At 36.7% G+C, this 124,176-nt stretch overlaps 3 protein-coding genes across 7 annotated transcripts; 2 read left to right on the top strand and 1 right to left on the bottom strand.

The window, feature by feature from the left end:
• The first annotated feature begins 15,050 nt into the window (after positions 1-15,050).
• On the top strand, positions 15,051-37,510 carry VIL1 (villin 1). The gene is made up of 19 exons (XM_031961136.1): positions 15,051-15,125; positions 16,136-16,230; positions 17,014-17,193; positions 18,209-18,317; positions 18,826-18,936; positions 20,090-20,292; positions 21,826-21,904; positions 22,297-22,395; positions 23,497-23,650; positions 23,990-24,090; positions 24,211-24,348; positions 24,723-24,881; positions 27,350-27,529; positions 28,143-28,288; positions 30,568-30,712; positions 33,351-33,539; positions 34,420-34,488; positions 35,503-35,643; positions 37,277-37,510. Exons 1-19 carry the CDS (start codon positions 15,051-15,053, stop codon positions 37,388-37,390), a joined length of 2,487 nt encoding a protein of 828 aa, XP_031816996.1. The 3' UTR covers positions 37,391-37,510.
• Positions 37,511-39,324: 1,814 nt separating this feature from the next.
• Positions 39,325-104,510, bottom strand: USP37 (ubiquitin specific peptidase 37). Of its 5 annotated transcripts, XM_031958054.1 has the most exons (26): positions 104,221-104,510; positions 98,765-98,860; positions 94,933-95,045; positions 94,265-94,485; positions 91,383-91,554; positions 90,225-90,325; positions 88,630-88,805; positions 86,032-86,109; positions 82,498-82,595; positions 81,562-81,646; positions 80,253-80,414; positions 79,569-79,700; positions 75,365-75,488; positions 74,735-74,940; positions 71,892-72,009; positions 70,129-70,208; positions 67,806-67,970; positions 63,748-63,813; positions 60,276-60,417; positions 58,499-58,754; positions 56,046-56,212; positions 47,991-48,051; positions 46,656-46,771; positions 46,068-46,137; positions 43,742-43,880; positions 39,325-43,082 (listed from the first exon to the last, which is right to left on the bottom strand). In XM_031958054.1, the coding sequence occupies exons 4-26, from the start codon at positions 94,418-94,420 to the stop codon at positions 42,995-42,997; spliced, it is 2,958 nt and encodes a 985-aa protein (XP_031813914.1). In that variant the 5' UTR covers positions 94,421-94,485; positions 94,933-95,045; positions 98,765-98,860; positions 104,221-104,510; the 3' UTR covers positions 39,325-42,994. The 5 variants fall into 5 exon arrangements, with proteins under 5 accessions (XP_031813914.1, XP_031813915.1, XP_031813916.1 ...); XM_031958055.1 differs by lacking the exon at positions 98,765-98,860; XM_031958056.1 differs by lacking the exons at positions 94,933-95,045; positions 98,765-98,860.
• Positions 104,511-104,606: 96 nt separating this feature from the next.
• CNOT9 (CCR4-NOT transcription complex subunit 9) lies at positions 104,607-123,699 on the top strand. Its single transcript, XM_031958059.1, has 8 exons — positions 104,607-105,025; positions 109,487-109,666; positions 111,369-111,484; positions 113,938-114,047; positions 116,452-116,561; positions 119,849-119,947; positions 120,114-120,205; positions 121,433-123,699. Exons 1-8 carry the CDS (start codon positions 105,002-105,004, stop codon positions 121,599-121,601), a joined length of 900 nt encoding a protein of 299 aa, XP_031813919.1. The 5' UTR covers positions 104,607-105,001; the 3' UTR covers positions 121,602-123,699.
• The last annotated feature ends 477 nt before the right edge of the window (positions 123,700-124,176 follow it).

The raw sequence follows: 124,176 nt of genomic DNA, 5'->3' as shown, positions 1-124,176 counted from the left end.
AATCCTTGTTTTTTCTTCTTATTCTAGTAGATTTATTTTATTTGTGCAGAATTTTTTAATCTTTATAGAATCAAAGTAGGCAATGCAATATTTTCTTTTATAATGTGATACAAGTGTGAACTGTGTGTGCACTTGGTAAATATCCTAGGTGAAACTTCCTTGAGTCTACAATAAGTCCTAGTTTCATTTTACTATTAAACACCCTTAATTTATATTTTCCCCACTAGGTGGCGAGATACTCCAACTATCAGTCCATTGATCCCATCAAGGACCCATTGATAAAGGTATAAGGGATTCTCTTTATGCACATGCTTCATTACCCTTCTCTAGGCTACTAGTTTCAAAGAGCTAAGCAAAGAAAAAATGCTTTTGTTTCCCTCAGTTCCAAATTATGCTAGAGGGAAAAAAAAGAAAACTAACATTCTGAAGCAGTAATAACACAGAATCTATGGCACTATTTCCAACTCCTCCTCTGGGAAATTTCCTGATCTATGATCACCAGCCATTAGATTTATAAGATTCAGATGAATAGTATTGGGTAGCCACTTTGTATCTGGAAAATTCAAGAAAAAATTTCAGTCTGCCCATATGGATTCTCCACTTGCTCATATTCAGGAAACTTTTCCTAGATTTGCATCCTGTAGAAAGGCAATGAGGGGGAATCTAAGCTGAGGCACAGAGCTCAAGTCTTGATCCTGGACAGGAACAGCGGAGAAGAGAGAAGCAAGTGAGGGAAATGAAAGGAGGTCCTTAACCACTGCTGAAGTTTCTATGATTGTGATTTTGCTGCTTCTTCTTTTTTTTTTCCCCAAAAAGTTCATAGACAGATTTACTTGATTTCTGGTTTGTTGAAGTGGTAGGTCAAAACCACACTTACCATAATTATGTCTGTCTCAATGACTGGCCATAAATATTCAAGTCCCATGCTCATCAGCGGGCACACTGAATGATCATTCTCATCATCCTTGGATATTTGAGTACAACAGACTTAACCTTTCTCTTATGCTTATTCATTTAGAAAGTGATATAAAAACTTCTTGCTCTTCTTGGCAGTACCCCAAAATCTCAGTTCAAGATGAAGGTTAAACTCCTCAGGAGTATTGTAGATAAAGTCCATCCATGTTCTAGTTGCTTGTCAGCAAAAATCACTTTTTATTGATCAGAAAGACTACCTTTCTAGTTCTTGACTCATAGTCAGTGCTTCATAAATGTTTATTAGCTGACTAGGCATATGTCTTGACATTTTCAATAATATCTGAAAGTTCAACATCATGGGTAATGATCTCCCTTCTCAAAATCTTTTTTTTTTTAAATTATTGTTGCACTTGATTGGAAGGTTGGACCAGATGACCTCTAAGATAAGGGTACCCCCCCCAAGCCTTGGGGTACTTCCAAGGGGCATGAGATACTTGCCAAGGGATATAAGCATATTTGATAATAATGATATTATCTTCTTGAAACATTCCAGAAATCCCAAATTTATTTCAACCAACAAAATAAAATGTTTGATGTACCCTTAGAGAACAAAAAGTAATCTCTTTGTTATCTTTTTGTGTAAATATATGATAAGCTCTAGAATTTATTTCTTTTCATACTGAAATGAGGCAATGAGAAGGTTTATTGAAAATCAAAAGGCCATGACCTAAAAGAGTTGGGAACTCTTTAACATCTCTTACAACATTCTGGTATCATTTAAAAAAAAATTTTTTTATAATGAAAAAAAAGGAAGTGAAATCAGTCAATTTATAGGGGACATGATGGTAAAAGACAGTCTGTTTTTGAGGAGCTCATAATCTAAGGGAAGGAGACAATATGCAAAAAGTTGTATACATAAATATACATATTTATGCAGGATAAAATTAGAAAAAATCAACAAAAAGCAGGCTAAAGAGGAGGCCATATAAGTAGAACAGCTTGGGAAAGAAAAGAGAGATCTTTGTATATACTTAAAAAGGAAGATGGTATGTAATAGAGAACTTCACTTTCAGGTACAATCTTGTTTTTTCTGTACAGAGAATAGAATTATATAAATATATGTATATGTGTGTATAATGTGTATGCAAATGAAAATTTTATTTGGTATTTCTTAAACTTAGAATAAAAATTAAAATTAATTTTTAAAAATGAAAAGCAATTCTAATGCTCCCTAGAGGGGATTCCTAACTTTTTTTGTGCCATGGATCCTTTTGGCAGTTTGGGACAACCTGTGGGATTCTTCTCAAAATAATGTGTTTAAATAAAATTTAAAAAATTTTACTTTTCCTTCTTTAAAAAAGAATCTAAGACATTTTCCCTGGTCTGGACCAGAGCTGAGTTCCATCAAGTACATTTGTCATCTGATCAGCCTTGGAGAGACCTTGGGAAGCAACTGACCTGGGGATGCTTAGCAAAAGCAGGAAAGAGCCTGTCCACATCTCCAGTATATCATATCCCACCTACATCCCAGGGTTTGGGATACTAGAATCCAAGTCTGCTACTCCATAGTCTTAACCATTCTACTTAGACTTTAAGCCTAAGGTGTCTGAGTCTCACTTCTTATGGTGGCAGGGGCAATCAAGTCAAAACTGAGGAAGAGAAAAAAAGGAAAAAGCAAGAGCACCAGAGACAGCAGCTACAACAATTGGGGGTCCCTAGATCCTGGATAAGTCAACTTTGGCCCTGAAGTGCCCCCAAGAACCTAGACAGCTCTTCCATAATGAGAGTAAAAGGCTTGGGCACAACCAGCATACTCCAGAAACCCACCTCTGAATGGGATCCAAAACGGCATCCTGCTCTACTTCCCTTTTTCTATGCAAATGATTTCCCCTCATTACCTCTCTCAACCCCACATTGTATTCCAGGAGCCTCTGTATCCCCTTTCCAGAAGAACTACCGCAGACCTTGAATTTGTTTATGCGAAGACTTTATTTTATTTTAAAATTTTTATTTTTATTCTGAATTAAATACCAAATAAAATGGGTGTTTTTATTTATATGGCAGAATAGAAAAAGCTTATGAAACCATAATTAGCTATTACATTCATATTTCTTTTCTTTTAAAAATATATAAATTCAATCTGCAGCTTTCAAAGCTATCCCATTTTTCTAAGCTTCTTGCTTTCATTCTGCTTTTTTCTCTGCATTTTTCAAAAAATATGCCTAAATGACCCTTTTTTCTTTCTACTCTCTTTTTTTCTTTCTTCCTTCCCTCCCTCCGTCTCTCCTTTCCTTCTTTCTTTCCTGGATCTCTATCCCCACCTTGCCCTCCTACCCCATTCCAAAAACAAATATACATAAACATTATCAAGCAAATGACCACATTGGCTGTGTCTGGAAAAAATATATATCTATTCTATACCTAGAGTTCATGACCTATAAGAAGAGAGAGATTCAGATCTTTCTGCTTTTAGATACGTTCCCTTCCCCACTTTACCTTATTGCTCTTGAAGCATAGATTATCACCCTACATCCTTCCCCTAATCCCTCCATATCATACCTTAAAATCAAGTTAAAAACCCCAAGTTTGGGATATGGAGCCCAGTTTGAGCCTCTCTGGGTCATGAGGCTCAAATCTTTAACACTACCATCAATTAAAGGTAGATTGGGAGTTCTTTACACAAGAACTGGGGAGTGTGGGGCATGGAATACATCACAGAATGGACCCCAGCAGCCTTCTACAGCCCCATATCCAGTCTCAAAGGATTTACAAGTGGGAACTCATTACTTCCTGAGACAGTTTATTCTATCTTTCTGACTCTCTGCCTATTGTTACCAGTTCTATTTTCTGAGACCAAACTGAACAAGACTAATACTTGATGTTCTCCAGACCTCCCATTAGTCTCTTCTAGGAGAAGACAGAGGGAAAAAAAAACAGAAGAGGAAGAAGGAAGAGATGAAGTTTTAGAGAGAGCTAAATAGATTCACTTCTTTTCTTATCTCTTCTGGATGGGATACTGATTCAGGGGTGGCTCTCCAGGGGCGTAGGAAGAAGGCCAGTGATCATAGATTAAGGCTCAGGCAGATGGCGTGCAGTGGGTGGGGTGGACCTGAGCAGAGGACATGGCCTCTGCTTTATGACTATTCATAAACAGGCCAGAACCAACGCCCTGTGGGCCGGAGTAAAGGGTGGGGCAGAAAGGAACTGCAGTGTTCAGGACCATAAGACAGAGTTTTTTCCCCACTTAGGTGCCTCTAAGAGACCAGGTAGCCAGCTGAAAGCCCATATGGAAATAACAACTGACCTGGGGACCACAGCAGAACCAATCAAGAATCCTAGGATCTAGATTCCCTCTTTTTTTTTTTTTTGGGGGGGGGGGGGTAAGGAGGGATTGTCTGTAAGCTCATTCCCTTCCACACTCCCAATATGAACTTCTACCTCACCTGCTTCCCCAACTTTTCCTGCCATACAGCATTAACCTTTCCATCTAGATTTTAACACTAAGCGTCTGAGCCTTATGCTTTATGGCAGGGACCCAATTTGGATCTGGCTATAATGGTAACCATGTTGACATAGTGACCTAAGATTTCCAAAATGCTTTTTAAAAAAAAATACATATTTCCTCCGTGAGGTAGGTAATAAAAATATTAGTGCATCCTGTAAATTCTCAGAGACCAAGGTAACACAGCTTGTGTTAGAGTCACAATTTGAAATGTCTTAACTCCAAGTCGAATATTTTTCTAATTAATGGCAGCTGTCACCCACCTAGAGGTTCCCCCATCCCTTTCAACCCACAGCTCCACTATGTTCATTGTTCTTAGACTTCTGTAGAGTTGGGGAATACTCCCATCACCACTCCCATATACCCACCAGAGGGCCAGGAGATGGGGCCACATCTGGTTGTAGCTGTCAAACTGTAACTCCACTCTTGACTCTCAGGGGACCTGGTAGGCACCTGCCTCCTTCCCCCACCCCCATCACCCCATCCCCTCTCTCTCTTGGGCCCTATCTTTCCTTATATGGCAACTGCTAAGAGAAGAAGGGGTGTGGAGTAGGGACAAAGGTCCTCTTCCCTTAGCCAGCCCAGTATAGATCCCTGAGCTTTTCCAGGTGCCAGCTTCTTCCCCAGGACAGGTAAGGAGGTCTGGTGGGAAGGTCTGATTGAAAGTGGGGGGAAAAGGATGATGTTCTCCAATTCTCACAGAGAGACTTGACATCTTCAGAGGCATTTTGGGGACAGGGAATAAAAACAGTTTAATTCTCTAAACAGAAGATAGCTAGGATTCTTATTGCTCTAATCCTTATACTCTAAATAAGCCATTCTTCAGGGTTTTCCCCACACAATCCCTAGCTCTAACTCCTCTTCCATCCATATCATTGTTTTTTTTTTTCTTCCTTCTGCATCTTTATTGCTCACTGATCTCTAATTTCAAATTCTTTTTCTCTTCCCTTTTCCCCTGACTTCATCTATATCTTAACTGTGCTTTGCTGGGAGAGCAGGTGTCTTAAGCATGAAGAAGTTGTTAGGGATATGGTGGGCAGCAAATTAAAGGCAAGACTTGGGAACCTTCCCGGGTACTGTCCCTTCTAGCTACTTGCAGAATATATCCTTATCACTGTCCCGCCATGTTCCCTTTCCTTTCTGAATCTCTTAACTCTCTTTGTACCATATTTCATGCCCTTGTATTCTCCCTCATCTTCCCAGTCTAAGACTCCCTCTCTAGCCTGTATTGAGAGAAGGAGGTGAGTCCTTCTATGAGATCTGTTTGGAAGACTACTTTCTTATGAGAACTTTCTCTGTTCTGTTCAAAGTGAATTAGTCCTGGGGATCCTGAATGCAAGGGGTTTGTATTGGCTTGGGGGTGTGGTTTATTTCCATTATATTTGGATGCTTGTGATTCTGACAGATTAAGGAAATGAGGAAGCATTTGTTTTGGGGGACTTTGGGGACATCATCTTTCCCTTTTCTCAAGCCTTAGTCTTTTGTGTTATAGGTAACATAGTGCAGTGGGGCCAGTGAAAAATTTGGAGTCACAGGATTTAGTTTCAGTGTGACCTTGGGCGAGTTTGGTGATCTCTCTGGGGCTCAGTTTCCTCCTTTGTAATATGAAAGGACAGCACTAAATGACCTCTCACTTTCTGAACCACTGAGATGTAGCCCATCTCTAAATTTATGATTCTGAGATCAAAATCTGAACATCTAGCCTTCTGAATGGCTCCCTCCTTCCCACATCATCAGTCCATAATTATTCAGGTTTGTGAAAAGTATGTGTTATCTTCCCATTGACAGCCTCAGTGTCCTAAGAATCCAAGAGGCTTGGATCCTAGCCTCCCCCCTTTCCAGAGAATCAGGGTCCCACAGGTATGTTATTTTGAGGGAACAGGATTGGGGGACAAACTAAAGCTTCCCAACAATGCAGAGGAGTAAGGTGAGAATACTGTGCTACTGGGGAGCAAAGTCCTTTGTCTTCATATCCAGCCTGAACAGCTGGTACACAAGTTGTTTGCAGCATGCAGGGGGTGGGGCAGTTACCCCAGCAAAGCTAATAAATTCAAAATATCCTGTTAAATTTGGTGCTTGGGGAAAATCAGGTGTGAGTTCCAAGGAAATAAACAGGAAAAGTTTTCTTCTTTTCCCCTTGCTCCTTTCTTATTTCTCCAATTAGATAAAATATTTAGTTTGGGGAGGGGAAGGGGGTGATACCCCCCTACTCTCTAGGAAAACTTTTCTGATTATATAAAGGAGATGAGGTGAGATAGGTACTGTAGTTGGAGTTACCAGACCTGAGTACTCAAGTACTTGTCCTGACTGTACCAGTAACTAGCTGTGTGACTTCGAAGAAGTTACCTCCTTTCTTTGAACCAGAGTTGCCTCATTTATAAATCAAAGAGATGGAAGACAGCTTGGTGTGTTGGGGGAAAAAAAAAAAAAAACAGCTTTTGTCATCTGCTATTGAGAAATTTGTTTTATCAGTATGGGTCTGAATTTTCTCTTTATAAATTAAGGCTGTTACACTAAATGGCCTTTTGAGGTCTCTTCCAGTTCTGTATCTCTGATCTTACCAAAAAAATTTTTTTTTCCTAAGGACCTTTACAGCTTTAACACTCTATGATCTATAGGGATGTCAGAGAAAAAGTCAAGTTTAGGGATGAAGGAGTTGAGATGGAAAAATTGGCCAAATTCAAGAGTTCCAACCTCCCTCCCAAACCATCATTTTTCCTACATCTTTTTTTCTAGGGGGATTGTCCCCTTCTTTAGATGGGAGACTTTGATGTTCTGAGATCTCTTAGAATACAGATGCTACTGCCCTTCTTGGCACTCTTAATTCATAGGGAAGCTCTTCCTAGTGTCTAACTTTTAGTGCTTGCTCTTGTTTCACTGATTGCTACAGTTTCCATTTATCCTTCCCTCATTCTCTCAGGAGCTAGGAAGTAACTTCCATAATTTTTACTTGTTTGTGTGTGTGTATATATATATATATATATATATATATATATATATATATATATATATAAAACTATAATATATGTATATATAAAACTATAATATATGTATATATCTATATATCTATATATATTTTACTATGAATAAGATAGCTAGGTAGTAGTAGTACTGACCCTGGAGTTGGGAGAATTTGTTTGAATTCAGCCTCAGATTAGCTGTGACTTTTTACCTGTGGCTTATGTGACTCTGGGCAAATTAATTAACTTTTATCTTTTGCAATTCCTTCATCTTCAAAAATGGGGACGATAATAGCATCTACCTCCCAGGGTTGTTGTGAGGACAAAATGAGATAATATTTGTGAGGAGCTTTGAAAAATTTAAAGTACCACATTGAAGTTTGCTATTATTATTACTGGAGGAGGAAAACAAAAAGCATTCTCTGCTTCTCCCTTTATTCTGCTGTGTGCCTAAAATACTGTTGGAGTTCCAGGATGTCTACCTTTAAGAAGATGCTGTTGGACATAGGCCAGAGAAAGGGAGAGGAAAAAAAATCTAGGGGATGGGGAGATCTTGATAGAACAGGTCTGAAAAAGCTAGACTTTTGTTGTATGAGCAAAATCAAAGAGGAAGTATTATGCTGTCCATCATTTGTTTGAAGACTTTCATGAAAGGCAATCTGAGGCAGGCCATCCCACTTATGGATAGCTCTACTTGTTAGAAAGTTTTTCCTGTCATCGAGCCAAAATCTGACTGAATGTTCATTGCTCTTGATTCCACCCCCTGGGAACAATTGTAATTTCTGTTAAATTCTTGAAACTGGTTCCCATGTAGTCTCTGTTCTATTGTTAGAGACAACAACACACACACATACACATACATGCACACGTATACAACATAGCTTTATTATATTTATATAAAATTATATGTCTAATATATATTATATGCATAATATATTTACATTTATACAAAATTATGTGTATGGTATAGATTATATGCATAACATATTTATATTTACATTCTAATGGTAGAAATAACATATATACAAATACACAAAAATCCCAGCCTAAATAGCTTCAGTTGCTTCAACTGATTGTCCTAAGATGAGATCCCAAGTACTTTACCAGATGTATGATGTGTATGAGTGTATGAAATGAGGAGGGAGGAAGTATGCCATTCTGGTTGAGAATGGCCCTGCTGGCTATTAGCTCTGTGAACTCTGGACGTTCTCTGGCTTATCAGTGCCCTTCCTAAGCTGTGGCACCTGAAACTATACACAATATTGCAGATGAGAGCTGAACAGGCAGAGTACAATGAAACTACTGCCTTCCTTCCTCTGGACACTGCCTTCTCAAACAGTCTAAGATCACATCCTCTCTTCCTTTCTCCCTTGATCTCTCCTCCAGCTCTTGGGTTAATACTAAGTGCCTCATATCTGAACAGGGCTTTATAATTTACAGAGGACTTTCACATGCATTATCTCATTTAATTTTCACAAGAATAGTATTCTGGGATATGTTATTTATTCCTATATTAAAGGATGAAGAATCCAAGACTCAGGGGTATAGGACAGGAGAAGCAGTTCAGTAAAATGAACCAAACAATCAATAGAATGTAGCAATGCATCCAACATTCTCCCATGCGTACCCACTTCTGCATAGAAGGGATGGAGGGAATTTCTTCTTCTGGGTCAACCTTGACCACTCTAATTATAGTGTTCAGTTTACTTTGCTATCATTTCTATTTATAAGACTGTGGTCACTCTGTGTATATTGTTTTCTCAGTTTTGCTTAATCCCTGACTTCCTTCCAGCCTGCTCAAACATGAGTACTTCCTCAAACTTCCTTTGTGGATAAAGCCATTCACTCTTAGGTTATCTTTCATCTGCCCTATATGTATCTCATATTGTATATGTATGTATATATGTACAACACATATATGTAAATATATGTGTTCATACATTCTAATGGAGAAACAATAGACATATGTCTTTCTATATATTATATATGGCTATATATATGGGAGGCATACTATATTCATTATTATACACATATTATTCACCTACATGCATGTACATATGCACAATGCTTGCAAGCATATACACGTACACACATACATGCATGTGCATGGATGTTTGTAACACAAGACATATGTGTGTATGTGTTGCTTATACCATAGAATGTAAATATAATTATATTATACATATAATTTTTATATAAATACAATAATGCTATATTATATATGTACAAGTGTGTGTGTCTGTGTGTGTGCTCTCTAAAAATAGAATATAAACTCCTTGAAAATAGAGACTACTTTTAGTTTGAATCCCTAGCATTTAGAACTTTCATAATCTGTACTTAATGTTTGCTGATTAGTTCATCAACTGATGGATAGATGCTTCCTATCTTCTCTGTATTCTTCATTTTCATCCTTTCTTACAGCACCAGAATATTTTGTTACATTCATAACCACAACTTGTTTAACTGTTTCCCCAGTGATGGACTTCTACTTTGTTTCTAGTTCTTTGCTACTATGAAAAGTATTGTTAAAAGTATTTTAGTATATATGAGATCTCTTTTTTCTATCTTTTTGTGATACATGAAGATTTGCTCTTAAGTGATTGAGGATTTCATAGGCTTTCAAGAGGGAAAGGTGCTTAAAGAACATTCTTTTTAGTCCAAGGATGGAGCTAGAGCCAGGTGGAGCTGCTGAGAGTTGATTGTGAAATTTTCAGTGTCAGGAGAACATTGTACACAGTAACAACAATGATGTACAATGGTCACTAAATGACTTGGCTATTCTCAGCTATACAATGATCAAAGATAGTTCCAAAGGACTCACGATGAAAAATGCTATCCATCCCCAAAGAAAGAACTAATAGTGTCTGAATTCAGATTGAAGTTTTTATTCGCCTTTATTTACATGTGTGGGGCAGGGAGTGTATGGGAGATGGGTGTGTGTGTGTGTTTATGGTTTGTGCCTTCTTTCACAATATAACTAATATAGAACTGTTTTACATGATTGTACCTATAAAACCTATATCAATTAAATTTTCAGTGTGAGAATACATACATCAGAAATCAACAAGCACTATAAATCAGAGCTTCATTTATCATTCTGTTGATTGTCTAGACAAAAGAAAGTGTTAATACAGATTGAATGTAAAAAGTATATCCAGCGTATGCATTTCTTTCTCTCTCTCTCCACCCCAAGATCCAGGTCCCTCTCTGTCTTTGTCTAGGTTCTTGATCTACATTAATCCATTCCCTTTATTTTAAAGATAAGAAAACTGAAACCTTTTAAAGGAAATTGACTTGCCCAAAGTCACACAGTCAGTTATCTGGGTTTAGAATCTAATCTAGGTCCTCTGACCCCAAATCCAGTTATACTCTAGGAGACATCATAATCACCTCACGTGGTGAGTGATGGACAGAGTCTGCTTTAGTTTTATGGCATATGAATGGAAGCAAAGGAACTTCTGCCCCTTATTATCTCCATGATGATTACTGCTTTTATTTACTCATTGAGGTCATTCCTAAAAGGAACTGAGAATGTTTTGAAATGAGGTGATCTTGTCTTTTATGGCTGACATCCAAGATCAGCCAAATTGTCTCAAAACCTTTTCCCTAAGTCATTGTCAGAAATGAGATTTGGGTCACATGGAACAGGGCCCTTCTGATCCAGAATAACTCTTTTCAAGTTCTTATGTCAACCTCAAACTACTCTGAATCAGCTTCTCTTGAGTTTAGTTTTTGAATGATAATACATTTGTAATCATCTATAAATATATTTCTACAATGTCCACATGGATAAGGCACTCTGTTGGGTACTGGGGACATATAACCCCAAATAAGAACATGTTTGCCCAAAAGCAACCTTCATTCTACTTGGGGAGACAAGTACACATAGAAAGATATATAGACTATATAAAAAGTAAATACAAGATATGAGAGGGTTCCTAAAAGCTGGGGGAGGGGAAAGAATCTGGAAAGGATTCATGTAGAAAAGATTTTAATTAAGCTGAGTTTGAAAAAAAAAGCAATAACATATACATAAAATAGAAATATACATAATGAATAAAATTGAATTTTTAAAGGAGGTATTAGTAGTAGTGAAGGATCAGCAAACGTTTTCTGTAGAAGGTGACATAATGGAAACTAGGGATTCTGAGAGATAGAAGTAATAAAGGCGAGCATGGGAAACAGGCATGGGAAACAACCCGTACCACTTGTATAGGAGTCAGGGAGGGCGTGTTAAACATGAAGAACATAGAGAAGGCTAATTTGGCTGAACCCTGGATGTCATGAAAGGAGAGGAAGTAGAATAGAGGAAGTAGAATAAGTTTGGAAAGTGGGTTTGAGGCAGATTTTTAATGACTTTACTTGGGGAACAGGAGTTTGCATTTGATCTTAGAGATAATAGGGACACACTGCAATTTATTGGGCAGGAGAGTGATGTGATCAAAGCTGTGTTTCCAAATATCCATTTGACATCTGAGTGGAGGATAGAATGAAGTGGGGAGAGATTTGAGACAGAGACATATATATTAGGAAGCTTCTATAATAGTCCAATAAAGGGGTGATGAGAGCTTGAACTACGGTGGTAATTGTGTCAGTTGTGATACAGAGACACAGGTAAAAGGGTATGGTAAAGACCAGATAAGATACTTAATTTTAAGGGACCTTCTATCGGTCACCTAATCCTCATTTTACAAATGAGGTATCTTAGACCCACAGAGGGTCACTCAACTAATCAATAACTAATTAGGCCCCACCACCACCAAAAAAAAAGTCTTCTTTTTCTTTGGTCTCCTTTCTATCTTTTTATTTTTATTATTTATTTAATTTGGTGAGGCAATCAGAATTAAGTGACTTGCCCAAGTTCACACAGCTAATAAGTATTGAGTGTGTGAGGATACATTTGAACTCAGGTCCTCCTGATTTTAGGGTTGGTGCTATAGCTACTGTGCCACCTAGACACCCTTCATCTTAAAAAAAAAGAAAAGATGCATTGATGATGTTTGTTTTTATATTATAGTCATTTCCATCTATATCAGCCTCCCCAAATGAGTCCTGCTTATAACAAAGAAAAAGTTAAGCACCACAAATAAAATGACCATATCTGCCAATATATGTATCATTTCTCATAAGCAATCCTGCCCACTTTTATCAAATGTATGTTGTTGTTTTTTTTGGGGGGGTGGGGTGGGAGTTGGGTTCCAAAAACCTTTTTTGGAAGGTTACTTCTTTACCTCTTTTAGGGAGAGTCAATATTGATCTTAACAATTAGTCATCATTTGATATGGCTACAGGTAACAATATTCTTTTATTTGCATGAGTGTACATATTATTTTTCTGAATTTTCTTACTTTGTTTTGCATAACTTCTTACCCTTTGAGTCATTTTTTGTCTGTCTCATCAAGAGGAAATTCTGGAAAATTCCCCAGACATTGGAGATGCTGCTGGGGCTGTAAGGGAATATAAGATTTAGCTAATCAGTCTAAGGAGGAGAGTTTGGGGAAAAGGTGACATCCCATATAGATTCTTAGACTCATAAAACATTGATACTGGAAGGGCCATTAGATATCATCTAGGTTTACATTTTTTATTGTCATTTTTATTATTTATTCATCATTATTAATAACTTTATTTTTATTAGAATTTTATATCTGTCAATTATCATGCATTTATATTTCTCCCTTCTACCTCCCCCCCATTGAAAACAAAGAAAAATAAAACTCATAACAAATAAGCATAATCAATCAAAACAAATTCTTTTATTGACACTTTCCAAAAATGACTGTCTTGTTCTACATCTCCAGACCATATCATTTCTGCCAGGAAATGGGTAAAAGTCTCATCAGTTCTCTAGTCAACAAAATGATCAGAATTTCAGTTTTTAAAATATTGTTCATTTTTTCAATGTTGCTATAAAACAAATTGTTCTTTTACTTTAGCTCACTTCATTTTGCATCAATACATACATGTTTTCCCAGGTTTCTCTGAAATAATTTCTTTCATCATTTCTTAAAGCACAAATAATAATCCATTGTGTTTATATACCATAATTTGCTTAGCTATTTCCCAAATGATGGATACTCCTTTAGTTTCCAGCATCTTTTCTGCTTTGTATTCTCCTTATTCTGAATAGAAGTCTTTGTGGAATTAGATCATGATTTCTTGCACTAAAATCTGGGTTCCACCAGGAGCTCAGATTGCCAAAGGTATTGGAAGGTTGGGGCTGGGGGAACAGCTAGGTGGTGCAGAGAATAGAGCACCAGTCCTGAAGTCAGGAGGACCCGAGTTCAAATTTGGCCTCAGGCACTTAACACTTCTTAGCTGTGTGATCCTGGGCAAGTCACTTAATCCCAATTGCCTCAGCATAAAAAGCTTAAAAAGAGTAAAGAAAGGTATTGAAGGGAAATGAATATGGTGATAAATAGCATAAAAGCAAGAGCAGAGGTGTATTGTGAAGAAAATACAGGATTTGCAGTTTCAGATTCAAATCTAGTCTGCTCTATTTCCTGTGAATTTTTGGATGTCCTCTGGACTTCATTTTCCTTAGTTTAGGAAGGAGATGGTGTCTGATGACTTCACCTGCATCATGGATATCTTATTGCTTGCCTTCTCAATGTGGTCCAGTGGGATAGGGAAGTTGGAAAAAGGGAGAGAATTTGGAACTCAGAATAAAAAAGGAAAAAGAAAAAGAAAAAAGAAAGTGATGGATCTGTGGACTTCTGAGTTCCCTTCCACCTTTAATTTCCATGCTCTTATGAATAAACTGAGGTTCAAAGAGTTGAAGGACTTATCCAAGATCACTCAGTGGCAGAATTAATCTTTTCTTTTATGCAAAGTTACCTTACCTTCTTTCCCCCTCTCCCTTTTCAAATCCAAACCTAGAATCTCACAATTTTTTCCTTTACTTTTCTTTTTTATTATTGTTGTAAACAAACATCATTGGACACAGTCATTCCTATATCCAAAAAAGCAGAAAAAGAGGATATGATATGACTGGGAATCTCCATTATATAGAGCTTGTTTTCTTTTTAAAAAAATAATGTATATATAACTTGCCATCTGGGGGAGGAGGTTGGGGGAGAAGGAGAGGAAAAACTGGAACACAAGGTTTTGCAAGGGTTAATGTTGAAAAATTATCCATGCATATGTTTTGAAAATAAAAAGCTTTAATTAAAAAATGTAACAAATTGAACAAAGTGGTTTAAAAACTTTGTATCTTTTTCTAAATTTCATTCCGCTCTTTTTGGTGAATTTTCTAAATGTTTCATTGACAATTTTCTTTCTCTTTTTTTCTTTCTTTCTTCCTTTGTTTCTTTCTTTTTTTCTGTCTTTCTTTCCTCCATTTCTTCTTCCCTCCCTTCTTCCCTTCCTTCCTTCCCTCTTTTCTTCGGTCACTATTTCACAGTCTCCTATATTTCTCATCCAGTAAAGATCCTCCTTTGTGACAAAAATACTTAGTTAAACAAAATGATGAACCAATCAGCTAGATCTGGAAAATGTATTTCTTATTCTTCCCTTTCAGTCAATCACCTCTCAATCAAAAAGTGACATGCTTGAATTATTAGAATTACTGAGACCTAAAGAACTCTGCATGAAGCTGCTCTGTGGAGCATGCATTGGTTATTAGCATTGTCTCCCTATTTTTATCTCTCTTTGGTCCTTCTCCAGGTTCAGCCATGACAAAGCTCAGTGCCCAAGTGAAAAGTTCTCTAAACATCACCACTCCTGGAATACAGATATGGAGGATAGAGGTAAGTGATCACAGGGAAGGATCATGGTAAGGCATCTCCTCCCTTCATCTTGACTGGCATGGGATAAGAGGAAACAAGTCTTGGCTGTCCCCTGACCCCTTGTACCTACAACTGACTCCTCCAAGTTTCTCCCTTCCACCTTCTCCTTTTCTCTTTTAATTTCTTCTTTTAAACTATTAGTACTTAGTCTTCCTTCTCATTATTTTTCTTATTCTCTCTCCTCTCAGTTTTTCATTTTCTCTCCTTATTTCTAATTATTGTCTTCCTTCTTTCCCCTTCTCCTTCTTCTTCCTCTTCTTCTTCCTTTCCTTTCTATTCATCCCCTTCCTTATCCTATTTCTCTTCTTTTTCCATTTTCTTTTTTCATCTTACTCTTCTTCCTTTCTCTTCTCTGTCTGCTGTTCCTTCAATTTCTCTTCTTTTTTTCCCTTACTTTTCCCCAAATTTTCCTAAATTTTCTTCTTTCTTCTCTTATTCTTCCCTTTGAGGCAGCTGGTGAAATAGTGGATAGCACCTGGAGTCTGGAAGTCATGAGTTCAGAACCAGCCTCAGATATTAGCTGGGTGACCCTGGACAAGCCACTTAATTTTGCCTCAACTTTCTCTGTAAAGTGGGGATAAAAACAATATCTACCTCCTAGGATTGTTGTTAAGCATCAAATGAAATAAGACTTGTAAAGTGCTTAGCACAGAGTCTGGCATATTGAAGGTATTATATAAATGCTCATTGCTTTCCCTTGCCCTTGCTCTTCCCTCTTCAGATTTCTCTCCTACTTCATCCTCTCTCTCTTTTTTCTACTTATATCTCCTCTTTTGCCTTGTCCTCTTCATTCTTCTTTTCATCTTTTTCTTCTCTTTCCTGTTTCTCCCCTTCCTCCTCTCAAGCCCACAGCATATAATTCAGGGCTGAGGAGTCTGGGGTACTTGCCGTTGCTTTTATCTCCCTCCTTCCCACCCCAGTTAACTTTGAGCTTGGCCATACTTAATCTTACTTCCTTTCTCCCACCCCAGGCCATGAAGATGGTGCCTGTCCCCAGCAACTCCTTTGGAAGTTTCTTTGATGGAGACTGCTACATTGTCTTGGCTGTGAGTACACAGGGAACGAGGTGCCAGATATGAAGAATGGGCAAAAAAGGAAGGGATCCGCCTCAATACCCCAGATTCCTTCCTGGAAATATTTGGTCAAGATCCTATTGAGTCAATAGGATTGAACCTAGAGTTCCAGGACCCTTAGGGGGAGAGAGAGGAAGGAAGAAAATATTTCCTAAACATTTACTCTAAGTCCAGTGCTATGGTAGTTACTATCAGGAATACGGAAAGAAACTAAAGACATGATTACTGCCCTCATGAAACTTACCATTTGTTAAAATACAAATATCAGCACGCAAGAAACAATTCAAGAGCAATACAAGAAGACTGTGGGATACCTGGATTGGAGACTTAGCTCTGACACCAAATAGGAATTGGTCAGAGTCTTTAGGATCCCTTCTAATTCTGGTTGTATGATCCATAAGCAAATTCATAATCATAACTAGATTGCTGACTCCTACAGTGCTATGGAAGTTGAAAGGAGAGAGAAAAATGGAAAACCATGAATTTTCAAGGGAGGAGAACACACTAAACAGGGTAGAGCTGTGGAGAGAGGGAAGACTGAAGGTGTCTATCATCCTTGAATGGGCTACTGAAAGTTGGTCAATATGGGACAGTGGGAAGAGCTCTGGGCTGGAGTCAGAAGATCTGGTTGAAGTCTTGTACTTGTTTCTCACTATGTGAACTTTGACAAGTAACTTCCTTCCTCAGATTGGGTGGTTTGACTCGGTGAATTCTATAGTAGCTTCCCTCATTGATGTTCTATAATTTTCTTCTTTGCAGATCCATAAGACAGGGAGCACTCTTTCTTATGACATTCATTACTGGCTGGGCCAGGCTTCATCCCAAGATGAGCAGGGGGCAGCTGCCATCTACACCACCCAGATGGATGACTTCCTTAAGGGCCGAGCCGTCCAACATAGAGAGGTCCAGGGCCATGAGAGTGATATCTTCAGGGCCTACTTCAAGCAAGGACTTGTGTATGGTTGCCTTTCCCCCCATTTCCCAAATACTCATCCTCTTAGTCCAGGGAAAAACGATCTCTGAGGATCTTTGCCTCCTCTGATCCTAATGACCCTAATCTTTCTGTTAGGTCTTTTGGTCATTTCCAAAGCTCAGTGACTGCCTTTCTCCCTCTCCTGAAAACTTTGATTTCCTCAGCTCCCTATCCAATGACCCCATCCATACTCCCATCTCCCTGGAGCCTTCCAATGGATCTTAATTCTCTGACCCCTCCTCTTACTGATTTTTTACTCCCTAAAGGAAGCAAAGAGTGTGTATTTGGGAGATTTGGGATAGTGGTGGTATTCCTTTACTCATTTAATAAGCACTTATTAAACCCCAATTATGTGTTTATAAGATCTAAGATTTAGACAAGACTTGGCCTTTGCCTTCAGAGAGCTTGCAGTTACCATCGGGGATTGTCTTGAGTTGGATAGTTTGAAGAACTAAGACATACTAGAAGAGATAAGGGAAGGGGAAGCTTCATTCCTTTTTCCTTGACCTCACTGTTCCCATCCCGGTTACTCTCTTTCTAATCCTTACTCCCATTCTACGGTCAATAATTGACATAATTGCACATTGTGGTATAATAAGACCACTGGGCTGAGAATTAGGACTTGTATTTTAGTCTTGACTAGCTGTGTGTCCATGGCTTGATAGAACTGGGACCTGTGAGATCTTCTAATCCAAACCCTTCATTTCTCAGGCAAGGAAACTGAGGTCCAGAAAAGGTAAATGATTTAATCAAAGCCACAGAGGGTAGGATGTTATGGAAGTGGGCTTTGAAGCCAAGTGCTCTGACCCCCAATCCAGGTTCCTCAATTTATCCATTTGATGACCTTTAAGTTCCCTTCCAGTTTAAAATCTCTTATCCTATGATTCTCTATATTACCCCAAACTAACATTGATAGTTAAGAGTTAGCTGCATATAGCTAATCTTACATATAAATATGTGTAGCAGTTCCCATTGATCTGACTCTGACTCCTCTCCAGGATACGGAAAGGAGGGGTGGCCTCCGGCATGAAGCATGTGGAAACCAACTCATATGATATTCAACGTCTGCTACATGTCAAAGGCAAGAGGAATGTGATGGCCGGAGAGGTAGGTGAAAGGGCCAGAGTGATGGGGTTTGGGTCATGGTCTCTTCTTCATAAGTTCTTGTAGCCTTTTCTGATTTATCACTAATCTTAGAAGGCTTCCTTATAGACTCTTCCATGTAACTCCTTGAGATAGGAAGGACCAAGGAAGCATAAGGAGCTAGGTGGAGAGTCTTCAACTCAGGAAAGAAATGGTTGACTTAAGGAACCAGTCTTTCAGAGGTGACATAGGAATCTCTCCCTTTTATACCCCTGAAGAAGACTTTGATATGACTAGAAGAAGGGCGATAAGTCATGATATAGAATCAACATCTCTCCATACTCTTAATTTCCCCTTTTTATATCAGGGAGAGATAATCTATAGATTAGAAAACAGAAATTTAGGATTCCAGTTGATGACTGGGATTTTCCCATAGCTGGAGACGCTGCATAGGGCAATAAAGAGAAAACAGGAAAAATGCAAAGGTGAAAACAAATCTGGAATTACTTTCTCCGACCATCAACTTTCATAGGTGGAGATGTCATGGAAGAGTTTCAACCGAGGGGATGTTTTCCTTCTGGACCTGGGCAAACTCATCATACAGTGGAATGGCCCAGAGAGCAACCGAATGGAAAGGATCAAGGTAAAGTCCTTCAAGAGGCAGGTGGTACAATAGGAACCTGGATTGGTTCTCTTGGTCTCTTACCTGGGGGTAAGAGCACTTGACTTCAAAACCTACCTCCATAATATCTTAACCTCTGTGGCTTTGATTAATCTTTTACCTTTTCTGAACCTCAGATTCCTTGTCTGAGAAATGAAGGATTTAGATTAGTCTGGGTACCAGTTTTATATACCGTATGAAAATTCCACCACCAGATGTTCATCCTTGTTCCTCTTGACCCCAGTCTTATCATTCAACCTATTGGTCACTTCTTTGACTGACCTATAGGAATCGCCACCTGCTTTATCTTGTCCTCCAGTACTGGGGTTTCAACTCCAAATGCTGGGCCAGTCCTGTGCCTTCCTGGTCAAACTCCTAGCTTCCTTATTGCCTTTTCCCCTGTCCTACCCTCTCAACTCCCAAGAAGGAGTGAGGGATGTGTGTGTGTGAGTGTAAGGGTTATCACTTATTTAGCAACACTTTATGAAAAGTACTGTGCTCTAGAAATGTAATCTTCATTGTACATGTTTAACCTATATTGGATTACTTGCTGTTTGGTAGGGAAGAAAGGAAGGGAGAAAATTTTGGAACACAAGGTTCTGCAACAGGGAATGTTGAAAACTATCTTTGCATGTATTTTGAAAATAAAAAGTTATTATTAAAAATATGTAATCGTCAAGTAAGACATGTTTGTTGTTCTCTTAGAGATTGGAATTAGGGATGACTGTTGGACAAATAGGTTGGATAAGGTTTTCTTTTTTTCCAAATTCATGCAAAGATAGTTTTCAACATTCACCTTTGCAAAACTTTGTGTTCCAATTTTTTCTCCCTCCAGAGCCGGGTTTCCTTATCTGTACAATGAATCATTTCTGAGGTCCCTTTGATGACCACAATCCTATGACAGGATCATTGGTAGTCTAAGGAGATGTGCTAGACCCAGTTTCTCAGGGAGTCTATCTAGGTCTCGGGTCATCCTTAGCATTGCCTAGGAGACCCGGCACATTCCTTTGCTCAAAAATACTGCACTCCACTCCATTGCTTCTTGGAAAGCTGCATCTATCATTTCCTGAGACATGGGATTTGGGACAGCTCCAGGGATTTTCCAGACATCCTTCCCCTTTCTGTTACTTTTCAGGGGATGAACCTGGCAAAGGAGATCCGGGACCAGGAACGGGGTGGCCGGGCGTATGTTGGAGTGGTGGAGGGTGATCGGGAAGCTGAATCACCTGAGCTAATGGAAGTGATGAAGCATGTGCTTGGCCAGAGAAAGGAACTGAAGGCAGCCATCCCTGACAATGTGGTAGAACCAGCTCTCAAGGCTTCCCTGAAACTCTACCAGTAAGTGTCTCTCTCTGTATGTAAGGCAAGGGAGGGGCTGGTGGTGAAAAAGGCCAAAGAGAGACCTATAAGTGTGCTAAACCAGAATTCAGGAGGGGGGAATTGATCAAAGCCCCAAACCACAAGGGTTTCTTGTCTTCCCAAATTTTACTGGCTGGTATCCAGAAGTCCTAGGCTGAAGCCTCTTCTGTGGCTGCTATTATTTGATCTTTGTGGGGTTAGGGTCCCTTCTTGGTGGTATAATAGATAGATTGCTGGGCCTGGTGTTTGAAGGACCTGAATTCAAATCCAACCTGAGACACTTCCTAGCTGTGTGACTCTAGGCAAATCATGTAACCTCTGATGGCCTCAGTTCCGATTGTATAATGGGGATAATGGATTGTTTCAGGGCTCAAATGAGGTTATATTTATAGAGCACTTGACACATGGTAAATGCTTAATAAATACTTGTTTCCTCTTTTCCTTCACTTACTATGGACAATATCAAAGTCAGAACCTTTATCAGTTCTTAAGAATAAATAAGGTAAAATAAGGTTAATTCCTTATCCATAAAATGAGGTGGTCAGCCTAAGTGACATCTAAGAGCCTGTGTAGCTCAAGACACCATGATGTTTTTAATCTAGCCAGGCTGGCCAGTGGTGGATTGATGCTCTGGTTTTTACACTATTCCCATCCCATTAAGCATCTGAGTCTGGCTTTCCTGTGTCACCTAAAAGGTCAACCTTTTACTAGGTCAACCTAAAGGAGGAAAAAAGAGAGAGAGGCTGCAACTACCAATGAGGTCCTGGATTTCTCATTTAGCTGCTGCTGTTGTTGCTGGTTTCTGATAAGAGTTTTTGGAGAGCTTTTGTTTTTATATCATGTATATTTTCCAACATCTCAGTTCCTCCTGTCCTTTACTTATAACAAGAATTTACAAAGAGAATAAAAACAGGCCACAGTGCTGAATGTATGAAAAAAATCTGACATTATATGCAGTGCTCCAAAACCATCCATGGTGTTCTCTCTCCAGGAAGAAGGAAGGGAACGGGGCCCTTATGTATCTCTTCTTTGAGGCTGCACTTGGCCATTATAATTTTACAACATTGGTTCCATTCTTTTATTACTCTTCCCATTTACATTATTGTAAATTGTTTTCCTGGCTTTGCTTTCTTTTTATCAGTTTATATGTCTTCTCATACCTTTCTCTCTTCATCATACTCATTGTGTATTATAGTTCAGCAACATTCTGATAATCATAATTTGGTTGGCCATTCCCAAGTGTGACCTTGAACACATCACTTTCAATCATCATGAACAAAGTCTCTCTCAAGGAGATTTCCCTGTAGAGTTAGATCCTACATTCTGACTTACAGAATATAGAATATATTGAAGATCTGAAGAGTCTTCAAGTTTTTAATATAGTTCTGATCTCCACAGTGAAGATGGGGCTTCATAAAGGGAGCAGAAAGGCAGCTATATAGAGAGAGAGATCCTAGACAGACAAAAGGTGAATGTCTTCTTCAATTCCTTCTTACTCCTCATCCCCTGCAGTGTGTCTGATGCAGAAGGCAAATTGGTGGTAAAAGAAGTGGCCACTCGTCCTCTCACTCAGGACCTACTTCACCATGAGGTAAGAAGGGCCCAAGAAGGTGAATAGGAGAGTGGAGAAGATCCTTTCTGGTTCTGCTAGCACCCAGGTCTTCTCCATTCCATTAAACCCCTGGTAGCTCCTTTACCCTTCCTCTTTTCCCTTCCCCTTCCAAGGATGGACACCAACCCCTAAGTTTACTCCAGAGGAAAAGGAATCTTTCACACTCAGGTTTCCTGTTCCCTTGAGTTGAGACTTAGGGAAGATGCTCTGGAAGGAGGAAGACCAGCTCCAGAGGCTGAGTCTGAATATCTTGCCTTGTACTCCTGGAATTCCTTACTTACTAAAATGAGGACTATGGAAACTTCATCTCAAGACCCTTTTCTACTCGTTCCTCTTTTCCCCTTCCTCCTATCTCTTCTTTCCTCTTTCAGGACTGCTACATCCTAGACCAGGGAGGTCTGAAGATCTATGTGTGGAGGGGGAAGAAGGCAAATGCTGAGGAGAGGAAAGGAGCCATGAACCATGCTCTGGTAAGGAGAGAGATTCTGGAGCTAAGTGAAATGGACTGGTGGAGAAGAAAAAGAGGGGAACAGATAGGAAGTAGGCAGAGAGAGAAAGAGAGTCAAATAGAGGAGGAAGAGAAAAAATTGAGACATTCGAACACCATGGGAACGTGAGGCTCCATTACCCTTTATAGGTTTCCAGGAAATATTCTGAAGTAATCTTCCTAGTTTGTGACCCTGGGAAAGTCACTTAACCCCGATTGCCTCAACAACAACAACAACAAAAATCAAAAGGTGCCCTGGATCTGAAGGATTCCAAAAATCAGTTATTTCTGGGGTCATTTTGTGATTTAGAATCTCTCATAGGCTCTCAATGTTGGAAGAAACTTTAGAAACCAACCACTTCAACCCATACCTGCATAAGAATTTTCTTCATAACATTCCCCAAAGTGGCTATGCAGTCTCTTGAAAGCTCCAGGAATGAAAGAAATCATGGAAAAGTCTGATTCCAACCTACTTTTCCAGGTTTATTACTTCTCTTCACACAGTCCAACCATCAGCCAGAATGATCTTGCCGTTGCTCACACATTCCCATCAACCATCTCTTTCGTTTACTCTCATCTTAGAATCCCCAGCTTTCTTCAAAGCTCAACTCAAGTGCTATTTCCTACATGAGGCTTTTAAAAAATTTTCTCCTTCAACTACTTGAACTCCTTTATCAAATTACGTGTTGTTATTGTTCGGTGATTTTTTTTGTGGGGGGAGGGAGGATATACATATATATTTAGCTTTTATTTTCATTGATAGATTGTAAGCTCCTTCAGGGCTAAGAATTATTCCATTTTTTTCTTTGTATCTCCATCCAGCATGTAGCACAAACATTGCCTTAATCAACATTTGGTTAATTAATTCATTTAAAGCAAAGAACACAAGTTTCACAGAGGAAGGAGGGAAAGAGAAGGAAGCTGCTCTGTGATCTCAACTACATTCAGCAGAAAGTTGTGGGTTAGGATTAGAGTTAAGTCTGGGTTTATGGTCAGGGCTGGCTTGGGGCCAAGACCTAGTTTTGGGGAGTGATGCCTTCTCCTCTGAGATATTCCTCTTCTCCATGACCACGTCTCTTTGTAGAACTTCATCAAGGCCAAAAAGTACCCAGCCAGCACCCAAGTGGAAGTTCAGAATGATGGTGCAGAGTCAGCTGTTTTCCAACAGCTTTTCCAGAAGTGGACAATTCCCAATCGAACTTCCGGCCTCGGCAAAACCCACAGTGTGGGCTCTGTGGGTGAGGAACTAGTAACAGCCTGGGGAAAATGCTCTATCAGAGCTGGATCATAAGACCCACTCTAGATCCTCTCCATATAACCTTCTTTCCAACAATCCTCTCCCCTAATAGGATTATAGAGCCATAGAATATTAAAGCTTGAAGGAATATTTTGTCCAGCAAAATCCAAACAATTCATTCAATTTAATTTATTCATTCATTTTAATTTAAAGTGTGGTATGGATTCTGGGACTGAGGGAACCTCAGAGGAGAGGGAGGTAGCCAAGGAATCAGGAAGACTTCATAGAGAGGGTTGACCTCTCCTCTGAGTTTCCTTCTCTCTTCTCTCTTTCATCCCAGCCAAAGTGGAACAGGTAAAGTTTGATGCAGAATCCTTGCACGTCATGCCTCAAGTGGCTGCCCAGCAGAAGATGGTGGATGATGGAAGTGGGGAGGTTCAGGTATGGAAGAGGAGGGAGAATGGAGGAAGGCAGGGTCTGTGACCTCCTGACTAGCATTCATTTAGCTTCTCTGGAAGCATCACTATTGACCATAGATACCCTTACAACACCTCCCTACAGATGTGGAGGATTGAGAACCTGGAGCTAGTGCCAGTGGAACCCAAATGGCTGGGACACTTCTATGGTGGGGACTGCTACCTGCTGCTCTACACTTACCTAATTAATGAGAAGAAGAACTACCTAATCTACATATGGCAGGTCAGAGTCCACTGGAACCCTAGAGCAAAACCTTGATTTCCTTCTTCAGGTTCTCTTCTCTTGCCCCTTCCTTGCAAATCATTTTATACCCAGCATATAGTCTGTACTTGGTAAAAGTGTGCTAATTAATTTTTCTCTAATTCACCCTCTACTTGCTTCTCCCTCTCCTGCCCCTCTAATCCCTCTCTTTCCTTTCCCTTCTTTCTACTTCGATGTGTGAGGCTCTAGGTTATCTTGAAAGGAGGAGACAGAGAGTGAAAACTAGATGAAACTTAGTTTCCATTGGTTTTACCCTCTGAGAGGGACTTCAGGGTGGATGAGTGGGGCTGTCTTGCCAGTTTTCTCCCTACCCATTCCCATTCTAAATGCTTCAGGGCAGCTCTGCTACTCAGGACGAGATTGCAGCCTCAGCATATCAGGCAGTCAACTTGGACCAGAAGTACAATGACGAGCCTGTCCAGATTCGTGTGCCCATGGGCAAGGAACCCCCTCATCTCATGGCCATCTTCAAAGGACGCATGGTGATCTATCAGGTAAAAGAGAATGCTCTCAGCACCCCCAGCAAAGAGGTCCACCTGGAGATGTAGGACAGCTACCCAATAGAGGAAAAAACCTCCTGGATAGGGATTAATTTTGTCATTCATAGCATCTAGCATAATACCCTGCACACAGTAGGGTTTTACCAAATATTATTTGAGTTGAACTCAGATAAATGATAGTGATGAGGGAGGGGAACAGGTTGTGGGCAAGGATGGAGCCATATTGAACTAGCCAATCTTATACTTCTCAGCTGGAAATCTTTTGGATTCTATTCTTGACTGGTTTCTTGCTTTTCTGGAGCTGGATAAGAAATTTTCAAAAATGATACTGGAATCTACAGACCGACTTCTGTCCTGATTCCCTCATTAGGTCCATAATGGAAATGAAAATTGCTTGTGCAGATATGTCTAAAATCTATCTATCTATAGTCTCATGGATTTAAATTTAAAAGAAAAGCATTTTATTCATTCAGTGGACATTTATGAGTCGCTTGCTATTCACACATTCCAAGAACATTTATTAAACACGTACTACAAGTACATCATTGTGCTAGATTTGGGGGAAACAAAGATGAAAAAAATGATAGTTTTCTTGATCAAGGAACTTAAAATCAATAAGGAAGATAAAACACGTACATGAAAAAGCAAAACTCTATGTTCCAAGCCCTGAGTTGATCGCTGTGGGGAAATGTTCCAACTATCTAGATGCGTTAAAATATAATTGAGGAGATCCATTCATTCAATATGCATCTGATGAGTATTTACTACATGCAAGGCATAGTGCTAGGTCCTCTAAGAGATACCAAGAAAAGTAAAACACACAGTCCCTGCCCTCAAGGAGTTTGTAGTTTAATACAATGTATTTAATTTTTTAAAAAAATTTTCAACATAGAAGTAGAAAATATTTTATTAATGAATTAACTATAGATAAGTTATGCTTTATTGTTCATTATTAGGCAGGAATCAGCTTTTTAGGAATAATTTGTGAACTAGTCCCCAGTAACCAGCCCTTCCTTGCTGTGAGAATTGGGAATGCAAGAGATTCTAGCTCTTCTTCCTGTTATTCCACAGTCTATTCAGACATCCACCAGGAGATTCAAGTTTCCCCAGCATGAGTATTTTTCCTGACATTCCTTGTCCTTGTATGGACCACTTCCTAACTGTCTAATATAATTTAAATATGAGACACAGACACATAAAAAGTTAACTAGCAACATAAGTTATTTGATCATAAATGCTGAAAGAGTGATGCAGATTAAGAAGTAAGATTTCAGAGAAGGGACTGGAATAGTCAGGGAAGGCTCCATGGAGAAGGACCTGAAGCTGGGCACTGAAGGATAAGTATGCTTTGGATAGGCTGAGAGATATGGGAAGGATATTCCATTCAGGAAATATAGCATGAACCAAGGGAGTTATGAAAGAGGAATGAGCAATGAACATGGTGGACACCACTGAGAAGAGACTTTGTCTGGAGAGTAAATATGGGTTAGGTTTAGAAATATAAGATAAGATAAGAACAGATTATGGAAGAGCTTGAAGGACATCCATGAGAGCTTGCCATGGGACACAAACAGGGAGAGTCATAATTAGTCCATAAGACTTTGGTGTACTTAAGAGCAGTGGCAGGTTTTTTGTTTTTTTCTGCGTGTCTTTTTTGTATCCCCAGGACTTCCTAGTGTACCTGGCATATAGTAGGTACTTCATAACTGCTTGCTGACTGACAGTCATGTAAACAGTACTTTAAGGCTACTAAGATAGGAAGAGACTAACTGCAGGTTGGGGGACCTGAAGTGAGGAGGGTCTGAATTAAAATAGTAACAGGGGGAAGAGGAAGTCAGAGTGTTTTAAGGGAAGAATCAACAAAACTTGGTGAGCAGTTAGGGGTGAGAGATTAAATCAAGGGAAGAATAAGAAATGATTCTGGGATTTGGAGCCTGGATGACTGAAAAGGGGAAAGGGGACTAGTTGTTAGGAACAATTTGGAGGATTTTGGGGGGATGCTAAAATAGAGGTTCAGTTGCCCTTCAATATATTTGGAGAAATATGGAGATAGGAGAAAAACATGTTCCACACATGGTCCTCATGCAAATTATTTCATTAAGGAGATTACAGACAGAGGCTTGATTTTTATTTGAATGCAACAGAACATGTACATGTTTTCCCTGACATGGTTTTGAGGGTTAATCATTTTTCTTTCCTTGAGGACACCGTCAGTATTCCCTGAGTGAGGGGGTGGGCAGCTCCAGAATTGACTAGACTAGGAAAGAGTTAGGTAGGTGAGCCTTTAGCTCAGGTAGATCCTTCTATACCTGGTGAAGACCAAGTCTACAGCACCTTCCCCTGCCGACTTAGATGACATCTCTGGAATACCTTGCAAGGGAGTAGAGAAAGACTGTTGGACTTCCTCCCCCATTGGACACCTCTGGTTGACATTTCTCTGTATTTCCTCTCTTGCTTCACAGGGGGGCACCTCCCGGTCAGGAAACACTGAGCCTGTGCCTTCTACCAGGCTGTTCCAAGTTCGAGGAACAAATGACAAGAACACCAAAGCAATAGAGGTGTCTGCCCAGGCCAGTTCCCTCAACTCTAATGATGTCTTCATTCTCAAGACCCAATCTTGTTGCTACCTGTGGTGTGGGAAGGCAAGTATCCATGTCCATGCCCCCATGGACTGGTCACTTTAGGCAGGCAAGGAGGGAAAGATGTGTTTGTTTTTCCCCTCTTTCTCTCAGCTTCTATTCTTCCCACACCTAAGGAGGACATTTTTTCCTTCCTTCACTCCTCTCCTTTTGATCCTGTCTCCTTATCTGCCAATCTGTCTCTCCTTAGCTTTGTGACTGTCGGTCTTTGTCTCTGCTTTTCTATAAGTCTCTCTCTCGCTCTCTGATCTCTATGACTTTCTCTAGGTTTTCTTCTCAAAAGCCTTCCTGGTCCTGTAGAACTTTGGCTAGACTTCCCCCACTTCATTCTCCACTTCACCAGCCTCGGAAGGGTAGAATTCCCTTAGGAGATAGTCTTGAGGAGCCTGAAGGAGCATCAGAGCAGGGAGATGACAAATACTGACTGCTGCTTCCTTCTCATTGACCCTGTCGGTACTTAGGAACATGGAGTTCTCCAATCTGGGACCTTGTCCAAGAGAACCATGGGACTAGTTCTAAGCAGGGACATCCTGGTCCAATACTTTGGGGAAAAGTATTATGGGGGAGCTGGAAATAGTCTATTCGTTGCAATCTCTTGAGCTTCCTTTCCATGTAGGGCTGTAGCGGTGATGAGAGAGAGATGGCGAAATCTGTGTCAGACATCATCTCGAGAATGGAGAAGCAGGTGGTGGTAGAGGGGCAAGAACCAGCCAGCTTTTGGCTTGCCCTGGGCGGAAGGGCACCCTATGCTAGCAGCAAGAGGTAACTGGACTCCCTTGCCCCTCATGACTCCTTTTTTATCAATCAGAGAAACCCCTTCTGAGAAGAGATATAACAGGAAGGACCCTGTCAGTGACTCCAGCCTTACAGGATCCAGAGGTCAAAGGACCTTGGAAATCATCCAAGCCTACATATCTCATCTCTTCCTGGGTAGAACGGAGTATGCTCTAACATCACCTGTGTGAACTTGGATAAGACACTTAGCTTGTCAAGAGCTTTCCCTCTTTATGAAATGATGGGGTTTGGACTAGATGACATCTGACTTCACCTCTAAATCCAAGAAGCTCACAGACATTGAATTTCTTGCACAGGGCTGTAGAGTTAGTGTCAGAAGCAGGATTCAAATCCAGGGCTTTCCCCACTCTCTCAGACTGTTGCTTCTTGGCTAAGTAGGAGACTGCGTTGTTTTTCTGGCCCTTTATGCTGACCCTACATCCCTTAAAGGGTTCAGAAACGATGAGCACTTCTGATGTGAGGGCTTGCAGGGGGCTGCTTATCCACCTTTGGTATCTCCCTGCTCCCCAACTCTCACGTGGCTCTGAGAAGCTGAGGATGCACAGCGGCTACAGCGCAGTAAGCCTTCTGCACTGCCAGCCAAATCAGGTTGAAGGTAACCTACTGGCCATGAACCTATTGATGAGTTGTGGGCTGTCTACATCAAGTCTGTGAAGATTTCCCAGTGGAATGAGTAGATGAGAGCAATTTGCTCCAACAGCCATGAAGTCGGCTGAACCATGTGCTGTGGAGAGTTTAGAATTTAGGCACTGAAGGAACCAAAATCATCCATTGCATCCTGGGCCATTGTATGTCTTGAATTTTATCTTGGCTACTAGACTTTGATAATTCCGGAAGAGAGACTAACAACTTTGTGCAACTCTGCTTTAGTTAAATCCAATTGATTTGTAAGTCAAGAAATCACCCTGTGATGTCACTGGTCAGTTTTTTAAAATGAAGGACAAACAATAAAAACTGACCCACAATATTCTTTCCACTGAGAATGTTGGAGCAGGTAGGGGAAGCACTTTCATTTGTAGACTCAGGAGGCTCTTCCTTTCCCCAAACATTCAGAGTTTGGAGAAGTCATTATTTGGACTTCCAGTTTTTGTCCTGTTTTTTTGTCCAAGCATCAGCTGGTTGAACACTGTACCTAATCCCTCTTGGGTGGGGCAGAGGGAGGTATTACAATCTCCAAGGCAAAGGAAGCGCAGAGTTCAAGTGCATTAGATTAGATAAGTTTAAATAAACTTCAGAAAGGGCAGGGCATTGGCTATAAGGCTCAGCACTTTGGTGAAATGCTTACATCAGCATCTGAGTGGTAGGTGGTGCATTTTCTTCTCAGAAGAGGTGCCCAACCCTTTTTCCCCTACTCAGATCTTGGGAAATTAATTAAATTAAATTAATTTGCTTAACCTGGAGAAGAGGTGGCTTAAGTAGGTTTGGGAAATGATAGAAAATCTGCATTTCAATAGATTGAATTCATTGGTGAGACATCTTGGGGTGTCTACCCCAAGCATGTGAAGACTTCCCCCAGCAGAATAGGAAGATGAAAATAATTTGTTCCAATGGTCATGAAGGTATTAGGGAGTGTTTAGAGCTAGGTCCGTCTTTGAAGATCCCAAGGTCATCCACCGCATCCTGGGCCATCACCAGTCATTCTGACTTTTGTCTTGTCATTAGGACTTCCCTCAATGGAGGAGACAGTGAGGGTGATGATTTTGTATAACTCTCACTTAAATCCAACTAACTCTAGTTAAGGCATTGTTCTTCTTTGAAAAGGACAAACCACAACAATTTTTCAATTTTAGTAAGCAAAGGGTAAGAGGAAATGAGCTACAATTACAGCCATAAGGATAGAGGTTAAATTTCAGGGAAAACTTCCCAATTGTGAGGAGAGTGAATACTAGAGTGGAAATAACAACAGGTTAGGAAGTGTGGAATCCTTTCTCTTATAAACAAGGGAGACATTTTTTCTTTCCACATCCCCTACAGGGGTCCTCAAACTTTTTAAATAGGGGGCCAGTTCACTATCCCTCAGACTGTTGGAGGGCTGGACTATCGTAAAAACAAAAACTTTGTTTTGTGGGCCTTTAAATAAAGAAACGTCATAGCCCTGGGTGAGGGGGACAATCATCCTCAGCTTCTGCATCTGGCCAGCGGCCGTAGTTTGAGGACCCTTGCAAGACTTTGGAAGTCAGAGAGGATGTACTGGGGCATTTCTTTCTAATTTTATAAAACTAATTTCATTACCTTTTCCCTCACAGACTACAGGAGGAAACCCTTTCTATTGTGCCTCGACTCTTTGAGTGCTCCAATCAGACGGGCCGCTTCCTGGCTACAGAAATTCCTGATTTTAATCAGGATGATCTGGAAGAAGATGATGTGTTTCTGCTGGATGTCTGGGATCAGGTAGAACCTTCTTCCCTTTCGAGTCTGAGTGTCTGTTGCCCCACATCCTTGCCCCACTCACTCCAATCTTAAAAACCTCAGCAAGTCCCCTAAAGACTTAGTCAAATTTTACCTCCCTACTTACCTACCTACTCCTTCCTTCTGTGAGCTTAGGTAAATCACTTCTTTCTGGGCCTTAGTTTCTCCATCTGTCAAGTGAGGGAGTTGAGCTCCCTCAGGGTTTCTTAAACTTCTTCCACTCATGATTCCTTTTCATCTGAGAAATTCTTATGTGACCCCATCTTAAATCTGAGCTGAGGTGTTTTTAGTAGCATTCATGCATATGCAGTGCAAAGTGTACATGTTGTGTTCAGAACCAAGGCAATATTGGCAAGTGCTGCCAGTAACACCTCGGATTCATTACACATTTGATTTTTTTTCTTTTTTTAATAGTATTTCATTTTTTCAAATATATGCCATATTTTCAGGAATCACCTTTGCAAGCCCTTGTGTGCCAATTTTTTTCCCCTCTCTCCTCTCCAAAACAGCAAGCAATCCGTTGTAGGTTAAGCATATTATTTATGTTTGATTTTGAATCAATTTTTGGTCATCCGAGTTCAGAAAGTTTTTCAGTTGCCAATTTTTTTGTGATCCCCATATTCATTTACCTCACCTCATAGGGGGTTGCAACCCACAATTTAAGAAATTTTGGATTCGATGGTCTATGAGATCCCTTCCAGTTCCAAATCACATGAGTGCGACAATGCAGGAATTTTTTGTGGTAGAGATGAGTTGTAAATAATGTCCTCAGTTCAGGGAAAAAAATCAGGTAAGGGAAGAGAAAAATCTGGCAGTTTCCTATTTTAACTAATTATTCTTGCTAAGTACTTACTGAACTTTTGATTCTATCTGCTGAATAGCTGCAAGTGTAGTCAGTGCCTAAGTCTTGATATTCCCTTATCGCTTTTTCCACCTCATTTATGCCTCTTATACTCTTAACTACTCACAAAACTGTAGTTTAAGACTTTATTGTTGTAGTGGAAAAATTACTTAATTTGGAGTCAGGGAAGTTCTGGCCTCTAATTCCAGATCCTGTACATGACACTATAGATGTCCTCTAAATTCTCTGAGACTCAGTTCTTCATCTGTAAATGGGGGCAATGATAGGAATTACCTCTAACTAGCTCACAGCATTGTTGTGAGGATCAAAGAGATAATTTATTATTATTTTTTTTACAAGTTACTAAAATTCAGCAGTTTTAACTATTGGCTAGCCTGTTTGGTGCCTCATGGATAGGGAAGCCTAATAACTAGTTTTCAGTCTGCTTCATTGTGAGTTTCCAAAGTCAAAAGGATCACAGATTTGGACATGCAAGGGGTATCTGGTCATCTAGTTCAGCCTCATCATTTTATGAGTCAAGAAACTGAGCCTCAGATGGAAAAAAAAGTAAAGAGCATGAAGGTGCCTTAGGAAGAAAGAAGGGTGCCATGAAGGAAGAAAAAAGGCAAGGACAAGAAAGACAAGCAGACACAGTTCATCTGTAAATATTAATTTCCTCAGGTTATCTATCCCAACTTAGAACAAGTAATAAATTGAAGGTAGGCTACATAATTTGAAAAAAAAAAACTGCACTGAGTTTTATTAATGCTTTTAATTGTTATATTCCTTTAAAAAATCTTTTTATATCATATTCATTTTCAAATGGGCTCCTCTCCTACCCAGTGATTCTTTCCTTACAATAACTATTTATTTACTTATTATCTTATTATTGGTCATGGTGGAAAGAGTGATTGCTTTCTAATATTCAAGGTAGAAGCTAGAATTCAAGAAGTTGAAGTGGGAGGTGAGAAAGTACAAGCAATGAAATATCAGAGAGACAGCATAATATAGTGGATAGAATTCTATGGTATGGTTTTTCTTGCCCCAGGTAACTGTCTAAGTTATTTTGGTACATAGGAGTCTTAAATTTGAAACCAGAAAAATCTAAATTCAGATCCAAATTTTCTACTTGCCAGGAGCGTGACTTTGATCTGTAGCTCATTTTCCTCTGAGTCTAAATTTACTGAGATTATTTTTTTAAAAAGTTATGAAAAACGAACATACGAGCTGTTTTTGGATAGTATATGCTGTGTTCTCTACCTCTCTAATGCAATTTTTCCTATCTTCTCCCAGTTTGGGAATATAATTGCACAAGTTCAGCTTCATTTTTTGTTTTCAGATAACATTAGTTATCATTCGGCATATAACTTACCCGATTCTGCTTCTTTTCTGATACATTATTTCTTTAAAATCTTCACCTGATTCTCTTAATTCCTCACATTCATTGATTCTCTCATTCAGTACATTTGTGTACCCCAATTCCAGTACTAGCTTCAGAGAATAATCGCAAAACTCTTTCCTTGCCCTTTTCCTTCATCTCAGAGAAGTGCTTGGGATCGAGTCATTCATCTTTTTAAACAATCATTCATTCTGTTGGAGATCATTCCTATTATTTTTCAGTGGTCATCTGGCTCTGGCTGCTCTTATGGTTTCTGCATGGAAGGGGGATTTACCTTTGGCTCTGTGGGGAGGGAAGGGATGGGAAAGGTTGTGGAATTGGAGGGAAGGATGGGGCTGTGCTTAAGGACAAATTTAAGAAGGATCTGGAATTGCTGACAGGTTTTCTTCTGGATTGGGATGTACGCCAATGAAGCAGAGAAGAGAGATTCGGTGATCATGGTGCAGGAGTATTTGAAGACACACCCCAGCGGGCGTGATCCCCAGACACCCATTGTGGTGGTGAAGCAGGGACATGAGCCCCCAACCTTCACCGGGTGGTTCATGGCATGGGATCCTTTCAAGTGGAATGTGAGTGACTCATCCAGCATTTTGCTTATGTGAGGCAAGCTTTCTGACCCCCCCAAAATCTCCAAGGCGAGGATCTTATCGATAAAGTTTAAAGTTCCTTCATTCATAGATAGACATACCATCTATGACTTTTACTCATTGTAGTTTTATTCATTCAAAAAATGTAGGGCTTGGAATCAACCCTTGGAGTCTGAACTTGGCCTCTGGCAATTATTAGCTATATAACCAAGGGCAAATCAGTTTCCTCCCCTGTAAAGTGGGAATAATTTCATTATTCACCCTGAAGATTAACATAGGCTTTGTAAACCCTAAAGCATTGTGAAAATGAATCATCCTTAGTAGGGATCGGTCAATTCTGTCTACACATCTGAACACTGACATATCCAATGCTGTGCAATTGCCAGTAATCTTTCCCCAATTGTTTCCTCTCAAAATCTGTACTGATTTTGAGTCCAGCCCTATTCTTTTGTGCTTCCTTTGCTCAGCTCTGCTGAGCCACAGACACAGAACTACAAAGTCAGGGATGGGGACACCATTCTCACTCATACCACCTATATTTTACTCCTTGAGAATGAATAAGGAAAAATGTTAAGTTCATTCTCTGCAACGAATTAGTAAATTTGAATGAAGCTCATTCCTCACTCACACCACCACCCACCCCTTTATGTTTCTTAAGCCATCATCTCTGCTCTGGATGCATGGATAGTTTCTGAGAACTGAATCAAATGACATCACACCATTTTCTGAATTTGGGAAATCTTGATTTTCTTCCATCCTTTGGTTAGAGTGCGAAACAACCCTCTTCTGACCAGAGGAAATGATCCTTCTTCCTCATCCCTTGTCTGACTCCATCTTTCTACTCTGTTCTCATCATTCCTAGAATGCCAAATCTTATGAAGATCTGAAGGCAGAACTGGGAAACAAAAACAACCTGAACCAGATTACAGCTGTGAGTATGGAATTCATTTAACATTTAAAAAATACATACTATGGGAAAGGCACCAAGTACAAAGGCAATAAATAAACACTAAGTGATTTAAAGAGGGAAAATACTGGTGGCTAATTTATAAGAACCAACTGTCATAAGCAAACTTTAGTCTGTTCAAGCTAACCAGTTTCTCTAGTCACCTTGTCCATATCCTAGCAGTGGGCAAGGTTCTTATTCAGCCTTAATAAATGGTGCTGAGTGGATCTCCAGGAAAGCAGATGTAAGAATTTCCTTCTTCTCATTACTGATCCTTTGGAGATCCAGTCAGTTCCCCTAAGGAGATTTCTACTGGTGACTAAACTTAATTGTCCCCTTTGCAGCAGGGGTCTCTCCAGTGCTTTGTCTTCATGTTCATTTCTCAGCAGAGATGGAGAATTGCCCTGCCCTTCAACTTTTACACTTATTTAGGTTCTAGTTTTCTAATTTAATGTTCACTCTAAATATTTATTGGCTGGTGCCTGATGCCTGAGGAGATGCAATAAAAGTATGGCCATAGTCCCTTTGCTCAAGGAGCTCATAGCCCTAATAAGTGAGATGACGATTGATAATCAACAGAAATTTGTCCAGAGAAATACAATTACATGGATGAGAGTAATAAAAAAAAAAAAAGTGTGTCACTATTTTTAATTACCCAGGGCACACCACCCAGGAAAAGTTATACATATATGAATAAATCAAAGAGATCTAGAGAAATACAAATTTAACAGGATGCAGAAATTTAAAATTGTTTGGAACACATCTCTGCCCTTTGTGGGTATCATGAGAGTAGATGACTAAATAAAACAGGCATACCTATTAGAATTATTGGACTAGAAAGACCTCGGGAATGAAACTATGTTTTACTGCTTAGGGGAACTAGAAAGGAGAAAAGGAATCAGGGAATGTTTTTTGTAAGAGGTAGCCTTTGAAATAATATCAGATTAAGAATCAACTATGACCAAGCTTGGGTAGAGCTTTTTCCTTCTTTCTCCATAGGAGATAACCAGTCCTAAGCCAGATATATTTAAGGCTGACACGAACTTTTCTTCTGGACCTTTGCCAACTTTCCCACTGGAGATGCTTCAGAACAAACCTGTAGAAGAATTACCTGAGGGGGTGAATCCTAGTAGAAAGGAGGTGAGTTGGAAAAGGGTGGGGTCAAAAAAGATGAAATTAGGGTTATTTCTGGTATTTATATCTCATGGGGTAAGTTGGATGTAAACACTCCAAGCTTATGTTCTAGAGGATGAATCATGGAAAGTGGAAATGTCCATGAAATTTTAAATCAGGAGTTTGGAAGAGTCCAGGGTTGGTGGGAACTTTTATTCTTCCTAATACAGAGAAATAACACCTTGATTTAGAGTTGCAGCTTTTCCTGCATTTGCCACCCAGATTATGTGGTGGTGATTCCCCAAAGCAGAAGGCTGAGACACATTAAGCCTAGCCTATCCAAGAACATTAAAACACACCTTGCATGATTACTACCAACTCAGTCTTTCTTTTCTCATCCACTTGCTGATGCTTTCAAGAGAGGCACTGGAGAGACCTTACACAAACACCTTTGACAGAGTTTATTATTTAGCAACACAGTGGTGTAGCAGAAACAATATTGGATTTAAGGTCAGAAAATCTAGTGTGGAAGTCCAACTCTACTTACTGTCTGGGTGGGTTCCCAAGCAAGTCACTTCAAGGCAAACACTTGGGGTGTTTCTTCACCAAAAAAACAAAGTTGAACAAAATAACCCTTGAGATATTGCCAAATTCTGAACTCTGGCTTCTATCTTTTGCAATTGACTTATTTTCAGATATTCCAAAATTTGTCCTTGACTGGAACTTTATTACAAAGTAGCCCTTTTCCTCATCTCAAACATTCCAGTAGATTACAGTGTGCCTCACTTCATTATGCCTATTATTTTTATTATCTTCCACTCGAAATATGCATGCTTACAAGTATTCTAATTGCAAGGTCAAATTGATTGAAATTGTAAAAGAAATTTTTTGACCTAGACTCCATCGTTACCACATTCTCCTAATTTGTTTCCCCAATCATTTTCTCTGGAAATTTCAGCCATAAAGTCTTCCATTCTTGTGAATCAACGTCCCAAAGTAGATTGACAGCTCCTGTAGCTGGCAGGAGTTGGCTTGGCCTTTTAATTGTGAACTAATCAAAATTAATTATAGAGGAGTAGTTAGTGCAATGGAAAGAGCACAGGCTCTGGAGTCAGGAGGATCCGAGTTCAAGTCCTACCTCTGTCACTTGACATTAGCTGTGATGCTGGCCAAGTCACTTAACTGAGTGCCTCACCAATAAACAAACAGATAAATAATAATTACAGAATATTAAAGCTAGAAGAGACCTTCAACATCTTCTAGCTAGACCACCTCATCCCCACTTCTCCCTAGGGAGAATAAGTTCCAAAGGAGTTATTTTCACTAATTTCTAACTGAAATGTAGTTTTTCTTTCAATTATACACATAGGTGGCAAGCATTCTAGGAAACTGATGTTTGTTCACAGATACTAAACAAAAACAGGATTTAAACTTTTAAACTCAACTTGAACTCCAATTCCAGGGCGCCAGTCATGTTATACATTCCCCATTTTTACGGTTATTGTACCGCCAGATTTTGCTTTCCACTTGACTTCTACTCTGATTCATGACATTAAAATGTATTCCTGGGACAAATACAGCAGGGACTTTGCCCTTCTGCCTGGCTTGTGCCCACGGGATCTGGGCCACTCCTTCATCCCCAGTTTCTCTTTCCCCTCAGGAACACTTGTCTGGGGAAGACTTCAATCGGGTTTTCGGGATGTCTCCAGCTGCCTTTTCTGCCCTGCCACAGTGGAAACAACAGAATCTGAAGAAGGAGAAAGGGCTGTTTTGAAGAGGAGGGTAGCTAAAAGTCCACAAGGCAGCTTACCCATCTCTCAAGGCAGCACTATCAACTTTTGTTTTGTTTACTGCTATTGCTATGCCAAATAAAATGACATTACTTTTAAACCAATGAAGAATGAAGTAATGCTCTCTCTCTTAAATCTTATGCCCTAATTTCCCAGAGGATAGGCAGGGCAGTGGTTAAACTGGCCACTAATGTGGCCAATCCAGACATTTCTGAATTCTGAGGAGTCCCCTTAGGATCTCAAAATTATGACTTACCTGATTTGAAGAGTAGATAGGTTCAACAGCTTTCTAATTTTCACTTTTTTTCCCCACGATTTTGTTTTCCTCAGAATCTGAGCCTAATAGATTCTCAGTGTACCGTCTCCACTGTATTCTGGGGGCAAATCCCATTTTAACCAAGTTTCAATGAGTGCTTCAGACTAAAAAGAATTTAGTTCCATTGATCTGCAACCTAGTTTCCTGAAGGTAGAGTATGATGAGGCCCATTTTGGGCTTTATAGCAGAAAAAACATTTTCCCAAAGCCCTGGGTTATCACTTCCTCTCCAAGAGTATTTCAGTTGAGTGAAACAAAGGATGAGATTGCTCCTATACTAAGAAAGGGTTTAAATTGTGCCAGTCATATAAGGTGAACTTTTCAGCAGCCAGGCCCAGACAAACTTAAGAACAGGAGGTCTCTGAAAGCAGGAACTATTTTTTTCCTCTATTTCCAGTGCTTGGCAGGTTAGCCCTTAATAATTATACTGAAGCTCAGTGGGAGCGGCAGTTACATGTTCCTTTTCTTCTAAGAACACACATTACAAGTGACCTCTTCAGAAGACCAATCCCCTCTCCCCCCAAGTCTCCACAGATGTACCAGTTTTTAAAAGTGTCTGGCAGAGCATTGCTCTTTTCAGAAATAAAAGTCAAACCAATAGAGGGGTTAATAAAGAGGCTTTAATTTCACAAAAAAAATCTATATCATTTAAAAAGGGGAAAAAACAAGGAAAAACCGTAAGAGATACAAAGGAACAGTTCTGCTAAAACACAGATAAAGTGCCGTTCCATATAAACAGTGTAAATAATCAGAATCAAAAAAAATCACTCAGAACGCGAAAAACTATCCCACTAGTAATATGGCCAAAGCTGCCGGCAAACCTGGTGGTGGATCAACCAGGCGTGGTAGAGAAATCTATTTTATTTATTTTCATACAATAAATTAACATTGTCAGGAGGCAGTGAAACTGGTCAGGTAGGGAAATAGGGAAGGAAGTAGAAAAAAGGAGAAAAGGAAAAATTGGGGAAAGAGGAACAAGATCAAGGCAGACTTCAGTCATTGCCAATTTACTCTTTGGATAGAAACAATCAACTTATTAACCCAGAACAATCTTGTCTATCTTACTCTTTTGGGTACTTGACTTAGTTACAAACTTAGTTCTTCTGACTTCTCCCTACTCAGCCTCACCCTTCTCCTTGTACCAAGCAAAGGAGATTTATCTGTACCTCAAAATTAAAAGTCCAATGGCAAAAGGTTAATGGCTTCGTGTATTAGCTGTGGCAGAACTCTTACTTTTCAAAAACACTTTCAGTTACACAGTACACATGAAAAACACTTATCCAGTTGTGGAAAAAAACCATTTATGAACATGGGGAGATAGGTTACTCAGGGATAATTTATGCACTGAAAAACAATGCCTGGTCAAATTAGAAACATACAGGTCAAAAAAGAAATTAGTGGTCATGTAAGACACAAATTGTTTCTCTTATCTACAGGATTTCCCAAGGTCTGCCTGAAGTAGGTTTTTTGTTTGTTTAATGTATTTGATGGGTGGCATTTAAAAAGCACACACACACACACACACACACACACACACACACACACACACACATATGTGTATAAATATCTCTTGGAAATCATTTCAATTTCACTAATAAACATGTCCACATTAAAGTTTTTATTTATATGAAATAGAGAAAGATTAAAAGTAATATAAACCAATATTCTTCAGGGCAGGTATTTCAAGGGGACAAAGGTGAGGAAACGACAAAGATAAATAGTTTTATTTATTTAAACACAGCCCATTTGGACTAATTCTCTTATGGGTAAGGTGAGTAAAGTTTATTTGCTATATTCTATCTTTTTAAAAAATGTCCCTCCCCACCCACATATGCCACAACCAGCAACTGAGTTATTTGAAAAATTGCCAATTTTTCTTTCACAAACATGCATTTTTAGACAGCCTACATTATACATCTATCTATGTATAGCTATATGTGTATATAGCTATATGTCAATAGCTATATAATGCTACCAGCAGGGGAGGACAATAATCAGCCAATTAACCCTCTGCCATGCTTTAAGTTTTAAAGCTTGTTTTTAGGAACCTTTGATAAAAGGTATTGGTAAATAAACATGGCTAGGGGTTGCTTTCTGGACAAATGAGTACATTTCATGAGATATTTATGACACTTGAATAGTTATTTATGACACTTGATCACTGACAGAGCCTGTAATTAAGGCAAAATCTTTTCAGTAAAAATTTTTTTTCAAAATCTAAGGAAATTAGAAGGAAAATGTGTAATTTGTTATACTGCCTTGTTGGGACAGATGGACAGAGACAGAAAGATACACAGTCTATCTTCCAGCAGGCTGAAATTCTATTTATAACTGCTATGATGATTCTCCCACATCCCAAAATACTAGGTGATAAGGACCAATATAAATTTTGTTTGGTTTAGTTTTCCTTTAAAAAAAAAATCCCAAACTCATCATACTGGTTGTATACAGAACTAATATGCTATATTAGTTCCAACACTATATATATAACTGATGGTCACAAAATGCTTAGGATTTGCAGTAGATATTTTTCTACAGAATAACAGGACCCTTTCTCCTTCCACTCATCAAACACTCACACCACAAATCTGAACTGGCCATGCTGTGCAAAAGAAAAAAAAAAATATATATATATACATATATATGTGTGTGTATACACACACACACACACACATACACATACGTACACACACACACAAAATTTTAAAATATATAAAGCCACTGCAACCAGGAATAACCCCTCCCCTGCTATTATCTTTATCAACAAAATCAAGCTGAAATTCCAATTTGTAGTCAGGATTTCCACATTAAGCTAAACTGAGAAGGGACTCTGTAGTGGAAGAGTAAAACAGAGAAAGGAGAATTAATGAAGCCACTTAAATGGGACATGTCTGTCAGAAGTGAAGCCCCCAGGTGCTAAGATCTAACAATAGTAGAACAGTCAATATGTTCAATATGAGAGAAAGAGCTCCAACATACTAAGAATGAGGGAGAAGACCCTATCAAATCATGCTTCCAATTACAGTAACTCAATTTAGACTAATTTTTCAGGAGCCCACCTGGAGAGCTTCCTTTTTGCTCCTGTGACAACTTTCTGTATTCCCACTTTTCTGACTCCAAATGTAACCATTCCCTGTGAATTGTCTTTAAATTCATTCAGGTTTACTTTTAGTGCTGCACTCAAAGGGACTGGGGATGGGGAAGGAGAGTAGAGGAATGCTACAATCAGTTAACTCATTTACTGTAAGACTTGTTTTACCTTTATTTTTCTTAAAGGTTTTTTTGTTGGAAATGTTGCAAAACAAAACAAAACCTATATTAAAATAAGCTTTTCCCTTAGATTTCTCTCGCCAACAATACAAAATTGATAGTTTATGATACAGCAGTGCATGTGATATAGAGAGGGGTCAAAAGCATTTCTTGTTTGTGGTTGTCACAATACAAAACAATCCAGGTAAGAAGAGGCTTCACTTACAGAACAGACTGCAGAACAAAGCTATGTCTGTAATGCTGAAGGCTGCTTCAAAGGAAAAGATATCCAGCCTCCCAACATCATTAATTTAGTTTAAGTTTATGAATAGTGGTTTAAAAAAAAAATCCACAGTTATCCCTTGCTGGCTCCCTTCTCAAGAGACTGATGACAACCAGCCTTGCAATATGAGAAAGTAGTTTTTAAGAAAAAAACTTTCCATATTTCCATAAGGTATTAAAACTGTAACGTGGACCAAATTCAGAGTCTACAGTTTTTAACACATTTCTTTGTAATAAAGGAATGAGACAAATATCAAGTTTTGCTTCATGACACCAAGCTGCATGGGAATCTAATGATGGAGCCAAGCTCTCAAAATTAGTTGTTATAGAATTTTACCTACCAAAAAAAAAAAAAAAAATCATCCTTTATATGGTTTCTCAAATTGTTTAACCAATCTGCTTTATGTCATTTGAGCAGTTACTGAAATGTAGAGTGCTTAGTTTTTCAACCATATTTATCCTCGACCTCAAGCAGATAAGGTCAATTCACTAAACTTTACAGTTGACTGGGACTCTCCTAAATCATCCTCACTTCAATTATTCTTAGAAATGCATCAAGAGACTAAATGGTTTTAAATGTTTAAGCCCTGTCCCAATGCACACTCATTTTTACATTTGGGGTAGGGTAAGTAGTCCAGAATAAAGAACACCTTTTGATATCTGGGGATGAGAAAGACGAGGAACCTTTCAAAGATTATCTGTCAATGGATCCCATTTGGGGCAAAATTTTTGCCCAATTTTTATAGGATGCTTTGGCTAACTCCAGAAGCAGCGTGAAATAGTTGGTGTCTAATCTCAAGTGGGAACGATATTGGAATAAATGAAAGGAAGCCAGTAACAAGAACAAATGCTGACTGAATAAAGGAATACACTGTGTGAATTAAAACTTTTTTTTTTTTTTTAAATGCACAAAGCATACAATGAGCAAAAACTGTGAAGGATGATGAAAATGTTACAACACATTCCTCAGCACCAACATTTCATTTCCTAGAACTGCATGTAAACTGTAGAGGAGTTACAAAACCATGAAATAATGATAATTAAATAACCAAAACATGCTTCATCTCAAATGACAAAAACATCCCCCTTAGCCGGAAGAACTATCATTAGTGTTTGTGGAAAGTTGGGGTTCCAGTGAACTTTACTAATGAAACATACACTCAAAGTTATAAACTATTGCTCAAACTGCTCATGAAGGGCATAAAAATACGCAAATGGCAAGTGATACAGGTGGTTTCTTCACCCGTTTCCCAGTTGAATGAACTTGAAAATCCCCCTGTCACTTTCTTCCATTTCTTCTCCATACCAACTATGCTACGAATTCCGAGCAAACAAAGTCTTGTGGCTCATTCCAACTCTTTAAGGCTCCATTCTGTCCAATATATACAAACACACATGTACACACAGGTGTACGTATCAGAGCATGAGTGTGTATGTAGCTGTGTGTGAATGTTTATGCATGTACGTACGTACGTACATGTGTGTGTGTGTCTAGATTCCTGGAACTACAGAAAGCTCCACTCTGCTCTTGGAGAGAAGGCTGATCAGCTACAGGTGTGAGGTTCAAGGATTTCCATGCATGAAGAACTTCCCTGGTTTGAAGCTTTCTATGTTTTGGTTTGGCCCTGAGCTGTTTGTCACTCCTGTGTCAGTTCTAAGTTCAGAATTCTCAGGTGGAAAAAACACAAAAACGAGACAGTCGTGTGCACACACAGATGTCCCCACACCTGGGAGTGGGCTCCTCACAGTGCTGGCCGGGTGATCCGCCCGGCCTCCATGCTAAGCAGCTGGGAGGCCTTTTCTGTTTCCAGCAGCTCATCAAAGATATCTCTAGAAGAATAAGGGGAAAATCAATAAAAACAATCACAAATGGGCAGAGAAAATGAGATATCAAATGTAAGTGCAGAGCTAACTGTAAAAATGATGAATGTTTAGTGGTTATTCTCTCAGAAAAAAGTAGCCTCTTCTTTCAACCCTCATCCTGGTTTGAAGTAACAATCCAGGTCCTTATAACAATTTGCTATTAGTACCTATAAATTTTCAGAGGACTTTGGCTAGAGCTACTGTTTTACCAAAAATGATAATGTAAGCAACCCCCAACATACACAAATCACAGGTCGATGGGTCTCAGAAATCATTAAATATCTGAATTCAGAGAATTTCTCTGGCACATTTAGAAGGAAGGAAGGGAGGAAGAGAGGAAGGAAGGAAGGGAGAGAAGAAAGGAGGAAGGGAGGAAGGGAGAGAGGAAGGGAGAAAGGGAAGAAGGGAAGGAAGAAGAGAGGAAGGGAGAGAAAAAGGGAGGGAGGGAAGGGTAGAGGGGAGGAAGAAGAGGGAGGGGGGAGAAGGAAGGGTGAGGGGAGAAGGAAGAAAAACGCTTATAATTGGATCTTTTTTATCCCCAGTGAGAGATCACCAAGTATGGGAAGCTACATTCCAGAAACCACCCACTGTATTACTTGTGAATCCTTGTTGGGCCAAACTCTTACTTGTGCATATAAAAGAAGATGTAACCACTCCGGTCTCTATCACTCTGAACAGAGGTCTCTTGGATTTTAGACACCTCCAGGTCATTGTAAGTGAACCAGGTCTGCTTCTTAATGTCGTACACATCACTAATGTAATGGCCTAAAACAAATGAAAATAAGCAATTATTTTCTCTTCCTTCCTTTCTTCTTTTTTTTTTTTTTTTGCTGAGGCAATTGGGGTTAAGTGACTTGCCCCAGGGACATAGCTAGGACATATTAAGTGTCTGAGACCAAAATTGAACTCAGGTCCTCCTAATTTCAGGGCTGGTGCTCTATCCACTGCTCCACCTCGCTGCCCCAAAGCAATTATTTTCTCAATAGAACTGAGACTTCATAAAGGAAGGGAATGAACTTTTGATTTCATTGTTGTAGAGAGCTTCTAGAAACTACCCCCTTAGCAATATGGACTGATACACTAAAAATTCTTGTAAACTTCAATGAATTTGTGATTTCATTTTATTAGTACTCTTTTTATTGACACAGATTGCGATCTATCATTCCTCATTCTATGTGATTCTAGTCCATGAGTTCAATAAATCTTTTAGAGAAGTCTATGTGATATGCTGAAGGATTTCATACATGTATTTTGAAACTTATATCAATGCACCTATAGCCACTAAATTTTAGAGGAGGTAATATTTTATGGATGAATGTTTGAGCAATTTCACAATTTCTATATCAATTTTAGTCAAACTGACTATCTCTCTCGACACAGACACACATCTCTTTCTATATGTACTTTAGAAAAGCACAGACTGTTAAAGTGGAACAGCCAACTCAGTCCTTTTGAGACTTCTTTCCTCATATATTCCTAATAAATGGTCATCTCACCTTGGTCTGTAGTCATAGGGGCAGAAACCCATTATTTCCTAAGGCAACCCATTATGTTTTTAGATCTAATGATTAGGAAAGTTTTCCCCCTTTCATCAAACCTAGCTTTGTCTCTGCTACTTGCACTCATTAATCCTGGTATTACTGAATAAGTATTTCCTTTTCAATTTGAAGACCCTTCAAATACTTGAAGACGATTCCATGGCTCCCAAATCTTCTTTTCTCCAGACCAAATTACTGATTGATGAATACTATTCTCTGACAAATATGGAAACATGTTTAAAAGAACTGCACATATTTAATCTATATTAGATGGCTTGCTGTGTTGAATGGGGGGGGGGGGGGGGGGGGAGAAAAGAGAAAAATTACAAAAGTCTTGCAGAAATCAATGTTGAAAACTATCTTTGTGTGAGTTTGGAAAAATAAATACCATTAATGAATATCCTGCTTTATACATTTTTCCCTGACTACAGCACTCTAGGTGTGAGGTCTGACCATGGCAGAAGAAAACAGAATTATTATCAACCTCATTTTGGATACAGTGCTTTCTCAATGAACCCTGAAACAATTTCCTAAGTTGCCATATCATACTGCTAACTTATATTCACCTTGAACTGTGCACTGAATACCCCTATTCCCATTTTCCTGATTTTTTCCCCCAAAGGAACTATTGTTTAGCCACCCCTTCCCAATTCCATATTGATGAAATTAATTTTAAAAAATTAAGTGGAATTAACCCTTATTAAATTCAGTCTACCATTCTAATTTGTTAAATCTTTATGGCTCTTAATTCACATTAACAAATTAGCTATTTTCCATAAGTCTGTTTAGCTATAAATTTGAAGTTTATAAAATTAAGTTATCTAAGTTACAAAAACGTTGAACAAGGCAGGATCAAGGACACTTTGGGGGACAATCTAAGACATCCATCTAAGTCAGGGGTAGAGAATCCTTTTTTTTTTTTTTTTTTTTTTTTGTCAAGAGTAATTTAGATATCTAAGGCATCATTTGTGGTTCATACAAAACTATCAACTTATAGAACTCAAGCAGTGGGAGGTTGTTGTAACTAGCTCTCAGCTCACCATTGCCTGCAGTTATCTTGGCAAATAATTTTGCAGGCCTTATACAGCTTGCAGGCCAGTCATTCCCCATACCTGATAAGCAGATAGATACTATTAATGACTAGTTTAGTTTTCCAATCAGTCTCAATTCATTTAACTACATTATGACTAGTTTATGTAACAAAAAGTGCTCAAAGCACTTTAGGCAAAGTATTTAATTTTCATCTTCACAAAGACCATCTCCATTTTGCCCTCAAGGAAAACATCAGAGACTTCTGAACTTTAATTCAGGAAGTATCCTTCATAGTCAAAGAACTAGGTTGACTAGAGAACGCAGACAAGGTATACACTAAGATACATACTTCTACTACATGAAAGCTCAAATGATCTTTTACCTGAAGAAGATGTACTTCCAATATGGCTGACAACACTGATGAGTCGATAAGAATGAGGAAGATTTCCTGTCTAAAAAAACACAAATGAATATGAGGCTTTACTTCTGTATCTAAAATAAAATATTAAATCTAAGACTGAACATCAAAGTGGATATATGTAAATCATTAATACTTGATATTCTTCAAATTATAGTCAATTATGAGTACTTTACACACTACGTAATCTATATACAAAGTTAATATATACCAATTCAATCCAATTAACAGTTATTATGTGCATGCGAACCCAAGAACAACAAAATGCCTTAGTGTTAGTTATCAAATAGTCATTATCTATTGGCCTGAATCAATATTTTGCTGGAGAAAAAAAAAAAAAAAAAAAAAAGAAAAGAAAATAGAATTTTTACAAGGACACCTGTCTTGATGAAAGTAACAATTCATAGTTACATGTTTCAAAGTGTCATATTGCTCAGTTCTCACTGAGTATATACCAAAAAGGTTAATACTTATTTTTAACTCCAACCCCATTTTTTTTTTTGAAGGGGGGAAGGAGGGAAAGGGAAAATGAAGACAAGCCCAAGTTCTCACCTCAGCATTTCTCTTCAATTCCTCTGCTTCAGCTTCTGTGTATTCCATATCAAAAACATCTTCATTTCCAGAGTCATCATCCGAACCCATTCCATCCAGAAAGGAGTTATTAAATTCTAAAAGGTATATACAAGGACAGATAAGTACCATTGGCAAAGAAGCCAAGAGACTCAATCAGAAAGAATGGAAAAAAGTTTGGATTCTATACTGAAGCATCCCAAGCCAAAGTATGATATAAAAACAATGAGACACATGAAAAGAAAGAAAAAGAGAAAACAGAACTTAATGTCTGATGTAGTTTCTTCCAGGATTGTGTATCAAATCTGATGTCACCTCTTTTCCCCCAACAGAACATGAGAATTATAACATAATACCCACTAAAATTGGGTGAGATTTTGAGTTTAAGCTATTTTTTAATGGACTATTTAAAGAGTTCATAATGAAAAGTGCTTTGAAAAATTAAAACCACTCACTCATAATGACTGGGTGGGCAATTGAAAACAAAACAAAACAACCCCCAAAGAGTCTTAATTCTGTAGTAACATACCATTCCTGGAAGTGGTGGGATTAACATTTAGATCAACATGTAGTACTTCCCAAAAGCATATAGCTTCTCAAATTTTCTGATTTCCAAGTAATACTGTATTAAATGGCTAGATTTATTCTTCTTACTCATCCAAAGATTCATAGTTTAAATAATTCTCAGAACAGATTAAATAGTAGACAGATATAAAAATAACAAAAGTCTCTAATTGATCTCTACAATGAGTAGAGGATAAGCACATGCCATAATGAAAATATTTACAATGAGTTCTACTCAGATGGGCCATATTTGAACAAAATTTAGTCTAAGCACAGAATTAAAATACTATATTCTGGTTTTATTTCAATTTATGTAGATATCCATCTATAAGAAGACAAAAACATTTTAAAAATGATTTACTGTGGATACTTAGGGCAAATTAGTGGTAATTATAAATAATTTATAGTTACTTTTAACTTTATAAAAACTTAAAAAAAATAAAATTATAAACAAACATAAAAACAGATCCATATGTGTTATTAATAAATGGAATACCAAGTGTATACAAAATCCTAGAATCCTTTAATTTAGCCTTAAATGAAATGAAATTTCTTTAAAAGGAAACATTTCACTAAAGAACAGCAATTCATACAAATTTCTGAATTGACTGGCACAACATACCAAATAAAATTATGTTTTTAAACATTTGAAAATGAAACATTTGTCAATGGGTTTTCCAATATTTACAGCAACATGCATAAAAGGAAAGCTATTTTCTTTAAAATGTAGGTAAAAATAAATATAGCACATACCTTGAAGACTTAATTCTGTGGCTCTTTTGAGGTCATCATCTTCTTTCTGTTCTCGGGCCTCCTAAAAGAGAAGCACAAAATCTAGTACATTTAAAAAGTTTAGCATTTATCATTTCCCACCCCCACCCACCTCCTTTTCCACACTGAAGCAGATCTATTCTGGTTTCTAAAAGAAATACAGTGTATGTTAGAATCTGTTCTACATGACGGAATGCTCATTACCTTGAAAGAGTTCAATTCTCAGTGATAAAAAGACTGAAATAAAACTCAAATACAAATTCAGTATTCTCATGTTTAGAATAAAGCAAAGTCTCTAACACCATTTCATTTTCCTTTGTATTATTAATCAAAAGAACATCATAATCAACTCTTGAATGAATCGATAAAGAGAACATAATTTTTCCCTCAGCATGCTGGATTTGACTCTAGATCCCAACACTGAACTCCAATCATTCCTTTTTTGGTGACTTTCATTAGTTTCAGAAGTATTTTTTTATGATCCCATTTGGGGTTTTCTTAGCAAAGTTACTGGAGTGCTTTGCCCTTCCCTTTCCAGCTCGTTTTACAATGAGACTGAGGCAAGCAGGGTTATGTGACTTGCCCGAGGACACATAGCTAATATGTGTCCAAGGCCAGACTAGAATCTGAGAGACGAGTCTTCCTGATTTCAGGCCTGACACTCTGTCATACCATCCAGCTGCTCCCAATCATTTCCTAATAGAATGCAAACTTAACTAATAATGACGTGAAACAGAGTATATGACAGAGTGGGAAGAAGCAGTACAAATCCAGTTCTCTGGAGATTGAATGTAGTAAAGCAACACATGCTTTTCTCTTTTGTTCTGATTTTTTTCAACATCATTGTTGAAGAAATATGTATTTTTATTTTTATTTTTATTTTTTTTTTATTTAATAGCCTTTAATTTACAGGATATATATACATGGGTAACTTTACAGCATTAACAATTGCCAAACCTCTTGTTCCAATTTTTCACCTTACCCCACCCCCCCACCCCCTCCCCTAAATGGCAGGATGACCAGTAGATGTTAAATATATTAAAATATAACTTAGATACACAATAAGTATACATGACCACAACATTATTTTGCTGTACAAAAAGAATCAGACTCTGAATTATTGTACAATTAGCTTGTGAAGGAAATCAAAGATGCAGGTGTGCATAAATATAGGGACTGGGAATTCAATGTAATGGTTTTTAGTCATCTCCCAGAGTTCTTTTTCTGGGTATAGCTAGTTCAGTTCATTACTGCTCCATTAGAAATGATTTGGTTGATCTCGTTGCTGAGGATGGCCTGGTCCATCAGAACTGGTCATCATATAGTATTGTTGTTGAAGTATATAATGATCTCCTGGTCCTGCTCATTTCACTCAGCATCAGTTCGTGTAAGTCTCTCCAGGCCTTTCTGAAATCATCCTGTTGGTCATTTCTTACAGAACAGTAATATTCCATAATTTTCATATACCACAATTTATTCAGCCATTCTCCAACTGATGGACATCCATTCAGTTTCCAGTTTCTAGCCACTACAAAAAGGGCTGCCACAAACATTCGTGCACATACAGGTCCCTTTCCCTTCTTTATAATCTCTTTGGGATATAATCCCAGTAGTAACACTGCTGGATCAAAGGGTATGCACAGTTTGATAACTTTTTGAGCATAGTTCCAAACTACTCTCCAAAATGGTTGGATTCGTTCACAACTCCACCAACAATGAATCAATGTCCCAGTTTTCCCACATCCCCTCCAACAATCATCATTATTTTTTCCTGTCATCTTAGCCAATCTGACAGGTGTGTAGTGGTATCTTAGAGTTGTCTTAATTTGCAAGAAATATGTATTTTTAAAAAATTAATGGACATATATAACCAGAAAAAAAGAAAAACCCTGCTTCTCAAATGGTGGACAGAGACCGAGACCATTAGCATTCTATTGGAGATCCAATTGGGGGAAATGGACAGTGATGGTGCTCACACCCAAATCTAGGTCAGAAAGTTTGAAGAGTTCAAACTAGCTCAGACTTGACTCTGGGGTCAATGAAAGCTTGCAGTTCCCCAGCCTGAGCTATCCATCAAGGTCTTGGTAAAATAACAAAACACAATACCAAAGAAGAACAGCAGCAGGATGCAAAATGGAACCAAGTATGATACAGATATGCTCCATAAGATGTGTATAATCTGACATGAATGTAATAAAAAATCAGGAAATAAGGCTGGAAGAATGGACAAACTAGTCTAGTATTTGGCATAGTTCTTGACATTAAGAGTAGCTTAATAAATGCTAGTTCACTGCCACCCCTACCCACACTCCCAAAGAATCCCACCACAATGAATAGGGATACTCAAGAACCTAAAAGAGAATTACTTCACCATCTCTACAGGCAAAACCTCAAATAAGAATATAACTTGGCTGTAAATTCAACTTGAATTCCTGGGATGTGTGAAAAAAAGAATTAAGAAGAGTTTTAAAATACTTTATAAATGAAATGAGAGTATCAGAGGAGAGATGGGAAAATGAATGAAAATGATAGAAGAATTGGAAAAAAAATTATTAGCTTGCCATAAAAAGTACCCACTTTTCTCAAGCAATATACTACCTGAAAATCAGAATAGATGAAATACAAGCATTAAAGTAAAAAGACTGGGAAAAAAAGCAAACACAACATTTCATCATTATTTTAAAAAATTAACTTGAAAAATAGAACAAGGAGAGAGAATTTAAGAATCACTGGACAACTTTTATGATAGCCAAAATCAAAAAGGAGACTAAAATATCATTTTAAGAAATCACAAAAGAAAATTGTTCAAATCTAATGAGGTCTAAAAGAGAAATAGTCTACTGCTCACCTACTGAAGAAAAAAAAAAACAAATGAAAATTCTCAAGAACATTATAATCAAAATGCAGAGTTTTTAGGTCAAGGAAAAAATACTGCAAGTAGCCAGAAAGAATGAAAGAATTCAAGTACAATGTCAACAACAAGATTATATAATGATCTATTCTGATGGATGTGGCTCTCTTTAGCAATGAGATGAACCAAATCAGTTCTAATGGAGCAGTAATGAACTGAACCAGCTACACCCAGCAAAAGAACTCTGGGAGATGACTAAGAACCATTACATTGAATTCCCAATCCCTATATTTTTGCCTGCCTGCATTTTTTTATTTCCTTCACAGGCCAATTGTACAATATTACAGAGTTCAATTCTTTTTGTACAGCAAAATATGGTTTGGCCATGCATACTTATTTTGTATTTAACTTATACTTTAATATATTTAACATGTATTGGTCATCCTGCCATCTAGGGGAGGAGGTGGGGGGAAGGAGGAGAAAAATTGGAACAAAAGGTTGGCAATTGTCAATGCTGTAAAATTACCCATGCATATAACTTGTAAATAAAAAGCTATTAAAAAAAAAAAAAAAAAAAAAAAAGAGTGACAGTAAATAAATTCAAGGAGCAAGGAAGAATTTGGATCTATTGATAGTGGAAGAGTTCACAAACAAACAAGGGAGAAAGACAGTCTCTCTCTTGTTTGGTCAGTCTGATTACATAAAACTAAAGCATTCAGACAAACAAGCAATGAAGTTAAACTTAGAAGAGAAGTAGATAAAATCGGGGAAAGATTCTCTGTAGCAAATATCATTCCTAAAATAATCTAGGGAACTGATTTAAATTTATAAGAATGTGAGTCATTCCTCAATTAAATATGATATGATACGAATAGGCAATTTTATTATTTTTTTTTCATAATTACAATTTTTTATTGATAGAACCCATGCCTGGGTAATTTTTTACAACATTATCCCTTGCACTCACTTCTGTTCTGACTTTTCCTCTCCCTCTCTATCCCCCTCCCCAGACAGCAAGCAGTCCTATACATGTTAAATATGTCACAGTATATCCTAGAGACAACATATGTGTGCAGAACCAAACAGTTCTCTTGTTGTACAAGGAGAATTGGATTCAGAAGGTATAAATAACCCGGGAAGAAAAACAAAAATGCAAACAGTTTACATTCATTTCCCAGTGTTCTTTCTTTGGGTGTAGCTGCTTCTGTCCATCATGGATCGATTGAAAATTAGTTATATCTCTTTGTCAAAGAAATCCACTTCCATCAGATACATCCTCATACAGTATCGTTGTTGAAGTGTATAATAATCTCCTGGTTCTACTCATTTCACTTAGCATCAGTTCATGTAAGTCTCTCCAGGCCTCTCTGTATTCATCCTGCTGGTCATTTCTTACAGAACAATAATATTCCATAACATTCATATACCACAATTTACCCAACCATTCTCCAATTGATGGGCATCCATTCATTTTCCAGTTTGTAGCCACTACAAACAGGGCTGCCACAAACATTTTGGCACACACAGGTCCCTTTCCCTTCTTTAGTATCTCTTTGGGCTATAAGCCCAGTGTAAACACTGCTGGATCAAAGGGTATGCACAGTTTGATAACTTTTGGGGTATAATTCCAGAATGCTCTCCAGAATGGTTAGATTCGTTCATAACTCCACCAACAATGTATCAGTGTCCCAGTTTTCTCATATCCTCTCCAACATGAATAGGCAATTTTAAAGGAAAAAATCCAATTATTAATAGGCATATGAAAAAAATGCTCTAGGATCACTCATATCCTTCAGACCGAAAAGGGAAATGACAAATGTTTGGAGAAGCTGTGGGAAAACAAGCTCACTAACATACTACTAGTGGATAAACTAGCCCAGTCATCCCAGAAAGTAATTTAGAACTATGCCCCAAAGCCATTAAACAGTGTGTACTATTACCCAAAAAGATCAAAGAGGTAAAGGACTGATATGTACAAAAATATTTATAGCAATTCTTTTCTGTGGTGGCAAAAGAAAAATAGAAACTAAGGGATATTAATCAATTGGGAATGAGGAACAAAAAATGGAATATGAAAATAGAAAACTATTATTTTCCATGATGGAGGGAAAAGTTTCAGAGAACCTAGGAAGAAACTTGTTTGAACCATTGTAAAATAAAATGAAGCAGAACAATTTATATAATAACAACACCATGAAAACAAAATTTTTTGAAAGATTTAAGGACAATAGAAGGCCTAACCATAATTTCAGAAGACTACCTACCCCTTGACAGGTAAAGTCTCAGAATACAAATTGAAACATATTCTTTGGACATGGCCAATGGGAGAATTTTGGTTTTCTGACTCTGTATATATATTTTTAAAAATCCGCTTCCTTATCACCCTCTTTCCCTCTCCAGGCCAAGTGGAGGGATAAGGAAGGCAAATTTTCAGGAATTAAAAAAAAAAAAAAAAAAAAAGCCTAAGTAAAAATATGTAAAGAAAAAAGTAAACAAAAGTATGTAACATTTAAGAAATTTTATTTTTACAAACTAGAAGCATCAGAAAGAAAAACAGGCCCTTGGCACCAAACATCCAAAGTCATGTTTTATCTTTTTAATGAGATTTGAATCAATTGCTATTAAAATATTATGCTAAGTTCTGTAACCTTATTAACTTCCAAAAATATAATCTTTCAGTTATCTTACTTTTCTTTTTACTGGGTTGTTAAATACAACCTTGATGATTAAAAAAAAAATTAAAGAACCAGAACAATTTATACTATAACATCAACATTGCAAAAATGATCAATTCTGAAAGACTTGAAGAACTCTAACCAACACAGTGATCACTCATGATTCTTGAAAATCAATGATGAGGCAGATTTACATCTCCTGAAAGGGAGGAGATAAGACTAATATGTAAAAGGAGAGAGGCATTTTTGGACAAGGTCATTATGGAAATTTGTTTTGCTTGACTATGCTTATTTGTTGCAGCAGTTTTGTCTCCTCTTCCCCCCCCCCCCCCCCCCCCCCCCAATCTGAGGGCTGTAGTTAAAGTAAAAGGGAGGAAAAAAATGCTTGAATGGCTTAATATTCCTTCCAACAAATTCTCTTCAAGAAATTTTAATTCACCAAGAGTAGTAGGGCTTATTTCCTTGAAATATTGGTAGTAGTTTCTTCATGAAAGAAACTATGAGATTAATTTTGTGACTGCTAAGATATTTAACTGATCCATGAAGAATTCCAACACCTCTCTTCTGGTTAGTTATGATTTTCTACAGATTTCACAAGAACTCTCTAATGTGTTTATCGTGCAACAATAATGTATATGTTAAGTGTTTCACACACCCCTCTCAACTAAACTATTAAAAGACACCCAGCACAGATACCTATGTAATATTTTATTGTTGCATTAAACTTTTATTTTCTGAAAATATGTGCCTTGCTTGAAAATGGTGAAAAAAAAAATCACACTTATCTGAAGCAAGGGAGAAAAGCAGAACAAAAAATTAAAGATGTCTTTTATCCTCTTAAATCCTACCTAAAAAAAGATGTCACGATTTCTTCTAGCTTTCTAAATCCTGGAAATTTGTTATTTTAAACCAGTAGAGCTACAACTACAATTCATTTACTTAAAGCAGCAGAAAATATGCTCTTTGTTAAATCATTTTAACTTTATATATATCATGCTCAAGCCAGTGATCAAAAGAATAAGGTATTTAAAAGAAAAGGGATTTGTAATGGCAAAGAATTAAAAATTGAGGGATTGTCCATCAATTGGGAAATAACTGAATGTTGTGATATATGATTATAATGGAATATTACTGTGCTATAAGACATAAGACAGTTTCAGAAAAACCTGGAAAGACTTACATGAACAGATGTTAAGTGAAATGAGAGGAATCAGGAGAACACTGTGCATAGTAACAGCAATATTGTACAATGAATAACTATGAATGACCTAGATATTCTCAGAAACAATGATTTCAGACAATCCCAAAGGACTCCTGATGAAAAATGCTATTTAGCGCTAGAGAAAGAACTGGTGGTATCTGAATACAGATCAAACTATTCTTTTTCTTCACTTTTATTCCTTCTTTCATTTTTTTTTAGTTCAAGTTTTCTTCCATAAAACAAATAATATGGAAATGTATTTTATGTAACTGTATATGTATAACCAGTATCAGACCGCTTACTGTTACAGGACAGGGAAAAGGAGGGAAGGAAGAATAACAGAACTGCAATTCAAAACATAAAAGGGGCAATTAAATTCTGTTTTCATTAGCTTATCTGTGAAAGATCATCAAGTGTTTGTAAAAAAATTAAAAAAATTTTCATCACCAAAAGCATCAAATCTATTCTAAAACCAAAAAGCTGAAGATATAGAATTTTTAATAAATGGTGTAATACAAACCCTATAAAGAAATAGACAAATAAGTTATTATTAACTTATATGCATATATTCAATGCTATATTAGTATAAACAATTGCTTTTGAACACCTTGCAAGAAAATTAGATTTCCTGAATTTGATTACCTAGGATTAAAGCAAACAATATCATAAATGTATTCTAAATGCTTAACAAATTTCAAAAATTTCAAAAATCAGAGAAATTTCATTTTCATTACCATTTTACTCAGAATTCAGCTGAATGAGACAATGAAGAAAATATTACCTATTAGCCAGCCAGATTCCTGGTGCAATACAGCTGAGATGCTAATTAAAACTGTATTAATTTTGACAAATATAAAACATAACAGAGCCAATCACTAAAAAAGAGGCACTTGTTTAAAAGGGAACTAGAAAAATACAACTGTCTTCTAACTGGTATTTGGAAAGACAGCTATAACTAAACAATAGAAATACACATACTTTGATAGAGAGGTAGGATATTTCTCTAGCTAGAATCTGTTAGTCAAAGAATCAGGAAGACCTCATCTAAATCTCACTCCTGATAAAACAACTGTGATCCTTGGTGAGACAACCTCTCTACCATTAGGAAACTAGGAAAGTTTCCTAAATATCTCATGCTTAGACAACAAATAAATAAATAAATAAAATAAAGCCAAGAGCACATCAAGTGTGTGGCATTCACACAGAGGAAACAACTGAGACTACAAATGCATCATGTTAAAAACACTTAGTTAAAACACTGCTAAATAGCTTTTGATGCGCAGCAGAAAGGGTGTGACCAGGCAACTCACTTGCTCCTGGAGGCTCTGAGCAAGGGCCTGCTGGAGCTCTTCTTCTTCCCGCTCTCGCTCCATATCATACTGTTGAAGCCAGTCAACTTCCCCCTGAGACCCTTCTGGAGTTTTATTTTCTTTATTCTCATCAAAATCTTTAGTGATCTCAGTGAAACTGGCAGGACCTGAGGAAACAAAACAGCATAATTCAAGACTTCTGTCTTTCTCCTTTGTTCACTATTTGAATATTTTCCAGCACAATGAAAGTCCCTTGATCAGATGGATACCCATAGTGTCCCAACCTCAGTGCCACTAGGTGATTTTTCTTAACAAATGTCACAAAAGCTATTACAAAAGCAAAAAAACAAACTGGGACAAAACAATTTCATCATTCTGTTTTATCCATATGAAAGGGCCAATTTTCATCAGTTTTTACTTCCAGAGAGGCGCTGTATCCCTCCAGTGAAAAACGATGAATTCAATATGAAATACACAGGTTACTTTGTATATGTTTGTCTACCTATAGTCTGTCTTTCTCTTTAGATGTTACTGTCTTTTGCCTCTTTTTGTATCCTTAGCATTTAGCACAGTGCCCAGCACATCAGGAGCTTAATAAATTTTTACTGAATTGAATGAATAAATGGTTTGAAACCAAAGCAAGTCCCATGACTTCTGGTAACCTCAAATTTCCTCATGAAAAAGAAGAGTGATAGTAACAGACTTTAGTTTTCTAAGAATGTACTAAACTATGTATAAGGACTACATGAATATTACTGATTTATTTTTTAATTAATCACTTTAACAAATTTTACTCATGTCAGATTCAAATTCATCTGATTATCTGAAACATGGAAATGATTTGAAGGAAAAGCAGTGTTATGCTATATCTAGTACACAAGAGTAAACAGAGAATTTATTGAAGTCTTGAAAAGATTTGGTTGATTAGGGTTACTCCAGGCCTTATTTTATTCCAGATTAGACATGAGTTGAATTGTAAAGGCATGGATCTTGCCTAGGGGAAAGGAGAAGAGAAGCTATTAGAAGCCTCTCCTAATTGAATTCATTCATGTGAATTATTTTAAAATTAATGTATGTTCATATTTATTGTGGTGATAACTGCATTCTAAGTGGATCATTTTCTATACAATACTCATCACCCCCTATTCACATGGATCCAGATGTTCCCTGAGATTCTTCTTTCCAGAGCTTTCAGTGTTTAACATTTAAGATTTAACAAGATCTAAGTGGTCATGGTTATCTGTTCTCCTTTGATTGAATTTCTGATAAAACATGTGACCTGATGCAAATGAGACATTTCATATTAGTGAAAAATAATTATTAATCAAAATATTAATGGTTAAAAAATAGCAATCTCATGATAAAAACACATTATGCACATCCTGTAATTTGGTATTAAAAACATAAAACCTACATGTTGATCTTATACTATGATATATAGCCCCCTTATATTATGGGGGCTAGTGGAGAGATGACCAATACCACCATCTTCACACAGCAATAATTTTCAACAACAAATGCACCCAATTCAATATATGTTTTCTAGACAATTATTCAGTCCTCAAACTCAGAACTTTCTAACAATTAATCTTACAAAAGAGATGACCCATTTGTGATACTGATATCAATACAGGCATATACTTCTGTCTTTGTCCAGAGGTCAAGCAGAAGATATGGAAAGCATTCAAACCTAGTAGGAATCAGGTATTTTGCAAACTACTAATTTTAATTTTAGATTCTACTCCCTCTAGCTCATTTAGTCTTTAATCATTCCATTCCACTCATGCCAGAAAAACCAGCATGGACTGTTAGCCAGGAACCAGAGAACGTAAGGCAAACATAATTAACAGGCTTAAAATAAGCTCTGAATAGGAATCTTAAAAATTAATACCAGCTACAATAATTAGGTGACTGAAGCTTGACTTCTAGGTTGGCCATCAGAATAGAAGCAGTACCTAGACATCATTGTTCCAGGCAAATAGAGCCCAGTTCTGCACTCCCCTAAGCATTAGGAGTCACAGATCAAATTCTGCTTGAACTCTCTTGTCCAGCATCCTTTAAGTGCAGGAATATGAAAGTAGGAAATGGTCCCTGGACATGAAGGTCATCTAAGTTTTACTTTATATGAACTTTTGAGATAATAGTAGGATCAAACAGAATTAAGACACGCACTAAGACACAAACAATGTATTCATGAGTCAAAATAATATTGATGAATTAACCATATGCACCAGAAAGAGGCATACCAATACATTGCATCCCAATGTGCTTAGTCACATACACAGTTCCTAATTCAATAAAATAAGTTCATTTAAAGAATGGGAATGCTTCATAAGTGATTACCCACACCACTCTCATAAAAGCCATTTTTGTTCACAACTAAAAATATTACTAAACTTGTAAGAGTTCTAGTTATATTTATTATTAGACATGTTCATTTTTATTTAACCTACCAGCTTCAATAGGGGCTTTTGATTTTTCTGCCTCCAGAGATTCCAGATTTTCAGGCATATCTTGCATATCATCCTCTGCAAACCCTGTATCTGGACTGCTGGTAGGTTTATCATCATCTTCATTAGCCAAAGTCAATGAGGCTTCTTTCTTACTTATCTCCAAGACAGCTGCCAGAAGTTCATCTTCACTCATTCCATCAAATCCTGAATTTCCCAATTCTGATTTATCAGATTCCATTTTACATTTTTTTGAACCCTATGGGGAGAAAGGCACAAAATTATCTAATCTAAACAGTTCCAAGAAACCTTGAGGTCATCCAGTAGAAAAAATATCTAAATAGGAATCCTTTCACTAAATATATCTGAAGCAATTCATAATCAACTTTTAGATAGTTCCAATTGTTAGTAAGTTTTTTCTTATATTTGACTTAAACCTATGCCTCTGTAACTTACACCAATCATTCCTAGTTTTGTTCTCCAGGCCTAAGCAGAATAAAAACCCGAGGAGTTTTCATGTCCCATACTTTCAAAGTCTTCAAATTTCCCAATTTTTTCAACAAAACTTCTAACCGCCCTTTGCCACCTCTGTTGAAGAATTCGCTTCTCAATTTTCTCAGACTTGACCACAATATTCCAGATGTAGTCTGATTAGGACAGAGTACAGTGGAACCAACACACCCCATATTCTAGACAAATGTTAAGGCAAAGGTCTTAATGTAGACTGTGTTCCAGTTTCTGGGAAGTCATGATACACTAACTCATACTGATCTTTTAGTTAACTAAAACCATGCACTGAACTGTGGTCTAAGCCATGCTTCCCACAACCTGTATTTGTGAAAATGTTTTTGGAAATGGATTCAAAATGATTATAAATACAGCAATCATTAAGAAATCATAATAAAACTTTATTTCTAAGAAATTCCTCTTGGATGCTTTAAGCTTAATTATAGCCAATAAGCAATAATCAACATACACTCAATAGTTAAATAATATGAATTTCCCCACTTTTGTGTCTTCCTGTTAGGTTTCTTTCAGTGTGTAGCACCTCTTCCCAAGGACACAGCAAACATTTATGGAGACATATAGTTCAAGATTTATGAGTAAATTCTGCTGTTTTGAATATTCTTGTTTTTCCCATACTCAGTAATCATGATATTTGATTATTCCTCTGTTGCCTTACACAGAGTAAATATTATGATATTTCATTATAATAAAAAAAGAAAAAAAGGACATGTGCTCCTGGTAAGCAGGGATTTTTTTAGTTTTTTTATTTGTATCTCCAGAATCTAACACAGAACTGGCCCAGGTGTTTATAAATGACTGTTGACGAGGGGTTGATCTACGATTCCACTAGTCACAATTTAAAACTCAGATTCAATGAATATTTTCAATCCTTTCACTATGATTTTCTCACAAATAAACATTTTAAAATAAGTTCATAATTCCTGGAAGACTAAATGGTAAAAGGTACTGTAAAACTGGTAGCAATTCATATTTCTTAAGAAAATCATAAACTTTTTGGATCTCAGCTCTTTAAAATAAAGGGGTTGGTTTTAAATGTCCCAGAAGATCCTTTTGTCATTTCAGTTTCTATGAGCCCAAGTCACCAAATTGTACGCAGATTATTGAGCAAGCCAGGAAGAAAATTCTCCATTCTCCAAAAATTTTGTATCCACCCTTATCAATTTTCTAAACCCTTATTTTGAAGACCATATGGTTGATTTAATGTGATAGCAACTCATACATAAATATCTGTCTGACTTATCAAGTCACTTACTTTTTCCAGGTCTTCTTGTTGCTCCTTGCTTGGCATTTCAAAAAGTCTCTGGCCAAGGGCCACAGAACGTTTTAATAGCTCATCCTCACTGTCTGAATCAATGGAGAATCCTAAAGAACTCTTAGATTTGAATGTATATTTCCTGCAAATTTAAAAAAAAAATTATAAATTATTTTCCAGTTATGGATAATTTATCCCTACTATTCTTTTTAGGAACATAAGAAATGCTAATAAAAAAGGAAACTATTTTTCAATACAAAAAAACTTGTAGAATATATACTATATTTATACTAACTGAAAATTATCTGGCTAAAAGCTATCTATATGTATTTGCTTCATTCCCAAAATACTTCTTTGGAAGTTCATTTATTATATAATGCTATGGAATATTACTGTTCTGTAAGAAATGACCAACAGGATAATTTCAGAAAGGCCTGGAGAGACTTACATGAACTGATGCTGAGTGAAATGAGCAGGACCAGGAGATCATTATATACTTCAACAACAATACTAGATGATGACCAATTCTGATGAATCAGGCCATCCTCAGCAACGAGATCAACCAAATCATTTCTAATGGAGCAGTAATGAACTGAACTAGCTATGCCCAGAAAAAGAACTCTGGGAGATGACTAAAAACCATTACATTGAATTCCCAATCCCTATATTTATGCACACTTGCATTTTTGATTTCCTTCACAAGCTAATTGTACAATATTTCAGAGTCTGATTGTTTTTCTACAGCAAAATAACATTTTGGTCGGGTATACTTATTGTGTATCTAATTTATATTTTAATATATTTAACATCTACTGGTCATCCTGCCATCTAGGGGAGGGAGTGGGGGTGGGGTAAGAGGTGAAAAATTGGAACAAGAGGTTTGGCAATTGTTAATGCTGTAAAATTACCCATGTATATATCATGTAAATAAAAGGCTATTAAAAAAAAAACAAACAAACAAACAAAAAAAAAAAACAAATACATCAGCCAGTTTTTGTCTTTTTCTCTTCTAATGATTAATTTCAATAAAACATTCACTATATTTGTAAACAAGGTTCTCTCAACCGAGTTTCATGCAGAAATGGCAATGAATACACATCCAACAACACTACACATGGAATAATTCACTCACTCTTTTAAATAACATCACAATTATTACCAAGTCAGATTTTAAGCATCCAAAATTCACTTAGGGAAATAAACAAAAGAGCCTTTGGGAGAAACTAGCAATAATTCAGACACCTTGTACCACACAAAAGAGAATTGAAGTCACTTAAATTTTCACTCAAAAAATTGTGTATTAACTAATGCAATAAATTAGAAACACAATAACACACGGTCAGCAGTGAGGATATATACAAGTGATAGCTAATATAAAGAATGAAAAGTCTAAAAAATTATAAAAACACACCAGCTTAGAATAATTTAATATAGGGTCAGTCAAGCCAAACTCCCTCAAGTGCATCCCTATATTATAAGAGAACTAAAAGTGACCCTGTTATAAACATGGTTTATATCTAGTGTATTTAGTTTAAGACAGTTTGAAACCATACAATTTAATACATTTTAAGAAGATTTTAAAATAAATGGCTGAAAAAAAGTTTTAATGTTTTAGAGCTTGTATGGAAAATTTACTTACTCAAACATATAATTTATCTGATATCACAAGATTTATTTTTACTTCTAAATATCCTGGGCACCTAAACTAAGCTGAAGAAGAAATAAGGAAATGCTCTAAAGATATTTAAAAAATATGAATCAGCATAAATTATTACCCTGGCAAAACAGAACAAAAATGAAATAACAAAACTAAAATTGTAAACCATAAATTTAAAAAAAATCATTTAACTAGGAAATAAGATGCAATAATATCCCACAAAACAGATTTTTAAAAAGATATAAAATCCAGCAACCACACCAAATACTTTATGAGAGGTGGTATTCAAAAGGTGTTATTAGTTAGAATAATATCCGTTCATTGTGTGATCTTTCAGGTTTTAATAAAACTGAGACAGAAATGACCTATCAGCAATGTCAATTCTGTATCTCTGGTTTCATGGTCACCAAGGAAATCTCCAAGCAAATTGTGTCCAAGGTAAATACTGTGCTGAGGAAGGAGACTTTTTCTTAGTGGCTTATGTGAAGTCTATTAGATGTTTTATCAACATGATTAGCTTGCCATGGCCTAATCTCTCCTCATGTGATAGAAAATTAAGCTTCCAGAACAAAAAACCATGGTGAACAGAGGACCAGATCAAAACATAATAATGTCCAATCAAGTTTCTTTGTGGCAACTACAATGATTTGCTACAGAGTACACCTCATGAATAATTACTAAATTCACTAATGATAGTTTGTCTATATTTTAAAGAAAAATTCAACATGATTTATTATTACCTGCTCATTTTCTAAAGAAATGGAGAAGAATATTTCTTTCGGTTTATCTTAAACTAAGTACACTGGACAACACTCAGATTTTGAGTCATTTATGTCACCTGGTATTAATTGCATTGAAAAATGATAGAAAGAAAAGAAAACAGGAATTCCCAAGCAGCAGAGGACAGTCTTCAATGCCCTAAAACAAAAAGGTCTCGTTTGTAAAATCAGGCTAAACTATGAGACTGTTGACTTATAAAGTCACTCACAGCAAGAGGTATAATAAATATTAACATTTGGAGATTTCAACCAATTCTTGGAAAAATTGGAAACTTCTTTTCGTTGGCCAGGCCTACCCTGTTAGATTTTGTGGAAAAGCAGAAAAATTCCTGTAGCACTGTATTTCTCAAGAATGTGCTTTCTTAATCATTCCAAAAATCTCTCAAGTTCAGTAAATGAATCATGAAAACTAAGAGTAATGATGACTCAGGTCAAATTCATAAAGAATTTTTTTTATAAGGGGCTTCATTGAATTTGATCCTCACAACAGTACATTAAGTGAAGTTACTGTTATCTCCACATTACAGAGGAGCAAACCAAGGCTCAGAGTCACACTGCAAGTCTGGGTCTGATATGACGTTAAATCTGAATTGAGAATTCCTTTTAGCATATGAACATGTATATATTTTGTATTTACATTTTAGAAATCTTAAGAAATTTAGAAATTTTTAGAATCGAATCTACATTTTATAAATAAAATATTCAATATTAATATCACTTTTTAACAAATCTACAAACTATATTAATAATTCTGAAACAGTCTTAAATTTTAAGTTAAAGCATGCCACAAACTAGAAAGCAATCAAATCTAAAACACTCATAGGGTTGTAACAGAACCTCAAGGATCTGGTTTAAATCCATTGTTAAATTTGCTCTACACTAGGTCAAATGCCAAACAAATGGCCAAAAAAAAAAAAAAAAAAAAAAAAAGACAACTGAAGAATTATGTAAAAAAAAGAAAAAAGAAGAAAAGGGAGTTGAAGAACAGAACAAGTTAAATCCTCAAAAATCACCAGGTACACAGGATAAAACTAACCTTGAAGGGGTAGAAGTGCTGATGGTGCAGGAATTCACCATTTGGGATGCTTTTAATGGCCGAGAACTATCAGAAAATTAAACACACACAAATGTACATATGCAGTTACAATTTCCAGAAAACACCCTCCCTCCCCCCCCTTTTTACTCCTATTCTGAAGCCAGATACTTTACTAGAGTCTCTAATCCCTGACAAATCAATACCTTTGACAAGCAGAGGATATAATGATGCATTCTATTAAATATATCATCCATTAAATGAACCAGAGAGACAAATCACAGATGACATCATTAGATATTTTCTAATCCAATAATCTAACAGTAGGACACAATTGGCAGCCAAGGTGAAGCAATAATGTGGATAAAAATGACTTTAAAGGTCACAAACAGGAAAGGCCATGCTGGAGATACAAAGGTGAAATTACAGGAGAACAATCTTGCTACTGTTCTTTATTTTTCTCATACTGAAGAGAAGCAGTATGGAAAAATCTACAGTAGACAGTAGTTTATACGAGTCCTGGGAAGAAGGGCTATGAACAAAATAAATTTCATAACTCTTTCTTGAACAGCCTCTCTTATCAGGATGCCAAATATTATTTCACCCCACCATCTCATCAAGTGATGGTCACTGATTTGCTTTTTGATCATAGATTAGTTCACTTCTTCCTGATTTAATTTTCCTGTTCCTTAACTTGAGGAACTTGTATGAGTTCCTATGGTCACTCTCCACCCGATCCCATTCTGGGACTCTAAACCAAAGTTTTACCAACAAGTTACCATGCAAAAAAGAAAGCAGAGTTGTCCAGCAACAGAATCAGTTGATTTTCTGTTCTCAGAATCAGAAATAGTTGATTTTCTGTTCTCTTTTTTTAATCAGGTTAGCATTTTTCAAAGAAGCATTTTGATTTCCAATTTATCTAATTCTAACTTTCGAAATGTTTGCTTTTGTGTTTATTTGTTGGTTTCTAATTTTAAAAAAATGTATATTAATTTCAATATTCTCCTTTTGTACTTTGCCAATTTGTTTTTAGGAATATATTTTTTTTCCAGAGAATGCTTTAGTTGCATCTCACAAATTCTGGTATTTTGTCTCACCATTACAACTTTTACATAATTACTTGTTTCTATGATCTGTTTGTTCATTCATTATTATTGAGATTTTCATTAAGTCTCCATTTAATTTTGTCTTTTGCTTGTGTTTGCTGAATGGATTACTGTTTTTAATGCATTATGGCCCCAAAAGGACATGTTTAGTATTTCTTTTTCTTTAAATGTATCCACAATTTCTCTGTTCTATAATACATATGCAATTTTTGTACAAGTTCCACGTACTATTAAGAAGCAAGTATATTCTTTAGTGTCCCAATCAGTAAATGCCATCAGTTTTTAATCTCTAATATCTCCAGCAATTGCTTTTAAGTCTATATTTTCCCTTCTATTGATCTATTAGATCTAATTACAAAAATGGCACATTAAAGCACCCTTCTTTTATTGTGCACAATATATCATGGCAAGTACGCTAATTTTTCCTTTGTGAATTTGGATTCTATGCCACTAGGATATTGAGTTGTTTTAAACAACTCGTTAAAGATTAGTATATTGCTATTTCCTTTCTTACCTCTATATCTGTTAATTTTGTAAATTTTTGGTTTTGCTTTGTCTGAGAATGAGTTCAACTTCAGCTTTTTTTGATTTCCTGTATACACAGTAAATGTGTTAGTTTCTCATTTTATAATTTGTGTATGTATTTGCTTTTTGCAAGTTTTTGTTGTCAGCAACAATTGTGAGGTTTTATGTTCTAGTTATTTTATTATCTACTCACATTAAAAGTTATGAGAGCTAAGCTTGCATTTTTCTTACTAGTATTTTTTTTTCTAAATCAAGACCTTTTTTTTTTTTTGGGGGGGGGGGGGTTCTTCTTCCTGTAAAGTCAGTACATAATATCTACAATTAATTATCTTTCTTTTCTTTTTTGAAAGGCAATTAAAGTTAACTGACTTGCTCAAAGTCACACAGCTAGTAAGTATTACGTATCTATGAGGCCAGATTTGAATTCAGATGCACACCTGACTCCAGGGCCATCCACTGAGCCATCTAGCTGCCCCTAAAATTATTTATACTTAATTTACTTTAACATAATCTTTTTCTAAAAAGAATGTTTTATTTTATTGTCTTTCTCTTCTGGGGCAGCTAGATGGCATGGTGGACAAAGTGCCAGGCCTAGAGTAAAAAACATCCAAGTTCAAATCTGACTTCTGACTCTTCTTAGCTGGGCAAGTCATTTCACCCTGTGTGCCTCAGTTTTCTCATCTGTAAAATGAGGAGATGAAAATAGCAAACACCACTCCAATATCTTTGAGACAAGAAACTCCTAATGGGGTTAATAAAGAATCAGACACAACTGAATAACAAGTTTCCTTTCTATAATAAACAATAAACTTTTATTCTTTGATTCATTGATTTTAACTTCTATGTGTTCCTCAAAGAAGTAAAGCTTCTAAAATACCATGTTCAAGTTCTTCTAACTAGTTACTAAGTTATTCCTAATAATGTAGATCTTTTCTCCATATTATTCCCTTACTGTGCTTTACTTGTAGAGATATCTAATCTATTCGTGAATCTATTCATAATAAGGATGCAAACATTGGTACATGGCAGATATTTCCCCATGTTTCAAATCATACACTCCATTTCTATTCCCTGCTTTTCTCAAGGTCATTTTATTTCCCATATGCCATATAATTTCCTTTCTGGGAGAGACTGGCTGGGATTTAGGGGTGGGGGACAAAACAGAATGAGGAGATTATGTCCACAGGTTTAGAACATTGCATGTATGATTTAAAAAAAAAAAAAAAATCTATTTATAAGTTTTGCTCATTTTTCTTCTTTTTTTTCCCCCTTCAGAACTTTGTAGAAGTTTTCTGGAAAGGGAAAGAGTACGGGGAAAAATTTAGAAATTTAAAATAAACAGATATTAAATTTTTTTCCCCTCTCTACCATAAAACCTTTTCAGGAGCCAGTTCAATGTTGTATATATATTTTTACTGTGATTTTGTGAGCACGAAATATCATAAACCGATCAAATAACATTTAAAATCAAGATACACATTTTCTAAAACTTTATTTAGAAGTATTTTGGTTACAATTAGTTTAGACTCTAGCAGGGCTAGGTTAGAAGCCTTTTACTTAGTGAGATGGATTTTCTCTCTGAATAAATAGGAGTATACTGGCAAATGTTTAACAATTGGCTCTGGGGGAGGACAAAGTATGCATAACATGCTTCCATCTAAGCTAGACTATTAATATTTTCTCCATTAATTTCTTAAGTCTAGACAATCACTAAAACACTGATTACTTAAGAACGTACACACACATTTTCAGAGCAGTAGGATTCTATTTGATGCAGTGTTTCTTAACCTCAACTACACAGTAGTTGTAAGACATCTATATTCTCTGCCTTGGACCACTTAAGAAATGCAGCTAGGTCAAGCTTAGTAAGCAGCAAGTCAAAGACGCAGATAATTTAGGGATTCTCTCTCTCTCTTTTTTTTTTTAACATATAATTTTATAAGGTCTCACAAATTTTCAGAGTCCAAAAGGCCATCAAAAACCACTAGCAGAATATATACTCAAAAAGGAATCCCTCCAAATAAGTAGTCATCCATCTTCATAAGAGTAGACTTTAAAAACCTTGAGAATGATCATTTTTTAAGCTGATAGAAATTTGTCAGTCCAACAAGCAGCAATTGGAAAATATTGATTAATTTTAATAGTCCTGCAAAGCTTTAAATTGTCCTATGATGGCATCGAAGAATCTATGTACCCCCCCTTCCCCCAAAAGTAAATACTGCTAGGAAGATTTATGCCCTGAGAAGATTATTCTTATTTTACTAGTCTTCTCCAAGAATACCTGGCTCATTATGTGAAAAATAGAACAAATACAAAACCCTTTTCTACTATTCTGGGGTTGATTCTATTTTGCTACTCCATCTGTGTCAGACAGATTAGAACTGGATCTGCTAAAAGGGCATGGAGAGAATTTCTCTTCCAAGGACTTACATTGCTGTATGTGCACTCCAACCCAAAGTAAGGGGAGGTTTTGTGTTTTCAGTGCAATGGGATGATAAAGTTAAATATCTTGGAATAACGACTTGCTGTCCAACCTTGTTGTTGAGTGAGAGGGCCACATTGAAGCTGTATCGTTTCAGATGAAGAATAAGGACCCTAGAAAAGAGATAATGATGTAACCCATAAGTTCATACATATTGGAAGCAACTATCTGGAATTCAAAACAGCTTAATCTAGTCTACATATAGTGGGGAATTTCTAGGTTTATTTGGCTAGCATAAAATTCTGTTTTATTTACCTCTTTCTGACTCATACAAGTGCTAAGTATGTATTAAGAATTTTAGGGGGAAAAAGGAATTTTAGAAAAAAAAATACTAAAGAATATATAAAAGTACTAAAAACTTGATGGTGTTTTTTTTTTAAGTTCGGGTAAAAGATACTAGACTAAAATGTTTACTTGTTTATTTCAATCTGTTATAAAGCCTGTGATTAAGTTTTCAATGTTTTAAAATAGCCCTTTAGTGAGCACTTGTAAGAATACTTTGCTCTTAACCCATATTTCAACATTCCTTTCCTAAGGAGGAAACTGAGGTAAGAAAAAAGCTGCAAATGTATTTTTCCTGTTTAAAAATTTTTCTTTTACTATATTCCTTTATTAGCTAATGTGTGTTTGGAAATTTGTAGACCTAATCTAGCTTGTGAGCCTGAAAGGGCTTTTGAGCTCTTCACAACCACTAGACATACTGGCTAGTATCCAAAAGATCTTTTCACCTTTAGTACTGAGTGAATCTTTGATGGGTCAAATGACTACAATCCATATAAACACTTTATTATTGAATTTCAAAATTCATGTGGGAAATCAACCACAGTTCCAGGCAAATGAGACTTAGAGAAAATTACTGTCTTTCTTACAGCATATGCCTTTTTTGCTGAAGGCACAAAATAAAAATTCACTAAGTCCTTTAAAGATTGCTATGAAATTGCAGAATGAGGGCAAGGGTTTCGTAACTATGCAGCTTTGGCTTTTTTAATTAAAAAAGAAGTCTCTGCCAAACTTTATAAGCATCATTCCCAGTAAGAAAACAGGTTAGTTCAACCTTGGTGTTCATCTTGCCAGAGCCTAGAGCAGTAGTAAGTGGCATGTAATAAAACCTGAATAAATTTCTTGTTGTCCTAAATTCTGGGCAGAGATGGGGAACACAGGTATACTGCTTCACATGTACTGGGGTTTACTTTTTCCTGTCTTTCATTTTACAAGAGGGCTTTCTTACAGTACTAGGTAATGGGAGGAGATGGAATGAAAATGTTATGGAAGATAAGGTAAAAACAAAAGACAAAAACCAAAACTAAGAATAAAAAATTATAAATTGATTTAATTCAGATAGATAATAAAGCTCTGTACTGTATTCCCAATTTTTAAAAAAAGGATATTGCTAGAATACCTCAAATTGCTTTGCACAACTGTATACTAACCAAACAAATCAATCTCTGATCTTGAAATTATTACTTTTAACCTCCTTATTTATAGTTCAGTTTTGCTTATCTTTCTAACACACATTATCAAACCTTACTGTTTCCAAATATGCATTCAATCTTTCAGGCTTTCTATTTTTTTCAAGTAGTCTAATTTTAGGGAGAAGTAAAAAGAATAACAAAGATATGCCCAAAGGGCTATCAAACTGTGTATACCCTTTGATCTAGCAGTATCTCTACTGGGTCTGTATCTGAAAGAGATCATAAAAAAGGGGAAATGGACCCACGTGTGCAAAAATGTTTGTAGCAGCCCTTTTTGTTAGTGACAAGGAACTGGAAATTTGAGTAGATAGATGTCTAACAGTTGGGGAATGGCTAAATAAGATATGGTGTATGAATGTAATGGAATATTATTGTTCTATAAGAAACGATCAACAGGATGATTTCAGAAAAGCTTGGAGACACATGAACTGATGCTAAGTGAGGTGAATAGAACTAAAAGAACACTATACACAGAAACAACAAAATTATGTGATGATCAAGTGTGAGGGACTTGGCTCTTTTCAACAATGAGGAAATTCAGGCCAATTCCAATAGACTTGTGAAGGAGAAAGCCATTTGCACTCAGAGAGAGGACTATGGGAACTGAATGTGGATCGTAACATAACATGTTTAACCTATACTGGATTACTTGTTGTCTAGGAGAGGGAGAAAAATTTGGAAGTTTTGCAAGGATAATGTTGAAAACTATCTTTACATATTTTTTGTAAAAACAAAAAGCTGTTATTATTTAAAAAAAAAAAATACCAAAGAAATAAAATTGAATGAGGATTAAATTTACCTGGGAAGTCTGTTGAATTTATGTGTGACAATAGCAGACTTTCCACCACACTTCTCACAGGAATATTCAAGCTCTTCTGCCTATTAAAAACAAAATACAAACATAAGATTGAACAAGCATCTTCATACCCACTGAGAGGATTAGAAACTTTGAACCAAGTGAAATTTTATTACCATAACTGCATAATAATACCATAATTGTCATAACTTGGCAGATTTTCCCTTATTAAAGAAGCTAAGATCTGTTTCTCAAAAGATAAAGAATCTTTTGCGCTGCAATAAAATTTCTAATTTCTCTCAGATAAATCTTAATTTTCTTTTTAAAAAGAAACAATTTATAAAACATCATATTCTAAAAAAAAACAGTAAAGATGAATTTTTTTTTTTAAGGAAAAAATAAGTCACCTAAAAATAGCTCAAATACAAAGCAACGAAACCAGAGAAAAAGCTTTCAAAGTATAGCTATTAATTGATTGTTTGTTTGAAAAGGAATTTTTATACAACAGTGACTAACAATTGAAAAGACAAATAACTTTGAAATACTTAAGAATGTTATTCCAGAAGGCTAACAATGAAAACATTACTCATATCATGACAGAGAGATGATGGATTTAAGTGCAGACTGAGACAGATTTTTAAGATGTGCCTACGAGGGAACTGATTTTCTTTGATTACATATTTGTTACAAGGGTTTCATTTTTATTTCTTTTTCAGTGGGGAGATGAAGATAAGATAGAACATAAGAGAATTTAAATTCTTATTAACTGAAAAATATAATTTAAAAAAGGTAAGAAATTACTCTTTGCCTGGTATTTTCGTATTCCAGGACAATGAGGACAAAACACAACACAAATCATCACATTAATTAACAAAAATTAGATGTTACATATCAATTCATATAAGAAATTATCACTATATAGCCTCAGGTAGGAAAAATTCATAAATTTATTTCAACAAAATAAAAAATACTATAAAATCAAAAAGAACCACAATGAATTTTCATTAACTACTACTGCTCTACGGAAGCTCTAATTGTATCATAGAGGCTTTTCAAGGGTCTGCCACTATGAACCATGGGACTAAATTTATCTAACAGTTCTAAAACATAAGAATTTTCCCTTTTCTCTCTATGGGTCTTATACCATTTAGGAAAAATAAAAGTTAAAGACTGATCTCTCCAAATCTTTTCAATGGGGATTTAAGTATTAACAATAAGATTTATGAAGATATATTTGTAAAATCTCCTATTTTAAAAAGTTTAATCTATCGTGCAAACAGAAATACTTTAACATAAAATTATCATTCTTATTAATAAACTTAAAAAAAAATTTTTTTTGGGGGGGGATTGTTTTTGTTTTTTGGGGGGGGGGAGTGAGGCAATTGGGGTTAAGTGACTTGCCCAGGGTCACACAGCTAGGAAGTGTTAAGTGTCTAAGACCAAATTTGAACTCAGGTCCTCCTGACTTCAGGGCTGGTACTGTATCCATTGTGCCACCTAGCTGCCCCCTTATTTATTAATATTAAACACAAATTCTTAGGGTTATTTTCTAAAGACATTTGCTGGTAGATTACATGAACATCTTCTTAGGCAATCTGTTTTTTCTCTAATAATATGTTACAAATCACCAGTTCCTTGAAATCCCTTTTCCAAAGAAAAATTAATATTTAACAATTTCTAATCATCTGACAACACAAATGCAAAGCAGAAATTGATCAGAACTAAATCTATGAAATACACATTTCCATTAACAAAGTATTATTTACCCTAAAGAAAAGATCAAGAGAATCTTGGATTGACCGAGGAGGTAGTGGTTTCTTTCTTCGGGGAAGGTCAATGGAAAGGTCATTAAATTGTTCACGTTTGGGAACAGTTTCACCACATCTGCAGGAACATAAAAAATATGCTCTTCTAAACATGCCTTTGAGATGCAGAAAATTTCATGGTTGTAAAAAACAAAAACAATAGCTTTCTAGGAAATTTGATGGGAAACAGTAAGAAAATAAACAAGCACTTGATTGAGCCAATCAAGTACACTAGCACACAGCATGTGAATAATTTATGACTTTATTTTAGTGTGCATCTATATCATACAAACACTATAATACTGCATTGTGGACAGAGAATTGCCTTGGTAGTAGGCAGGTTGGGTTCCAATCCTGCCCGTGACATTTTTTAGTTATGTGATCATGGGCGAGTCATGTAGTATTTTTGAGGTTGTGTTACTTCATCTATGAAAGGGGGTAGTATCTGTAGCACCTACCATATAGAATTGTTGTGGAGATGTGTGCAAAGTGCTATATAAACTCAGATTTTATTATATTGATCTGACTAAAAACCTAAATATCAAAGATTAAAACATGTTCTAAAAAGACATCAACAAAGAAGTAGATGTTTGAATTACCTATTTCCTTGTTGATGTCTTTTTAGGAACATATTTTAAAGAGTCAGCCTGGCACAAAGCAATGGAACATGGAATTGAGATCTTAGATTGAGATCCCCATCTCTGCCACTTAGGTGCAAAAACTGTGGGCAAATTCTTAAACTTAAACTTTTCTGGGTTTTCTTGCTGATGGTGTCCAAGTACCCTGATAGCTCTAAATATATAATCCTATATACAGGCATTGTGATATTATCTTTAAAGCTGCATGATGGTCCACGATAAGGCAACCCTACTATGGGATGACTGGTTCAACAACCTCGTAAGGGCAAAGATGAAAAAACCTTGAAAATGTGGAAATATAGCCTCCAAAACCTGAAAAACAAACTCATTCATAAAATCTAAGCAACTGAACTGCAAGTTCAAAACATTTTTTCTCCAGTTCACTTGAAAGGCTAAAAAACAGATAGGAATTATTTTCTAATCTATTGATTAAGATAAACACTTTCCTATTACAGTTAAATAAACAATAGGATGAAGATACTGATTAGATTGGAAGGGGTGTGGGGGAGGGGAATAGAATAAAGAAAAATGTCTTGGAACCATGATTTCTTTTTTGTAGGGAGCCCCAGGATTGATGCAAATGCAGCTCAACAGCTCCTCAATTCTCAGGCAGAATTAAATTTTAAATGGGGGAATGATTTGCCCAGAATCACAGTGTGTATCTGAGGAGGGATATGAATGGCGGTGTCCGGCCCACTATCCATTATGCCCCGCTGCCTCTCCATATGATAGCTAAGATATATGAATGGTTCTTTCAGGAGGAAACTAGTTTTTATGTAAAGACTTGTCCAGTTCTGTATTAAAAACAGCTAGTAGGATAAAGAGTCTTTTGAGAAAAAAAATCTAATGCAAAGAGTAAATTTTATAACATGTGAACAGGGTATTTATATAAGGAAGTGAGACATTATTCTCTCCATATTCAGCTCAGGGTTAGTTTCATTTTACTAGAAGAATAAAGGTGCTGAAGAAGAATTCAAAGTACTTAAAAAAAAAGACAGAGGGAACAATCAATGGGTTTGAATACCTTTATGCCTTAGAAAGAAATATGGGACAAGCAGAACACAGATCATAAAACCCACTTAATAAGTTAATATTCAACATTTTAAAAATTATTATGTGGAAAGCATGGTGGCAGGTGATGAAGAAATTACAAAGACACACAGGGTCCCCATTCTTAATAATTGCCAATCTGGAAAGGAAGAGAAGACCTTCTTACAAATAACTACAAATGATTCTTACAATCCATAAAATCAAGATCCTTCACTGGGCTAGGCTGGCTGCCTTCTTCCTAATGCTTTTAGCATGAGAATTCAGAAGATAGTAAATACTAAGCCAAGGAGTCTGGACTATATTTAGTAGACAATTTGGAACCATGGAAGAATTGTGGGTAGCACAATGACATGACTAGATCTAGGCATAGGGCTAATCTTATACCATTGTGAAGGACAGATCTAAAAGGGGAGCATGATAGTGTGATGAGGTGGGAAGGCTTTTGTAATAGTTTAGGTCAGTGGCAATAAAAACTCAATGTAGTGTAGCAGTAATAGGAATGGAAAGAAATGGCTAGATTCCAGGAATGTTGAGGAATCCAGAGGATTTGGAAACTAATTGGGTGTGGGAGACAGAAAATGAAAAGACAGCAATTAAGATGTCAGAATATCTGGTAATCAATTCAACAAACAATTCCTAAGTACATACTCTCTGAAAAGTATGGAACTAGGACTGAGAATGCATATTGGAGTAGAACACTATTTGTCTTCAAGATCTCAGGCTAAATAACAAATATAAGAAAGGTATCCTAAAAACTTTCTCACTAATTCAAAAAGTAGAGGCATTAGACACCGACTATATACCTCATTATACCAGTGAAATGGAAAAGATGGCAACATGTTTAGTGCACAGAATAGTTGATTTGAAATGGGTTTTGTTATTTGTTTAATTCTTAGGAAAGGAATCCTAAGTTTAGAATTGATTTTTTAGATAATCCTGGTTTATAGACCAGGGAAGAACTGTAGCAAGAATTTGAGAAATTCATTGAAAAAAGAGAAAGGGTGAGTGATAGAATAATGTTATGAGACACACACCTTTAAAATTAAAAGGCATATACAGAAAAAAATAAAAAGTTAAAAAACCTTAATACATCTCTCTATGACAGTGAATACTTACACTTTACATATGATAGAATGCTGGACCTCAAACTCCAAATTAGTAATAACAGGACATGTGTATATCCTGGTAGCTGCAATATCATCTGAAGTCCGTCCTGGAGAATTCTCTTCCCCAGATAAAGGCTCAGTCTTCCAAGTTTTATTTAACTTTTCCATGTCTTCCTTTAGCTGATCCAAACACTGACTTAAAAATTCATGTGCATCCTAAGATCCATTCAATTAGATCAGAAATAGTTACCCTTATACTAAACCTTCTCATTAACTTTCATGATTTATTTTATCAAAACATACAAAGTACAAATAAACACAAAAGTTTAAGAGTCATGTACTCCAAGATATCTTAGTATATTAGCAATTTGTGGCTTAAAATCTGAAATGGATTTCAAAAAAAATCGACTAAGTATAAATTATGTGCTACTACTAACTTTACAACATAAAACCTACTAAGTTTGGATCCTTGCAAATCAAACTTTCAAAGCAGTAAAATAGACTGAAATATCAGTGAAATGTTTTTTCTTTTTCCAAACTGAAACAAAATAATCTGTTACAATAATAATCTAAGATTTAAAAATTTAAAAACATTTCTCACAGACTGTTAAAAGATATTTTAAAAATAATCATTACTTACATTTTGCATGTAGCCAGAGAATCTCTCTGCAGTAGCTGAAATGGCATTTTTTACCTTTTTCAGCAAATCTTTTTTTGTTTCTGAATTACAAACATCTTTCTTAGCAAGAAGGTGGGCAAAACGTCTAGTAATATAAAAACACATTGTTTACAAATTATGAGATTACAAAATATCAAGTGTAAACATAAAAATCTACATTCTTCAAACATGAACTCATCTATAGCCATTGAAATTCAACATGTGTAGATTTTGTTAACAAATGCTTTGCATGTGCATTGAAATTCAGATTAAAATTCTTAACAGTTGGTTAAAAAAAAAAATTATCATTCCATAAATCCAATCCCCTTGCAGCTTTACTCCTGAGTTTGTTCCTGAACTTAAGACCTGCAAATTCTCAACTCACTCAGGATCTGAGGCTTCCTCACCATGGAACTTCCAAGTAACCCCAATGACTTCTCACCTTGAAATATTATTCTAGCATGCCAATCCTCTTCTTCCACCAATGAACTACTACAGTCTCCCTTTTGGGATTCAAGTTAGTCCAGGGTCTGCTTCTGACTTTATGGACTTCAAAACTATGATTTGATTCCTGGGTTCCTTCATTCTCATCCCTCACTGGTCACCTGTTCAGTTCCCTTTTCTCATTAGAATGTAAGCTCTTTCAGGGCAGAGCCTACCTTTCTTTTTCTGATATTTCTTATCCCTAGGTCTTAGGTATACTTTCTAGCTCATAGAATGTGCTTAATAAATGCTTGTTTCCTAACTTTCCTCCCTAAAAAAAATTTGCTTTTTTGGAATTTAGCATCTAACAAAACCTTTCTGAAAACTACTCCCAAGAAGCAAAAAGTTCTCTCAAGGAGTTTACAACTTATCTAAAAATACAAGAGACATCAAAAAGTTAAAAGGCAATAAATTATAAATGAGGATAACCATTACACAAATAACACCTCAATGAGCAGTATCCCTTCTACTTCTTCACCTCCAAATTCACTGAGAAATCAAGAAAAGCCGAAACCCTTATTAGAAGCATATATAATCCAGTAAAACACAATCTGTCATTGGCCATATTGAAAAAAAAGTCTCACTGGTCATCCTGCCATCTGGGGGAGGGGGTGGGGGGCGGGTAAGAGGTGAAAAATTGGAAAAGAAGTTTGGCAATTGTTAATGCTGTAAAGTTACCCATACATATAACCTGTAAATAAAAGGCTATTAAATTTAAAAAAAAAAAAAAAAAAAAAAGAAGAAAAAAGAAAAAAAAAGTCTCATTCTGTGCTTCGAGATTCTCCTCTGTCAGATAGTGGATGACATGTTTCATCTTAAATCCTCAGAAATTATGGTTGGTTATAACATTGATCAGAGTTCCCAGGTTTTATTTAGCAACCCACCCCTCTCTCCCAACATACATCCAGATCCAATTACCCTTTCACATCAACACTGCCCCTTCACAATAGACGCAAAATGTGCAAAGTTAGAGAACCCACTCCAAATGTTCACAGGAATTATTTGCGTCCAACCTGCAGCTGAGCATTCTGAGCTCATATTGGTCTGAGCAGTCAAAGTTGGACACATTATAACTTAGAATGTCATTTTACTCTTCTTTAAGAACAATGGACAACCAACCAACAACAAAATCCATTATAAACACATATAGTCAATTGAAACAATTTTCCTTATTAGTCACGTCTTTAAAAAAATGTTTCTTCTATTCTTAATTCTGAATGCTTCACCTATCAGAAAATAAACAGCATGTTTTATTATTAATACTCTGAAATAATGTTTGGTCACGCTGAGCAGAGTTCAACACAAGAATATATTCTAACTCATTTATATACCATAATTAGTCTATTAAATGTTCCCCATTTAACAGGCAGATTTCTCTCCCTTCCTTATTCTACCCACTCTCTGACTCCTCCTCCCTCTCCCTTTTATTTTCCTAATAAGTAAATTGTACTTCTGTGTCTGTTTATATGTGTGCATATATGTATTCTTCTTTCTTTTATACAGTTTAATTAAGTAAGGTACTCCTGCAGCCTGCTCTTCATAGTTTGTATATTTTTCTACTAGTGCACTCTCATTAGTGAGATAATTTTCTCTAGCATTCCTTTCCTATCCCCATGTATTTTTCCCTCCTCCTTTTTCATTTGTTCTTAAGATCATTTAAGACTTAACAAAATCATTCCAACAACTTGCCTAATTGGACTCTACCAACCCCGGTGATGACTAATATCAGAGAGCAACCATTAAGCAGCATCTCCCTATATTTAAATGTAAGCAATTTATCCCTGTTTATTTCCATATCACTGTTCATTTGTGTTCACCTTTTTATGTTTCTCTTCATTCCTGTGTTTTCAATTCAAAGTTTCCCTACAGCACTGCTTTGGTTTTTTTTCTCATCAGAAATGCCTTAAATTCTCTTGTTACATTCAAGGATCATTGTTTTCTTCTGTGGCGCTATATTCACTTTTGCTGAGTAAGTTATTTTTGACTACAAGTCCATCCCTTTTGCCTCCAGAATACTGCATTTCAAGTTCTCTATTTGTTTAAAGTGATCTATCATTTGTGTTCATATGTGATTCTGTCATTAGTTAATACTTGAATTCTTTTTTTCTGGTGGTATTTTTCTTTGTCCTGAAACCTTATTTTGGCAATGACGTTCCTGGGAATTTTCGTTTGGAGATTTGTTTCAGGAGCTGACAATGTATTTGTATTTCCACTTCGGCCTCAGGTTCTAAGAGATGTTGGCAGGTTTTTTTTAAAAGATGTTTTGGGGGCAGCTAGGTGATGCAGTGGCTAGAGTACCAGCCCTGAAGTCAGGAGGACCCGAGTTCAAATCTGACCTCAGATACTTAACACTTCCTAGCTGTGTGACCCTGGGCAAGTCACTTAACCCCAACTGCCTCAGCCAAAAAAAAAAAAAGTTTTGCAATATGCTTTGTAGGTTTTTTGGTCTCGGCAGTTAGATAATTAATTTTTTCCCCCTTAACCTGTTTTCCAGATCAGTTATTTTTGCTATGAAACACCATATCTTTTCTTTAATTTTTTTTTCAATCTTTTGATTTTGTTATAATATTTCTTGTTACTCAGAATCACTGGCTTCTAATTGAATTTTTAGGGAATTTGTTGGGCAAGATTTTTTGGGTTCTCTTGGATCAAGCTAATAATTTCCTTTTCAAATATTTCTTCAAGGAGTTTTCATTTCTTTTCCAAAAATTCCCCCTCTATTTATAAAAAACATTTTAAGCAATTTTTCAAAACTCTTACTTCATTTCTTCTAGAAATTCTAATTGAATTTATGCTTAAGCTGTGTTTCTCTCCAAGGCAATGCTTACAGATGCTTTAAATTCGTTCTCTTTAGTGTTTGTATTTTGAACATTTAGGGTACTGTAATAGCTTATTATGGTGGGTTTCTTATTTTGTATGCACATTTTTTCAGACTTGACATTAGGGCTGAATTCTGTAGTATTTATAGGCAGAAGCTCTGGACTGGTCCTATTACTGCTAAGACCTCAGAGCCTGGCTGGCTGGGCACTTGCAAGCTATCAGTACTCCCAACTGGTCTGATCCAGGGCAAAATCTGAATGCTGTCCTTCTGGTCTGGAGCTATGCAATTTTTGATATGGACAAAAGACTCACTTGTTGACTTTTTCTGGATTTCAGAGTGGTGCATTTTTTAGATGTATTAGAAGTTCAAACAGAAGACCTCAATGCTATGCTTTCTATCTTTCTGCCATTTTGGCTCTACTTTCTGACTTGACCTCTATGGATTCTACCTCCTTTCTCACTAGCTGAATGCAGCTTATATATGAAAATGAATTTCAAAGGTACTGCTAATTACCTCAGAAAAATCTTCTATTAAGTTACAAAGTTCTCTACCAGGAAATTGTTTTTAAAAAAAATTTTTTTAAATTAAAATCAATCATGGTGAAAAGAAAATGTTCTAAGTTAAGTGAAAATGACCATTCCCTACCAAAATTCTTGCCATTTATTTACAAAAGAATAAAAGAATTTTGCACATTAGACATTCTCAAAGTCATACATTAAGTCTCTAAGAAATATCAAATATTTTATGCTTCTCAACCTCTAGTACCTCCCAAAAAATCTGTTAGCATGTAGAGGGGAAAATAAAAACAAAGGATAGAAAATGTAGCAGTACTTAAAAAAAAAAAAAAAAAAAAAGAATGTTTTACCTAAGAATAATAGTTACCTGATAAGTGCATTAAGTGGTATTTTTTTCCACGGGATACCTTGCTTAAGCAAATCATTTGCAAATGACTGGAGTGAAAATAGGGACTGTAAAATGGCATTCATATAGCAAGTATTTCCCAAATTTGAAAAGCTGAAAAATAAGAGACAAATATTATTTGAAAACTGTCCAAGAGTTTCTATTATACAGATTTACTTAAAAGCTAGCTAAGTTTTCCTTCCTACTTTTGTAGACCCAGGAAATGAGAAAGTTCTGTCCCTACACTGAGACTAGAATGCTGGACTATAGTTAGAAAATATAGAGCTCCTGAACAGTTTGGGTAATTCACGACTTCTCTGAGTTTGCTTCCCTTTAGTAACAGAGTTGAAAACAATGTTTTAGAGTTGCAAGGAAAGAACCTACCCATATTCAAAGAATAAACTCAGAAGCAACAGCTTCTGTCAATACTCAAAATCAATAAGCATTTATTCAGCACCTACTGTGGCCAAAGAATTGAGATAGGCACTAAAAAGGAAAATCAACATTATTATTACAGACTTGGTGAGTAATGTCTAAATGTTTAAAGCATTCACTAACATACAACTGATTTTCCCCCAAATTTGCATTGTTTCTTTATGGTAATAAGCACATGCTTTCTTTGATTGACTCAATAAAGAACAGGAAAAGAGAAAATTATTCACCTACCCTTGTAATTGTTGCTGTGAATGGGTAGAAAGGGGCACTCTTGGTTTATTCCATCCAGTATAATCCTGGTTAGACTTTAGTTTTTTAACAGACAGAGGAGCTGGCTGGGAAAGAAACCCCAAACTCCTTTTGGCAGAGGGAGTCTGGCTTGAAACATTATTCCTAAAGAAAAGCATAAATAATAAACAGGCCTAACTGTTAGAACATTAAAAAAAATGTTCTATTTTCCCCAAGCAATTTTGGCAAAGGTCAAGGATTGGTACTTTGAAAAAAATCCTAGTCATCTAGGATCATAGATCAGTTAATTTGATAGTCAAATTGTCAGTATATTATTACTTCAACTTGACCATTTCACATGATTAAGAAATTTAATGGACTAACAGATTCATAAAAAAATATCACTTTGAATACATTCTAAAATACACCAGATTTACAAGATAAAATACCTTTTGATATAATAAAAAATACTTCAGGAAAGCCTAACTGGTTTGCCAAGTGTCAACATAAGGGAAACCAACAAATGGTTTCCAAGTCAGACTTGTGAAATGAATAATCATACTTTACCACTTACGAAATAAAAATGCTGATCTGATACTAAACATTTAAGTTTAAAAAATTATAAATCAACAGAAAACGGATCCAACTATTGATATTACTGATGATAATGCTCAGGGACTTGGATCAGGAATATAAAGTATTTGCACATTGTCAATTCTGATTCAAATACCTCTTAAGCAATAATTCTTACTTTGCTGTCATTCCTGATAGACACTAATTTTTTTATGATTTCATCAAAAATTTTCAGTATTTTAATCAGATTCTTTCAAAATGTGGCTTGAAATCCTAACTCCAGTCAACTTAATTTGACTTTGAAAGATATTCTTTTTGTATTAACTAGGATGTAGTTTTGAGGCATCATAGTACGATGGGAGTACTACTATCATGGAAGTCAGGAGAAATGAATAAAAATTCCACTTCGGACCCTAACTGCATAGTGATGTGGCTTTGGAAAAATTATCACTCCTCTCCGAGTCTCATATTCCTCTTTTTTAAAATGAAAGGTATACTAGTTGGTCTCTAAGATAATTTCCAAAAATAAAAATTCTGAGTCTATGATTGTGATTCTATTATATAGTTCGTTACTTTAAGAAATTATTACTATTGCTTGTTTTTATGCAACACAGCTACACACAGTAATATCTATATAGTAACATCTATACTAATATATAGTAAAATTCAAGGCTTAATTTCCTGAGCAAACAAGTATTCTCCATAATCTTTGTAGGTCAAACATAAAATTAATATATACCTGTCTAGGTTTGAATTTCCAGGAGAGTAATCTTTTGATATTGCTCTACTACCATAAAAGGATGATGACTGTAGGGGCAAAAGTCCTGTAAAAAGGGACCAAAAAGGGAAAAATCAGTTCTGAAATCACCAGTTCATATTATAAAGACAAAAGCTACCATAATTGTTCAAGCCTTAAATAGCAGTTTTACATTGTATTTAAATTGTATAGTAAAATTTACAAAATTTTACTATATGAAACAATGGTAAAACATGACAAAAGCTGATTAATTTTTTTTTTAATGGCCCAAGTCCTGAATAGCTAAAACAAACAAACAAAAAAAGCCTATACTAATTAGCAAAGCTGATCTCAAGACACTTTTCAACTATTGCAATAATGGGTATTAAGAAAAAAATGAATAACTGAGAGCCATAAAAAAAATTTCATAAATTTAATATGAATAGCATTAATTTCTTTCCTAGCCAGTTTTTTTAATTTAACAGTAATATTTTGAAGGGGTAAAATTAATGGACTCAAGTTTCATCCTCTTTTATTTCTCTGGTCAATCCTAAAATAAGAGATGTTCATTATAGTAAAATAAAATAAAAAATAATTAATTCTAGAGAAACAGAGAAGTTGGGACCTCAATAACATCCAAAATCGATAATCAAAGTTCTACAAGGACAAAAAGTATCTCTCCTCTACTCCTCAGAATGCTGAGTACATAAAAGGAATTCAATGAATACTTAATAAATTTAAAAAGTTCTAGGCACTGTCTTATATAGTTTCATATTTCTTCCAATATCTATTATAGTATTCTGTACATATTCAGGAATTAAAATGTTTATTTAACAAATGAAACTAATAATTATTGAAGTAAACTGACATTAATAGATTCATATTTTTAAAAAATATTTTATGTAAAGAAGTTACTATATTATCTAAAAGACTACTTACCTGATGTTCTATTCTCCTCTGTCTGTTTCAAGCTTAGCTGTTTCTCTCTACTGTTGTTTAAATACTTCCTTGAAGGATCTGTCATAGCTTTATTGTTCCTAGGCATAACAAGTTTACACCGAATATTACTAGCATGCAAAGATTAGTTTTTCTTTAAATATCTGATATTTTATTTCAAATAGTAAATTCAGTGAAGTGTCTTGAGCATGGAATTTAGTTCAGGAAGAAGTCATTGAGATCAACTAAATCGGCTCCCTCACTTGCATATGTATATACTGAATTTAGGCAACAGTAGCCTGTTACTCAACACAGTTGATCAAATAAGAATAACTAAAACAGGGGTCCTCAAACTTTTTAAATAGAGGGCCAGTTCACTGCCCGGAGGAGGGCCAGACTATAGTAAAAACAAAAACTTTGTTTTGTGGGCCTTCAAATAAAAAAACTTCATAGCCCTGTGTCAGGGGGACAATTGTCCTCAGCTGCTGCATCTGGTCTGCGGGCCATAGTTTGAGGACCCCTGAATTAAAATAACCCCTTTCCTTAACAAGTCAAAAATTATTACAAGACTATGATGATTAAAACAAAGTTAAGAAGAACATATCATTTATACAATTACCAATTCATGGAGCTGACAAGAAAATAAAAGATTATACTTTGATTTAATTTTTATTTTTAGTTCTAAAATTTCCCCTCTATTCATTAAGGTGGCAAAAAATACCCTTGAATGAGATTATACTTTGCAAAGAATGAGTCCAAGAGCAACGACAACATTAAGATGCGAAATGCAATGTGGGAAGGAGACAACAATTTATGCTTAGTCCTTTAATATTTTTGTTTCCCTCATCTTTTCTGATCTTTTCTGTGGATTGATTTGAATCTGTTCTGTAAGTACACAGCTGTAGTCAGAAAATACATTTTTTTGCTTTTGGTTCTGCTTTCCTCTTCAGCAACACTTCATATGTCTTTACCTATTTTTCCAAATTCTTCCTGGTAATTGATTCTTATGGTGCAATAACATTCTACTCTACTCATTTGCCATAATATGCACACACATTTTCCAATCACTGAATAACTAGTTTATTTCTAATTGGTTTTTTTAGAATGATAAATAGGGATGCCAAGAGTGAAGTAAACAGAATCAGAACAATTTTTACTACAATATTAATATTGCAATAAATGAACAAATTGTGATTGCCAAAACAATCAACTATGATTCCAGAGGATGATGACTTAAAAGCAAGGTGAGAAACAGTTTTCTGAAAATAATTCAATGTGGGAATTTGTTTTGCATTACCATGCTTAAATGATAAGGATTTCTTCCCCACCCCGCTCCCCCTCCCAAAGTGGGGAGAAAAAAGTACTTGATGATTTAAAAATTTGCAATATAACTCTTTAAAAAAAAATAAATGAACAATTTGCTTTTGGCTTATGAAAAAACAAATAAGGTTACTGGACTATTTTTAAATAGATATGCCTTTTTTTCATATTACTAGCCCTATAATAGGACCACTGGATCAAACAGTATTTTTTGGCAACACTTAAATTCTATTCTTTGCAAGTAGTTTGTTTTAGACTGACCCACAATTCTACTGACTAACCACAGCTATAAGTCATAATTGAGTTTTATCTTTTATTAACTTAGTGCATCTAAGAAGAATCAGGTATAACCCAAGTTTTTTTTTTTTTTTTAAACTTTCATTTTTCTGAACATTTTTCCATGTAATTGGCGACAGTTCTTATTTCAAGATTTGCCAGCCTATCAAGCTTTGTTTCTGAGGACTAATGATGAAACAAACTCCCCCCCTACTAGGTAGAGAGGAGGATTACAGTTACAGAATGTTAGAATTGCTGTAGTAATTTGGTCTGCTTGTATTTCCTTGTTACAAAAGAAGGTTTTATGAGGAAGTGTAAAGAAATTATTTGGAATCTTTATCTGTGAGACCCTTGTTTCTATCTTTGATCTCACTGGAGTAAATGCCTCAATGGGATCTATGAATCAGAGGATATGGACATTCTAGTCATTGTTAAGTATAATTTCGAACTGTTTTCCAGAATGACTGGGCCAATTCACAACTGTATTAACCAATGTATTAGTGTGCTTGTCTTTCTATAAGTCCTCCAACATTTACTATTCCCATCTTTTGTTGCCACTGCTAAACTGCTTAACCCTGTTTGCCTCAGTTTCTTATCTGTAAAAAGAGCTGAGGAGAGAAATGGCATATCACTTTGCCAAGATTTTTAAATGGGGTCACAAAAAGTTGGACACAATTGAAACAAGTAACAAGATCTTCATATATAAGACTACTTTTAACTCAATTCTCATCCACCCATATTGGTACAATTCTTCATCACCTCCACCTCTCACCTACATTATTTCAGCAGCCTAATTAGTTTCCCTGTCTCAAGTCACTCCCCATAACTATGACTCATCCTACATCCTATGACTTTCTTTTAAGTATAGATCTGACCATTGTCATTCCCCTATTTAATCAACTCCAGTGACTACTTATTGCCTCCAGGATAAAATATGAACTTCTGTTTAGTTTTTATAACCCTTCACACCCCACAATCTATTTCTCCAGTCACAATGAACATTTACTCCTCCTCTTCTTGTCCAATCTGATCCAGGCAAATTACCCACAGTACTCCATTTATGCCCAGAATTCACCACTTCTTTACTTTGTCTCACAAAATTTCCCCTGTTCCTTCAAAATGCCATTCAAGCTCTATGGAGTCTTTCTAGGTCCCCTCCCCACCAAGTGATTCTAATCCCCTCTCATATTATCTTGTATTTAATTACTTTGATTGTTCTCTTTATTCTGTATGCATTTGTCTCTCCTCTTAGGACAACTTTGTTTTTTTTTTTTTTGGCATCTGTATCCCAATGTCTGGTATATAATAGGTATCTACTGCTTACTGATTGATACCATTTGTGAAAGGTTATGAAATTCTACCTAAAATTTCCTTATGCTTATGAACCTGATTTATTCAATAGGGACATAATTTTCATAGAAGTTAAATGATAATATTCTATTTTATTACCTCCCTTTTCCTCTTTTCTTATTTATAATAATAAAAGCAGCTAATTCCAAAAAAAATCCAAAACCCACAAATACTACTAAAAATCAGCTCAGAGTTTATAGAACCATAGGAAATGTCCTTGGAATCCAACCCCATATTTTACAATTAAGAAAACTGAAGCCCAGCTAGAGTACAGTAAGTTGACGAGAGGGAACTTAAGAAAATTATGAGATCCTTGACTTGAAGCCTTGTAGCCCAGTTCCAGATCCATTGCTCTCTCCAGTCCAATAGATCTGTGCTCCTTCCCTCCCTCCTGGCATTACAAATAATAAACACTGGCAAAACAAGAGGGTGACAGTTGGCACATCATTCTTTTTAGATAGCATTCAGCTTAATACCATCACTTAGTACCTTTTCAGTTTTCTAACCATCTGTACTGTATTCCCTTGTGGTTCCAACTATCAGGGGAAAAAACACTAATGTAATGGCACAAAGGTTTTCATGGCAACTTACGAGGATGAATCATTTTCCTTGGGGTAATCTTCATTCATTTCTGACCCTGATGAGAGCAATCTTTTTCTCTTCTCACTCCTATAGAATACAGAGAACCAAAACACTAATGTATTATCTACACCATCAAAACTATAGTTCCTAATGGCTTCAAGGATAGTACCTGTAATCATGCCATTTGTCATTCATTCAGTCTTGTAGAGTTGGAAGGGATGTCAGAGATCACCGAGCTCAGCCTATACTAGAACTGTCTCTAAGCCACTCCAGCTCCTCTTTAGTCAGTCTTTGAACCCTGGAGCACTTTTATAATGCTGCTCTTTGTATTTCTGAACAGCCTCAATGTTAACAAACACCCATGGTTTCTATTCTATAGCTCCCAGGTTTGTCCTTTTAATCCCTGCTCTATAGGACAACCACTGGAATACTTGAAGATAGTGAACATGTCTCTCTGGTTTTTTCCAACCAAAAATACTTAGTTCTTTCATAAGATGTTCGTGTGGAATGGAGCTTCTTGACCGCCTCTTCTAAAAGACTCTCCAACATGTTAAAAGTCCTTCTAAAATACAGTAACAGAATCTGAATAAAATACTCAAGATGCATTCTATTTATGCCAGACTACAGCATAACCATTATTTCCCAAATTCTAGATACAATGTGCTATCTTAAAAGAGCCTCTCATCATGTTTTATAGGTCACCTAAGTCACTGAAATTTTTTTTTCATGTAACTAAGAGCTAGCTAGCCAGCTACAAATTGATAATCTGGTACTTGTGAAGTTATACTTTTTAAGTATAAGATTTTATATTTACCTCTATTAAATTCCCTCTTAGATTCAAGCCACCATTCCTGCCTATAGAGATTTGGATTTTGACTTAATATGATCCAATGTATTGCCTATACTAGTTTTCTGCTACTGGCAAATCTGATCAGCATATGCCATCTATGCTTCATTCAAGTCATGATAAAAAATATTAAACTTCACAAGCCAAAAACAAGTCTCTGGAGTGCTCTAATAGAGACCACCATCAAAGTCAACAATGACTCATCAGATCCTGTTATAAAACTATCTTTAAATTTGCCAGATTACATTATATTAAGCTCATATTATCCTATCTTGTCCTCAAGAACAGCATGAGATTTTGTCAGATGATTTGTTGAAATCTAGGCAAATGATGTTTTATATTCTCTAGACCTACTAGTGCAATAGAGAAAAAAAAGCAAATGAGTTAACTTTGGTTTTACCATCTACTGTGTCCCTTTCTAGATGCTCATACCTCTAGATGTCTGCTAGAAACTAAAATCAAACTTATTTGTCTATAGTTTGCAGACTCTACTATCTTCCCTTAAAAACAATAAAACAAAACAACTCCTACAGCACCTTTCCCATTCTTCATGATCTTTCAGGGATAAATGACAATGACTTTGCAAATACTCTACTTGGTTATTTCGTAACTCTAGGATGTGGTTCATTAAGGTCTGGTGACTTAAGATTCAACTAGGATTGCATTGTACTCTCATTATAATTTTATCTTGAGTTTCAGTTCTTTACTAAGATATTTTTCTTCTCTCCTTTATATTTGAAAGATCATCCTCCTATATTATTATTCTGTAAGAAATGACCAGCAGGATGATTTCAGAAAGCCCTGGAGTGACTTACACAAACTGATGTTGAGTGAAATGAGAAGGACCAGGAGATCATTATATATTTAAACAACAATACTATATGATGATCAATTCTGATGGACGTGGCCCTCTTCAACAATGAGATGAACCAAATCAGTTCCAATAGAGCAGTAATGAATTGAACCAGCTACACCCAGCAAAAGAATTCTGGGAGATGACTACGAACCACTACATAGAATTCCCAATCCCTCTATTTTTGTCCGCCTGCATTTCCGATTTCCTTCACAGGCTAATTGTACACTATTTCAAAGTCTGATTTTTTTTTTTTTTGGTACAGCAAAATAACTGTATGGACATGTATACATATATTGTATTTAACTTATACTTTAACATATTTAACATGTATTGGTCAAACTGCCATCTGGGGGAGGGGGTGGGGAGAAGGAGAGGAAAAGATGGAACAAAAGTTTAGCAACTGTCAATGCTGAAAAATTACCCATGTATATATATCTTATAAATAAAAAGCTATAAAAAAAAAAAAGACCATCCTCCTTAGCAGAAAAAAATAGAGAATCAAGTATTTCTGTGTCCTCATTATCATCCTTTACAACACAAGTAGTTGTCTTCTTTAATCCTTTATTATTTCTCAAAACAGCCTTAAAAGCCCCCTTTATAGCAGACTATAACCAATTCTGTTTTGCACATATGTAATAAATGTTGACTAAAATTCTGTTAAGCAAATTAGAACAAAAATTTCAAATTGCCTATAAAGTTCTCTACATTATTTCACACAATTATCTCCAATATATTGCAATAGCTCCGTGTACATGCTGAACTTTTTTCTATCTTTTAATACCCTTCTCAAAATATCAGTAATACTAGAAGATATCAACTTTGTAATAGTTAATTAAGATAGTTTTTTAAAACAGAATGAAACATATTTGTAAATGATAACTATCAATGGAAATAGCTGCCATACCGATTTTCTAATAATCCTGTTCTTAAAGGTGTTGAAGTAGAAGACAGAGAGGTATGTATGCGGGTTCCACTCATGATACTTCCTGTTGGGGTCTTTGTGGATCCTCTGCCTGGATTACCAAGAACTTTTCGAAATGTATCATCTTTGGATTCCAAGCTTGCTTTTTTGGAAGAAGTCTAAAAGAAAAAAAAGAGAAACAATCCATATTCAATCAGTATACCTCCAAAGATAATAAATAAGATTATATCAAAGATGCTTAAAGTCCAAATTTGCAATTCTTTTTCTAATAAATTTCTAAATTTCCAAGGCACATATGAAGGATAAAAGAAAGAATCCTACCATTCACTGACCAAAGCAGATTTGGGGAGTGTCGTGGATGAAGAGAACAAAGAAGTAGGTCTTGGAAAAAATACTTTTGACCAAGAGAATGAAAAAGGAGGCCCAATAAAGATTGGAGAAAAGTATGGCACTGCCAATTTGGTTGACAAAGAATCCAATAATGCCTGAAGCAAGCATCAAATAGAATTCTGATTTAAAAGAGAAAAAGAAAGGAAACATTCACCAGGGAAAATGGGTGAAGAGCATGGGACACACTGGCAGAAGTGGCAGCAATGACCTGTGTAGGAGAAGCCAGAATTGAAATAACCAAACCAAAGAAAAACTGACTGGTGTAACAGTATTTGGGGAAACAGCTAGAAGAGATACTCTTTTCAAGCACTAAGTATGAGACCTCTCCACGAAGAATACTTTCCTATCTTCTGTTAAAAACTACATTCTCAAATCAATTTGTGACTACATTAAGAAAGATAAGAATTTATCTGATTAAAATATCCATACCTATATTTAATAATAACAAAGACCACCAAATTTCCAATAATAGATTAAGTAGCTAAACTTTATATAGGACAACATATACCACAAACAGTTTTGATCAATGGTATCTTACGTTTATGGAGGTTATCATCAAAAAACCTCCACTACCTGGTGGTGGGCAAGGGAAAACACCAGAGAGTCAGCAAAAATATCTGCCAATCTAAAATAAACTAAGGTACTTTGTATTTGTAGGAAAGCCTCTCAGGACCTCATTCAGAAACTTTACTTTTAATAAGCTCAGTGCTCTAGTTTCTCAGTCCATAGCAGATTGGTGAGAACAAATTAGAAGGGAGGATGGAAGCTGCTAAAAAGGATAGCATACTGATATATCAGCAAGAATGGAGAGATGATAGTCTATCAGTCAGAAGAGAGACAAATATTAAAAACAAAATCTAACAATATTTGGCATAAAGCAATTCTATATGACTAAACTTTGAGAGCATTATTGTATTAAAACAGAGTACATAAAGAATAATCATAATGATGCTGATTTATTAAGAAAATGCTTATTTTATACTGTGCTTCTTAAGGCAGTGGAAAGTGTGGTAAAATTTTAAAATGCACAAAATGGTTAAAATAAAAAGAAATGAATGCCTCAAAGGAGATTTATGACAAAGAGGGCATTAGTATCTCCTTCAACTACCTTCAAAAATACTGAGAAATGACAAACTCTCAGTTGTTAATAATCAGATTTCAATACTTTAAAATACAATTTAACATACCTGATTTTCTATGTAAGAGTACTGCCTGTTGACTTCCTTCTGTGTAGTCCTGCTCCCGAGAACTCCGCCAAAGCTACCAGACCCCTGGGAAGGTTTCATGGCTAATGACAAAGGCACACCCCCAAATCACTAACTTTTACAAAGAGATGATTACTAATATTTTTATATATTTGGGTAAAGAAGGGAAGGAAAAGCAAAGGAAAAAAAGATAGCCAAAATGTTTATTGATAAATATTTTTTGATACGAAGTTTTTTTAAAAATAGGTGCTATATAAATACAATATATCTTAATTAAGAAAACTGAAGTAAAAGCCAAAGAATATACATAAGGAAGATCCTACTGCCCTAAAAACTAACCGTAGCTATCTATTTGAGGAACCAGAATCTAGATAGCAATTTCAGTTAAGACAAGGTAGCACAGTGTGGTGGACAAAGCAGTGAACTTATCTTTCTTCCTCTCCCACTTAACAAGACACAGTCTCCTGCCCAGGATGCAGAAGTCAAGATAATACTATGGGCATACACCTCACATAACTGAAAACACACTCTCAGGCAAAATGAAGTTATAGAGAGGGCAGTATGCTCCACAAGAAATCTATAATGAATCAGCAACCAGCTGAAAAGTAACAGTGTATGCTTGTGTTAGTATTAATATCCAAGTATGTTAAAACTTAAATTGGCTTGTGAGTTAGTATTGGAATCTTTTCACAATTTATGATATTGTTTCTGTAGGAAAAGATTACAGCAACTTAAACAAGCAACTTAAAAAATGAATTTGTGAAACACAATGGGTATGCAAATGGGCGGGAAAATTCTTATACACATTTGCTTAGAAACGAATAGTTCTCTTTTTAAATTTTTTTTTTTTTTTAAAGCAAGGCCAGCTTCCAATTAAGCAACAATTTTTTTATCTTTTAAGCTGTAGCACATTTTATCATCAGTATCAAACCATGTACCAAATAAGATACCTTTTGGTGGAATTACCACAACTATTTTGTATTTTAGAAAAATAATGTCTCAGTTGAATCTCTTGACCTACACTGATTTTTTTTTCCCTTTCCCCCCCACTTAATTTAAATATTCAGCCCCCCACCCCCTCCCAAATTCACCTAATTTTTGCACCAATCAGGTCCACAGTTTGGGATGATTAGTGCTCACCTGTATGGAGTCTGTTTTGATGGACTGCATCCAGAAACAGCCTCATTTCATCTGCATCCTTACATGGTACTTTGTCAATGGACAAATAGCTGTTATCCTGCAGTGTAAGAATCAGACGACTTTGTTTTGCTCCATTAGGTCGAAGAACCACATTCTTTATATTATGACTTAGCTGAATGGGAAAGGAAAATGATCTTATTTATTATCAATGTAAATATATCAATGAAGAATTTTAGTCAAAGGACTCTATCTTCTTTATAACCATTTCTCCCTTTACCATGGTAAACCAATTTTTTCCCTTTTATAAAGAAGATTTTATTCTCCATTTCTTGTTGGAATAAAATCAATATTTTTTTGAAGGTAATACAGTTATGAATATGATAACAAAATCTTCTTTAGAAACATTTCACACTGTTGTCAAATATAAATTACTATTTAAGCTAGGCAGCTCCGTATTTTCAGGAACACAGACAATTTAACAAAACTAAATGAAAATTGGTGCACCAACTAGTCAAGTCCTGATGGAATAATAGTATCACTAATTTACAGTCATTATTCTATTGATACCTAACAAAGAAGTTGAAAGGGCAATAATATAGTCATGTCCCAAAGAATACATTTCTTCAAACAAAAGTTTTTAAATAGCAAGTCTTAATCACCACCCCAAGTCCTTCAATTTTTATGAATATATAAAATTTCACTTGTATTGCCCAAATTGAACATGGAAAGATAGCACAGTGTAGTACATAGCAAACTGGCTCAATGTCCTGCCTCTGATATATGCTGTCTATGTGACTCTGAGGGAGAAAACTAGCTTTTTATGTTCTATGTAACTCTGTGAGACTAGCTAGAGACCTGCATTGACAAAGGGAGTTTCTTCACCCAAGAGTTACCTCTAACTTATGTAAGTTATGTCTCCCAGTTCCTAGGCCTATCCCTAAATTGTCTCTAATGATGGATATTAGCTAATTCAGCTTCTGTTGGGTTCTGCCCTCAACTCTTAGTCATAGGTAAGACTCCAAAGCATTCTAGAACACTTGTTATTTTTAGAACTCATCTGAGCTTTCCAATTAAAACCAAGTCTTATGGTTCTGAAACAGATTTTTTTGATGATCTTAGAATAGTAACTTTTGTTCCCTCAACTTCTTCTACAGGTATTTAACTGTTCCTCTCTACCTTCAGTCTCACAAATATTCATTCAATATTTCCTTCTGTTGACAATGAGGATAATAATTCCCTGTGTCACTTTAATTTTATGCCTAGAATTGTCACAGAGAAATAAAAGATAATTTTTTAATAAGTGTAGTCCGACTGCCTTTTGTTAATTTTTAGATAAGCATGAATACACGCACACCAGTTATTTCTTAAAGAATCTCTCCTTTACATAAAATTTTATTCTTTTTTAAAATTTCAGAGCAAGTCCAAATTTATGCCCTAATCAGAATATATATTTGCTATATACAAAATAACTTGATTTAGAATTTAAGAATTAAACATATTAAGAGGGTAGGCCTGGGCCTGAAAAGAAAAAAAATACTAACACATCAGTCTCATGAATGAATAGCCTACTACTTCCTTTAAAACGAGAGCATTAGAATTCAAGGAAAAAAATATTAAGAGAGTTCTTTTAGCATGCACATGAGCCAAGAAACTAAAATTCGGATTCTCTCAGAAACCATAATATTAAAAGACCATATATGTATATAATAAAGCCTTCCTGATATACAGAATAAAACTTTCAGAAATCTAAATAACTTCTAAGTTAAATCACTTCTAGACTAGGACTAGAAAGTAACTGAGGCTGTTGCTTCAGCTAAGATCAAGTTCTTGGGGAAACAAAGTCAAAGAATGAAATATCAAAAGAGAGGGTAGACACAAATCTATACTTGTCTTGTTATGAGATGGGCAATGCAATGGTATGGACGCATTAGCTGGTGTTTATTATCTGTCTTCTGTATGACAGAAAACACCACCAATTTCTTCACTACTTTATGAGCATAATGTTAGAGATGGACTTATATTAGTTCAAGGGTACTTTTTGTACCCTTAAGCAAAGGCAAGTTATTTTTAAAAAGATAGCACTTTGTCTCAATATAATTATCAAAGGAATTTTGTAACAAGCTCTTGGATATACAATTGTATCATCCTGCCCTCCACACATACAAGGGTGGGCCCTCAATTCAGAACAACATATTCATATTATTTATATGTGGAATGAAGTCTCTACTTCTGCATGTATGAACAAGGATGGAGTATATTAAGATTAGATCACTTATGCATGAAAAATTCTACATGTAATGATTCTAAAATTAACTTATATAGATTAGTGCCCCAGTACACAAAACTACAAACATGCATGCAAAGAGTTTCTAAACATAATTCTAAAGGATGCATTTTTTAATTACAAACAGAAATGATAACTCCTACAGTAAAATATTCTGCCTTTAGCAGAACAACAACAACAACAACAAAAAAAAAAAAAAAGAAAGAAAAAGATTTTGTGTTTTTTAAACAACTAAGCCTAAAATGTTTTAATAGCCATCATATTTTTAAAAAAACAAAAAGTAGTACTAAAACATCATCCTAACTCCAAAAGAGAAAAAAAAAAGAAAGAAAGAAAAGAAAATTAGAAAATAGCTTGGATATTGACTTAAGCCTCATTTTCCCCTTAAATAATGGTACTTACCGCCTGCTTCTGCAGGCCACCCAACAATGCTTTTGAATAATTTACAATGCATTTATACAAAAGGATTAGTGTACTGGAAATAAGAAACAAGAACAAATCATCTAGTAGGGAGTTGACATGAAACTTAACTCTGGCATAGAACTACTATTTACTAAAGGACACTAATTAATATATTCCAAACCCAAAATGGCAATACCTGAAATGTCCTTGGAATTCCTCCAGCATTATAGTGAACCACTAGGCTGACTTTATTTTCTTTTTCCACAATTTCAAATGATCCTTCTTTCCATTTTGTAATCCCCGTCTGAATGCTCCGTACTCGGATAGGACCATGTATCTTCAAAGGAGTCATACTTTTTAAAAATAAATTGCTTCTACCCAAATTAAAAAGAAAATCACAACTTCACCTGAAAGGTTCTGAGGAAGAAAAATAGAACAAAGCAAAAATTATAATTTATTATGAATAAAGGTATTGGTTTGTCTATATCAGTTGATATATTTTTTCCATTCTTACATCAAAAATTTTAGTCATTAATACAACAACTCCCTAAAAGCACCATTAACCCAACCAAATTTTTTTAAAAAGGCAAAATGGTTACAATATACACTTTTAGGGTCACTCACCTGTACCCTATATATTAAGAATGAGAAATTTAAAGAAAGGAAGTGTCCGAGTCTATATTTTGCCCTGTACATACCATATTTCTTTCATTCAGTAAATACCAATTAAAAACAAGTTTACAAAGATGCCATTCTGAAAAGGGATATTCTATTACAATTTGGATCAGTCTCTATTTTAACCATTAAAGAGCAGATTCCTTTCTTTCTTTATGAACAGCAAGGTCTTGACTTTCAAACACCTACCAAAAAGAAATAGTGTTTCCACCAATCTGATTCCATTATTTGTCTATTCAGCTGTTTATAACTCCTCTCAAAATAACAATGCATGTCCGCCAAGTGTCATTACTTCCAATAGTCTGCAGTATAAGCAAATATATATATAGGGAGAATAATAAGAAAATATTTCTAATAATAAAGTTAGTCTAATAACTAGGATTATAGCATATGGGGTAAAGAACTCATTGTCATTATTCAACCGCCCCTCCCCAAACAAAAACAAAAAAATTATTAAACATTCATCCATGTGTCTTGACAACTCTGTAGAAAACAAATTACATGACCTATTCTAACCAGTAATAGTGGTTTGGGAATAGACGACTAAATTTCTAACAAAGTAGCACATTTTTTAGTCATTTTAAAAAAATTTTATTATTCAAAGAGAATGCCTTTTCACTTTTTAAATCTTTAACAAATATCCAGATTCTTATTAATGTACTTCTATATACTGTCATTATTGGACATATAAAATATTTCAAAATAAAACTTTGAATGTCAACAAGTAAATACAGTCAAGCCAATACCAGGAATCAAAATATAAAATGTTAACCAAAATGTCTAAACAACAACAAAAAAAGCAACAATGATTCAGTTTATTTTCATGAATCACTAGTTAGATTACTAACTTTAGAGATGGTTTCAGTAAATTCAATCGAAACAAAACAACAACAAAATTGATAAATGCTCACCAAAGCGGTCCAAATAAAAGTTTCCTATGATGCTAAACCACCAAATATGTCATCTTTTTTTTTTTCCTGATTAACATGAATCACTCTGGTTAGCAATGCAGTATAGGAAAAAAAAAAAAAAAAAAAAAAGCAAAAAACTAGTATTTCAGGAAAACTGTGCTAGTCCTGCTTCTGTTACTGATTACTTGTGTGTCTTTAAGCAAGCCAAAAAGTAGTCATTTTCCCTCAATTTCTTCCATTTATAAAATGGAACTAATACTACAATTTATTTATTGGGGGTGGACACCAACTTATAGACCAGCGATAACACTCCCACATTCATTTAGCAAAATCAAATGAAAATAACTGGGAAATATTTAACAAAACAAAAAATGTTACATTTCAAAACCAAGTCAATCTGTGGCCCTCACATATATGAGAGTATGTAACTCCATTACTAGTGGAGTTTGACCCCAATGCTTTAGAACACAGCCATGACATAAAAAGGTCTTTGAGTAGGAAACAGCTGCCAACAAACTCATTTATCTTTTCCCCATGGAATAGGCAGAACTACCTGGCCCACTGTGTATAAAACAATATAGATATTGAACACACAATAGGGAATACACCTTAAAAAGTTATTGGCATGTGAATTATTAGTATATAATTGATGACAATAAGATAGCAAATCACAGGAGAGCAAGTCAGAGCCGACAGCTGAAGAAACCAAAGAACTACCAAGAGCAGGCTAGCCCCTATGACTTTTTTTCTTATTTTCAAATACAGCAGTCTAGAGCCATTTTATTTAATACCAGACAGTTTCCTATATCTCATTAATTTCTGAAAACATTAATATGTTAAGAGTACAGTTGAATAACTGAAATCCATGATGACCCCCCAAAGTCATCAGATAGAAAAGATTAAATTATGTTATGGACATTCTGTTTATGAAAGCAGGGAAGCATATAACACATTGCAGAAAAATTGTCCTTAAGATAAGTTTCCATCTTTAAAAGAAGTATGCTTCAATTATTTATAATTTTTACTGGAACACCTCCTTCCAATGACTAGATGAGGTACCATTGTTCCTGCCCTACCTAACATGTAGTATTATAAGAAGAAAATGATATAACCACTCAAAGAACTTGAAAAGCATATACAAAATTATAACTTCTCTGAATTATAAGAGCTAAGTAGTAATGTAATTTTCTGGGCACAGGAAGCTACCACAGAACACCAGAGCCTATCACAATCATCTTCTTAGTTAAGATGACATTTTTGCTCATACTAGTAACTATCCATATTTTGTGTCAGCAATGTTTGATACTGTTATTTTCTAAATACTGACATTGTTACATTGCTTCAACGTGTCCTTGACGCATTTCTCCCCCAATCACTCACATTTAGCTGAATTCCTTTAGTATGCTGACCAAGTTTACAAAGACACATGCTGAAATGATAAATCCTCATTACATATACATGGTCAAGTCATTCTGATGTTCACCAAGTTCCTAAAAAGGTTCTACTATTCACTACAATGTGTATCCCTCATCTTTCAAAGTACAAACCTGGACTCTCTCAAGTTACACGCTGAAATTTCCCACACAGCAAAGATTTGACTTCATTCCTTACTGACGAAAATTTACTAGAACACAAATCATTTATGAAGTGACTATATCAGGAAGAATACAAGACATTTATTGTCAAGTAAAGGGGTGAGCTCTTAAAACAAAGATGTTTAGTAAACACTTAAAACAATGGTCTATATAATTTATAGTTATATAATATTAAAAGCTAGACCACTTATTATGCCTCTCCTACACTTTCCCTTAACCACTTTTAAGGTTCAGGTACCTGAATTCAAAAGAAGAACCATGTTCCCTGACTGTTTTTCCTAAGGTACCAAATGACATCAATAGACACCAGAACTTTTTTCAAAAAAGGAATCACATTTAAAAATTTTTTAAGAAGGTTATTTGATGAAGTATAAAGCTATAAGGATCCAGATTGTTAAAGTAATGAACAATGACAAGTGAATCACTGGTCACATTATCTTTCTGCTCCTACATTCTTTCTGAAACACTAAAAGACTTTATGTCCCTCCTGGTGAATAGCATCACAGGATTCAGTGAAATGACAAGGGACGGTAGAGACCCCTCACTTTTCAACTTTTACCCAGAAGGAAGAATGACTTGTATGCAAGAAATAAAGGCAGAATCAGGATTTGAATACTGATCTTTGAGTTGCAAAGACAGGACTCATTCTACTGGGTAATCCCTTTTTTAATAGTTAATATTAAGCTACTTCTTTGGACAAATTATTTCTACTAATTAGCATCTCTTTCCCTCAACAAGGTGCAGTTGAAGAAATTGGCAGATACAATTAAATAATATTCATATGAAGATGACCATCTCTATGGATAGTGCCTATTTAGGCTGACAGAATTATACTTTTTACCCACCCATACTCACCCCTACTTCAGTTGGGGCCTAACCCTTTTCAGCAAGTAACTATGAACTGGGAAAAGTTATACCTAATGGGACCTTCAAGGAAAATATTATTTATATTGTATAATGCTAATTTTCTTATCACAGCAACATTCGTGTTGAATAATACTCGGGAATAAATTAGGCAACTCACTAAGATTGGAAGTTGCAGAGGAGTTAACTTACAGGGATATTAAATTTTCTCATCAAGGAGTTTGCTATATCAATTAAATCACAGGTCCTGTTAATACCTTAACTACTTATTACTCTTTACAGATGTTCAAAGGGCTCTTATTACCCTAAACGTCATCCCATATTAAAAGCTGTGATTTAACTTTGGACATTCTATAATGTAATTAAAAGTGTTAGCAAAAATATTCCTGTTGCTTTATTTCCTATATTTCTGAGTACATATTTTAACCTAGACATAGAAAATATCCCTTTGAAGAGGACCCTCTTTTGTATAAAATAGCATGTATAAATCTAAATAAAGTTTGAATTACAATAGTTTTTAATAAAGCATTAAAAATGCTTTCAGTTCTTGCCAGTTTCCAAATGTGTGCAAACATAAACACAATAATGAAAAGTTTACTTACATTTCAGTGATTTTTTATTTTTAATGACAGCTAATTAATAACAATTCACCTTTATTTTGATGCTTGTGCCATAGGTAAAGAACTCTTCTTGAGGAACTACCCATAGTCTGCAGCTATTCCAGTCCTCCCGAAGACATCAACTCAGCTAAAGAAAATACAGGTGTGCTTGCTTTAAGAAAATCCAATATACAAAAATTCAAACAAACAAACAAACAAAAAAAAAAATCTCTGATCATTGGCATAACAAAAGATTTTTTTTTAGTATTTTTAGTAGCACAATACCTTCCCACCCCCCACAAGAGTTCTTAAATATGACTTCATAAAAAAAAAAAAAAAAAAAAAAAAAAAACTGATTGGCAGAAATTTTCAGGAACACTGTGCAAAAATGAGGTACATCAGGCCTCTAAGTCAAGATGTACTTTGATAACAGTGTAGATTTATTTCTCCCTGCTACATTTTGAAAAAGAGACTACATTCTTTGTTGATATCTTTAAAAACATTGCTACATAGTGTTGCTTTTAGTTTAAAACAACTATCACCGCAACAAAAAACAAAAACACCCATGCATGATACCCCACCACCCCTAAAATATTTTAATGCTCTATTGATACAAACTGACAAAACAGGCAAATTCTGGCAAAATTATGTTTCAGCTCTGGACTCTCACCAAAACTTTAGACTTATACCTTCAAATACACAACGCATTTCCACTTGGATATTATATCATCATCTCAAACTTGATGTCTTCCTTTCTACTCTTGATTACATAACTTTTACCAATGATAGTGCCTTTTTGAGTTGTATCCTTCAATTTCTATAAGCAGTTGGAATCGTCCTTTGAGAGGCCACTTAAATTCTCCTTGTCACTTTTATCATATCTTTAATCTCTTCATTACTTAACTGGTCTTCTTGTTTCTTGTACTTTGCCTCGTTTCTAAAACATTTTGCATCCCCCATAACATCAACTTTTTAAAAGCCCTATTTTTATGATGGGTTTCAGAGGCCTATGAATTTGCTGCTTTGTAGCTACAGAAGCTAACATGAAATGTAAACTTCTGAAGAAAGGTTACTGTATTTGACACCAGAAAACTCAAGGTTCAATACTGATTCTGCCAACCTGTGACACTTTAAGTTTTGTCTTCAATTGCCTCATCTATATATAAAGAAGAGGTAAGAACAGATAACCTCTAAAGCTATGATCCTGTAAGAGATTTCTCATTATTTCTTTTGTATCCTTCAAAATGCTAGACTCAAAGTAGATAGCTAATATTTGTAAACCGATAGAAGCCTCTCCTGCTCAAAAGCCTTCAAAAACTTTACATTTCAGAGAATCAAATCTACATTCCTTTCCCTGACACATAAAAAATCCCCACAATCTAAGCCCACTCTACTTACATCTTCATCATTTGAATATGTGCCAAACCAAAAAAAAAAAAAAACAAATAAAACAAACCAAACCTGTTTTTCCACTTATGTCCACAAATAAAAATACATCTAAAACACTTTTTTTTACTCAGTATAACCCCTTCCTCACTAGTTTCATGGTTTATTGTTCAACATTCATCCCCCAAAACACTGCCCTTACCAGGAAACCATTGACTAAGAAAGGAATAACGACCAGTACTGTGATTTCATTTAGCATAGTATACAGGATTTTCACGTTAATGAAACTCCCTCTATCAGTGCAGGTTAGCACCTTATCTGCAAGTTACAGTCTTACAGTTTTCTAAAGAAATGGGGAAGTGGGGGTGGCGCCACTGAACTGTACATAAGGATCCCTGTGGGTCATATACTTAGTTTTAAAATGCAGTATTATCTATTTTACTGTTTCTTTTATTTGGTTATTAAATAGTTTCTCATTACATTTTAATCTGGTTCTGGCCACACTACGAGTATTGCAGTGTTTAACATCTCTGGTTCAGAGCATCAAGGTCAAGTAACTTGCCTTGAAACACACAAAATGTACTGAGATAGAACTTGAACCCAGGTCTTCCTGGATTCCAAAAAACCCTCAAGAGGATAGCAACAAATATACATAACACAAACATTTCTATAACAAGATTTTTAGACTTACAAAGTTCTTTTCTCTAAACAACCCTGAAGTAAATAAGTATTATAAGCTTATTTTTTAAAAGACGTTAACACCAATGGCTCAGATAATAATGTGTCTACAATCACAAATTAGCATTGGAGCAGAAAGCATGTTAGCCTCCTGACTCCAAAATAAATTTTCTTACCATTATACCCTACTGCCATTCTAAACAAACATACAAAAAATTCCTTTAGCACCTCTGATGCACACTGGCTGGGGGAATCTCAGTCAAGGTATTTAAATTTGAAGTACTCTATGCAATGAAGACAATACAAGTGGCAGGGAAGGCCTCATCAAAGAAATATCCTCATCATAGTATTTCCTGTACTAGCCATACAGCAGATGGAATGCTAGGCCTGGTGTCAGGAAGACCAGAGTTCAAATCCAGACTCAGACACTAGTTGTGTGATTCTGGACAAGTCACTTATCTTGTTTGCTTCAGTTCTCTCAAATGTTAAATGGGAACAAAAATAGCACCTATGTCAGAGGGCTGTTGTGAGGACAAAACGAGATATTTGCAAAGTGCTTAACACATAGTCAATGCTATATAAATGCTTATCACTTCTCCATGCTGCTTTCCCAGTACCAATGAAATCAAAGATCCAGTCCCTAACTGTAGTCTTTCCCAAGCTTTGCATTCATTGTGCAGAAAGAAAAGCATAAGAAAAATAGCAATTCACATTTATATAGCACTTTTAAATTTTGCAAACTTCTTTGTTCAGAATCCTGAGGTAGGTAGGGAATTGAAAGCAATAAACATCAGCACAATTTTTACCTCAATTGATCCTCACCATAATCCTGCCAGCTAAGTGCTATTATCTCCACATTATACTTGAGGAAATTGAGACAAACACATATTGGCTCAAAGACATAAGTGTCTGAGGCTGGATTTGAACTCAGGTTTTCCTGATTTCAGGCTCAGTGCTTTATCCACTGAGCCACTAGCTATTTATGGGGACACTGAGGTACTAATGGGAAAGGGAGGAAGAGATACAGACTAGGTATAATCTCTTAGATATCTTCCAACTCTCTTATTAACACCTATTTGTACAACACTTTACAATTTTACCAAGTGTTGCAAGAAATCCTATATGAAGTGTAGGTTGAATGACAGCTTTGGAATCCAAAAACTGGAAACTTCTTTGCTCCTTTTCTTCAACAGCCTATTAAGCGGCTATGGAGAAGAAAAAAAGGACTTGCTATCATAAAGCAGATTACTAATGAGCTGGTGCTTCTAAAATAATTGTAACTAGAACACTGCAGTCAAAATTATTATACATACGTCTACTACTAGAGGTCCACCAATAATGGGATAATATTCATCTGTCATTAGAAAAAAGCCGCTTTTTCCCTACTCAGATCCTATTTGGTATCACTTCAATATTAATACCTACTCTTGCATCAGAAGTAGAATATCATTTCCTCTATAACCAGAGCCAATCCAGAAATGTAGAAAGTATTACCAAGTTAAGTAGGCAGATCTGGGAATCCTAGTTAGAAGGAAGTAAGTACGTAGCCAGAATCATTTATAAAGTTTTTCCTGAGTTAATGGAAATAAGGAGTTCAGAGAACATAAATTTTACCCAAGAACAGTAATTCAACTACCAATACAAGAATAATCATAAAAATTAAAAACCAAGAAAAATAGCCAAAAAAGTAGCTTTTGAGTCTCTTGGAATCCTTCAAAGCTAAACTACCACCTCCTGTATGAGGTCTTTCCTGATCTCCTATCCACTGCTCACAGTCCCCCCTCAAAGTATCTTATATTCATTTTGCACATACATATATACATCTACCTTGTATGTGTATCTACCCTGCCTACCTTGTAAGCTTCTTGAAGGCAGGCACTGTTTCATGTCTGTCTTTGGATCCTCAGGGGCTATCACTTCCTGGTACTCAAAATACTTGCTGATTAATAGATATTCACATCTATCTATCTATAGTCTTGTTTTTAGAAATAACACATCAAGATTAGAGACAAAATTCTGGCCTAAAGAGCCACAGGTCTGAACTTTTAACTTCTAAAAGTAATTTCTTCTTATTCTCTCTCTACAAAGAACATATAGGTATTCAATTTAAAAAATTATTATTTAAAGCAAGTCCTATAAATTTAAATCAGCTTATTACTAAAAATGAATGCCATTCAAACATAGGAACAGCTTATAAACTTTATTCTTCTTTGGACGCACACACCCGTTCTCTCTAAAAAAAACTTTCAAAGAGTAGGACTCAAATTTAGATGCAGAAACATACAGTGAACAATTTTTGGGAAAAGAGAGCCCTCCGCACCGGGATTCTCTTTCTGGTTATCTTATACTTTAATGCTATTTTTTCCCCGCTCGGTGTTCTCAAACGAAATGTCACAAAATAAGGAGACCATTTAACGATCTTTCTGGGGCTTTTATTTTCTACTGTTAAGAAAATAGGAAATTGCCTCTCTATCCACCCAAGGGTCTGTTTTTCTCACACTCCGATACTTGTCGGTCGCTGTATGAAGTTACCAAACGACAACAGTCGGATCGCCCCTCTACCCTGAGCCATTCTCGCGGCGAGTCTCGCGCCCCAAAACGCGAGGGAAAGCCCCCACAGAGCTATCCGGGCCGCCGGGATCACCCCAGACCCTCCCCCAGGTCAGGTCCGTGCGGTTGGCTATGCATCCAGGTGTCAGGGATGGGAAACCACAATACACCGTCCCCGGCTTTATCGCTTCGGCTCCTTCCCCCCCGGGGAAACCACATCCCTTCCTGGATTCCATGCCTAGTTGTTGAGACTTCCCCAGCCGAGGTTCGTTGCCCTAACAGGTACATGCACCGCGGTCTGTGCCCGTGCTTTTACTACTCCGGGAAGTCCGGGAGGGAAGGGACTTTGACTCGGCGTCCAGGCGGAGCTGCGGAATGAATGAATGGGGCGGTGGGGGGCGGGATGGGAGAGGGGCGCGGCGGCCGGGGCCCTTCCGTAAGCTCCGCGGGTGCGGAGGGGAGCGGGCAGGGCTCGGGCGCGGAGGGGAGCGGCGGCAGACTGAGAAGAATAAAACACGGGATTCACAGGATTCCGGATCAAGTCGAAGTTGAAGTTGGGTCCACAGGAGAGTGCCGGGCAGGGAGAGGAGTCCCGGAGGGGGGCGGAGCCGCCGCTCTCCCCCCAGCTCCGAGGAGCGGGGGAGGTGCGCGGAGAGGGCTCGAAGCCCACCTCGGCGGAGGGAGCCGACGCCGGCTCGCAGGAGCAGAAGGCCTGAGCCGCGGCTCGAGGGTCTCTCGAGGAAGAGCGGCCAGGGCGAGGACTCGAGTGGGCGAGGAGCTGGGGCACGGAGCGCCGCGGGCGTCCCGGAGCGGGAGGCTGGAGGGGGGCGGGCCGGGGGCGAGAAGCGAGCGGCTTCGAGGGGAGCCGGGGCAGCCGGGCCGAGCCTTCCTTACCTGCAGCGGCAGCTCCGGGAGCCCCTCGAGGAGCCGAGCTGGGACGCGGGAGGGGGAGGGGGGAAAGGGGACGCCGGGTGCAGAGAAGCTGGCGCGCTCTGCCCCCCGTCAGGGCCGGCGGCTGATGGCGGGAACCGGGACCGCACGCACACGCACGCACGCACGCACTCCCTCGCTCCGCGCGTAATGCCGAGCCAGGTCGGACAGACGCAGGGAGTGCGTGCATACGCACAGCTTTTCGTCCCGCCTCTTCTCACCCCGCCTCCTGTCACCGCCCCTCGACGCTAAGCAGCTGCAGCCGGACTCCCGCCACGCCTGCGCAGCTCAACCTCACCCCCCCCCTCTCCCGTGACTCATTTTGTACCCAGAAGCTTCCTGGTACTCTTTTACGCATGCGTTCTCCTCGCCCATTGGGCGCAGGGGTAAGGGCGAGCCGTCTCGGTGCAGATTTTTTTCCCGCCCTTCTCTTGCCTCCCTCGGTCGGACAGGGCCCCATCTCGGCTCTCGGACACTAGTCCTGTGCTCGGAGACTGAGAAGGGCTTCAGAGAACACTGTCACGGGGTGGGGTGGAAATCGGACCTCACTCCGGACTGTGCTCCCTGTCACCGGGAGCCCCCCCCCCACCCCGTGGAGGGCGGGGTCAAGGGTCAGAGGGCGGCGAAAGGGCGGAGCCAGCGGCGGGCTGATGGCGGTGGCAGCCGCTTCTCCTCTGGGCTGCTGAAGCGGGAACGCGGGCCTGGGACGCTCGGCAGCGGCAAGCGAGCAGGGGCTGCTCCCAAGATGCACAGCCTTGCGACGGCCGCGGTAAGTGACGCCGGGGGCGGCCTCCGTCGCTTCCCCGGCTCTCGGAGCCGGCCCGGGCCCGGCCTCCGCCCGGCGCCGACGTCTCCCCGCTCCTCGTGCAGGGGAGCCGGGGAAGCGCGGCTTCGGCGCCGCGGGACCTCCCTCTGGCCCCGCCACACTTATTCCTCTGCCTCCCCCCCCACCCAACTTGTCTCCGCCTCTCCGTCCCCTTCTCTTCTTCTATTGGACGCGGCTCCCTCCCACCTGCTCTAGTAGAGACCCGGGATTGAGCCTCTAAAACGTAAGCTCCCTGAGGGCAGGCCCCGGCCCTCCCGCTCCGGGAGCTTCCTTTGTTTTCCTTGGCTCCGGCCCGGACTCCGCAGAAGGGGCGGAATCCTGCTTATTTATGCAGAATGTTCCCGGCCTGAGCAATGTCGCGCTTGTGCCCGGCTGCGCCCCGTCCTGGAGCCTTCCAACCTCGGAGGTTCCCTCCCGGCCCCCAGCCCCGTGACTCTGGCGGCTCCCTCCCAGGCGGCCGCTGGGATTCTCACTGCGGCTCCCTCCCAGGCGGCCGCTGGGATTCTCACTGCGGCTCCCTCCCAGGCGGCCGCTGGGATTCTCACTGCGGCTCCCTCCCAGGCGGCCGCTGGGATTCTCACTGCGCCTCCCTCGGAGCATCGCCGTGGGCCGCGCCCTGTTCCAGCCGGTCTCGGCAGACTTATTTTAAAGGGTGCCCCTCACCTTTCCCGTGCCGGACCTCGGGGATGTGACAGGGCTGCAGCAGCTCTCCCGGAACCCCATCGCCGGCCCTCCAGGCGCAGCCCTGATCCTTCTCTCTCTCCACCAGCAGTCCTGTCCCAAATATTACTTATCGCTTTGAATTCTCTCCTGGGGGAGCCTAAAACTCCCCGTGACCAACATCGGTTCTTGCGTATTTTGTTGTTCTTGTCTAGTTGTTTAGTCCTGTAGATTTTTACTTGTTTCCCCTTAGTATTTTCTTGGCAAAGATCCTGTAGTGGTTCTCCATTTCCTTCTCTAGCTGAGGAAACTGAGGCAGACGAGGCTCTGACGTGTCTGAGCCCTGATTTGAACTCACGAAGACTCATCTTCCTGACTCCAAGTCCTGCTCTCCTACCTGCACCTCCTGGCACAGAGTCGGTGCTTAATAAAAGCTGTTGAATTATTACCATTTTACAGGTTAAGCTCAGAAAGGTGAAGGGGTGTGTCTGAGATCCTACCGCAAGTTAATGCAGAACTCCCGTTTTTCCAGACATGGGATTTTAATAGCAAGGATATGGTACCCCTCCAAATCTGAGGAGGCAGGATGAACGAATTATTGTAGGGAGGAAAAAATTTATCATTTGTCGGACAGTTGTGGTAAATCCCTGACTCATGTATTATATGAATAGTTCATCTTCTTTCTCTTCCAGGAAAATTGCAATAACAGAAAATATTAGTTTGTTTAAAGGTGCATTGTACTTTTCCCCTGAGGTATGGCTTGAATAAAGCTCAAGTGTAGCCTGTAATTGGTGTTATTTTCTCAAGGGAAATCCCTCTCCCATTTTGGGAAACAGTATTTCCTTATAAATATACTTTGTCCAAATTGAGCTCTTTTGTTGATTTCCCTTAAATTTTTAAGAAGGTTGCTTAACCTCTCTGTTCCTCTAAATAACTTTTTAAAATAGGAGTCATGATGCATGCTTGTTACTGCATTACAAAAATAGTACAGTGATAGGAGACCTAACTCACTTTTTCCGTACTTGGTGTTTCTTTTTTTTTTTTTTTTTTTTTTTTTTTTAATTTAATAGCCTTTCATTTACAGGATATATACATGGGCAACTTCACAGCATCAACAATTGCCAAACCTCTTATTCCAACTCTTCACCTCTTACCCCCCCACCCCCTCCCCTAAATGGCAGGATGACCAGTAGACGCCAAATACATTAAAATATAACTTAGATACACAATAAGTATACATGACCAAAACATTATTTTGCTGTACAAAAAGAATCAGACTCTGAATTATTGTACAATTAGCTTGTGAAGGAAATCAAAAATGCAGGTGTGCATAAATATAGGGATTGGGAATTCAATGTAATGGTTTTTAGTCATCTCCCAGAGTTCTTCCTCTGGGTATAGCTGGTTCAGTTCACCACTGCTCCATTAGAAATGATTTGGTTGATCTCGTACTTGGTGTTTCTTAAAAGAATTGTGTTCTATAAATCATTCATTGTTTGGTTGCTACTCAAGTCCATATTTTATAACCTGTTCTTCTCTGGTCCCATTCTTTCTTTAGCCACAAATTTGTATTTATTGGAAAAGAAAACCACCAATTTTATGTATTCAGCTTAATGTATACAATTTTATGGTGATAGTTGGTTACTTTGTTATTATAGAATAGAGAAACATTTATTCTTGAGAATGTTGTTGGGATGCTTTATTTTGTGATCCATTTCTGGATTAATGAGGTTTCTTTTTTTTTTTTTTTTTTTTTTGCATTACCCATTTCTGAATAAATGAGGTTTCTTTCATTTACAGAATGAATCTGTTGCTCCTTAACAGTGTTTTTGTGATAGTAAAGAGTAAAGATAACTTGATTACAAGTTAGATACATTAGTTCCAGGTAGCAATGGGTCTTATCTGGGGGTTCTTGAACTGTACTTTGTTTATGGAAGTTTACTTAGACTTACACTTACTTGCCCCACTATGCCAATGTGCTGAGTCTAACGTGCTATTTATTGCTGTCTTTGAGTCTTTCACTGAGGATTCTTTTGAGGTCCTTTTGTAGATACACACTAACTCTTGGGTTTATTCTGTGATTTGGAACCAATAACCAACAAAAACTATTGACTTTTTCCCATTGTGATTTTCTTTCCTTGAAAGCTGAAATTTTTATTTAGCTCTTAGACCCAAAGCAAATTTGTCATGCTTTGGGCTAGAAGACGGCAGCTCTCTTATTTTTTTATCCCTAACTAAAAACTATACTGTAACATATAAGGTACATTGTTTATGTTATATTCTTTAACCATTCATCAGTTGGATCTAGGTTGGGTGATGTAATTGGAAACAGATTAATTTATTTTTCCATCATAGAGCAAAACTGTATAATCAGATTAAGTAACCAATCATATTCTCCAATTTTGCAAAGGCTAAGCTGTTATGGAAAAAAGAAAGTAGTGCACTGTCTAAATTGTAAATCTTTAAGGTAGTCTTTTTTTAAAAAGGAAAAAAAAAATTCCCTTCTACTTAATACCACAAAACACCTTTTTTCTTCCCTTCCTTCTTGTCCCATTTCTCCCCCCCACCATATAATACTGAAAACGATTTGAAGCACCCACATTTCCTTAATTTGAAGAAATTTACCAATTAGTGGACCTGTATTTCTTCATATACAAAAAAAAAATTAAATCATCTAAATCTGTGAAAGCTGTAATGATAAAATGTCACATGCATTTTTTTACAACTCAGCAAAATAGGTATACAGAAGTACAGTAAAGCAGGTTTCAAAATTCTTTCCTGTGAAGCATGAGGTATTTTCTTGGGCTGTGATTTGAGATTCTGTCTTAGTATGGTAAGGACCCAGATTACTGAATTCATTTTTCTTCTATTTTTAACATATAGCTGAAGATTGAAGTGAAAGCTTTTACTTGAAATCCTGATTGCTGTTTCCCTTCTGAGCTTTTAAGCTGATGGAACACTCTAAATTAGTTTTTATCCTATCCCCATAATGGGGAGCAATTCTCTAAAAATAACTTTTAAAATCATCTTTTGCTCTTGAGTTCAGGGGCCATCTATGGTAGTGTAGAAAGGGCAAGAGCTTTTATTAGCTGTTGGAAAAAGAACAGGCCTACTTCCCCAGGGTTGTTTGCTGTAGAAGCCTGTGATTCCTTAAGGATCATCACTGGTCAGTTATAAGACATAACTCACACCAAAGCACTTAAAGAAACAAAAGTTGGATCTCTCTGATGTTTTAGTCCATTTAACAGAGTACTTTGTGGTTCTTTTGGCAGAGACTGTTGAAATGATATTGAGTTTCTCATTTGTATTCAAGGTATCTATTTATAAAAGTTGTTCATGTTGGGGAAAAGAATAGATGGGCCTTTAAAGTATATTTTTTTCAAAGGTGTCACTGACTTAATTTTGCTTCAAGATGAATCGTTTCTTTAGTTTTGTTTGTTTGCACATCCATAAGATGGTATCAGGAGTCAACCTTTGCTGAACATAAATTTCAAAAGTGGCTTAGAATGTTATAGCTAGATGGCACCTTAGAAATCATTTTTGCCAATCTCTTGTACTGGCATTTCACAGATGAAAACTCTAAAAGTCAATTTGCCTAATTGCCAATTACTCTAACAATTATCATTCAGACCAGACAGTTGACATTAACTTTTCAACTCTGGTATTGAATCATCTAAGTCTGTTTCCTACATGCTACTGGGTATTAATGAAACTTCATTTCTGTGTTTCTTCTTGCCCTTTAAGCCTGTGCCTACAGCATTGGCCCAAGTGGATAGAGAGAAGATCTATCAGTGGATCAATGAGCTGTCCAGTCCAGAGACAAGGGAAAATGCTCTCCTGGAGCTGAGTAAAAAGCGTGAATCTGTTCCTGATCTTGCCCCCATGTTGTGGCACTCTTTTGGTACTATTGCAGCTCTCTTACAGGTGGGTGAACAGTGGCAATTTAGTCTTGTTCATGTCTCTCTTAGCATTTCTTAAATAAATAGGGAGGGAGCCTGCTATGACTCACCAGGTGATCTTTCATGGCAATTGGAAGAAGATTGGTAGTAAGAAAGAGATATGGAAGGATTAGTAGTTAGAACAAAATTGGACGTAAGATGCATTCTTATGGCTAAGAACAAGAGTGCATTTATGTTTTAATAGAAGGAAGTTATTGAAAAAAAAAACTATTAAAGGAAAGAAATAGCTGTGGAATGATAAGAAAACAAACTTGTCTGTTTAAAAATGGTTATCTGATGTCAGAGGGGTCCTTGTTGAGAAATTTGATGTGGGGAAAGTTTCTAAAATAGGATAGAATAGGAGTAGTGGAGACCATTGAATTTCTTTCATGCTTTATTTTTTCCAAGGGAGCTTCCCTTAAAATGTTGCATGAAGTTCCCAAATATTTATCTTCAGATTTTAAAATACGTTAGGTTATTTTTCTACAACAAATAATCCTCAAAGCATCTTTGCTATTTTCCCCCATTTTGGAGTTTTAATTATTTAATTATTGAAATAATTAAGTCATCAGCATAGGACTGAGTATTTCCAGACATACCTGGGGTCTTTATTCCATTTTAGCTTTTTTGGGGGGAAAAGGGGGAGGTTTAGCCTAGAGTAGATTTAAGATAATAGCCAGAGGTCCTGTGATTAGACTATATTGCCACTTCCTTATAAATAGATTACTGATGAAAACATTTAGAAACTTTGCATAAAAAAGTAGTGCACACAAGATAACTATAAATGTGTATACATATATTGTATTTAACATTTACTTTTACCATGTTTTGGATTACCTACCATCTAGGGGAGGGAGTGGGGGGAAGGAGGGGAAAAATTGGAACAGAAGGTTTTACAAGGGTCAATGTTGAAAAACTACCCATGCATGTGTTTTGTAAATAAAAAGCTATAATTAAAAAAAAAGTAATGCATTAATTAATCCCAAACTCAATTAGCATTTTAAAGTTACCGTTAATTTGTAGGGTTATAGAAATCTTTATGGGGGTTGCAGAGACTTATTAATTATTTATTGCTCTTGGTTTTTTTGAGGGTGGTAGAAATCTGTTTTCTTTCATAATATTACTTCTAAGGAAATGATTTGCATAAAAATTTTTTAAAAGAATGAAAGCAATCAGTGAACAGTTAAAAATACATATATATATTCCTCTAAGTCAAGAGACAAAAAGCATGATAATTTAGGTTGAGGATTAAAAGTCTGGGGATTGTTGGGATTCTAGAAGATGGTCCAGTCCTTTCTTTTGACTTACAAGACAGGTTCAGTGATTTGTTTGAGGCCATACGAGTAGCAGATACTAGATATCATTTGTAAGGGGGATTGGAGCCCCTGCCATCTGACTTCCTCACTCTTTTTACTTTACTATGCTGCCTTCTGTAGGGGAGATGCACAGACTCTAGGTTTTAAAGTCAGTGGCCTAGCTGAAAACTGTGGGATGAAAGCTAAGTGGAGAGGAACGGGGAGGACAGGCCAAGGCTTTGACAGAATTCAATGTCCTGCTCTGCAAATCTGAACAACTCAGATGCCCTGATCAGTATGAGCCAACTGTCATAGGCCAAGGGTAACCAGGACTCAGAACCAGATACTTAAGACCAAACATTTCCTGTTGACATGATGCTGTTTGATTTTTAGGAAATTGTAAATATTTACCCATCTATCAATCCACCTACCTTGACTGCACATCAGTCTAACAGAGTTTGCAATGCTTTGGCACTATTGCAATGTGTGGCATCACACCCAGAAACTAGGTAAGTGCTTTGGATGGAATAAGATTCAAATTATGCTCGATTTTTTTTTTGGGGGGGGGGGTGAGGATTGATTTGGATGGGTGGGGTTTTTTAAATTGACATCGACCCAGAAGAAATAATAGTAATAATATTAATAACTAGCTAGCTTTTGGGTAATGCTCAATAAATATTTCATTTTGTCCTCCCAATAACCCTGAGGAGTAGGTGCTATTTTTTTCTCTTTTATAGTTGAGGGAAATGAGGCAGACAAAGATTAAATGACTCTTTTGGATCACATAGCTAGTAAGTGTCTGAAGGCAGATTGGAACTCAGACTTTCCTGACTCTAAGCTCTAGATCTTGTTCACTTATGTGCTTGATGATGAGAAAATAAATCTCCCTCTTTACAGAGTTATGCTGTCAGATGTTGTGTTGGTTTAATTTGCCAAATTGTTTTTTTTTTTTTTTTTTTTTTAATGGCAGAGGTATTTTGTTTTGTTTGAGTTACGAGGGATGACTGATTGGATAACAGAAGGAGAAAAGGGATATATTCAGAAATGAAGATAGTATTTTAAAAATAAATAAAACATTTTAAATTTATTTTTTTGAAAAGTTAACATTGCTTACAGTTTGTTTCCAACACATTTGGGGTAAAAGGAGGAAGTCCTAATTGTCTTTGTTGATTGGAGGTTATTTGATTTCAGTATATTTTGCCATGTCAATCCTAAGGGCACTGTGGGCATTCAACATTAACTTTATTCATTATTCCGTCATTTCTCCTTTTGCAATTTCCATATCTAAAGACGATATTGATAATAACCTTTGAGTGTGGCTTTAAAAAATTAAATTACTTCCAAGTTTTGTGTGTTTGCTTATAATCTTAGGAACTGGTTCCAGTATTTCCATTCATGGAAAATCCCATTTTAGCCCTTCTGTTTATAGTTAAGCATTGGTTGCATTACTTAATTGAAAATTGAAATGAATTCAGCAAACTTTTATTAAGTACTTTCTACCTGCTAGAACCTATGCCAATACTATAGATACAAAGTATTTTTTAAAATGGCACTTTCAAAGACTTTAAATTAGAAGGATAGACTGTTGATGAATCACTATGATATATATATAGAATAGAAAGACAAAATAGATAATATTTTTACTTGGGGAGGCTTCATGGCAAAAGTGACACAACTGTGATAAGAAATACATTTCAGTCATGGGTGGTAAATCTATACAAATTCTGGGAAGGGACAAGAAACATACTATTTTGATTAGAGAATGGGAAGAGTAGTGTGAAATAACTGTAAATTGAAGCCAGATTGTTGGTTATTAGAGAGTTTTATATGACAGACAAAAGACTATGTGATTTATCCTGTAGGCATATGATTTTTTTTTAAGGTAATGAACTGGTTGGACCTGTGTATTTAGAATATCGTTGAAGTATTGTTGAGCTGAGAGACTATTAAAATAGTGATAAGGACCTGACCTGCAATGGTGTCAAAAGAATTAAGAAATCAAATACATTGGGGGGGGGGGGGGCACACATACATTTATACGTGTATCTACACTTACATGTATGTATATGCATACTCATATCATTACAATGGTTGGCTCACTGAATGGGGGAGAGAGAAAAGGCATATATTCAGAAAAAGGTTAAAAAAACATTAAAAAAAATTAAAACCCATGCTTTTTGTAGTCCTTTCCAACTTAGTATCCTGCAACAGAACTCTTAATTGTATTCTCATTGTTAAGTTGTATACTCTGGATTCAGAAGTATAAATTAATTTTTCTCTGTATCCTGGGTGTCCAAGGAATACACAGTGTTAACATATTTTTGTGTGTGTGTGTATAGACACATATATGAATAAAGACTAAAAAAAGAGGGTGAGAGTGACAAAAATTATTTTTATGATTGAGAGGATCATATGCTGATATGATCAGAGATATGATTAGAGTGAAGAGAAATGAAAAAAATCTTAAGGAACACTCACAATTGGGAATGGTGAAAATGAACTGACAAGGGCACCAAGGACTGATTCATTCTTTCCAAGAAGGAGAACCAAAAGGGAACACAAAAGGCAAAGACATAAAAAGAAAATATGAATTTGCACAGAAGTGTGTGACAAATAAACCTGGAAAGAACAGATTTATTCCTTTGCTCTGGTTTGAAAGATTTTACCTGACTACACTTAAAGGTATTTGTCATAATCTGAGCAGGGAAGGATGACCTGAAAAAAATTCTAAATCCGCCTTGAATTTTTATTCAGAATTCATCATTTCTAAAATATGATTGCACATGCTTTTGACACAATCAAGTACATAATCACCTAGCCATTTGATCAACAAACAGATTTGTCACTTTAAAAAACTATTCCTGCAGTAGTCATAGGCCCATGCTTAGCAGAAATAATTACCTGCTTGTCTTTAAATATGAGAAATCAACATGACCTCTCTATATATTGTTTTCTTTCCAAGGTCAGCATTTCTTGCAGCCCATATCCCCCTCTTCTTGTATCCATTTTTGCACACAGTCAGCAAGACTCGTCCCTTTGAATATCTTCGTCTCACCAGCCTTGGAGTTATTGGTAAGTTATTGGGCTTCTTTTGCAACTGAGAGACCATCATTCTCAATAGATGGTATGATTTTTTTTTTTTTTTGGTTGGATTTTTTTGCCTCTTACTGCTTATTCACTCAATATCCTTTTCAGTCTTATAGATTATGTCTATTTCTGGCAATAAACAAGAGAAAATCATGGGCCATTTATCACATCATTCTGAGAAACTGGAACTTGCTATTATATATTCTTAGGAAAAACAAAAAATGATTAATATTTATGATGTTTCTGTGGCACTACACATTACCAAGAAAGACTGTCAGGTAGGAATAAAGTCAGCATATATGTGAAAAACTCCCAACTTTGGGAGCTAGGCAGAAGGATTATAGTAATAGGATTCAATTTAGTGAGTAGAGGCAATCTTTGAAGAATATAAATTTCTTTTCTTCTCCCTTATAGATACATGCACACACATACATACATTCTTTATTTCTATAGTTGTGGAACTGATTTCTCCTATTTACCTAGCCAAATGCTCACAAAATCCAAGTTAACATACTTAGATTTGTACTTACTGTTTTCTGTGGGAAAAATCGTAGAGTATTCATTTCAATGCTTTTGTCTCCACAAAAAATAAGATAGGCCGTTTCTGTCCCAGAACCTCCATAAGTAAAAGGATTTCTGTAGCATCTTTGGCTTTCTCCAATATCATTTTTTTTTCAATTCTTGATATTGCATTTTTGATATCTGAACAGTTCTTAGATAATGTTAAACAAGAAAATTGAATATAGAAGCCAGACTTCAGTATTATAAGACTATGAGGCAGCTTTACTACTGACCAGTGATTATTTATTAAATGATAGGTATAATTTATCATCTATACCAAATTGTTTGCTGTCTTGGGAAGAAGAGAGGAAGCAAGAAGGAATTTGAAACTCAAAATGTCATAAAAGTAAACATTGCAAACTATCTTTACATGTAATTGGAAAAAATTAAATACTATTAAATGGGGAAAGAAAAGAGGTGTAAAATGATATTACAATGAGTGATAAAAGATCTTATAACTGTAGTCACGAATAGCTTACTTTCTAGAACTCATTTCAAAGATGTAGCTGCCAATTTTTTTCTCTATTTACAGCAACTATTGATTCATATATTGTTGGTAAATGTTAGTTTGTATGAGATTTCTACACCCATATGTTATATGAATTAGAAGTATCTTCCAAATTAAACAGTACCACTTTAAAACTAGAAAAACTACTTAATTTAGCTTTTTAAAACATCAACATGTCTCTTGGACAAAAAGAAGCTATTTACTAAAAATCTGTACTTTGCTTCTTTCTCTATTATAATGTAATGCTTTTATAAAAGGTTAGAAGGGGAAGAGCATTCAAAGTAGCACTATTGGACTAATTCCTTCTCCTGTCATAGATGTTTTCAAAGAGACTGAGCTGGTTAGATCATTCAAAGAAATAGTGTTTGAGGATCTATGTCTTGTGGCTTAGGGGTTCCTGTAGAAGTTGAGTGTGAAATTCATTTATGATTGTAATCTGTGGTAGGATTTAATATGGAAATGTAGTAATTGGTAGTGGTAGCCTTTATCAGCTTCTGATTCTGATTCCAATAAATGATACCTCTCTAAGAACTGTTTTTGGAGAGGAAAATGTATGGACATGTAGTCCAACGTACTTTTGATATATTGTCTAAGGCAAGGTGTTTGTCCTTCAAGGTTCTGATTTCTTATGTAGAATATTAGGATAATATCACTGACCTCTACAGTTGTGCTTCTCAGGCTGGGAATTGTCTAATGTCCATGGTCACAGTTATTAATAACAAACTTTAGGTAGTGCTTTTGCTGCTATACCACATTGCCTTAAAAATGTGAGTTACTTGATAGAGACCAGCTAAATAAATAGTTGGCTGTTGTATATAAAGAAATTCATGCCCACTAAAAGACTAGTTTTATAATAGCACCTTTCTCTCTCTCTCTTTTTTTTTTTCCTTCAACCAGATATATTCCAGGGATATAGAGCAGCATTTTTCTGTCCTAACTGCAACTCAGAAATTCCAAGGGAAAGTTAGGTCACTGCCTTTTTTTTTTTTTTAAAGGTCTCATTTAGTTGGCAACCAAGTGATGGTCCAATGCCATGAAAACACTGGCAATATGAAGTATTCTCAGGGGCCTCACCTTTGACTTATCAGGCGACTGACAACCTACTCATTCTTCCTCCTTCCCCCTCCCATTTAATAATCATTGGAGGACTGGGACCTCATCTCCACTTAGATGAAAACCACAGCCAATGAAATTTTGACCATGATTCTGTTTTATGGCTCTTGTACTCCCCCAACTAACTGGGTAAGCAATTCAGGGTGGTTTTTAAGTGGAAACACTCTCTGAAAATAAAGTGCATTTGTCCGTAATTCTTTTCTTTAGGGGCTCTGGTCAAAACAGATGAACAAGAAGTAATTAACTTCTTATTGACGACAGAAATTATCCCTTTATGTTTGCGAATTATGGAATCTGGAAGTGAACTTAGCAAAACGGTATGTGCTTTTAGTTTAATTAGATTCTCATTATTTTGGGTCTTGGGCATTAGGACCCTTTTTTATTATATCTATTTCTTTTTATTCTCACTGGTTCAGAGTTTTGGGACCTCTTATGAAACATTTAAACTTAGCTTTTTGCAACTTTGATAGAAAGCCTTTTTTCCCCCCCATGGTATAAGTTTGACTCATGATATATGGCTCCAAAGAATCCCCCTTTTCCTTATCTAGTTATTACTGTCATTAAGTTCCCTTTCTTACTGAACTTAAATGAGAAATTATTGTAACTCCTTTTCCCCGAGTCTGAATAGCTGGAGTTGGTACTTCATATCATCCCAGAACCCATTTGAAAAAGGTCTTGCTGAAGTTTAGATCTTTGTCTAAGTATTAAAATGAGTATGCTACCCTTTTGAAATAAATTAGTTAAAAGTTAAAAGGCAGCAACACTTCACTGTGGAACTTTTCTAGGTATATGGCTCACTTGGATTTGACAAAGGATATTTAGTTCTAACCATCTTATAATAGAACTTGTTTTTTAAGAATTTATATTTACGTTGCAGTTCATCATAGTATCCCTTTAAATCTTTTGTTTTTACTACCTATATAATTTTGGGCAAGTGACTTCCTCTCTGAGCCACCATTTATTCATTTTTTAAATGGGAAGGCTGAACTCGATTCTCTCTTAAAAGTTTTTTCCAGTTCTAAATTCCTGTAAATTGGAACAGGTTTAAAGGGAAATGGTGAGAATAATTTAAGCTACAAAATAGACTTTTAAAGGATGCTTAAAGGCATTAGATTATTTAAATTGAATATAATAAGACTGGAAGAAGAATGAATTGGTGACATACTTTCTGTAAAGTGTCAGTTTTCTAAGTGAAGCATTTTCTTTACAATTCTTTGAGAAATAATGCTAGTATTTTCCTTGTTTTGCAGATGAAATAATTAAACCTCAAAGAGGTTGTAGCTTGACAAGTAAATGTCAAAACTAATTTTTTATTCCCAAGAATTATAGATCCCTTTCCATTATATCACACTGCTTTCTCTATTACTACTTTAATTCATCAAGTATTTTGGTGGTGACTGCTTATGTGGCAATAGAATTCCTAGTTTCTTCTGTCCTCCCTTTGCATCGAGCTGTCTCATTAACAAACTTGTTTTCACACCCTTTTGAACCTTTGGCTGCTGCCTCTAATAGCATGCCCTTGATTCCTTTCATCTTTATCTGTCTTTTGGGGGAGCTTAACCCTTTAGTTATTTCTTCGTCTTCTGTTTTCAGTTTTGCCTCATTTATTATCTCCTTACTACCTATAAATATTTACTTCTATCCTAAAACTCAATTTGTGATCTTTCCACTCCCTTAAGCTATTGCCTCATATTTCTCATCTATTTTACAACCAAGATTGTAAAGGAGAAAAATATATCTACTTATTGGCTCACTTTCCTGACTTAAGCTCACTGAAGTCTGGCTTTACCAACTTACTCGACTGAAATCACTCCTTCCAAGATTACCAATGATCTGTTAATTGTGAAGTGTGATTTCTGTCAGGACACATTCTTGAGTCCTGATGGTTTTGACATTGATGACCACCCTTTTTTTCTGGATCTTTCATCCTCCGATTTTTGTGCCACTACTTTCTTTGTGGTTTTTCTACTATTCATATACATGCCTCTTTTGGCCATCATTATGTTTTACCCTTAAAGTTCTTTCATAAGTTTTCTTCTATTCTCTCTATAACCCTCTTTTTTGGTGGAATTGTTAGTTTCCATGAGTTCATTTATCATCCCAGTTCTACATTCATTTTCATCTAATATGATATCACATTTGAATCAGGAAGGTCTTGAATTCAAGTCCTATCTGATATATATTGCCTGTTTAACCATGGTCAAGCTTAACCTCCTAGTGCCCTAATATCTTTCTATGGCTATAATTGAAGATAAATTGTTGTTCTGCATTAATAGAAAGCAATTTCTATGCTCAGAATTCCCCTCAACTGATGAAATGCAGTTCTGGACCATCCCCCGTCTCTTTTGAGCTCCAATTCCATATCATTAGTTGCTCACAGTACATATCTGGTCTCATAGGCATGTCATACTCATCGACTCCAGATTGACACATCATCTTCAGTCCCAAATGCCTCTTTCCTTTATACTTCCCTATTTCTATTGAAGGACCTAGCTTTTTCCTATCCAGATTTGAAACTTAGAGTTAGTTATCCTTGATTTCATCTCCCTCATTCCTGCCCCAATCAGTTATTGATTCTTGATAATCGCATAATTTGACATGGCTTCCATCCTAGTTCTGGCTGAATTGAACTCTTTCTTGCCAGTTTTTGTCCTCTCCAATCTAACTTACACATCAGAATCCCAACTTAATTCTTTTTAGTGGCTCTCTGTTGTCTCTCAGCTAAAATACAAACTTCTCCACCTGGCATTTAAAGCCTTTCTTTATCTTCCTTTCCAGAACTCCTTTTAATGAGCTTTGGACTGCTTACTGTATCCCATATCTCATCTTTTCCTTTGCATGAGTTACCTTGAATAACTGGATTGCAATCTATCCCCATCTCTTTTACTGAATTTATTTCATTTCCTTCAGTATTCAATGCAGGTGCCTACAAAAAGTCTTTCCTAATGTCCCTATTTGTTATTGTTCTCTCTCCCTCAAGTCATATCACATTATGTTTAAATATTGTGCCCTTTTCCCCCAAAGAATATGAGTTTATTTAGAGTCAGAGACTATTTTTTGTGTTTTCTTTGTATCCCCAGCATGTAATAGGAATTTAATAAATACTTGTTAAATTGAGTGGTATAAATCTTGATGAGCTTGATGAGCTTAATTTGTTGAGACAAGAAGAATTTGGACTTGGTTTAATTTCACAAGAATTTGATTTCCTGAAGATCTTTCAGAATGTAAAAATATTCACATTCTCCCAAATTCTCACATAGAAATGACCACTGAAATCTAATTGAACCCTGAAGACATGGAACCAAATTTCTTCAAACCAGAGTAACTCTTTCTAGCACACAAACTTAGTAGGGTTTGTGATAATTATGTAAAACTACTTCTGCAGGTCAGCTCTCTATCCAATATCTTTGAATAGCCTCTGTGAACTTGAACTATATATTTAGCATCAGCTATGTGTCTTTTTTGCTCCCTTTTGACTTATGGAGCCCTAGAGTCTCCAAATGATCAATTTACTATAACCAACAGGACTCTTAGAGGAAGTAGAGTTGTTAGAAGACATTTGACATCTCAAAAAGCTAGACTTGTTCAATTTGTTTTACACCAGGTCGCCACATTCATCCTTCAGAAGATTCTCCTGGATGACACTGGATTGGCCTATATTTGTCAGACATATGAGCGATTCTCCCATGTCGCCATGATCTTGGTAAGGTCCTTTACATATCATCCCTTTTAAATTCTGTTGACTGCATCTTAGTCCACTTTCTTATTGGGGCTAGACAGTGTGAGGCTTTCATTTGGAAGTAATAGTTTGGAATCTTTGAGTAGTAGAATGCATTTACTATATTTTGTTTTTTATTTTGGGCAAATAGGGTAAGATGGTCCTGCAGCTATCCAAGGAGCCTTCTGCTCGTCTGCTGAAACATGTGGTCAGATGTTACCTTCGCCTTTCAGATAACCCCAGGTAAACATTTCTAAACATTTACTTATATTTGAAGAATTGAGAAAAGAACAAGAAAAATTATTGCCCCACACTGGTCAGTAGTAGCTTCCCTATATCTCAAAGTGAAATTAGTAAGGAATATAGCTATTCTTTGCTTTTCTGAAATTAGAGCTTTCAGAATGTCTTTTTAAAATATTTCATATTTTAAATTTTAAATTAAATTTTAAATATTTCATATTGATTTTTAAAACTCATGACATCTGTGCCTAAATGTTTTGCCCAATCCAGATAATGCAGATAATCAGCATTAATTCTTTCCTTGATTTACAGTAGTTAAGTCTTTGTGATTTGGAGTTCTCTTTGCTTTAAGGAGAATGAGAAAAACAGTGATTTAGAAGGACTAACGTGGCTGGTGTCTTCATGAACTATCTTCTTAGTTGTGTCCCACATCTCCCTCAGGGATCCTAGAAGTAATACTTTGCCTCATTGCACTTCAAAGTCTTTCTTTTTTGAATCCAAGTAAACCACTGTGCAGATTCTGTGTATATTAAAAAGGTGGACCAGCAAGTGCTGGTATTTTTGTTAAGTCCATCACCTATGATGAAGACCTTGCCTGAATGGTCAAGAGATTCCCAGGCCAGTTGACAGGGTTTTTTTTTGTTTTGTTTTGTTTTGTTTTTGTTGTTGTTGTTGTTGTTTTTACCCTGTGTCTCTGGAATTTGGGTCTCTGGTTTAATTCTGAATTCATTCTTTGGTAAATGAGGTAAGAACATACAGGGCCTGGCCATTTCTCCAAAGGTTTGTTTCATTGGAAGATCATCAACTGAGGCTTCCCTATTTAAGCCAAATTTTGAAAACCTAGTAATTTTAAGGTCTACATTCACACAGTAAAACTGTGTACAGAAAGGCCATGGATGATTCATTTTAAATCAAAACTATAGATTAATACATAACATTTTCCGTAATAGCATTCTGTCAGAATACCTAAATTCAGGAGTAAGTTCACTCTTTTATTTTTTCTCCATTGAACTTTATGGGGGTGTTTTGAATTCTTAAGCTACAAGGATAGGAGGAACAAAGCAGGAGGTCCAGGAACAGGGGGCATGGCGCAGGGGCAGATGGCTTTGTTGCCAATCTGAGCTAACTGTAGACAGTCTAGAGAAAGCCCCTGTGTTTTTTGAGCAGGTTCACACTCTACCCTCTAAGTGTGGACTCACTTGTAGTTCTCTTGGTTGTTCTCCAATGTAGGGCACGTGAAGCACTCAGGCAGTGCTTGCCTGACCAGCTGAAAGATACCACCTTTGCCCAGGTGCTCAAAGATGATACCACCACAAAGCGCTGGCTCGCACAGCTGGTGAAAAACCTGCAGGAAGGCCAGGTCACCGATCCCCGCGGCATCCCCCTGCCCCCTCAGTGACCTTCCCCATTCCCTCCCACTGTCCCCCAGCCTGGGGAAAGGGAGGGAGAACCATTGAGGAAAGCAGCTCAGGTTTTACCGCTGACCTCAACGCCAAACCGCACTGGAGAAAAGGGACAAACCCCACTGAGGCATATGGGTGCCATTCTAGACCACCCTGAAGATCTGGCCTCATTCTGCTGCTCCAAGGAATGGGTTCCCCTCCCAGCACCCTTCACAGCCCAGGGGGGTTGTGACACCAGCAAATGCAGTAGTACAGCATGCCCAAGACTACCCTTTTCCCCTCCATTTTCCTGTTCTCTGACAGGGAGGGGATACAGTAACAACAGCTGCAGCATCGGGCATGGTGGATGCCTGGGACCAAGCCATGTGGCATTTCCCATTTTTGCCTTCCTGTAAGACTCGAGACATGTCTCTTCATTCTCAGTGCTGTTTTTGTTCTTTTTTTCCTTCAAGGAGAGAGGTGTAAATAGTGGGCACAGACTGAGATGTTCAGAAAAACCTTGTCACTTGGTTCTGTTTACAAGTCTTTTAGCTTCACGAGCTAAATTTAAAAGTTGGTCCAGGTATTAGTTACACCCTCTTTGGCCAACCAGTTATAAGCTGCTTTGAGCCTTAGAGGTAAGGGAAGAGTGGAAAGGGGTGACGAGGATGAGTGTCAGAAGACAGAAGCCTTCCATCGTTACTGCTCCCTAACCTGGAGTGCTGCTGCCTGCCTGCCCAGCTCCCGCAAAGTGCTTCCTCCTGTTACAAAGAAATTCCCCTCCAGGGAGAGGCCTGGTTTCTGGCTTCAGCTGCTGTGTCTTGTCATATCCCTCCCACTTTCTGTTCTACTCTAAGAGGCTGTCCTGGAACTGGAACGTATGGACACAGTCCTGGCCCATGTTCTCAAGGTTTTTCTGGATGTTTCCCCTGGAATGCTTTGTAAGAGGGTGAACATTGAGCTGGAGGGGCCCAGGCCCAGAACCCCATCCTTGGCTCTAGGGTATTTCTGTAGCTCCTGATACCTCACTGTTCTACTTGAATCAGTATTAGTTAGTGAGTCTGCTTTGTACATGTATCAAGGGCAGGGCCCCATGTGCTTGATCCATTGTCCCCCTTGGCACATTCCCTTTTTGTCTTGAGAATTACAGGGTTGCCATTAAAAGATTATTTTCCTATTCATAACAGTGAAAAAAAAAAAAAAAAAAAACTCCTTTCCTCTCTGCCTCTTGTGCCCAGATGGGCTGTACTTCCACTTTAGTGGTAAGTTTGAAGCCTCAGCCTAATGCCCGGACAGGTGAAGAGCCCCTCTGTATTCCTGTCCCATAGGGGCTGATAATGTCCTTCAACCCTAGAGAGGAAGAAATGAGTTTCTCATTTGAGATAGCTTAAACCATGTCCACGAAAGTGGGGGGTGGGTGGTATAGAAGAATCACAAGGGCCAGGCTCACCAAGTGTTTCAGAGGCAACTTTGCCAACCTAAGGGCTCTTTAAAGCCGACTTTCACAAAGGGAGCCGGCCTCATTGGTTGGCCTCTGCCTCTTCAGAACTAACAGTCACCACTGTCTGATTGTAGCTTGGTTAGGCATTGTATCTGATCCAGAGCTGGATTCCGTGTACTTACTAACTCAGTTACCTTCCAGAAGAGAGAGAAGGAAGCCTGCTGTACATAATCCAAACCCGAGAAAGAAAAGGGTTTGAGAAAGCCAAAGGCATCATGTGCTACGTGAGCTGCCTGACTCCATTTGGCCTGTCATCTACAAGGAGAGGAGGCCCATGAGGGGAACCCTGATCCCTGCCAACTTTACTCTTGCTGAGCCAAAGGTTTTCCACTCCCCTTCTGCTGGGGAAGCAATTGAAGCCCAAGGCTTCCTTCCTGGGAAATTGTCTTCTCTCCTGTCTTTTGGTGCATTGGCCATGTTACTGTGCCAATAGTGTCTTAACTCTTGCCCCATTTTCCCTCCCCAACCAGCCTTGGACCCCATATAGGAGGCAGGGAAAAGATGGGTATTATTCCTTGCAAGTTGGTTTTGATTTCATGTATGTAAAGAATACCCCATTTTGTGTTTTTTCATCCCAACAGGATTGAAATAAAACATGCTTCTGTTTTGTAATATTTTTTTTTTCATGGAAGACTTTTTTCTGTGTAGTTGTGGGACACCTAGGAACTCTGGTCAGATGACTTCCAGAGTTAGTATTCTACTTTGTATTGTCTATGGGACCACTCTGGGAAGTGGGAAAATCTATCTGAAAAATAAGAACCACCTGAGAGCCAGAGAAGGTATCTGTTTCTGCCTGCCCCCCATCTGTGCTCTGGGGACAGATGACCCCCTGGTCTGACTCCATTCAGGAAGATCCACCCATCCTGTTCCATCCCTGACTTGGCTCACCTTGATACATGTTCCAGGGGAACACTGGACTTTGCAGCTGACATGAGCATTGAATAATTCTGTGTTGTGCTTTTACTCTCATATCCCTTGGGTGACTCGAGTCTGTACCTTCCTTCAGTGCTGTTGTACATACTTTCCTTCCTGGTCCTTGGAGGGCTGCCTGGTTCTCTGGGACATAACTTTGCTGCCAGCATGTTTGCTGC

The sequence above is a fragment of the Sarcophilus harrisii genome, chromosome 3 (genome assembly GCF_902635505.1).
Source record: "Sarcophilus harrisii chromosome 3, mSarHar1.11, whole genome shotgun sequence".
NCBI classification, from domain to species: Eukaryota; Metazoa; Chordata; class Mammalia; order Dasyuromorphia; family Dasyuridae; genus Sarcophilus; species Sarcophilus harrisii.
Note: the sequence above shows the minus strand (reverse complement) of the source record. Positions and strands in the feature narration are given on the sequence as shown.

What these genes read in the sequence shown, in the direction of transcription:
- VIL1 (XM_031961136.1), top strand. Translation starts at nt 15,051, where the DNA reads ATGACAAAGCTCAGTGCCCAAGTGAAAAGTTCTCTAAACATCACCACT. An exon ending in GTGAGTACACAGGGAACGAG is followed by an intron (nt 16,231 to 17,013) that starts GTGCCAGATATG and finishes TAAGACAGGGAG; the next exon opens with CACTCTTTCTTATGACATTC. An exon ending in CCACAGTGTGGGCTCTGTGG is followed by an intron (nt 23,651 to 23,989) that starts GTGAGGAACTAG and finishes CTTTCATCCCAG; the next exon opens with CCAAAGTGGAACAGGTAAAG.
- USP37 (XM_031958054.1), bottom strand. Translation starts at nt 94,420, where the DNA reads ATGACTCCTTTGAAGATACATGGTCCTATCCGAGTACGGAGCATTCAG. An exon ending in CCACTTAATGCACTTATCAG is followed by an intron (nt 75,489 to 79,568) that starts GTAACTATTATT and finishes TTATATTACTAG; the next exon opens with ACGTTTTGCCCACCTTCTTG. An exon ending in AACAAGAAGACCTGGAAAAA is followed by an intron (nt 58,755 to 60,275) that starts GTAAGTGACTTG and finishes TTCTCCCCATAG; the next exon opens with GGTTCAAAAAAATGTAAAAT.
- CNOT9 (XM_031958059.1), top strand. Translation starts at nt 105,002, where the DNA reads ATGCACAGCCTTGCGACGGCCGCG. An exon ending in ACAGCCTTGCGACGGCCGCG is followed by an intron (nt 105,026 to 109,486) that starts GTAAGTGACGCC and finishes TTGCCCTTTAAG; the next exon opens with CCTGTGCCTACAGCATTGGC. An exon ending in GAAGTGAACTTAGCAAAACG is followed by an intron (nt 116,562 to 119,848) that starts GTATGTGCTTTT and finishes GTTTTACACCAG; the next exon opens with GTCGCCACATTCATCCTTCA.